The 144,179-nt window shown below is 40.9% G+C and overlaps 5 protein-coding genes and 1 long non-coding RNA gene across 18 annotated transcripts in view; 4 read left to right on the forward strand and 2 right to left on the reverse strand.

Annotated features, from left to right (window-relative positions):
• Window positions 1–1,031: 1,031 nt before the first annotated feature.
• septin6 (septin 6) lies at window positions 1,032–73,973 on the reverse strand. Of its 4 annotated transcripts, XM_069892642.1 has the most exons (11): window positions 73,819–73,972; window positions 50,885–50,999; window positions 29,623–29,818; window positions 28,157–28,343; window positions 16,400–16,561; window positions 15,534–15,630; window positions 12,744–12,912; window positions 6,545–6,677; window positions 6,183–6,373; window positions 5,068–5,110; window positions 1,032–2,659 (listed from the first exon to the last, which is right to left on the reverse strand). In XM_069892642.1, the coding sequence occupies exons 1-10, from the start codon at window positions 73,846–73,848 to the stop codon at window positions 5,107–5,109; spliced, it is 1,284 nt and encodes a 427-aa protein (XP_069748743.1). In that variant the 5' UTR covers window positions 73,849–73,972; the 3' UTR covers window positions 1,032–2,659; window positions 5,068–5,106. The 4 variants fall into 4 exon arrangements, with proteins under 4 accessions (XP_069748743.1, XP_069748741.1, XP_069748742.1 ...); XM_069892640.1 differs by lacking the exon at window positions 5,068–5,110 and having other exon boundaries at window positions 1,032–1,628; window positions 73,819–73,973; XM_069892641.1 differs by lacking the exon at window positions 5,068–5,110 and having other exon boundaries at window positions 73,819–73,971.
• A 3,826-nt stretch (window positions 73,974–77,799) lies between these two features.
• On the forward strand, window positions 77,800–81,590 carry sowahd (sosondowah ankyrin repeat domain family d). Its single transcript, XM_069892645.1, has one exon. It carries the CDS (start codon window positions 78,674–78,676, stop codon window positions 79,604–79,606), a length of 933 nt encoding a protein of 310 aa, XP_069748746.1. The 5' UTR covers window positions 77,800–78,673; the 3' UTR covers window positions 79,607–81,590.
• Window positions 81,591–85,123: 3,533 nt separating this feature from the next.
• On the reverse strand, window positions 85,124–117,314 carry upf3b (UPF3B regulator of nonsense mediated mRNA decay). 3 transcript variants are annotated; one of them, XM_069892637.1, is made up of 11 exons: window positions 116,627–117,312; window positions 114,317–114,491; window positions 113,558–113,664; window positions 110,174–110,280; window positions 109,351–109,476; window positions 102,086–102,199; window positions 99,541–99,584; window positions 99,261–99,452; window positions 99,013–99,173; window positions 95,251–95,554; window positions 85,124–86,815 (listed from the first exon to the last, which is right to left on the reverse strand). In XM_069892637.1, the coding sequence occupies exons 1-11, from the start codon at window positions 116,686–116,688 to the stop codon at window positions 86,654–86,656; spliced, it is 1,554 nt and encodes a 517-aa protein (XP_069748738.1). In that variant the 5' UTR covers window positions 116,689–117,312; the 3' UTR covers window positions 85,124–86,653. The 3 variants fall into 3 exon arrangements, with proteins under 3 accessions (XP_069748738.1, XP_069748739.1, XP_069748740.1); XM_069892639.1 differs by lacking the exon at window positions 85,124–86,815 and adding an exon at window positions 93,140–94,696 and having other exon boundaries at window positions 116,627–117,314; XM_069892638.1 differs by lacking the exon at window positions 114,317–114,491 and having other exon boundaries at window positions 116,463–116,699.
• Window positions 117,130–120,207, forward strand: ndufa1 (NADH:ubiquinone oxidoreductase subunit A1). The gene is made up of 3 exons (XM_069892649.1): window positions 117,130–117,301; window positions 119,649–119,738; window positions 119,926–120,207. The coding sequence occupies exons 1-3, from the start codon at window positions 117,134–117,136 to the stop codon at window positions 119,944–119,946; spliced, it is 279 nt and encodes a 92-aa protein (XP_069748750.1). The 5' UTR covers window positions 117,130–117,133; the 3' UTR covers window positions 119,947–120,207.
• Window positions 120,208–123,354: 3,147 nt separating this feature from the next.
• On the forward strand, window positions 123,355–126,296 carry LOC138741645 (uncharacterized). Its single transcript, XR_011343630.1, has 3 exons — window positions 123,355–123,645; window positions 124,880–125,049; window positions 125,712–126,296. It is a non-coding gene; the product is annotated as an uncharacterized lncRNA (long non-coding RNA).
• Window positions 126,297–130,493: 4,197 nt separating this feature from the next.
• The window catches only part of akap14 (A-kinase anchoring protein 14), a 36,299-nt gene continuing 22,613 nt past the window's right edge, over window positions 130,494–144,179 (forward strand). For 6 of the 8 annotated variants that reach the window (XM_069892655.1, XM_069892659.1, XM_069892654.1 and 3 more), the window contains exons 1-3: window positions 136,699–136,905; window positions 137,041–137,155; window positions 143,837–143,931. In XM_069892655.1, the coding sequence (XP_069748756.1) occupies window positions 137,047–137,155; window positions 143,837–143,931 (204 nt within the window). In that variant the 5' untranslated portion in view covers window positions 136,699–136,905; window positions 137,041–137,046. Of the gene's footprint in view, window positions 130,565–131,920; window positions 131,996–136,698; window positions 136,906–137,040; window positions 137,156–143,836; window positions 143,932–144,179 lie in introns of those variants that run through there. The other 2 variants (XM_069892660.1, XM_069892661.1) reach the window with 2 other exon arrangements.

The following is a 144,179-nucleotide window of genomic DNA, read 5'->3' on the forward strand; positions in this document are numbered from 1 at the left end:
ATATCTCAGCATTAAGTAGTTTGCTTGTCTCAAAAATATAAACAATGCACACAGAGCTGGATGCTCTTCACCTCCCCCACCCCCCCCCCCCCCCCCACCACTTTGCTTGTCCAACCTATTTACCTATGCAACAGATAAAAATTAGGTTGATCACATATTCTCCAGAGAGAGCTAAACCAATGCACTCCAAACCAGGATTTGAATTTGGAGTATTCTGGAATAATATGGCTTAGTTAGCACAAACGTTTCCCCAGCCCACCCCCTGTGATGGTTTAGTACATTTCAGATTGTTCCATTTTACAACAGGTACATTTTTCTGTGTTTTTACAAGCTCCTGGGTATTTCCCACCCCTTTGAGCAAGATGCAACCCATTCCCAATTATTTTAATTTACTCAGACCAGCAGCATATTTTCACCAATCTTGGAGCAAAACGTTTTTTTAAATAAATAATCCCTCATTGGATCACATGTAAAATTCAGCTCCATGTTATATCAAAAGTACATCTCTGGGAGGCAAATGGTACATGTATGTAGCACATTGGGGAATAGGAACCAATTTAACATAGAAGCCTCAAAATGTTGCAAAGTTGCAGTCTTCATTCATAAAGAAGCAAAATTCAAAAACAGAACATTTCACAGCCATTAGCCCCACTGGTAAGACGGGTCTGTGGGAAAAGTCCAACAACATCCCACACAAGCTGACCATTGCCCTTTCAAGAGTACAGGGTTAGTTTCACAGTTAAAGAACAGCACAAAAGTCCCCTAACTCTTCCACAGGTCGCAGTCTCCTCCTCCAAAGAGCAGCTCATGCAGATATTAAAAGAAGCTACAGAGAGAAAAACACAAGATAGATCATCAACAAAGCAAGATATTTCAGACATGTGCACAGAAAAGGATACTGAACAAAAGCCAAGAGAAATAAATAAAAGCAGGGTGAGAGGACCGAGGGACCTGGGAAGATGAAAACCTGATTGGCACCAAGGAACTGCTGCTTGAAGGTCATGCTTTCAAATAAATAAAGACTCCGTGAATGAGGTGCAATAGCTTTTAATAGCTTAACACATTGTAAATATCCAGAACAATCTGTGGAGTCACACACAAGGATAAAAACCCACGTGAAAATTACAAAAATTTGTGCAATCTTTGCACAAATAAATGGTCGAAAGAGGTGTGAAAAACTTTATTAGTAGAGTCTCAAAATATCAGAGTTCTGTCTGATTAGCAAAGCTGGAGAGAGGTAATCCAAATATCTCGCACTTAAAATAATTTAGCAAGTGTTGGTTTGCAATGCTCAAAGGCTTCAACCTCTTCTGCTAGCAGTGCAATGTATTCCTTTTCAAAAACACTCAAATATGATGCACTTAAGGGCCTAAAAATAAACATGCACTGGGCGTACATTGCTACTGATCATTTACAATTTTTGTTTAAAGAAGCCTTTTACTTTGAGCAATACAAGCTTTTGCGCTCAAGGAAAGACAAGCACTTCTGGCTTCTGACTTCGAACGCCTGGGCCATAGGCAATGTGCTGCTGTCCAGTCTAATATGGATCACAGCTTAATAAAGCAAAATGAAAACATGTTCCATAATCACTCAGGATGTCTAATTATTCAGTGCAGAGCCAAGGGTTACTGTAAGGAAAGAGTGCACAAAATATAGACAGAAATGAATCGCCAGCCTGCGAAATTCAAACAATTCAGTTCACATTTATTTGTATTTAAAGCCCATTTTGGCTCAAACTGTTATCTGGCACAATATTAGCATGCCTTCAGTACAGAAGGACAAGTGGTATCAAAGTAATTTTTTATATATAAAAGCACACACACACAGAACTGCCCTCAAACTAATCCCCTCGGTGTCTCTGAACGTTTTAAATAGATTTGAACAAACACTACACAGTGTTATACTCTGTTGTAGACAACCATGAACAGATAACCAAAGTTTGTAATTTTTAAAATAAAATACCAAAATGAAAATTAATAAAATAAAAATCTGGTTTAAAAAAATAGGGAAAATTATGATAAAAAATATTTCTGTTTGGTTTGCAAACAAGTGGAAATTCCTGTAAACATTGCACTATTTCAATCAATCAATTTTCCTCCTAGGATTTCAACCAAATCCTTTATTTTACATTTCTCCACCCCAACATGCCTTTTGTAACATGCTGAAAATGTAACTCAAGTACCATGAATGTTAATGAAACAAAAAAACCCAAAGATTTGTCAAATCTTATCATAACATGGTTGAGTAGCCTGAAACAAGCAACAAATAAGGCAGCACAAGGGGGGCGATGCAGAAATGATGACGATTCATGCAACTGCTTCCCAGGTTCTCTAATGCACCCGACACCCACAAGGTCTTTTAATGCTGGGATTACTGAGCTGCAGCAGGTCTTTGATGCTCACTGGGTGGTTCATGTGCTGCCATGCAAGTACTGAAGTGGTAAACTGGCAGTCCTTTTGTCAGTTCCATACTATTTTTTTGCTGGATTCCTCCATTCAGAATAGCCACAGTATCAAGCCGGAACATGTATGTCTGCATGGAGGGAGGGGATGGGTGGAGGGGAGGTGGGGGTCAGAGGAACAAGCACGGCAATGTAACCGGGAACAAAAGGGAGCTCATTCCCGACTTGCTGAGGAAAGGATTCTACAGGAAGCCTGAACTGAAAATGAAAGAAAAGTAGGATTAATTTTTCATGAGTTACTTTAAACTAGATGAAATGTTTAGCCAAGTACTGTTCACAATGTAAATAATGAATGCAGGTTAAATACAAAAATGGCTTCTATAACTTAAAACACAAAGCAAACATTCTGATACACACAGCAGTGGAATACCCTTCCGTTTCAGTTACTTCATCAGATCAGTTTGTGTGGGATCCAGCAAACCTGACAGTTTCAGATGGTGTGGCTCCTTAACTTGCCGACTCTGCCAAAGTGGAGGGTCAAGTCAACTTTAAACACAATTTTGACCATCATTTCAGTGAGATGCTGAAGGCAAATGGCCCTGTGAGAGGCAACCTCCTCCAAGCACATTTTTATGAAATACCTGCATTCTCAGGCCAATAGAAATAAACATCAATATAGACAGAAAATATCCTGTAACTTTCACAGCTGTTGGTAGGACTTTGTACAATGCTACTGCCAATTTAAGTGCCCCAAAAAGGGATGTGAATGGCACTATTTAATCACACAGTTTCTTTTTAGATCCTTGCCCCAAAGTATGCCATTCTGGGAGTGAGACCTTTGGATCTAGAATGATTTGAGGGGATGTAAATTATACCTGGGCTTTGGGGCCCAACTAGGGGAACAGACAGGGCACATTCTTCCTCACTCAAAAAGGAATAAAAAGGCAGATATGGAGAAAACAGTTCCTCCGAAGAGGTAATCGTTAAATGGGGATGTGATTCCAAACTTAGAGAGAGAAAGACTCTTCAGACAGTGGATCTTCCCCCTTCTCTCCTCTTCCAAAAAGTACCGAATGGCAAATTGGGGAATAGAGCCCTCCGAACAGAGGTAGTATTGTTGTTTGATAAGGGATCATGTCAGATAAATGGAGCCCCGACATCAGAAGCCAAGGATGGGGCATGTACATTTGAACTGGGAAAAACTGGCAGGAAATTCAAAGAAAAAATCTGTTTAGATTTATGTTCCAAATTTAATTGTGAAGCTGCCGCTGCCCAGAAACCAGATGTGTTGGAGAAAGGCAGGTTGTTGCACAGATGAAGGCAGCACAAGGGCTTTGTTAATTCCAACAAAGTCTGTTCCAGCAGACAGGCACAAAGACAAGGACTTGAGGGCATCACCTTTTCTACTGCCGTACCTAATGGAGCAGAAGACTTTCATGATTTGTAATCATTTGCAGTATCTGCCACTAATATTAAAATCAAAGGCATCATGATGATTCAGGAGAAGCTGGTCCATTGTCTGTTTCAGATTGGTAACATGCGAGCCACCTCATTTGATGACCTGGAAGTTGGACCTAAGTAGCTCAGGACTGATTTTCAGCCCTACTATCCAAACTGCTACCCTTCAACTAAAGTGTTAAAGTAATGACCCATCTGCCTTCCACTGGATCCAAAAAGTTGCCCCCAACCCTTCAAAGCTTATGAGGGTTGTAGGGTAACTGGGGTCTTTGGGGAGCACAGAGTTGTGGGCTGGAAGGGCCTGTTACCATGCTGCATGTCTACATTTAAAAAAATTAAAATCTTAAGAACAGGAGTTCTTCCTGGCACGCTGGTCAATATCACCCCCTCAGTTCAAAGGATTATTTGTTACTTTCAGGATTTTGCAGTGCATAAAAATGACTGGTATCTCCACAAGCACTGAGGCATCAGAGACTGTAAAGGATGCTGCACAATCCATGCCTTTCTAAACGGGTGGAAGATTTAGAACTATGCCATATACTTTAATGGCACCATTCAACATTGGAGACAATAAAAAACCTTGCCTAAAACGCTGCAGCTCAGCCATTCTCAACCTTTTTTGGCTCTGGCCCCCTTAGGACTCTGCTTAATTTAAATTTTTAAAATTTAGACATACAGTACGGTAACAGGCCGTTTTGGCCCATGAATCTGTGCAGCCCAATTGACCTACACCCCATGTAAGTTTTGAATGGTGGGAGGAAACCGGAGACCCTGGGGAAAACCCACATAGACACGGGGAGAATGTACAAACTCCTTACAGACAGCATGGATTCAAACCCCGGTGCTGATTGCTGGCGCTGTAAAGGCGTTGTGCTAACTGCTACGCCCACCGTCCCTGTGAATCAGTCAAGTTTTGGTTTCTTCTGTACTTCTTTCCTACCAACTATATAAAAAAACATTTATGTAACGGAAGTGAAAAGAAAACAAGGGTTTTACTGAAAAGTACTGTGGCCCCGGGGGAAGGGGGGCCATGGGGCCCCGCTGAGAATGGGTACTGGAGGTGAATATTCATGTCCCATGGCAAGGTAAACAGGTGCAATGACAGAGAGCACGGACTTAGACAAAGCATCACCACTATGGAAGCACATAGGATTGTTAGATAATTGATTCCACTGCTGTGCTGGAGGTTAGTAATCAATTAAGCTTACCAGAAAATATGGGTCTCATGCAACATGCAGTGAACAGCATTAACTGTAAAATAATATACATGCAAAAAGCTCATGTAGATGAACAGTGGTAAAAATGTAAACACAGAAACACTTGCTTGTTTTCACAAAAACCCTGCCATTTTCTGGCAAGAGTTCACCAACTCTAAAAGATCTCATCACTTTACTTACCAATCAAACAACACTCTTTATAACTGGACAACAATTACTGAGGCTTCAATTCAGTGGCTTAATCTTCTGTATCATTAAAATGCTTTTACTTCTTTCCTGCATATCTCCAGGCATAGCACGACAGGCTCTGGTAAGGAACTTGTGTGGGCATGTGAACAAAGAATTGGGTATTCCCTCACCCATTGGCTTCTAGTGCTTTATAGCATGATGACTGAAATTAAACTGTGCGCACACACACAGAACAGCATTACTTTTGTACCCGAACTGAAATACTAAACTGAAATACCACATTGAATCTACTTTCTGTTCATCGATTTGAAAGACCGAGTCAAAGCAATTAAAAGTGGCGTGACCTCATGACCCAGCCACAGGAGATGTAACCATGGAACACTGGGTAGTCGAAGCATCGTAATTTGACAGGTTCCCAATTCTGATGCATTTCCTGAGAATGTTCTCCCCTCAAATTTGATTTCATAAATCACATGTAGAATCCATTCTCTCTATTGCCTCCTAAACTGTTTCATCTCTACCAAACGAGACAGGCATCCCTCAACCATCTGCAACTGGACTGCAAATTGCATTGTCCCAGTTAAAGATTACATGTATGAAGCACTAACTTTGGGTAGAAAACACCAATGAGACACCTTGCTGTGCACACAGCCAGACGAGCATCTCGCTGGGCATCCCACATGCAGTTACAGGATGTTGCAACCACCACCCAATAAGGACCCTTTATGGAAAGCAGTATGTTCTCATGCCATCCTGACACATGGTGTCATCAGTGTGGGGCACAGAAATACAAGGGAACATTCCTACTCTGAAACATTTTCTGAACACAAATCAAAACAGGTAATAATTGAACCCTGAGGATTAATAATCAAGGGATACAGGAAGGCAAAATAAAAAGAACAAAAATCTGTGCTTACTTCTTCCGTTCTTTCTCTCGCTTGAGAGTTTGCTGACTTCCCGACTGCTGGGCCTGTGAGTGAAGCAATTCAGCTGCAGACTTTCTCTGTTTAAAAGCATTTATCTCATCATCTAGACTCTTCTTCTTGTCCTCTAACTTTTTCTTTTCATCCTGATGAAGTTTCTTTAACCGGTCAAACTTGTCATGTAACTACGAGAGGAGAGAGGCATTAAAACAGCGAATGCCCTTCACAAGCAACTGACTGGTGACAAAGCACAGTAGGTCATCTCCAGAAAGCAGCCAGCGGAACTCCTCATTCTGCATGGCAGTTCTGTGGTTGCTAGGCTTTATTGAACAGGCATATCGGGCAGCAACGTTTACCTCTTTCTCTGCTTCTTTCAGTTCTGACTCCTTCTCTTTCACTCTCGTCACAAACATTTGTCTCATCTCCTCCTCCTTCTTCTGCAGCTCTCCAAGAAACTCATTCCTCTTTGCCTCATAAGTTTCCTGCAAACTACAAAAGGCAGTTGTGATGTGCCTGAGAGTGAAGCTTTGAGTAAACAAGACAAATATTGAGATTGCTGAAAGCAAAAAGCAAAATGGAGAAAAAAAACAATCATTTGAAATGACAGATCAAACATTTGTTCAGCTCCCACATGTAGCTTGTATCTGAACTTTCCATTACATTTTGCCAAACCAGAATAAACTTCCTCCTTCAGTAATGAGCCCAGAGAGATGCATTTATTAGCACATTTCCAACAAGAAATTACATTTGCTTCCTCTGCATTATCCAGAACATGACTCTCCCCACCCTGCCCCTCTGGAGCTGCCTTAACATCTACTCAGTCATTTAATCTCGAATAACAATGGTGTTCAAACCAATTGAAGAAGGGAATGGAATTAGCTCCAACACAATATGGAACAGTGACATGCAGATAAACAACTGCTCTACAGATCATTTCATTATGGCCATCAAGTCAGCCATGTTTATGGACACGATTAGATAAAGAGCAGTGAAATTCCACAGAAATCTGTGGTCATCAAGGTCTATTTCTAGGGGGAGTCACGTGATGGAGTAGTGGCCGGGACGGTGAACTCCAGCCCTCTCGAGAAAAGTCGGAAAAAACAAAGGAAAACACAAAGGCACAGAAATAAAAGTTAAAGAAAAGTGAGTATAAAGGTGGAAAGAAGATGGCGACAAAAAAAGAAAAATCGAAATCAACGGTAAGGAGAGAGGAAGAGAAGACAACGGAGGAAGAAGGAGAAGGCCTTACCTGTTCGAAGAGGCCCGCGGTGGAGAGAGAAACCCGCTCCCTCAGGTCGGTAGAAAGTGGACTACAAAAATGGCTCGTTGAGCCGAGTAAAAGTGCGCAACCACGCATGCGCGACTCCTCGTGCATGCGCGGTGCGCATGAAAAAAAACACACCGACGGGAGGGGTGACCAGCTGGGGAGTCGATCTCCACAGCCGGCAACGACAGCTGCAGAACACCTGCAGCAAGAAGAGACCACAGAAGACAATGGAAACAAGAAAGAAGAGAAGAAAAGGGCAACAAAGAAACAACAGATGGCCAACCCAGAGGAAGAAGAAGAGGAAGAGGAAGAGTACAGTGAAATAGAAGAAGAAAAGAAAGGCAAGGTAAAGGATATACTTGCTCTTATTAAAGGATACATGGAGTCATTTAAAGAACGGCAAACACAGGAATTTAAGGATTTAAGAAAAAGAATAAACAACACAGAAGAGAAAATGAATAAAATAGATATGACCTTAATAGAAATGGGAAAAAAAATGGACAAGATGGAAGAGCGGGCAGTAGCAGCAGAAATGGAGGTAGAGGACTTAAAAAAGAAATTAGAGGAATCTAATAAAAAAGTTATAGAGACTCAAGAACTGTTAGCTCAGAAAATAGATATAATGGAAAATTATAACAGAAGAAAAAACATAAAGATAGTGGGCCATAAGGAAGATGAAGAAGGCAAGAATATGAGAGAGTTTATAAAAGATTGGATCCCTAGGATCCTAGGATGTCCAGAACTACAGCAAGAAATGGAAATAGAAAGGGCACATAGAGCATTGGCCTTTAAACCACAACCACAACAAAAACCAAGATCTATTTTAGTAAAATTCCTAAGATATACTACAAGAGAAAAGGTACTGGAGAAGACAATGGAGAAAGTAAGAGAGGGCAACAAGCCACTGGAGTACAAAGGGCAAAAAATCTTCATTTATCCAGATATAAGTTTTGAACTCCTAAAGAAGAGAAAGGAGTTCAATACAGCAAAGGCGATTTTATGGAAGAAAGGGTATAAGTTTATACTAAAGCATCCAGCGGTATTGAAAATATTTATTCCAGGACAACAAAACAGACTATTCTCGGATCCAGAAGAAGCACGAAAATTTGCAGAACAATTACAAAATAGACTGAGGGATGAAGACGTGTAATGAGAGTAAAAATGACCACGATTTATATGTATGTGGGTAAAGAGGTATAAGTGTGTATATGTATAATGTGCATAAGTGAATGTATCCGTATTTAGAGAAAAATATAGATAGTATAGACAAGAATTAATTAGGGAAGGAAAGGGAATAGAGGGAATAAGGAAGGAACTAAAAGAGTGACCTTTGTTACATATGAAAAGTGAAATCTTTTCTGGGGGGGGCTGGGTGGGGAGGAGTTGCGGTCACTGCAAAATCAGCTGACGCTTGCGAGTGAATTCGCAAACCCAAATGGAGAGGGGAGATGTGGTTGTCCGACAAGGGATAAAGGACAACTCAGGAGGGGAAGGGGAGATTGGGGCTAAAGAAGTTTTAAATAGGAGAATAAGGAAAATGTTTGATGTTTTAGGAATGTTGTCTTATAAAGGGTTTAAAATAAGAAAACAGAAATGGAAAAGGAGGAAAGGTAATGATGGAAAAACGGAAAGGGAAGATAAACAAAGTATAAAATGGCTACGTTGAACTATATGACTTTAAATATTAATGGAATACATAACCAAATTAAAAGGAAGAAACTGCTAAATTTACTGAAAAAAGAAAAAATTGATATAGCATTTGTGCAAGAAACACACTTAACTGAATTGGAGCACAAGAAATTAAAGAGAGATTGGGTAGGACATGTAACAGCAGCATCATATAATTCAAAAGCAAGAGGAGTGGCTATATTAATTAGTAAAATGTGCCATTTAAAATAGAAGAGGAAATAATAGATCCAGCAGGGAGATATGTAATGATAAAATGTCAGATATATTCGGAGTTTTGGAATCTACTCAATGTATATTCACCTAACGAAGAAGATCAAAAGTTTATGCAAGATATCTTTTAGAAGGTAGAAAATACGCAAGGGAACATATTAATAGGAGGAGATTTCAACCTGAATTTGGATTCAAATGTGGATAAAACTGGGAAAAAAATTAACAGAAAGAACAAAGTAACCAAATTTATAATTAAATCAATGGAAGAAATGCAACTTTTGGATATATGGAGGAAACAACACCCAAAAGAAAAGGAATATTCATATTACTCGGCTAGACATAAAACATACTCAAGAATAGACCTATTTTTGTTATCAGCTAGTATGCAAGATAGAGTAAGAAAAACAGAATATAAAGCTAGAATACTATCGGACCATTCACCCTTAATATTGACAGTAAAGCTAGAGGACATCCCTCCAAGAATGTATAGATGGAGATTAAATCCCATGCTACTTAAAAGACAGGATTTTAGAGAATTTATTGAAAAACAAATAAAAATGTATTTTGAAATAAATACGAAATCAGTGGAAGATAAGTTTATACTATGGGATGCAATGAAAGCATTCATTAGAGGGCAAATAATAAGTTATGTAACCAAGATGAAGAAGGACTATAATCAGGAAACAGAGCAGTTGGAAAGGGAAATAGTAAATATAGAAAAAAAATTAGCAATGAAGGAAGATACAACTAAAAGAAGAGAATTGGCGGATAAAAAAATAAAATATGAAACACTACAAACATATAAGGTGGAGAAGAACATAATGAAGACAAAACAAATATTATGAACTAGGGAAAAAAAACGCACAAAATTCTAGCATGGCAGCTTAAGACAGAACAAGCTAAGAAAATGGTATTGGCATCAAGGAAAAAAGACAAACAAATTACATATAATCCAAAAGAAATTAAGGAAAACTTTAGAGAATTCTATGAACAATTATACCGAACTGAAAACGAAGGGAAAGAAGGGAAAATAGATGAATTTCTGACTAAAATTGAACTACCAAAGCTACAAATAGAGGAACAAAATAAATTAACAGAACCATTTGGAATGGTAGAAATACAAGAGATAATAAAAAAAAATTACCAAATAATAAGACACCAGGAGAGGATGGATTCCCAATAGAATTCTACAAAACATTTAAAGACTTATTAATTCCGCCCCTCCTGGATGTAATCAACCAGATTGATGAAACACAAAGCTTACCAGATTCATGCAAAACAGCAATAATTACAGTAATACTAAAGCAAGGGAAAGATCCACTCTCACCAGCGTCATATAGACCAATATCTTTACTAAACACAGATTATAAGATACTAGCTAAACTATTAGCAAACAGATTAGCAGAGCATGTACCGAAAATGGTAAATTTAGACCAAACTGGATTTATCAAAAAAAGACGCACAACAGACAATATTTGTAAATTTATTAACTTAATTCATGCAGTAGAAGGAAATAAAGCACCTACAGTAGCAGTTGCTTTAGACGCAGAGAAGGCCTTTGACAGAGTAGAATGGAATTATTTGTTCAAAGTATTGCAAAAATTCAGTTTACCGGAGAAGTATATTAATTGGATTAAAGCATTATATAAGGGACCGTTAGCGAAAGTGACAGTAAATGGACATGTATCAAAGCAATTTAACTTAAGCAGGTCAACGCGGCAGGGATGCCCACTATCACCATTATTGTTTGCGCTAGCTATAGAACCACTAGCAGAATCGATAAGAATAGATAATAATATAAAAGGAATAAAAATAAAAGACAGGGAATATAAAATCAGTCTATTTGCGGATGATGTGATACTGTACTTAACAGAACCAGAACTATCAATAAAAGAATTATATAAGAAATTGAAGGAATATGGAGAAGTGTCGGGTTACAAGATAAACGTAAATAAAAGTGAAGCAATGCCTATGAATAATGCGGATTTCTCAAAATTTAAGAAGGAATCTCCATTTAGATGGCAAATGCAGGCAATAAGATACCTAGGTGTACAAATAAACAAAAATCTCGGCCAACTATATAAACTCAATTATTATCCACTAATGAAAAAATTACAGGACGATTCAGAGCATTGGAAAGATTTACCACTAATAGGAAGGATAAACTGTATTAAAATGAACATTTTTCCAAGGATATTATACTTATTTCAGGCATTGCCAATACAACTGACAGAAAAATTCTTCAAGGAGTTGAAGAAAATAATAAGGAAATTTTTATGGAGAGGGGGGAAACCGAGGATAGCACTAGATAAATTAACAGAATGGTTTAAACAAGGAGGCTTACAACTGCCAAACTTTAAAAATTATTATAGAGCCTCACAATTAAGATACCTATCAGATTTTTATCAAACAAGGGAAAAGCCAGATTGGACGAGATTAGAATTAGATAAAATAGGGGAAAAGATACCTGAACACATTATATAAATGGGATGAAAAATTGGTACAACATAGAAGTTCTCCAGTATTACATCATCTCCTCAATATTTGGAAGAAGATTCATGTAGAAAGAAATAAAACAAATTATCAATTACCAAAACTAATATTGACGCAAAACAAGTTACTCCCTTTTACAATAGATAACCTTTCCTTTAGAGAATGGGAAAAAAAAGGGATTAAAAGAATAGAAAATTGTTTTTCAGGAAATAGATTCTTATCCTCAGATATTAAATAAAATAACAGAAAACAATATACCAAAGAATCCAGAGATCTTTCTCCTAAGTAACATAAAAAACAAAGAATTTGGAATTGATTTGGAGGATGCACAAAAAAGATTTATTAAGATAGCTCTAGCCGTAGCAAAAAAATGTATTATGTTAACCTGGAAATTGGAAGATAATTTGAAAATACAACAATGGTATATAGAAATGAATAAATGTATTCCATTAGAAAAAATAACATATAGTTTAAGAAATAATATTGAAATATTCGAACAAATATGGGAGCCTTACATTAAATACAATAGCGAAAACCTACCGGGGACAATCATTACCTAAGTTGATGGAAGGAGAAGGAAAGAAAAGAATGGACTCAGTAGAATTTCTGGTGTATTTTTGTTGAGTGACAACATTGTCTGACTGGTTTAATGTATCCTAGATTGTATACCTTAAATGGATGGGGGGGGGGGGGTGGGGGGGGTGGGTTGGGAGGAGAGGGGGGGGGGAGAAAATGTCACTGAATATGTGTGAAAAGGAAAAAGTGTGTATCATGACTAATGTGATTTATGGTGTGAAAAATAAAAAATTTAAAAAAAAAGGTCTATTTCTAGGAGAATACAACCCTGTCCCATTGATGCAGCCTGCCAAAGGGAAACTCCAGTCTCGTGTTGCTACCTGAAGGGCTTGTTATCAGGGTCCGTGTCCTTGAACCCCATCTCCTCCAGCTTGCAGCGCCGATACAGTTCGTAGTGACGGGCGTGCGTCTGCTCCCGGAGGTCTTCCATGTTGACGCGGATTAGCATCTCCCGTAGTTTTACAAAGTCGCAGTGATTTTCATTCTCCACTGCAAGGCAATTGTGTGTTTCAGGTTGTCAACAAGGGAAAGCCAAAACAGTGAACTATTTAAAAAAAAATCCACCCACCGCTCCATGGAACATTGCATTGTTACGCCAGTTATTTCAGGACAGCTCTTTGCAGGAATGTTTTGGCTTCAGTGACGACCCGCTGGATTGCTGTTCAACATCCAATGGCTGACAGGGGAATAAGTGGGCAAACACTGACTGACTCACAGGATAACAAAGTTAGTGGGCCTAGCAAGAACTCCTACTTGCAAGTACTTCATTCCTTTCACCATTCCCACATAGACAAGTTTGTCCTCGGTCTCATCCTTTGCCAGGATGAGGCCAAACAATCTTAAGAAAAAACACATCATTTTCTTTCTGGACATCCTTAAATCCAACTGCATGAACAGTGATATTTCCAATTTTACGTCCCCCTCACTATCTGGTTCCATTGACTCCATCTCTTCTTACCCTACCCCAAATTTGAACTATTTTCCCATCCCCACTCCTCTCCCTCCACCTCTCCTACCTTCTATCCATTACCTGATCCCCTCATAGTCTTCCCCATTCCACCCTCATCTTCTCCCTTCACACACGATCTCTCCCCTTCTTACTCCAGTCTCAATAAGGACTCTGAAGGATCATTTCTACCCACAGATGTTGTCTGATCTGCTGAGTCCCCCCCCCCACTTCTTGTTTGTGCTCAGTTTGTGTTACTCTAAAAGGTTTGGAATTAGTTTGAAGGACACAGATAGATTTCCGGCAGGGTGAGTTGTCAGAGGATATTGCCCATGATCAGGACATTCAAAGTTGTACTGATTCCTGGTGCTGTTCCACAACTCCACGTGGCCACAACTCCACGTGGTCACAACTCCACGTGGCCACAACTCCAATTAGACTATTCAGAACACAATGCAGATTAGTGTTCTGGATCACGAAACCAATGTTGCCCATTACACCCAATTCACCCTCCAGGAGGGTGTGAGGAAACTGGAATACCTGGAGAAAACCCATACCCATTACAGGGAGAACATACAAACCCATCACAGGGAGAACATACATCCTCCTTACAGACAGCGCCAGATTCGATCCCAGGCTGCTGGCACTGTAATGGTGTTGCTCTAACCATTATGCTACACTTGAAGCTCATGCAGATGCAGCCAAGGCCCCTGTCACCTCTCTACAGTTCCTCATTTATGTCATGCAACACCCTTTTGCCAAACCCTCCCAGCATCCTCACACCACTCCCCACTTCCCATCTATGATCTCAGAGCTTGTGCACCCACTCTGCTGAGAGGGAGTGAATGGTGGAACATCACTGCAGAATCTGGCCTTGCATTTGCCAGCCCTATTCCCTCACCCGCTTGGCCAGACGCTGCCCAATGCAGCAGGAGGCAGAAATCTCAGGCCACTTGAGCTGCGACAGATCTGAGGCAGATCAGCCAGTTCAGCAAGAGCACTGAGTAATTACCAAAGTCCTCAAACAAAGTGTAATGGCTAACACAGTGCAATTACAGCACCAGTGACCTGGGTTCTAATCCCACAATCTGTGTAAGGAGTTGGTACATTCTCCCCGTGTCTGCGTGGGTTTCCTCCCACCCTTCAAAATGTATTGGGTTTGTATGTCAATTGGGTGTAGTTGGGCTCATGAGCTGAAAGGGCCTGTTGCTGTGCTGTGTGTCAAAATTTAAATATATATTTTTTAAAAATGTGAAAATAACTTGTAAAAACAACCTGCAGAGCTTCTGCATGAAAACAAAACAGCTGCATAAAAAAAACTCAGAAAAGGCAACTTGGCTGCACTCTTTTCCCAGTTACACTAGAGACAAACCTCTTATTTTTTTAAAAAAGACTCCTAGCTTGGTGACAGGTCCTTCCACCCCATGAGCATGCCTCCCTCCAAATACACCAATTAACCCACCAGCCCCGCACATTTTTGAAGTGGGGTGGAGAACCTAGGAACTCCTTACAGACAGCAATGAATTTGATGCTGAGTCGCTGGTGCTAACTGCTACGGGAACCATGCTGCCCCCCAATGCATCATGGCCATTTTGGTAATAGAAATTTGCTCATTTGATTTGAGAAAAAAAAAGCACAATTTTTTTCTTTAAATTCTCATTTCTTTTTTAATTTACGTTTATTGATACAAAATGTAAGAAAGCTCGACTGGGCCATGAAACACGTGCTGTCCAATTAAACTGTTCATTTTGGAGAAAACCCATAGAGGTCACAGGGAGAACGAACAAACTCCTGACAGAGAGAGCTGGATTCAAACCTGGTCACTAGTAGAGTTGCACTAACCTGGTCACTAGTAGAGTTGCACTAACCTGGTCACTAGTAGAGTTGCACTAACCACGACACTAAACTTGCACATGTGGATGGTGTGACTTCACACAACAGAAAATTCTGATGCTGGTTGTGCTCTAGGACCCCGTTCTAATGCACATCCTCCGATTACAAGGTTCAATGTGGTAACTGTGGAGGAATATGGTTTCTTGCTTGTCAGACTACTTTTCCAGTGACAGTTTTGGCTGCAATGAGTTACACTTAACATGGAAACAAAGTCACCAAGATGTTCTGCTTCCAACAAAGAATTAGCTCCCACCCAGTGAAGCCCTCTTACCCTGCACAGTGCCCCAAGGATACTGCCGTGCCTTCATCATCTTGTTCCCAATCTTAATTTCCTCTGTACTTCCAACAACAGCAAATGGCAAATGTGCCTGAAAGACAACAATAAAAAGTTAAGTACACACCATTGAGAGAATAACTCACACCCACCAATGCTGGTTTCGACCTTGGTGTTCAGGAGGTCACTTGATCCTTGGAGGATGTATTTACCTTTCAAACCATTAGTTCCATCCCCACTGACCTACAGATTTCTGTCTACATTCACAATTTTTTCAGATCACACTTTCCTAAAAAATTCTTGTGACCCATTTTTATGCTAACTCCTTGCATCATTTCCTTTGTAACAAACACCCATAGCAGATCATTTCTCCAAATCCACTATGAAAAAGCGCCATGAGCCACTACAAAGGCAACAACAGAATCCCTGATTCATCCAAGAAACTTTAATCCCAGCCTCCCTGCATTCTCTCACTTGGGGAAAAAAAAACTTGCGTTATATCCTCAGATTATAATAGAAAAAGCACTTCTTGCATTAAAGGTTAGAAAATCATTTTTAAGTTGCTATGTACATTTTTTTAAAGTAAAAAGCAAGGTTAGGCTGGCTTGTTTGTTCCTTGTCAAGTCTACAATGGACATCACTTCTACAACCTGCTCAGGACCTGAAGCAGTCTTGTATTTATTATTCAGCTAGATGGTTATTGATTACCCTTCCCCATCGCCCATGTGAAGGTGAAAAACGAACCACAGCTGTCTGCCGCCATCCTGATAGATATCTGGTATTTCCAGTTGTTATTAACCTAGTCCTGGAGAACATGAATCAGTTTCCAGTTCAGTGCAAAGTTAAAGAACAGACAAACTTACATTCATGATGCCATTGATCTCTGCCACAGTCTCATCATCTGTGGGGAACTGATAGATCTGAACCCCATTGCTGACCAATTCACTCATGATCTTGATCTTGAATTTCTGGAGCTCATTTTTGGAGACTGAATCTGCCTTGGCAATGATGGGAATGATATTGACCTGAAGGATTTAAAAAAAAGAACTTTGGCTACAGGTTTACACCAGACAGCGGCTCAAAGAAGTTTCCTGGCTGCACTGAAGGTGCAAGTATCAGGGATAAATTTTAGAAGGTTACAGGACTGGAGAGTTGAAACCTAATTCAAGCTTTATAAACATCTTATCTTATGTAGATCCCTCTACAGTCCTCAGGACATTTTGAGGCAACCAACCCTTTTAATTGATACAAGATCTAGCCAGTTCTAATTAAATGATCACCAACGTGCAATACCATTCTTATTCCTCTCTGCATATGCTGCCTGAGTTGGTGAATCTTTGCAACATCCTGTATTGCAGATCTCCAACAACTGTAGTGTTTGGATTTCTGTTCAGGAACATTGTCCCCAGGGGTTAAGTGCTAACTTTTTAGGGCTGGAGCTGGCAAAATGCCTGCCATTTCCTAGAGCCTCTCTCTATATATTGTCACACCAAATTTGTGTACCTGCTCATAACATGAATAGGGCAAGGAAGTTGCCAGTACATGAAATGAGCAGGTACACAAATTGACAACACATTTTATATATATATATATATATATATATAGGGCTTATATAATCTCAAGCACTAAACCAAGATGAAAGAAATGTATGAATTCCAGAGCTCCACAGGAATATAGTGATAGTTAAGTCTTTACCTCCTGTGGACGCTGTGAGATCTGCTGAGTCCCTCCAGCATTTCCGTGTTTTTACTTTGCTAAAGAAACGCGGTCCCATTGCCCCTCCCTCTCAGGGTGCTCAGCATGTAGGTGCAAGGGAGCATGATTGACAGTTTTCATTGCTGAATCCAACAGGGAGAATAGGACATGTGGTGGCGAATGGTCTGGAGGAGGGTCTGAGAGAGAGACAGGTTTCTGAAATCGAGCGTTGGTGGAAGATGGGGAGCAGGGATGAGTGGGCGGGAGCTGTGCGTGATGTTCTTATTACAGGACATCACTTGGTTTAATTGCAGATCATGCATTCTTTTTAAGGTGGGCGAGATGGAAGTTTCTGCACCACTTTGCATTGAGGGTAAAAACTCTGACACCTCTTTGCTGAGCCCCATGTAATTTTGTCTCTCCTCCTTCTTGCCTCCCTCTCACTGTCTTTTTGTTATGTGCTCCATGACATTCCATGCCAACTTACAGCTCTGTGTATTCCCCACTTATCAGTGGTATTTTTCCCCTGCCATCCACCACCCCCTCTCCCCATCCCCCACCTCAACACCCACTTCGGTAAATTCCCCTGTATTCAATATGCGGGTGTTGTTAAATTCCCCACTAATTAAAATTCCCCACTTGTTTATTTTGCATTTTTAAAAAATAAAACAGAGATTCCAGAGCACTCCACCCCGGATTGTCCCCTCCTTCTCCAGACAGATTGGCCATGATCAACAAGCCTCACTGTTCCCTTGCAGCAGGTACCATCACCCTGCTTCAGATATTCTCTTAGTTCTCTCCACGTGTCTCGTTTCTATCTTCTTCGAAAGGTAACCAGCCTGAAACAATTACTCTCTCTTTGCACTGTTGTTGCTGCCGGAGCTGCTTGGATATTTTGATAATTGTCTGTTTTTATTAGGGCAAGGGAGTGTTCCGCTCCTTACAATCAGTCTCCAAGAGACCGACGTGCCACTCATTGAGGAATGGTTTCATCAGGATGTGAAGTCTAGAGCCAGGAATGAATTTTCAGGATGGGGGGGGGAGGGTTGGTCATTTAGAAAAACACTTTTCCTTTCCCATTCCAGCAGGCTGACCTCAGTCAAGGTTGAGACAGATTGTTGGACTAGAGAAGAATGTGAAAAATGGTTAGAACTGAGTGCACGATCTGCCACAATGAAAATGACAAGCGGAGCAAGGTCGAGGAGTTAGTTGACTCCTGTTCCTATTCCTTTTGCCTGACTGGGCTCATAGTCACACGTATGCAGGACTGATAAGAGAAAGAAGGGGCAACAAATGTGCATAACTCCACAAAAGTAGGAGGACAAGGCCTGAGAATGAGGTTGTATCCACCCAGGAAAGATTTGGCTTTTGTACTGAGGATGATCTGAGTTTCAGTTTCAAATAGAGGTGGCGATTTTCATGTGAGAAAGTCCAAAGCTAGAAATGCAAGATATTCATGAATAAATTATAAACTCTCCTTCTCCAGCAATGGCAGATGGAGAAGGACATACCATTGAAGCAATATCCTTATTTTTAATTTTTTAATAATTTTTTATTTTTCACATTATAGATCACATTATTCAAGATATACACATTTCTCCTTTCAAATATATACAGTGTCGTTTTCTCCCCCCATCCCTCCACCCCTCCCCCCCACCTCCCCCTCCATCCATTCAAAACTCTGAGTCCAAGATACATCAAACCCATCAAACAATGTTGTCACTCAACATTAACGAACAAAAACTTCCACTGAGTCAATTCTTTCCATTCTCTTTTCCTTTTGTCATTTTAGGTGATAGATGTCCCGGTAGGTTTTCTCTATTATATTCCATGTACGGCTCCCATATTTGTTCAAATAATGTTATATTATTTCTTAAACTATATGTTATTTTTTCTAATGGAATACATTTATTCATTTCTATATACCATTGCTGTATTTTCAAATTATCTTCTAATTTCCAGTTTGACATAATACATTTTTTTGCTACAGCTAGGGGTATCTTAACAAATCTTTTTTGTACACCCTCCAAATCAAGTCCAAATTCTTTATTTTTTATGTTACTTAGGAGGAAGATCTCTGGGTTTTTTGGTATATTGCTTTCTGTAATTTTATTTAATATCTGGTTTAGACCTTCCCAAAATTTTTTCACCTTTTCACAAGTCCAGATTGCATGAATTGTTGTTCCTATTTCTCTTTTACAATGAAAACATCTGTCAGATACTGTTGGGTCCCATTTATTTAACTTTTGAGGAGTGATATATAACCTAAGTATCCAATTATATTGTTTCATACGTAATCTCGTATTTATTGTATTTCTCATAGTTCCTAAACATAACCTCTCCCATGTTTCCTTTTTTATCTTTATGTTTAGATCTTGTTCCCACTTTTGTTTAGTTTTATCATTTATTTCCTCATTCTCCTTTTCTTGTAATTTGATATACGTGTTTGTTATAAATTTTTTAATTATCATTGCGTCTGTAATCAGATATTCAAAATTGCTTTCTTCTGGTAACTTCAGACTACTTCCCAATTTATCCTTTAAATAGGATTTCAATTGGTAATATGCCAGCACTGTATCTTGAGTTATATTATATTTATCCTTCATTTGTTCAAAGGATAATAATTTATTCCCTTAAAAACAATTTTCTATTCTTTTAATCCCTTTTCTCTCCCATTCTCTAAAAGACAGGTTATCTACTGTAAAAGGGATTAGCTGATTTTGCGTCAGTATTAGTTTTGATAATTGGTAGTTTGTTTTATTTCTTTCTACATGAATCTTCTTCCAAATATTAAGCAAATGGTGCAATACTGGAGAATTCCTATGTTTTACCAATTTTTCATCCCATTTATATCAGGTATCTTCTCCCCTATTTTGTCTAGCTCCAATCTAGTCCAATCTGGCTTTTCTTTTGTTTGGTAAAAATCTGATAGATATCTTAATTGTGCAGCTCTATAATAATTTTTAAAATTTGGCAGCTGTAAGCCTCCTTGTCTATACCATTCTGTTAATTTATCTAGTGCTATCCTCGGTTTCCCCACTTTCCATAAAAATTTCCTTATTATTTTCTTTAACTCCTTAAAGATTTTTTCTGTCAAGTGTATTGGCAGTGCCTGAAATAGGTATTGTATCCTTGGAAAAATGTTCATTTTAATACAGTTTATCCTTCCTATTAGTGTTAATGGTAAGTCTTTCCAATGCTCTAAATCTTCCTGTATTTTTTTCATTAGTGGATAATAATTAAGTTTATATAGATGGCTGAGGTTTTTATTTATTTGTATACCTAGGTATCGTATTGTTTGCATTTGCCATCTAAACAGTGATTCTTTCTTGAATTTTGAGAAATCCGCATTATTCATTGGCATTGCTTCACTTTTATTTGCATTAATCTTGTATCCCGACACTTCTCCATACTCCTTCAATTTCTTATGTAATTCTTTTATTGATGTTTCTGGTTCCGTTAGGTATACTATAACATCATCTGCAAATAAACTGATTTTGTATTCCTTGCCTTTTATTTTTATCCCTTTTATTTTATTTTCTGTTCTTATCAGTTCTGCAAGTGGTTCTATGGCTAACGCGAACAATAAAGGCGATAGTGGGTATCCCTGCCTTGTTGATCTGCTTAAGTTAAAATGTTTTGATACATATCCATTTACTGTCACTCTTGCCAATGGCCCCTTATATAATGCTTTAATCCAATTAATATATTTCTCTGGTAAACTAAATTTTTGTAGTACCTTGAATAAATAATTCCATTCTACTCTGTCGAAGGCCTTCTCTGCATCTAAAGCAACCGCTACTGTTGGAGTTTTATTTCCTTCTACTGCATGAATTAAGTTAATAAACTTACAAATATTATCTGTTGTTCGTCTTTTTTTATGAATCCAGTTTGGTCAAGACTTACTATTTTTGGTACATAATCAGCTAATCTGTTTGCTAATAATTTAGCTATTATCTTGTAATCTGTGTTAAGTAGAGATATTGGTCGATATGATGCTGGTGCAAGTGGATCTTTCCCTGCCTTTGGTATTACTGTGCTGTTTTGCATGAATCTGGTAAGCTTTGTGTCTCATCAATCTGGTTGATTACTTCCAGGAGGGGAGGAATTAATAAATCTTTAAATGTTTTATAGAATTCTATTGGGAGATCATCCTCTCCTGGTGCTTTATTATTCGGCAGATTTTTTATTGTCTCTTGTATTTCTACTATTTCAAATGGTTCTATTAATTTATTTTGTTCCTCTGTTTGTAATTTCGGTAGTTCAATTTTAGCTAAGAATTCATCTATTTTGCCTTCTTTCCCTTCGTTTTCAGTTTGGTATAATTGTTCGTAGAATTCTCTGAAATTTTCATTAATTTCCGTTGGATTATATGTGATCTGTTTGTCTTTTTTCCTTGATGCCAATTCCATTCTTTTAGTTTGTTCTGTCTTAAGCTGCCACGCTAGAATTTTGTGCGTTTTTTCTCCTAGTTCGTAATATTTCTGCTTTGTCTTCATTATATTTTTCTCCACCTTATATGTTTGAAATGTTTCATATTTTATTTTTTTATCTACCAATTCCCTTCTTTTAGTAGTGTCTTCCTTCCTTGCTAATTCTTTCTCTATATCTGCTATTTCCTTTTCCAACTGTTCTGTTTCCTGATTGTAACCCTTCTTCATCTTAGTTACGTAACCCTCTGATGAACGCTTTCATTGCGTCCCATAATATAAACTTATCCTTCACTGATTCTGTATTTATTTCAAAATACATTTTAATTTGTCTTTCTATGAATTCTCTAAAATCCTGTCTTTTAAGTAGCATGGGGTTTAATCTCCATCTATACCTTTTTGGAGGGATATCCTCTAACTCTATTGTCAATATCAAGGGTGAATGGTCCGATAATATTCTAGCTTTATATTCTGTTTTCCTAACTCTATCTTGTATACAAGCTGATAACAGGAATAAATCTATTCTTGAATATGTTTTATGTCTATCCGAATAATATAAATATTCCTTTTCCTTTGGGTGTTGTTTCCTCCATATATCCAAAAGTTGCATTTCTTGCATCGATTTAATTATAAATTTGGTTACTTTATTCTTTCTGTTAATTTTTTTCCCGGTTTTATCTATGTTTGAATCCAAATTGAGATTGAAATCCCCTCCTATTAATATATTCCCTTGCGTATCTGCTATCTTCAGAAAAATATCCTGCATAAATTTTTGATCTTCTTCATTAGGCGAATATATAGTAAGTAAATTCCAAAACTCCGAATATATCTGACATTTTATCATTACATATTTTCCTGCTGGATCTATTATTTCCTCTTCTATTTTAATTGGTACATTTTTACTGATTAATATAGCCACTCCTCTAGCTTTTGAGTTATATGACGCTGCCGTTACATGTCCTATCCAATCTCTCTTTAATTTCTTGTGCTCCACTTCAGTTAAGTGTGTTTCTTGCACAAATGCAATATCAATTTTTTCTTTTTTCAGTAAATTTAGCAGTTTCTTCCTTTTGATTTGGTTATGTATTCCATTAATATTTAAAGTCATATAGTTTAATGTAGCCATTTTATACTTTGTTTATCTTTCCCTTCTGTTTCCTCATCATCACCTTTCCTTCTCATCCATTTCTGCTTTCTTTCTTTGAACAGTTTATAAGACAACATTTTTAACACATCAAACATTCCCCTTATTCTCCTACCTAATATTTCTTTAACCCCATTGTCCCCTCCCCTTCCTGAGTTGCCCATTATCCCTTGTCGGGCAACCACATCTCCCCTCTCCATTTGGATTTGCGAATTGTCAACTGATTTTGCAGTGACCGTAATTTCTCCCTACCCAGCCCCCCCCAGAAAAGATTTCAATTTTTATATACAACAAAGGTCACTCTCTAAATTCCCTCTTTACTCCTCTCTTCCCCTTTTTTTCCCTCATTAATTCTTCTCTATACACTATATATTTTCTTTTAAATGCACATACACTTATGTACTATATGTATTATATATGTATATAGTCCTATACACACGTCTTTTTAGTTCGCAGTCTTTTGTACTCTCGTTACACGTCTTCATCTCTCAGTCTATTTTGTAATTGTTCTGCAAATTTTCGTGCTTCCTCTGGATCCAAGAATAGTCTGTTTTGCTGTCCTGGAATAAATATTTTCAATACCGCTGGATGCTTTAGTATAAATTTATACCCTTTCTTCCATAAAATCGCCTTTGCTGTATTGAACTCCTTTCTCTTCTTCAGGAGTTCAAAACTTATATCTGGATAAATAAAAATTTTTTGCCCTTTGTACTCCAGTGGCTTGTTGCCCTCTCTTACTTTCTCCATTGTCTTCTCCAGTACCTTTTCTCTTGTAGTATATCTTAGGAATTTTACTAAAATGGATCTTGGCTTTTGTTGTGGTTGTGGTTTAAAGGCTAATGCTCTATGTGCCCTTTCTATTTCCATTTCTTTCTGTAGTTCTGGACATCCTAAGATCCTGGGGATCCAATCTTTTATAAACTCTCTCATATTCTTGCCTTCTTCATCTTCCTTAAGGCCCACTATCTTTATATTATTTCTTCTGTTATAATTTTCCATTATATCTATTTTCTGAGCTAACAGCTCTTGTGTCTCTAACTTTTTTTATTAGATTCTTCTAATTTCTTTTTTAAGTCCTCTACCTCCATTTCTACTGCTGCTTCTCGTTCTTCCACCTTGTCCATTCTTTTTCCTATTTCTGATATGGTCATATCTATTTTATTCACTTTCTCTTCTGTACTGTTTATTCTTCTTCTTAAATCACTAAATTCTTGTGCTTGCCATTCTTTAAATGAATCCATGTATTCTTTAATAAGAGAAAATATATCCATTGTCTTGCCTTTCCCTTCTTCTTCCATTTCACTGTACTCTTCCTCTTCCTCTGGGTTGGCCATCTGTTGTTTCTTTGTTTTCTTTTTCTTCTCTTCTTTCTTGTTTTCGTTGTCTTCTATGTTCTCCTCTTGCTGCTGCTGTTCTGTAGCTGTCATTGCCGGCTGTGGAGATCGACTCCCCAGCTGGTCGCCCCTCCCTTCGGTGTGTTTTTTTGCATGCGCATCGCGCATGCGCGACTCCTCACGCATGCGCGGTTGCGCACTTTTACTCGGCTCAGCGAGCCATTTTTGTAGTCCACTTTCTACCGACCTGAGGGAGCGGGCTTCTCTCTCCACCGCGGGCCTCTTCGAACAGGTAAGGCCTTCTCCTTCTTCTTCCGTTGTCTTCTCTTCCTCTCTTCTTACCGTTGGTTTCGACTTTTCTTTTTTCGTCGCCATCTTCTTTCCACCTTTATATTCACTTTACTTTAATTTTTATTTTTGTGCCTTTGTGCTTTCCTTTATTTTTTTCAACTTTTCTGGAGAGGGCTGGAGTTCACCGTCCGGCCACTACTCCATCACGTGACTTCCCCGAAGCAATATCCTTGAGGGTGACCCTGTCTGGTTCCAGGCCAGAAACATTCATGAACAGTTGGACCTTGGAGCTAAGAGGCAGTGCGTTAATAGTTCACAGTTAATAATTATTGGGAGGCAGATTAAGGTATGTAATACAATTCATCCTGGGTGAGTTATATATTTGATTTGGGCTTGCTTTCCCCTCAACCAGAAGTCAGCCAGGGTTCGGAAATGCAACTTCACACCTAGGCTAAGTGCAGCAGGTTTGGATCAGGCTGGTTTTGGATAAGCCAAGTTGGGATTTTGCACCAAACTCGACATCTCACCCAATCCACCTGCTACAGGAAGGTAATGGCTTCATTTTCTCTTTTCACAGATGCCGCCAGAAGCCTTTATAGCATTTTTGAGTTTTGTTTGAGACATTGGTCTTCACGCCATCCCTCCTATTTCTCTAAGCCAGGTGTGGTCAACCTTTTAATTTCTAATTTAGACATACTGCACGATAACAGGCCATTTCATCCCATGAGTATGTTCCGGAGGTTAATTTGGCAGCACAGGCCCATGGGCCGAAATGGCCCATTACTGTCCTGAAGGTCTAAATTAAAAATTAAACGGTCGGTTACTCCTGCTCTAAGCTGTGTCCCACACTCCTCTGGCTGAGACAGCAAAGAGGCTTCTGAACAGACCCTCTGTGATTAAAGAAAGGTCACACACCTCACTCCTCCACTTCTAACCTTGAGGCTAAAGACTTCACCTGGTACCAGAGATAGATGGATCAATTATAAAATTCCCAGATCCCTAACTTTGTTATTTTGATAAGAGGTTTGCAAATGCTTAACCCAGCAATCAATAATGCCTGGCAGAGCACAGAAAAGCCATTAATCTTTGAAATCTAGACAAAAAACCTTGGGAAGGCTCACTGCTGTGTGAAATTGCGGGTGTTTGCAACAGAGTTAGTCAGTCCAACTCCAAAATCAACGAGGGTGGATGTTAAAGAAACCGAAAGGTATCAGCTGGGGTGATTTTTAATGTTGTAGGGAGCACTTGTCGGAGGGAGAGCTCCACAAAATGTAGAACCAAGATGCCCAGCTAGATGCCACACTTACTGAGGATATCACTAGGGGAGCGATGGCTCCCCTAGCACAAACATCCACCTTCCAAAGAAAAGCAACAACAAAAATATCTTCCCAACTGCTTTAATGTAGAATAACAAGATTAAAAAGCCTATAACAGGAAGCATATAACTTTAGCTAAATATTGTGGCCTGGAATCTAAACACTTTGATTAAATGACTTGTAATCTTGAATAATTGAACTCTTAGACACAATCTGCTGAAAAATAAAACCTCAAAAGGGAAAAATAAGAAGATAAAGCAGAGTATTATTGTTTGAATTTCCTTGATAGGTAGAGATTAGTGAACCACAACACTCAAAGGAGGCTCCGGATGGGTTTGGAAATATTTGTGAAATGCACAAATATAAATCAGTCACGAGGCCAAAATTCTCTTTCCCACACTAGGAAGGTTTCATTTATTTTCTCTTTCCACATTGTGAGGGATTGTGCCAGTGACCTTTCCCTCACTATGGCCAGGGTCTTAGCTTCCCTGCTATCATTAGTCCCCAGGGAAACAAGCAGAGGAACTGAGGTACAACAGCACAATCACACATGGCAGGCGAACAGCTTCAACTGGCAGTCAAAACCATAAATCAAAAAGATGCATTTACACAACCTCTTTCACAATCCCAGGACACTCTAAAGAACTCCAGTGGCAACAATGCACATTTAAAGTTAGCATGTTCCAAAAATTACTTTCTCAGATGATTTTGGATGAGTACTATCGATCAAGGTTAAGGAGATCTCGTGCTTCCAGAGTTGACAGCATTTTATAGTAAAATCCAAAATGACAGTTCAATAATACCAATTTACCAGCAGGTGCTGAGGTCCCGTTTCTTTGAACACTCAACCTTCCGTCTTAGGGGCCCAAGTGTGATCAATTGGAGGAGCATAGGTTCAGCAGGTCACATCTGCCGTGATCACAGCCTCAAATGTTCCTGAGATTGTGCAGTGTTTAAAATAATGGTTCATTGAACTTCATTGAAATTTAAATTATGAAAGAAAGCATATTATTTTATTTTGATCATTTAACTTTGCTGAAATACGAAGGTTGTCGCAAATTAATCAGTGTTCAAGTTCATTGTCACAAGCACCAAGTGGCAGTGAGAAAGTTCATTTTGCAAGCAGTCTGGCTGGTCAACCAATGCTAAGTAAAGCAGCAAAAAAAAGTACAGAGTAGAGAGTAAAAACACAAAGCTGGAGAAACTCAGCAGGGTCTGCTGACAGGTTTCCATACCTCGACGAAGGGCTTGAGCCCAAAAGGTCCGACGTGTGATATTGAAACTATTATAATCACTTGAGCAACATGAAGATGTCGTTTGTTTTGACTTGTTAATGAAAAGTCCTTTCCAAAGTAGCATTGAGTTTTTCACTGTTTATTTGAACTCTTGAAACAGTAAACTATACTTAAAACAATTAATAAATGGATAATAAACTGTTAATACTTTCAAAGTTACACAGTCAAAGAAATTATCTGAACTGTCTTCATCTTTACTCTGGTCCTACACAGCAAAAACAAAATTCAAAACTAACCTTTCTTCATTTATTAAACACACAGAAATAAACTTTGGCTTAAAGGCTGTTACTGTAGAGACACTCCAGGAATTCATAAACAATATGCTTGCTGCTAGTTTCTTGCAAATATGTGTTTGCAAGTCACTTTTAAGTCATTTTAACTGTTTGCTATGTGAAAGACACTGTTCGACCTGCTGAGTTTCTCCAGTATTGTTTTTACTTCAACCACAGGGTCTGCAGACTTTTGTATTTTACAACAGAGTGGGATCAGACAGAACTAAGGCAACATTATTTTACTCGTGAATCTGATAACGGCAGGAAAGAAGCTACCCTAGAATCTGGTGCACCCTGATCTCACATTCATGAACCTTCTTTCTGATAGGAGGAGGGTGAAGAGAATGCGGCCGGGGTGGGACCAGTCTTTACATATTGGCTGCTTTTACAAAGTAGCAGGAAGTGTATGAGGATGGAGTCAAAAGGGGGGTGGGGGGGTGGTTGTTAAACATCTCACTCCAACTTCAAGAGTAAGATTTGGTTTATTTGAAAATAATCAGCAAGTTCAAGTTTTAAAAAATCAGCAAAGGAGAAATTAGAAATAGGAAGAAAGAGTACCAAACGATGACAAATGAGTGAACATTAAAGGGACATTAGAACAGGTGCCAAAACCTTGACCAGAGGCAAGATTTAAGGAGCACTTGCCGACTGCAGGGACAATGATTACATTTGAAGATGTGAGAGAAGTCCGAACAAGGCAAAAATCCTCGAGGTCTGCAGAACTGGAGGTGAAAGCAGAGAAAGACCAAAAAGGGCAGACTCATGGAAAGGGAGCACAAGGGTTTATGGCTGTCAGTGTCCATACTCTGATGGATGTATGACATTCACAAAGCTGCTCCTTACCTTGCTGTCCAGTTTCTTCATGGTCACCAAATCCAGAGACTTCAGGGAATGGCCAGTGGGAGCGATGAAGTACAGGCAGACATGGATGCGGCTGTCATGGTAGTTGTGTAGAGTGCGCTTTATCTTAAGTTCCTCCTGAAGGTAGGCCTCAAACTGAGCATCAATAAACTCTACGATAGACTTGTAGCTGCAGGTTATAGAGAGCACAACTTTTTAAAAGCCAAAGGAAAATTACAAAGCCATTATGGATTCAATGTAGAAAAGAGATCTGAACAGGCTACTTGAGTTGAGACAAACAAAGGAAATAGTCTATCAAAGAGGCATATGTCACCCATCCCACTGTCAGGCAGACATAAGGGTGCAACACTGGTAGGGCCACAGTCTGGGCTCCAATTCGGATGGGTCCCAGGTCTTGTACATTGGAGTTGCCGATTATGACCAAATATCACAAAGCATTGTTGGAGGAAGAAATTCAAGAACACCTCAGATCTGCTCAACTTGTGACTTCAAAGCTAATCCTTTCACTTGCCAAACATCATCCCGGCAAATCTTACTTGTACATTCTGCATCTTGCCATAAAGTCTGCAATCCCTTTGGATCATCACAGCCAGAGCTTCTACTTGGGAATCTCTTTTGATATCAGAATTATTTCCACGCCTACATTTCAATACTGTGATTCTGGTAACAGGGGCACTGCAGGGGTCTCTCATTCTGGTACCAGGGGCTCTGCAGGGGTCACTCATTCTGGTACCACGGGCTCTGCAGGGGTCACTCATCCTGGTACCATGGGCTCTGCAGGGGTCACTCATCCTGGTACCAGGAGCCCTGTAGGGGTCACTCATCCTGGAACCACGGGCTCTGCAGGGGTCACTCATTAGCTTTTGCATCAAAGGAATGGATATTTGGCTAAATGTTAACACCATAAGATCAAGGAGCAGAATTAGGCCATTCAGCCCATCAAGTCTTCTCCACCATTCAAATCATGGCTTATGTATTTTTCCTCTCAACCCCATTCTCCTGCCTTCTCTCATAACTTTTGAAACTCCTACCTGTCAACCTCTGCTTTAAATCTACCCAATGATTTGACCTCCATAACCATGTGTGCAATTCCACAGATTCACTACCCGCTAGCTAAAGAAATGTCTCATCTCTGTTCTACAGGGACATCTTTTCATTTTGAGGCTGTGCCCTCTGGTCCAGGACTCCCTAACTACTGGAAACATCTAGTCCACATCCACTCCATCAAGCTCCTTCAACATTCGGAATGTTTTAATGATATCCCTCCCACTCCTCTCTTCACCCTTTCTGGTATTAAACTGTACCTTCATCAGTCTCACAGCCCACAAGATTGCAGGTGTAGTACGAGCAAAACATGCACAGCCCTGCTGAAGATGTTTTGAGTTAAACTGTTTAGCATCGGAATTAACATACAGAATAAAATATTACAAAAAAGAGTCATTTCTGACCTTTCATCCTTGTTAATTTGGTCCCCAAATCCCACGCTGTTTACAATGGACAACTTCAGGCGGACATTACTCTCCTGCAGTTCATAGCTGCTGGATTTTATGTGGACTCCCGGCTGATTGTGTGCAACTGGATCACTTTCCAACTTGATGTTGAACAGGGTGTCCATTAAGGTGGACTTTCCAAGACCAGTTTCACCTACATGCAAAGAAGGGTCAAAGCATGAAATAAACAATGCTGTCCAAGCAAGGTGTTCCTAGTGACCAATCCTACCAGCCGCACAGATGGATCAGCAGTGGGAAACAAGCAGGCCAAAGTAGAACTGTTTCACCTGGATGGCATGGAGTTACTGGATAAGGCAACAGCTTTCAGGGAACGCCAATCAGGCCTGCAATTAAAACAATTCTCAAACAAGAGCTAGACTATTTGCTTTTTACCTTCCAAAAGCAATTGGATGGGGAGGAAATATTTTCCTGGCATCTTAAAAAGGGACTTAAGATAATGGAACAAAATGCACACAAAAAGAATCTCAGCCTCACTTTACAAAATCCTGTACATAACTAAAGGATATTTGTTAAACATCAAGGTCCCAATATTTATGTAAAATACTCGAGATACAAAAAACATCTTTGTCACACAGTACAACAGGTTCCACTTGATACGAGTTTTACTGTGACATTGAACTGAAATGAAGCCAACACTTGTACATTGAAGGCTGGACTCACGAATTTAAATTTCATGTCTTTGAAAGGATGGTCCTAACCAGACCTCATGGCACTATTCTCGCGGGACAATTATTGGGAAGGGGAAAAGTAGCCAAGGGTGGAGGAGGAACAAGCATTAACACTGCATTTCCCCCTCCCCATTACCAACACAAGCCTGTATGCAGACGAGAAGCTACAAAACACATCGCTTCCGAGTTACAAACTGTGCCATGTGCTCATCTCAGAGACCTGCCCCAGGCGGCATAATCACCAACCACTGGTGGGTAGGCACCTTTCAGCATTGGTGCAGCTCTTTCTGCAAGTGTGGGACAAATTACGCTGAACTTCACATCAGGTTCTGGAGATCCTAATCAGTCAGTTAGTGAGTTTTGGGGGAAAAACGGAAAATCTTCCTGCCAAGACTCCTGATACACGCCAGTTGCAGGGCACTCTGCTTCCCGAACTGCCTCCACACCAGCCTCTCAAATGAAGAGGTCATGGTCAAGATAGTCCCAATTGCCTGTGGGAAAACTCCTTGCAAACTAACTGCTGTAAACATCTGTGAGAAACTGCACCCAGGCAATTTATAAATAACTACTCAGTTCTAAAACTGGGATTCACTAAATCAACAGCATGCCCTCCAGCAATAGAACATCCCAACTCCTGATAAAAAGTTATGGTTAAAGATCCCCTAAGGAGTACTGACCTCAACATATCCTGAAACGTTCAAGGCAGCGAGAGAGTGTTTTAAACCAAAGCCAGAGACAGAATAAACCGGCGGTTCTCAACCATTTTCGATCTAAGGCCCACCTGGCTTTTAGCCACAGCCCACGTGCTAACGATTCAGCAATATTTTCAAGTCAAAGGCAACTCTGTAAGAAACACATCTTTATCTAATTTAAGTAATTTATTTAATATTTTTAAAGAACAAAAAACACTGCAAGCATACACGGAATTAAAAACTTGAAAACATGCAATAGCCCACTGGTCACGGCCCACTGGCTGGGTACCACTGGTCACGGCCCACTGACTGGGTACCACTGGTCACGGCCCACTGACTGGGTACCACTGGTCACGGCCCACTGACTGGGTACCACTGGTCACGGCCCACTGACTGGGTACCACTGGTCACGGCCCACTGACTGGGTACCACTGGTCACGGCCCACTGACTTTCAGGTTGGAATGACATAATGAGTTGAGTGCCCCAGGATCAATTCTGACCAAAAACTGAGCTGTTAGAGGAACTCAGCAGGTCAGGCAACATCCACAGATAGAAAGTATCAGCCAACGATTCTGATTAGGAACCTATATCGAGGCCAGACCTCGATAATGTGCATAGAGTTCCTTCTACAGCTCGCTGCTTGCTCAAGATTCCAGTATCTGCTGTCTTGGGGCTTCTCTAATTCTTGTCCCTAAGTTAATAGCTATTTCTTTTAATGAACTGAATCAGAGTTAGTTAATGACACCATATAACCATTCACAGCACAAAAAGAGGCTAGTTCGTCCCTTCTAGTCTGTGCCGAACATCTTCTCCCACCTAATCCCACTGGCCCATATTTGGCCCATAACCCTCCATATCTCTCCCATCCATAAACCTATCCAACTTTTCCTTAAATATTAACATCAATCTTGCTTCTACCACCACTGCCGGAAGTTCATCCCACACCCCCACCCCCCTCTGCGTGAAGAAATTCCCCCTCATGTTTCCCCTTTTACTCTTAATCCATCCCTTCTTGTTTGAATCTCCTCCACTCTCAGTGGAAAAAGCCTATCCACAATGGCTCTATCTGTCCCCCTTATAATTTTGAATACCTCTATCAAATCACCTCTCAATTCGTCTATGCTCCAGCAATTCTAGGTGGGAGTGTGGATTGTGATAGGGGTGTTAGGACTTTACAACAGGAGATAGAAAGGTTGAATAAGTGGCTGAAAAGTTAGGAAAAGGGGTTTAATTTGGTGCTTTAGTAAGAAGAATCAAAAGACAATACAGTAAAAATCGCCATTATCCGGAATTCAAGCAACCGGCATCCTCAAGCAAGCAGCTAAAAACTTGTGAACAATAAAAAGGTAAAAAAATACAAAAGTTTAAAATTGGCACCCCCCACCCCAGCAGTTAGTTCATCAATCCATGCAACACACAATCTCAAGCAAACAGAAAATTCACTTATCCAGCATCTACCAATGCCCACAGGTGCTGGAAACTGGGGGTTTACTGCATAATCTTTTTCAATCTGGTTAAGTACAGAGGGATTGAAGCCCATAGACGTAGCAAAACAGGAGTGCAAATCCACGAGGGGTGGAGTTTAGAGATAGGGAACTGTTACCAGTGAGGCTACACCCAGTGTATGATTTATAGGAGATACCAGCATTGGAGGCAGTTAAGAGATCCAGAAGCAGAAAAAGAAACAGGAAGTAGGAACTTGGAAGACCGAAATGTACAAGATTGTGAGCATGTAATGACATCAGGATGATGGTGCTAATGGGAGATGTGAATAAGGGCAAGGTTAAGGAGCGGGTATTTCAAACAAAAGTACTTGAATTACTTGTGCCTGAAGATGACAAACCTCTGGAAATGTCCATCCTGAGAGTTGAGGAGCTGGATTATTGGAGACATTTTGAGGTTCCAAAAGATTCGAGTTGGGGAACTGTCACAGAAGGGGAAGGGAAGGCAGATCAACCACGATCCTATTCAATAGTAGGGTAGGTTTGAGGTTCAAGCAGCCTCTGCTGCTCCATTACATTCTAACCCAATCCGATACCTGATTCCAGGAGTACAAGCAGTTCAGGAAAGGGAACTTCCTCCCAAATTCTGGCATCTTCTCAGTTTTCCAAGTCAAGGAAAACCTTTCATTTAAATGTGCTGTCTGGCTGCCGATGCGATTGGCTGCTTTAGGATAACCTCTTGCAGTTGACCATGAGGATTCCAATGCGAGGTGGGATGTCAATGTCTGTGGCTGATGGTACATGATTTATAAAGCAGCAGCTCTAAGGGTAGAGTTCAAGTGCCAGCCCCATTATCTCTTTGGCAAAGGCATGTCAAAGGTTCGATCCCCCACTACAGATTCAATCCTTTCCCAGCTGCCCCAATGCAGCAGTCCCCCCACAATGCCCGGCTGCCCCAACACAGCAGTCCTGCCATGACGCCCAGCTGCCCTAATGCAGCGGCCCCCCCCCCCCCGCAACATCCGGCTGCCCCAAACGCAGTGGGCCCCTCCATGATTCTCAGCTGCCCCAATGCAGCGGCTCCCCGCGACTCCTGGCTGCCCCAACACAGCGTCCCCCGCAACATCCAGCTGTCCCAATGCAGCAGCCCCCTCGCCCATCTGTATTGGGAAGGGTTGTGGCTGTCACATGACAGCACTTCCCCCAATCTAGTTGGAGGACACACCAACTGCCAATCATGGTTTGGTCTTGCCCCACCCATTAGTGCACACCTTGCTATTTTGTCCATGTAAATTACCTGGGCTGGACTCTCCAGCCTGCCTGTACTTAGCCTTGGACAATTGGCTGTTGTAATTGGATTAAGCCTCCAGGAACCAAGCCATTGGTCTCCTGCTAATGACCTGGGCTTGGTCCTCCAGCACTATAAAAGTGCCATGTGTTCTTTGTTCTCGCTCTTTTGCCATCTTCAAGGGACCACTATGCTTTACTCCAGGCTGAGGAATATGGAAAGGTGCTGAACAAATTGTTGGGGAGCTGTGCACTAAATAGGGTTTGGAGCATTCATTATTGTCCCTAAATAGCAAAGAGCCATGTCTGCAGAGTCAAAGGGTGGTAGGCACCATAGTGACTCTTTCCTTGGTTGATTGTGTGTATGCAGTTTATTCCTATGTTCATTGCTAGTTGCCTGTGTGTTTAATCGCTTACCGGCTTTTTCCTACCATCACGAATAAACTGTATGTATTCAATTCACTGTTTGCTAACTTTTCCCACGGCTGTTGTAAAGTGTGTGTTGCATCAGTTACCATTTCCCACACTTGCCTTCTGTAAATAAAATCCTTCCCTACCAATCCTGTGTCCAGAGTCCTTGCCTTTGAGACCTCACAAACCTGTTTCCTCACTCACAACAACCATCTTAACTGTACAAGTCAATGTCAAATGCAAAAACGAAACCGAAAATGCTGGAAATACTCAGGTTAGGCTGCATCTGCAGAGCAGGTAATGGAGATTATTTCAGGTGATGATCCCCTTCCAAATCAGGACTGTACACTTAAGTCTGACTTGTTTACTGAATAATGACAACAAGAGGTGCATAGCCCCACACCATTACAACACTTCATCGTATACAGGCCATTCAGCCCATCAGGTCTTTGCCAGCATTCAGCACAATCCCACCCCCTCTTATTTCCCTAAAACATATCCCCTTTCACTTGTCCAGCAACATCCACTACCCCCCAATGAGTCTCGTACCACCCACATAGGGAACAACTTGCAGTGACTAGCCCGACCAATCAGCATGTCTTTACCACATGGGAGGAAACCCACTCAGTAACAGACAAAATGCAGATTCCACAAAGACATTAGAGGTCCACTGAGTAGAGAGAATCGATTGGGTGGAATGTCAGGTTCAGATATCACAGCATGAACATTGTAATGTTCATTTATTATCAGAAGAGAGGCTCATTTATTCCTTATGTGCACAGATCTTCAGGGGAAAACACCCACAGTTATGCTCCTCTCTGCCACATTCAATGACTTTTGACCCATTTGTCCCTCACATTCAGCAAACTATGGAAGTTATTGGGTGAATTTAAGCTGGAGAATGATTAGCTAGGACATCATAGTTTATGGGGAGAAGGTCGCATAGTGGGGCTGAATGGGGAAAATGGATCAGCCCATGATAGAATGGCAGGGCAGACTTGATGGGCTGAATAGCCAATCTCTGCTCCTATCTTTTATGGTCTGGAGTGTCCAAGACTGTTCCCAGAAACTCATGACACACAGGAAACTCCAGACATTGGAATCTGAAGCCAAACACAACCTGCTGGAGGAACTCAGTGGATCGAGGAGGATCAGTGGGAGGAAAGGAATGGTTAACATTTTGTCTGTTCTTTTTGACCCAAAAACACAGCCATTTTACAAGGTAACAAAAATGGGTAAACCTCGTAAGTGTGCCTATTTGACCTCAATTATTTTAAATTTGGACCTACAGCATGGTACTAGGCCCTTCTGATGCACAAGCCAGTAGTGCCCAATTAACATACAACACCCATACATCTTGAAGGGTGGGAGGAAACCAGAGGGCCTGGAGGAAGCCCATGGCGACTGGAGAGACCGTATAGACAGTGGCAGATCCAAACTCGGGTTGCTGGCCTTGTAACAATATGGTGCTAACTGCTACCCTAACCGTACTACCTTGTAAATCTTCAAATCTTACCCCCGTCCCATCGTAGACTTTAGTCATTTCTTGACACAAACCCTTCCCAACAGCCGTAGGTGACCCAGTAAAGCAAATGTTCCCTGATGTGCTTGGCTAAAATAAACACCTGAAGTTAAACAAGAACATCTACAGACGTTGGGGTTGTGTGCACTGCACCAACGTGCTGGAGAAACTCAGCAGGTCACACAGCATCCACAGAAAGTAAAGGGGAACCAACGTTTCAGGCCTGGGCCTTTCGTCAGGCATCTTGGGCCCAAACACTGGTTACCTTCACTTCCTGTTCCTGGTGCCTGACCTGCCGAGTTTAAATTGAAACATTCAGCATGGTAACAGGGCCACAAGTCCAAATACACCCCATTAACCTACAACCCCCTTAGTTTTGAAAGACGGGAGAAAATTCCCAGACACGGGGAGAAACTCCTTCCAGACAGCACTGATTTCAAACTCGGGTTGTGGGCACCGTTTTCCAGCATGTTTGTATAATGCAGTAAATACCTGAAAAATGTTCACATACCTCTTCACTCTTTCAACTGTGACAAGAGAGACAATATCCTGCTACTCATGTGTAGCCCACATGCTCTAGAATGGTGTACACTTGGTTACACAGTGTAGAGACAATTGAACCAGATAACTTCACTTTTACACAAGTTGCCATCTCTGGCTACAGAACCTACCACAAATATTTAAGACAGAACAATTTCATGAATTGTACTAGCAGCAACATCTTTGCAGTTAAGCTTTGAAGTGGCTTAATTTTTAGACTTGCTCATCACCAAACCTTCCTCCTCACACTAACTCAGAACTGTTGCTGATGTTCCCCTCGCCTCCAAATCACTTCCACCACAGGGCAGAAAATAACCTCGCTGCTTCCAATCTCTCTGCAGCCGTGAGTGATTCAGTTACTGCTCCTCCAACGTTTATCTGCCCACAAATGTCTGGGTGTCAACCCAGAACTCTCCATCACTCCTCTAATCCCACACCTCCTCCTACCCACAAACTTTCCACTAACATCTATGTGTAACAGCCCACTAACATCCACATTAAAAATTTCCTCCCCCTTTCACACAAATTTGATTTTTACATGCTGGCTCTGCATTATGGAAAATGGCAAAACAGATGGTTTGAGGAACACAACTCCTCCATTTCATCCTGTAACCCTGGGGTCACTTGCATTCGCAATGAACAACTGTTTCCTTCACTGGAACCTCCAGAGTCTTCTTCTTCCTCACAGAGCTGACGAGCAGCACCTTTCAACCAGATCAGTAACATCAGCACAAAGCACCCCACCATGCACTCAAGGAAGAGCAGGGGTATGATCCCTGCAACTTGGTTAACATTTCACCCCCAGATGACCCTCATATTATTGTGGGGCTTTGTTGCTGCAACGTCTACATTTCGTGATTGGTAAAGTAACCCATGAGTTTCCAATGTGCTGTGAAAGGAAACCTGGAAATGCAAATCCTTCTTTTCAATGATCGGTCGTCTCTCTCCCATCCTAATCAATCAGCTGGAGGAGAACTCAGCAGATAAAGCAGTAGCAGGGTTTTGGCTGGAAACATCGACAATTCGTTCTCTCCCACTGATACTGCTCCACTTGTTGAGTTGCTCAGCGGATCGTGTTTAGTTTCAGTCGGGCATCTGCAGTGTCCAGTGTCCCTCCAATTCACACGTCCATCCTCACCGACCACCGCCTCACCCTTTGGCTTCAAGAGATCTGCTATCTTTATCACAATCATCCTATGGGACATAATGTTCCCTCCCCATTTCTCAAATCATACCCAGCATTTTGTGATCAAAGCCCAAGCTATTACAGTGATTACTTATGTCTGGAAAAGGGTAGAAGAAAAAAAATTGTAGGATATACAAGCCAGAGAAGAAAGGGCAGGCACGGGGCCGAAGGGCAAGCACGGGGCCGAAGGGCAGGCACAGGGGCCGAAGGGCAGGCACAGGGGCCGAAGGGCAGGCACAGGGGCCGAAGGGCAGGCACAGGGGCCAAAGGGCAGGCACAGGGGCCAAAGGGCAGGCACAGACCCAAAGGGCAGGCACAGGCCCAAAGGGCAGGCACAGGCCCAAAGGGCAGCCCACAGTAGGGTACCATTAAATAACCCCATAAGAATGATGAAAGTTGACAATGCTTGTACTGAAAACAATCACAAATTCTCAATAGACATCTGATCACATCAGTTTTTTTAAAATTTACAACAGAGAAGAAGCAAATTCTAGTTATTTAAATCTGTGCCACCCATTACACCCAAATTAACCTATAACGTCCCATACGTTTTGAAGGATGGGAGGAAACCCACAGATATGGGGAAGCATGCAAACTCCTTACAGACAGTAGTTGATTCTAACCTGGGTCACTGGTGCCGTAATTCTTCTGGCTATCCATCCCATGGTTGCTTAGAGTCAGTGTGTGGGGATTGATAGGAGGATACCCCACTCCTCAGAAAGGAACTGTGTGTGCATGAATGGAATTAGCAAGTAAGGGGTTGCATGGGTCCAGACCCACCCTCTTGACTTCCCCTCCCAGATCCAATGGCATGGTGAGGTCCAAGACGGCTGGGGGAAGTTCTGTTGCAGTGAATAGCCAGACCAAACTTCGATGCAAGGGACGCCCTTTCTGCGCTTCATGGCATGTGTTCGCTAGATGGCCATTGACCCTTCCAGAGGGTTCATCCGCCCTTTGACAGGGTTTGTTTTTAATCCTGCAGGGTGTTTCTCCACCCTCCTCATCAAGCCAGCCTGGTGGGGGAGCCCGTTCAGTCACCGACCACCCGACAGGTAGTACTGGGTTACATGGTACCAGCAGCACTCAGATGAATGGCCTGCTGTAATAGCGCCATGGTAACCACGATGCCAACCATGTGGCCCAATGCTGCACTTTTATCCCTCCCTAATGCTTTGAATCCCTCAAATTAATTATATCCAAATCATTTTCTCTATTGTTGGTGAATGGAGCTAGTATTCCCTGTTCCTTTTGGGAGCGAGGGATGAGCTTGGTTCCAGCACTTGCCAAACCTCCCAAAAACAATGCATCTGGTTGCAAATTGTAACATGCCAAATTCTGAGTGGAGCAAAGGGCAGGACAGAGATTGGGATGGAGCAACCCCTGAGTCCCAGCCCAGGAAACCCAGTGGGAGTGAAGAACACTCTGATGCAGTACTGCCCCATCATTGGTTCCATCCCAGAAACCGATCAATGACAGATCCTCTGAACCCACACCAATGACCATTCTTCTCATTTACAGCAAGAACCACAATATTAATTGCTTGTTCACTTGCATTCACCCTACAGTCCCCACTTTTTTTTTAATTCCTCTCCCCATGGAAATATTTCTGGGTCAGAAGGCCAGCTCCAACATGAAAAACACTGGAAATCTTCTCACAGAATCAGCATCTTCAAGCAAAAAGGGTTTGGAGCCCAAATTGTGGAAAATTTATAACAGAGGCAAGTTAGCAATGTCTCTTCAGGGAGGCCTACTCCAGTCAGTACAGATGATTCCAGGGCAGATCCCACTCAGTACCCAGTGGGAATGTTCATACAACCCAGTAACATGCACTGAAACCAATGTGAACACCAGGAAAGTTTTGTGGATAAGGTATTGCTAAGATCATGAAGAATATATGGGCAATGTTATCTAAAATGCAGTGTTAGTGGAGAGAGGGTCTGACATTTCAGGTAAGCTTTAATATCAATGTTATACATCAGAGATGATCAACAGTCTGTTCAAAAGTAATCTATTTTCCTGAATTGGATTGTAATAGAAAAGATTTGTTAACATAGCACTTTTCATATTTCCTATGGGATGTTAAAAGCATTTTACAACTAATCAAATATCCACAGCACAATTTTTTTTGGTAATTTAGTAAAGACAGCAATTTGCATACCCCTCACAAAAATCAAAACTGAAGAGAATGTCAAGTCAGGCTGAATACTGACCAAAATGATGAACAGAGCTGCATTTTTCTACTTTAAAACCATTCCTTGGGATTCTTCACATTCAGCTGAGGGAGCAGATTCCAAAAGGCAACATCTCTGGCACCTAATCTGCTCTCTGCATTACACTGGAGTGCCAGCCGACATTGCTGGGTTGTTGACTATCCAATAGGACTTGAACTCTGAACCTTGTGAATGCAAGGGAAGAGTGCTGCCAACCAAGAAACAGCTGGCACACAGCACTCGGTGGACTTGTGGGTGAAGAGTCTCTAAGACGAACAGGTAGCCGCCTGGGATGACTTGGCACTAAGGCAGCTTCCATTTATTTTCACACTTTTATTCAGAGTACATTGACAAATATGATGAAACAAACCCATGGTTCTCTTGCCCTTTTTGTTCTGTTCTTACTGGGAAACACTGGCTTCCTTTTATATATACACAGATACCCGACAAAGGCATTTCAGAGCAAGAGGATGGGCGATTGGTAGAGATGGCCAAGGAATACACAAATTGAATAGCAATGGGAAATGAAGGAAGGAGTTCTTCTTGGGTGTCAGCCACACACACACTGCAAGACTTTGTGTTCAGCAGCATGTTGTCACAGGACACAGAGCTGCAGTTGTTTTCAAAGCCTGACGACTTTCATAGTCTGAACGGCATAGAGGGATGTGAAGGTGTCTGTGTGTGTGTGTGTGCGCATAAAAATAAAAAACAAAGAAAAAAAGGGGTTAACTACTAGAACTGCAGAACATTGCAGCTCAGTAGCAGGCCCATCAGCTCATCTAGTCTGTGGCAAAGTATCATTTTGCCTCATCTCCAAACCTCTCCCATCCATGTTCCTATCCAAATTTTTCATAAATGTTGAAATCGAGCCTGCATTCATCACTTCAGCTAGTAGCTCGTTTTACACTCTCACCACTCTGTGCGTGAAGAAGATCCCCCACAAAATTCTCACCTTTCACACTGTAGTTCTTGTCCCAGAGATAGAAATCAGAATGCAACAAGTATTTCAGGCACAATCAGAGCAGCCGAGATTTCAACTGATGAATATTTCATTTTAAACCAAAAATCCAAGAATGAGTGGCATTCTTTTAAAAAAATAAGAACTCACCATTCCATTGAGAATAGATTCTGTTCAACTGAGACAGTTGCCCAACACTGCCCTAACTAAACCTGCTGCACACACCTCAGCTCTTGGCAACTGTTCAATGGAAAAGAGGATTGGAGAAATAGAGCCTGCTCGCTGCCAATCCTGACCCAGTCGACACACAGAAATGCAGCAGCCATTTCAGGCCCACAAGGTAATTCCCAAGTGGGATTGCCAATGAATAGACTTATAGTCCTTGCCTGCAATGTCTCCACACCACTAATTGGAATTCGGTCAGAGTACTGCATTTTTGGCAGTCAATTAGCTCTCAAAATATAAATAGTAAATATGTTCATGTTGCCTTGAGCTAAATAAATCCATTTGCCTCAAAAGCAATTCTCAGCCCTTGATTGATGGGTAGAAAAGGTCAGAAGTAAATGTTATCATTTTCCGATCAATACAACTCCAGCAAAAACTTGAGCAGATTTCAACGAGATTGGACACAAGGACACACTTTGATCACAGAGTTCAAGGAACGTTAACAAAAACAGATTCTCACGCATACCTCAGCAGATTCAAAATTAAACCTCAACCTCACAGAGGTACAGCTGCTCAAGCCTCCTGCCTCACAGACCCAGAAACCCGGCTCCAATTTTATCCACAGATGATGTCCATGTGGAGTTTGCATGTTCCCTCTGGGTGCTCCAATTTCCTCCCATATTCTGAACAGCTGCGGATTAGCAGATTAATTTGCTGCTCTAAATTGCACGTTGTGTGCTAGGTGAGCAGTAGAATCTGGGGGAAGTTGACAAGAATGTGGGGAGAATAAAAATGGGATTCATTGTCATCATTGTGGCCATCCCTCAAGGTCGAGGATGATGGACTTCATTCCGTGGATCTTTTTATGGCTCTCAAGTGGCTTATGAGTCCAATCTTGGCTTTGAAAAATCTTCCGCGTCCAGGACAGGTCGTTCCAGACGGCAGATCGGGCTTTGGTCGTTGCTGCCTCTCTTCCCATTTACTTCTTTTTTCTTCTAGTTCTGCACATCTGTTGGCTTCGAAAGTAGCTGTTCCTTCTCGGATGATGGTTTGCCAGAGTTTCCTGCCCTTGGCATTGTTTTCCCAATTATTGACATCGATGTTACATTTTTTCATGTTGGATTTTAAGACGTCTTTGAATCTCTTCTGTTGTCCACCTCTTTTAAATTTGGTGACTTTAAGGTGGAGTAGAAGATTTGTTTCAGCAGACGTTCGTCTTCCATCTGAACAACATGACCCCTCCATCTTAGTTGGTTCTTAATAATGTCGACTTCAATGCTTGTATAGCACGCTGATGTTAGTTCTTCTATCTTCCCAGCTGATAGTTAAGATGTTTCGAAGACAGCATTGATGGAACTTTTCAAGACGGGACGGGGCTTCGCTCTGTGTGACGGGACGGGGCTTCGCTCTGTGTGACGGGACGGGGCTTCGCTCTGTGTGACGGGACGGGGCTTCGCTCTGTGTGACGGGACGGGGCTTCGCTCTGTGTGACGGGACGGGGCTTCGCTCTGTGTGACGGGACGGGGCTTCGCTCTGTGTGACGGGACGGGGCTTCGCTCTGTGTGACGGGACGGGGCTTCGCTCTGTGTGACGGGACGGGGCTTCGCTCTGTGTGACGGGACGGGGCTTCGCTCTGTGTGACGGGACGGGGCTTCGCTCTGTGTGACGGGACGGGGCTTCGCTCTGTGTGACGGGACGGGGCTTCGCTCTGTGTGACGGGACGGGGCTTCGCTCTGTGTGACGGGACGGGGCTTCGCTCTGTGTGACGGGACGGGGCTTCGCTCTGTGTCCCCACCCCAGGTGTGTGTGACGGGATGGGGCTTTGCTCTGTGTGATGAGACGGGGCTTTGCTCAGTGTGACGGGACGGGTCTTCGCTCTGTGTGACGGGACGGGTCTTCGCTCTGTGTGACGGGACGGGGCTTTCCTCTGTGTGATGGGATGGGGCTTTGCTCTGTGTGATGGGATTGGGCTTTGCTCTGTGTGACGGGATGGGGCTTTCCTCTGTGTGACGGGACAGGGCTTCGCTCATTGTGACGGGACGGGGCTTCTCTCTGTGTGACGGTGCTGCGTTCCTCCTGCAGATTGCATCTTGGTTTTGCCAGTGGGGTCACTAGGGTTGGAGCCACCCAGTGCGGTGACTCATGGTATCACCCTCATAACCCACCCCAATGGGCCTCCTCCTGTACCAGGACCAGGCAGAATCCTTAATCTTTTTGGTACTAATATTATTCTTTATCTGGCTGTAAGGGGGGCATTTTAATCACATTTTCTTTTTTATTACATGACAATAAAATAATCTTGATCAGGTTTAATAGGATCAAATCTAAATGATATAAAGAATGGAATCAAGTTCCACCATCAGATCTATTTAGTTTATGAAAGTTAATATTGAACTTGTTTATGTTGCCAACATAGCTGTCATTACGATGAAGGGGTAATAAAAATTGGCGATCGTGCGCAAGGGAATTCCAGAAGTATTGGTTTGAGTCGAGCAGAACTTTTGACATGGAAAGATTTAAATTATGATCAATAAACTGAGTCAATACAGCAGAGTCTCACAGCATCACATCTGGGAGAAGGGAATAAAACACTGGGCTTTACAGAATAAAGGATATGGTCTGCCCTGCCGTTTCCAACGAGCCACACCTTCTCGATGCTAAATCCAAAGGATTCGTTTTCCCTGAAGATTATAAATTTACTACATCTAATAAGAAAGTACAACATGAGGACTTCAGTGGAAAGAATCAAGTGGTGCAAACACATCACACCCAGAAATGTCAATAAATTGATTCCCTTGAAAAGTTAATAACAACATTCAACAACAGAATGCGCGAGGGATAGAGGGATAAGGATTGTATGTAAGCAGAAAAGTTTGAGTTTAATTTGGGTATCATGTCTAGCACACACATGTTGGCTGAAGGGCCTGCTCCATGACCCAAAAGCCAGTTATTAAGTCATTCCATGTATGGGGGCTCCAAATGTGTTGGCAGTAGAATTACAATTCACCATTGAAATCAAAGTCCCACTTCGTGGTGTTCTGAATGCTTCCATTGATTTTGTGTCATGTTGATTGAAGCATCTCATGAGGTTTGGAGGAGGTGAAAGTTCAACCAGTTAACAAAAAAAAATTGGAAATTCCCACACACAAGGAAGAAGTGCCGACTTTCTGCCTCTGCGTCGTGACTCATTTCCCCCCCCCACTTTAAAATTAAATATACAGAAGTGAAACTGAAAACTCACTCAAACTTCAGAACTCATTGCAACTTCCACAGAATCTACAGGCCTTAAACAGCGACGGAATTAGAATTTTCACATGACAGGACCCCTGAGAACAAGCATCCCCACCAGGAACTTCCCTCACTGAATATAATCCAGAAGCCCAACCTTACACTGCTCAGTTCCAAATCTGGACTTTGCCCAAAATACTTTGATAGTAAAGACTTATTTATAGGAAGCCTCTTACACTCTTGGGACTTGCCACAAAGTACCTCCTGTGTCTGAAAACAGGCTTCTCAGCATTCAGCTCCCACCCTCTGGCACAATCCCAATGAGTGCACAATCGCCACCACAAGCAAACTGCACAACACTCAGCCTTCAGTTCTTCGCACATCCAGAGCCTTTACATCAACATGCTTGCTTTGGTTCTTGAATCCCTGGCAAACTTCCAGAAAATTAAACAATTTGTATCCCTGCACGCATCTTATTTGCGTAGCATATTCCTTTCTAAAGCACTCAGCCTCGACCCTCATTAAATTAGATCGGTCTTCTCTTTAGGAATTCTGCAAAGACAGACAAGTCAACTGATTATCCAAAATGGTCAGGACCGGGCCTACGTCAGATAAACAATATTTTCAGTGAAAACAGCCCAGTAGCAAAAGCAAATCACTTGTAACAACAACAAACAACAAGAGAAGGCTTTTTTAAGCATTAAAATATTTAATTCTCACCAAAAAAAGTGCTGGCCACCACCAATCCCTGACACCACCCAATTGCTGTCGCCGATCCCTGACATGTCCCCACCACTGCTGCTGATCCCCGGGGAGGCTTCCCAGGCCACTGGAACACTCACTGGTGAGTCTGCGGGCTCCTGTCTCCATGGTCACTGGAGCTCCCGACTCCAAATCCTCCCCAAGGCCTACTGCACTGCGCGGAGGTAGGCCGAGGGGAGGATTCGGAGTCAGTGTCGGGAGCTCAGGTATGTCAAGGGAGGGAGGGAAGGGAGTGAGGGAGGGAGGGAAGGGGAGGGGAGGCCACTGAGCCCAAAGTCCCGCTTCTGCATGGGAGGCCACTCTCCTTGATGATGCCGGGACAAGGGATTCTTCTGACCGCTTGCAGCTGGGTGACAGTGGCTCATAGTTAGAGAGGGAGAGAAAACTCATTAGGGGAAGGTAAAGAAGAAATGGAAAGAGGGAGGGGAGGGAGTTACCTGAGACGAGGACAATTATCGTTCTCATTTCATGTCGAGTGATTTTTTTTCAAATCTGTGAGGTCAGTTCAGCTCCAAAAAATTTTCGGATAAATGAGGATTTCAGAGAATCTGATTTCAGATCATTTGAGTTGTATTGTACTTGCAATCTGAAAATATTGCTCGTCAGACATTTACATACCAGTCTACTTCCAATATTAGAATGCTAATGTGTATTCCCAAGGTCCATCTAATTAGTTCCAACATTTCCAGATTATGTATCAACTCCAAGCCTCCGCTCCCTCTGTGGGCACAATGATTCATTCATTCACTAGTTTCATTCCACTAAATCTCCAAGCATGACATCTCAACCATAGAAAAAGGAAAGTTTCACATCATTTGGGTAAATCCAACAAATAACACAATACCATAAGGCACAAGAGTAGAAATAGGCCATTTAGCCCATCAAGACTGTCCCATCATTTAATCATGAGCTGATCCATTTTCCACATAACCTTTGATGCCCTGGCTAATCAAGAACCTTCATCAATTTCTGCCTTAAATGCACACAATGACCCAGCCTCCACAACTGTCTGTGGCAACAAATTTCACAAATTTACCAACCTCTGGATGAAGAAATCCCTCCGCATCACTGTTCCAATCAGACGCTGTGCCCTCTTGTCCTAGACTCTCCCACCATGGGAAACAGTCTTCCTGCATCTACTGTGTCCGTACCTTTCAACGAAAGGTTTCAATGAGATCTCTCCTCATTCTCCTGAATTCCAATGAGTACAGGCCAAGAGCCATCAAACGGTCCTCATATGATAACCCCTTCATTCCCAGAATCATCTTAGTGAACCCTCTCAACGTCAGCATCATCCTTTCTTAAACAAGGAGCCTAAAACTGCTCACAATATCCCAAGAGAGGTCTCACCAATGTCTGATAAAGCATCAACATCCCTCTCTATTCCCCTTGAAATGAATGCCAGCATTTAATTTGCCTTCTTCTCCTATTCACTCAAGATGCACGTTTACATTCAGACTTGCTTTTAACAAATTTCACAGCAACTACCCAATTATTTGCTAGTTTCTCTTCTTTTTCACATAGCTTTAAATGCTCATTAATGCTTCATTATTTAGGCTTGATTAATTAGTCCAGTTACCCTATTTACACCTTTCCCATTATGCACACAGCTGTGACATTCACCACACTTCAGGTTCCAAGCCAACGTTTGTGGTTTGGACCCTATTTTCCCCATCCAACAACATGGGGGTTCAGTGTTTTGGGAAAAGCAAGACGGAAGAAAATGCTGAGTCAGGCTAAATACTGGCCAAAATCCCAATTGGAGCTGCATTTTGCTAATAATAAACCATTCCTTGGGATTCTTTTCCTTCAGCTGAGGGAGCAGACTTGGGGCTCTGATTAACGTTTCATCCTAAAGACAATGTTTCCGCACTACACTGGAGTGCCAGCCTACATTGCTGGGCTGTCGACTCCTGAATGGGACTTGAACTTTGAACCTTGCGAAGGTGAGGCAAGAGCGTTGCCAACCAAGCAACAGCTGACACACAGCAGTCGGCGGACTTGTGGGCGAAGAGTCTCTGGGACTTGGCATCAAGGCAGGTTCCATTGATTTTCCCCAGATTTCTATTCAGAGTACATTGACAAACATGAAATCATTCAGAAAACAGGGAATGTTGAATGGAGAAAACAAGGCCCAAACCACAAATGTTAGAATTGGGTGGAAGTGGTGTTGGTATGAGCGTACTGAATGTCACAACTGCGTGCTCTAAGTGTAAATAGAGTAACTGGACAAATTCAGACTGAATTGTCAAGTCCATGGCTCAGCTGTTTTCTCCTCTGTACCACTGGCACTTTCATTTCCACATCAGTAAAATCTATCCACAACCAACATCCTCTATTCACTGGCCTGCATTCTCATTTGGTTTATTTTTTAAATTAAACTATGACAACTATAAAACTAGCAAACAAAGAGAAGTTGGAGAGGCTCAGTGGGTCAGGCAGCATCCACGGAGAGAAATGGCACCTACTTTATATCAGACATTAAATGTAGCAGATGATCAGCAAAGAGAATGATGTCCAACTATCGGATCCAAAGATTGATACAACCCCCACTTCTAATACCAGCATCCTAAAGGTGTGAAAGGCATGACTGCAGGGAATAGATACATTGGCTTCAGGTGAAAGGAGATTATTTTAAGAAAAGACACATGAGGGGCATCTTTTTTGCACAAGAGGATAGTGACGAAATGAGTTTCAAGAGCGAGTGAGGGAAAAGGCCCAAATGCAGACAAGTAAGTACAGGTTACGTGGACAATTTGATCACATGAACAAGTTAAGTCGAAGGATCTGTAAAACTATATAAACCCTTTTGCAGTGTTTTAACATTTCCTTTTAACCCATCTTTCATTTCCTCCCTAAAGCATCCACAACTTCTTTAATATTGTTGGGTCTCCTTTAGCATTCACTTCAAAGTTTCTTTTATCGTTCAAAGTTCAGATATATCAGACATGACATCACATTCTTTTTCCTGTGGATGAGGCAGAATTTCTACTCATCAGTAGTGCAAAAAAAACCGTACTCAAGAATAGCTATGTATACCCAAGAAATGTTATCAAACTGCCTTGTAATATATGATCCTTCATTTTTGTCACCAAGACCCCTCTTTAATGCAGACATTTTTCTGTCCGTGAGATTTTGCCATTTGACTACAGTATTTCCACTTTGCTTGCTTATTTTTTTGGGCATTTTCCCAGCTCAAAGCCTGTCTCCAGGTCTATTACTAATGCTGTTCTGAACCACACCACCCGCCCCCCCAACCCGCCTCGCTGCACCATCCCAAAAAACCACACATAACAACTGTACAAGCTGAAAGGATGTGGCCTTCTCTGCATTGGAGAGACTGGACGCAGACTGGGAGATCACTTTTCTGAGCATCTTTGCTCTGTCTGCGTCACTGATAGGGATCTCCCAATGGCCAACCATTTCAATTCGGTGACCCATGACTGTGCTGACGTGTCTGTCCAAGGCCTCACACACAGCCAAACCAAGGCCACCTGGAAATTGGAGGAGCAACATCTAATATTCTGTCTGGATGGTATTAACATTAACTTCTCCAGTTTCAGCTAGACCACTCCCCATTCTCCCTCTCTTCCTGCCTCCTTTCCATCTCTACCTCTTTCTTTCTCCACTCACAGAGCCATCCCCTCTCCCCAACATTTGCCCTTATCCACCTATTTCTTCCTACCTATGCTCCTCCCCCTGCCCCTCCCCTCCCATAATTTTACTCAGGAACCTGACTACATTTTGTCCAAACCTTGATGAAGGGCTCAGGCCAAAGCATTGGTTCTGTATTTTTATCTTTGCTGCACAAGTCCACTGTTCGACCTGCTGAGATTCTCCAGCATTGTGTTTTTATGATTAACAAGCTGCCTGATATTCAAAAAGTTACATCAGCATATTAAAACTTCAGCAATAATAACTTTCTTGGATTTTTTGACAGTCCAGGTTTAGTATTCGAGTATTGAAGTGTTTCTTAAGTGGGGAGAGAATGCGAACAAAAGGGTTCAAGTGGCCAGCTGCCTGGATGGCTAAGCCCATGCACAGAATCCCCTCCCAATGTCCCATCCAAAAAAAAAGTGGATGGAATATCAACTTTGATCTTAGTGCTGGAAAACACAAGAACAAAATGTGGCGCTTTCGTACGGGCTTTTGTTAGCCTGCACTGAATGGGCATTGGAACTCCAGTTAGAGTGGACTTGAACCAGTAGATTCAGGTAAGACCAGAGCTTTGAAGGATTTGAGGACAAGCTGAGTAAACTTGAGTTGGGCAAACTGATAAATAATACAATTTACAATCACAGCGTCCACAGACTTTGTGCTTCACTTATGATGCAAATGAAATATATTTTTTAAATTTAAAAATAAAAGGGGAAGCTTTCAATAGAGTGGATACATGTCACCACAGTTAACCTTACTGCAAGACCATTAAGAACTGAAAATAAAAGCATGCAACTTTGCAGAAGAGAAATTATTTCCAACATCACCATTTTCCTTTATCACTTCCTAGTACATTCCTCCCATATTTACATCAAAATTCACTTTCAGCCAAATCCTCATTCTTGGTCATCTCAGATCTCAACAGCCAAGATTTTGAAAGGCACTTTAGAAATTGAGGTTTGCTACACCTTCCTCAATCATGTAAATCAAATGAAATTCTAGGGAAAATACCCTTCCTCATTCTTTTTAATCATTCACGTCCGTCTCCCTCACCACCCCCACCCCATAGAGAGCAGCCAAGAACACACCAAGATACTGTCCTGATCAGATCTGGACAATTAGCATCGTAACGCTGTTTTAGTGCAAGCAATTCAAGTTCGAATCCGGCGCTATCTCTAGGGAATCTGTACCTTTTCCCAGCCTCTGCAGGGTCTCATCAGTGCTCCTGTTTCCTCCCACTCTTCAAAACATACCAGATTGTAGGTCAATTGGCCGGCATGGACTCGTAGACAAGAAAGGACCTGTTACCACAGCTGCATGTCTAACCTATGCAGCAAACCCAGAAATTGGGTTTAAAGACAAAGCCTCCTGGCAAAGACCATGATTTGTTTATTCCATGATTTGTTTATTCCTGAACCATGCCCAGACACATACAAGGTGCAGTCTCTCAAAGCCTGCAGTGGGCTTTCTCGCAACCACGGAGATACTGACAGACTGATCAGTGGGATGGGGAAATAAGCAGCAGGCGATAGGAAGCTTGAGGTTGCCTGTATGTGCTGAATTCGTTTTTCCAATGTACATGAGACTACATGGTGAACACCAAATGTACTACACTAGATTAGACCACGTTGCAGGTTCCATGCATTATGTCCACAGTTACATGCATTTGATGGAATAGGTTTTGCTGAAGTAAGCCAAAGGCTTGTTTTAATCGTTATTAAACAATGCAGAACAAAATATACGTTATCCTCTCCATTTCATATTCCTACAGTGAACTAAACCACACACCATGTAGCACAAACTCTTCACTTAAAATGGGATGATGGCACACATCTATTGAAATGAACAGTCCATTGTAAAAGGGAGAGAAAACAGACATCAGCTTAATTTAATCTACTTGTGCACAGCGTCACTGAAGAATAAATACAGAACTCCAAAGTATAATTATTTGTAGAATATCTAGAATTTTTTTAAAATCCATGTAAACCCACTGGGAAAGTGTATGACAATTTAAGCTGCCTACGAAAGTAAGGAATTAATTAAGACAGCAAAGAAATTAAAATAGTCAGACTGGAGCTTGAGTTTCAATCAATGAAACCACAGATTCCATTATGAGGGGCCCAAAGGCAAATTTAATTTAGTCCTTTGCACTGGAAGCCCATGAGGCACAACTTAATGTTCTTAGAAGTATAGATTTACCCTTAAGGCCTCTAGAAAGAGAACAGGGGAAGCCCATTCAACCTGCACTGTCAATCAGTTAGATTCCAGCTGATTCTGCAACCACTCAATGCTTTCTGCTGCAGCAATAGTGGAAGGCCTGGCCTACAAGTGGAGGTGTCAGGGAAATTGCTCCATGCATTGCCACATTGTATGCACCTTGGCAAGCATGCAGATCATTAAGACAGGGGACTAGGAGTTGGTCAGCTGGTAGGAAATAGTGGTGCTGGAATCCCGCCTGCTAATTACTCACCCACACACAAGATGTTGAAGCAGAAGCCCTGACATACCGACTTGTTCACCAACTGGTCTGGCATACTGTCAAAGCCAACGTGACCGGAGAGGGAAAGGTTCCGGGCACTGTCAGTCTGCAAAGCAGGAAAAACATGTTGTTAGCAGGTTGGCAGGCCCCATCAGCTACTCCAACCCAAAACACCACTCTCCTTTTCCATACTCAGAAGTTTATTCTTAATCATTTACCAATATAGTACTTCAAAAACTAAAAGTGAAGGCCCATCATAAGGACAGGTAGCCACAATAAAGGGTACAACAACTGGCCAGGTGCAACTACAAATTAAAATGAGCCTGGCTCTAACTGCATGCCTCAGAAGTGAAGCAGCCAATCAGAACATCCGGTTAACATCACATCATAGTACTGCCGATGCTCGACATACTATGACATCTCTGTCAATAAGCAGCAAACATCAGTTTAAAATGAAGCGCACAATTTGGCAAGCTTGAAAGGCAATCATTACATAACAGGATAGCTCCGTCAGATGTCAATTTTGCCTTTGCCTAGCAACCAGCAGACACATAAAGAAGGAATTTCTTAAAAGGCAACTCTGAATATAAATTGAGAAAAGACCAATTCCCAGAATTATATGTAATAGTTGCAATATCTGATATTACTGTACCCTAATATTTTTTAAGTTAACAGGATACCTTTAATAAAGTGGCCCTACCGAATTTCAGATGATGATTTTCTTCCCTTCCCCCAGTCTGATAGCAGGAACTTCATGGAATATATTAAACCTTACAGTTTGAAATTGTTGGGGTTCAAACATACACTGTTGGTGTGGTTATCAAAATGATCCAGCTTCTAGGTCCGTTAGGATTCAGAACTACTGCAACAAGGACTAAGAACTGGATGAATTCATTCCATCATAACTGCTTTTGAATGGACTTCATGGATGATACCTTTGAAGATTAATTCAGACAATAACCTATCCAACTTTCAGCAAAAAAAAGCGCTCATAACAGGCACTTCTGATTATGATGTACAGTGGTGTTTCAACCTCCATCAGCATTCTCCAACTGAATGAATTCATTCGTCAGACGAGACAAAGCACCTCAGGACATTTCCGGCGAACAACACTGGTTTTCGATCTTTAATTAACAGAATTCAAACTACACACCGAATTCTATTAATTCACATTTTCAGCCCACGTACACAAAATATGCAATGCTTTTACCCTTGCTTAAACAGTTGCTCTTTGATGGAAAAGAGTATTCTTTGAAACAAAATGCAACCAATGTCAACCCCCTCTTCCCCTTTCTAAAGTTAGAAGCCATCCTTTGCTCTCCTTCCAGTTATCCATTGATGCTAGAAATCATCTGGGCTCCTTTCCCACAACTGAAATTACTCAAGACAAAGTGAATGTACCCACCTGAAGAGCAACATAAGCAAAATATCCAACAAAGAGCATAATTGTTGCGTGTCTACTCAATCCCACACACGGTGGGATCACATGATTCATTAGACAATGCCACTGGATTGTGACCCCAATTGCAATTTGATAATCATTAATCCTAACTGTTAGCACTACATTACCAGCTGACAGGCCAAACCATTCCAACTAAAATGAATGGAACTGATTAGAAAATCAAAACCCCTTCAGTCATTTTTAATGTGATTTTTTTTAAATTTAGACACACAGCACAGTAAGAGACCCTTCGGCCCAAATACCCTGATTAACCTACAACCCCCGTTTGTTTGGATGGGAGGAAACCGAAGCACCTGGTGGAAAGCCATGCAGAGAGAGGGAGAACGTGCACATTCCTTACTGACAAAACTGCATTCAAACCTGTGTTGCACTGTAACAGCATTGGACTAACTATGCTGTACAAAGATAAAGTTATGAATTATTATTGGGGTCACTAACATGAAACCAAGGCCTGCACTATTGTTTGATATTACTATCTCACATTGTGCACACTATTTTAAAAATAAATCGAGTCCAGAAAACTAAAGATCACCAGTCCTGGTAACAAAATGATCAAATTAATGAGAACACCCAAGACAGAAAAATCCCCCTGGTTCATCTAACCTGGCCTGCATAACTGCCATCATAATACATGCACTTCCATTTGGTTAATATTTTTTTTTAATTTAATTTTTAAAAATTTAGACAAACAGCACAGTAACAGGACCTTTTGGCCCATGAGTCCTTGCCATCCAATTTACACCCAAATGACCCCTGGTACATTTTCGAATAGTGGGAGAAACCCCCAGAGAAAACCCAGCAGATACGGGGAGGATGTACAAACTCCTTACAGACAGCACGGGACTTGAACCCTGGTCCCGATTGCTGGCGCTGTAAAGGCGTTGTGCTTACCACTAACCCAACCGTGCTGCCCCAAACTAGGAATTTTTTTTAAAGAAGTGCCATTAACAGAGGGGGAAAGAAAACCAGGAAAGCTCACAGAAATCCAACTAAATCTTCAATATAGTAAAACACAAAAGTCTTCACACACTGATTGTAGTAAAAACACAAAAATGTTGGAGGAACTCAGCAGGTCACGCAATGCCTGGAGGAGATATACCCTGAAGAAGGTCTCAGGCCCAAAATATCCATCTTTACCTGGACGCTGCAAAACCTTAAATATAACCTTAAGTCATGAGGTCAGAAGAGGGCAAAATACAGGTGGTGCAGTGGGAATCAGTTTTTGGGACCTTGATTGTTCAGACTGCTCAATTTCAGGAACTCAATTCAATGAAATGTATAGGAATGCTTTGGAAGCCAGGGAAGGAAGCCTACACATGGGCAATTGAATGGCAGTGAAATTCAAAAGTAGGAGTGTAATCAGTGGTAATAGCTCCACTTGCCACCCAACTCACATTTTATCCGTGCCCCACATACAAGGGTTATGGATCGGAGTCTTCAGCACACTGTCCAAAATATTTAGAGGCAATTTGCAACCCTTCCTGTTGATTGCAATATTTAGAATCTCTGACAACTCCCTAAATTCCCTGCAGAAAGACGTAATAGTACTTACATCCCAATTAGTCAAGCGTCTAATTTTGTTACACTGGATTCTCTTACACAATCGATTGAAGATAACAGTTTATTAACTTGAGAAAATCAAATACATATTAAGGGGGCCCCACCGGAACATTTTTCCACAATGGCAACCCTTCATGTGTTTTTTTTCCCCTCCGAATTATGAATGCTTACGGAGTGAAAGACTAATTGTGAGCTGGCTGTACCCTGTACCAGTACAATCAGTAATCCTGTCAGCAAAGTACCAAGGGGTCCGGGTGAGTATTCAAGGGTGTATGTGATTGTTTGTGTGTATGTGTGTTGGTTTTATTGTTTAAAAAAACAGGAGCACAATGTACATCTGTGGAATGTGTACAAAGTTGTTTTCGATGCTCAATAAATAAATTTCCCAAAAAAAAGTAACAGAGAGATGCTTAAAGCAAAGGAACAGTGGGGACGTGGACATGCGGAGGACCTAGCCGGATGTGGGTTAGAAGAGCTCTCCATGAAGACTGATAAAAAAGACAATTCAAAACTATCAAACTATCAAAGATTTTATCTGCCAAAAGCAAAAAAAATGATGAGCAAGAAAAAGACCCAAAAAACTAATGCTGAAGAAGCTCAAAAGTCACCAAAGGTCGTCGTTTGGAAGTTCACAAGGGAGTGATGAAGAAGGTGCCGCCATGATGTCAGAGCAGACGAGGTGGGGGGGGGTCCGAGCAGACGGGGTGGGGGGGGAGTCGAGCAGACTGGGGGCGGGGTCAAGTAGACGGGGTGGGGGGGTGGTCAGCACCCGATCTGCAAAAGATGCTGAAACAATGGACACTGAGTGGACCATTTTCTAGAGCGGAAAACATGCTGAGAGGTGGCAGACAAAATAACGATGATGGTGACGGTGATTAAAATCCTGACAACTCGGGTGGACCAGGTCGAAAACAACCCGATAATGACTCATGAAAAATTGAAAGCCCTGGAAGAAAATGCAAAGACATGGAAACAGGACAAACAACTGCTGCTGGACAAAATTGATCTTATGGAAAATTTCAGCAGAAGGAACAAAGTCCGAATCGTCGGGCAAAAAGAAGGGACTGAAGAGAATGACCTGGTGAGTTACTTTGAGGAATGGATCCCACAAATGTTGGGATCCAGAAGGAAAATGTGCTTGTGGAGAGAGCCCACCGGGCCCTCGGCCAGATGATCTAAGGACATGACCGGTACTGGTAAGATTTCTGAGCTACTGGGATCGGGAGGCAACATTAAGAGCAGCAATCGAATATGCCAGGGAACAAGGGACTGGTCAAGTTGAGGGTGGAAAATTGCTGTTTATTCAAGACTTTATTGCAAACTTGGTTAAAGAAAGAAAGGAATTTGATGGTGTCAAGCGACAATTGCGAACACGGAACATAAAGTACTTGATGTTATACCCGGCAACATTGAGGATCGATGGTTCTGTAAACGTCCAAAGGAGATAGAGAGATATTTACAAGGACTCGAAGGGGATGGATTTCAGGAAGAACAAGGAAATCTGGATAAAAGTAAAAAGTGAGTTATATTTTGAAATGTCTTTCATCGGTTAATTAAAGTAATATTGAGAGAGGGTGAATACTTAGTAAAATAGTAGCAGGGAGTCAATGGCACTGGAGAAGGGGATTTTTTTCAAAATTGCACTGAAGTTAAGGGCAAAGGATTCTCAGATAATATCACAGGCTTTCGGGGTTTCTTGTTTACGTCACCGTCAATGTATTACATGTGCTTTTTTAAAAGAGAGAAAAATCACTATCATATGAGTCAGCAGAAAGGTCATAGAATAGTGCTGGGTAGATGTAAACATGAATATGAGTAAAACATCAACATTTATTAGTTATAATATTAACAGTATAAACGGGCATATAGAGAGAAAATAGTCTCGGCAAACTTTAAAAAAATTAAAGGCAGGCAGTTTTCCTGCAAGAAACACACCATACAAAAATAGAACATAATAAATTAAAAATGGACTGGGAGAGACAAGCTATTTCCTCTTCTTTCAATTCCAAAGCGAGGAGGGGTAGCAATTTTAATTAACAAAAATATACCAGTGTTGGTGGAAGACACATCCATTGATCCAGCAGGAAGGTTTTTAATGGCACATTGTTGAATACATGCAGAATTCTAGACTCTTTTGATTATTTATGCTCTGAATTTTGATGATGAATCCTTTATGCAGAATGTCTTCTTAAAAACAGTGGAAGGAAGATAAAATGTATTGTTTGGGGGAGATTTGAAGTTTTGGTTGGACCCCATCCTTGATAAATCAGTGAAAACAGGGACAAAAGCAAGAGCTGTGAAAGGTACTTTTATCTTTTATGAAGGATTTAAATCTGATAGATGTATGGAGACAGTCACACCCCAGGATGAGAGATTATTCATTCTACTCAAAGGTTCATGACTCTTATACGAGAATTTATCTTTTTTTAAATGCCTGCACAATTAAAAAAAGAGTGGTCAAAACAGAGTACCTAAGCAGATTGCTATCTGATCATGCACTCCTGACTTTAATGATAAAAATGCCAGAGAAACAAGGAAGTGCTATAGATGGTGTCTTTGATGGCTACAGATGGCTGTTGAGAAAGAACGATTTCTGTAATTTTATTAGGGGATGAATAGAATTATTTTGTGAAACAAACTGCCCCTCTCCTAATGATAGTTATTTTTAAATATGGGACACACTCAAGGTTTATCTAAGGGGACAGATAATTTCATATACTGAAAAAATAAAGAAGGAACATATAGCAGAGGTCAATGATCTGGAGAATGAAATAACACAGCTCAAAAAAAGAAAAGAGTGCCAGGGATCAGGTGAGAAAGATAAATACAAGATTTTGGAAAACAAAAAAGTGAAATACAATACATTGCAAACATATAAAATAGAAAAAACTGTTTTAAAATCAAGACAAATATTATGAATGGGGAGATAGAACGCGTAAAGTTCTATCATAACAATTAAAGGCAGAGGAGACATCAAGGATGATTAATGCAATCGAAACAGAGTCTGATAAATTAACATATTTATAATTTACATATTAACATATTATAATTTACATATTAGCATAATTAACATATTTATATAAAAGGCAGAGGAGACATCAAGGATGATTAATGCAATTGAAACAGAGCCTGATAAATTAACATATAATCAGAAAGAAATTAATACTTTTAAACAATATTATACAAAACTGTATAAATCAGAATTGCTAGGAGACTCTAGTGAGATGGATAAATTTCTCTAAGAGACTGAATTGACCATTGCATCAGGGTCTCTTTGTTTTCTGATTGAACCATTAGCAAAGGCTATAAGGAGGGATCTGGACATAAAGTGACTCACAGTTTTAAATCTGTGGAGGAGGAGCATAAAATTAATCTGTTTGCAGACAATGTGCTGTTGTATTTATCAGATCCCTATGAGTCTTTGGCCAAACTACAACACACATTCGAGAAATATGGAAGAGCTTCTGGTTACAAAATTAATTTAGAAAAAAACAAAATTGTGCCACTCACAAATTTTGCTTTTGAAAGATATCAAAAAGGAAATTGCTTTAAATGGAAACTGAAAAGAATTAAATATTTGGGAATAGGCTAGATAATAACTTTAAAAATTTGTCTAGACTTAATTACCTCCCTTTGGTTGGAAAAATGGAAGACAATCTACAAAGATGGAAAAACTTGCCTTTCACTTTAGTCAGGAGGGTTAATTGTGTGAAAATGAAAGTGACGCCGACACTGCCGTCCTTCTTCTAGGCGTGGTCTATTCCTTTGCTTCAGAATTTTTAAAAGATACTCAATGGACATACAAGACAATTTCTTTGCCCAGAAATCTCTATGGAGAAACTGACATGGGAATATAAATTGGGGGGGGGGGGGGAATTAAGACTGCTGGATTTTTAATACAATATTATCCAGCAGTGAGGTTTCTTTCATCCTTCTTTGAAGAAGAAAGCTCTTCCTCATGGATCCAAATGGGATTATATACAGTGAGGGAGGGGGCAGCGGCAAACGATTTTATTTACAAATGGTTTGTCAAATTAATAACAAAAAAAATGGATAAATTGATTTTAATACATATGATTAAAATTTGGCATGAAATTAATGAGTGTATTGGCTCTTCAGCATCTCCGCCCGGACTGGCTCTTCAGCATCTCCGCCCGGACTGGCTCTTCAGCATCTCCGCCCGGACTGGCTCTTCAGCATCTCCGCCCGGACTGGCTCTTCAGCATCTCCGCCCGGACTGGCTCTTCAGCATCTCCGCCCGGACTGGCTCTTCAGCATCTCCGCCCGGACTGGCTCTTCAGCAAGACATCTCACAGTCACACTGAAAAAGGTCCATCTCTGTTGGCAGGGTGAGGATACTGTACTTTAACGGGCAGGTTGCAGCAGAAACTTGGACTTTGCACATTTGAAACCTGAAGAGGGGCTTTAGGCTGCTAATATTCAGCAAGGTTTCACTAGAAAAGGAAAGTCCATATAAGATGCCAGAAAATCTTCCTGTGACTTAAAATAAAAGGGTAGAGGTGGCACAATTCTGATTAGACTGAATACATAAGGCAGGATAACCTTCACTCAGTACAACTGGACAGACAAATGATGGAAAGGACACCATGATATTCAATTCAGAACCAATGTGAGCTAACAATCTCTCTCCCCTCTACATTGGAACAATCTCTCTCCCCTCCACATCAGAAGCCTCCTCAGGTACAATAAAATGAAACACCAACTAAAGCCATACTGCATGTGGTTTAGAGATGAACAAGTAACATTTTCAATGTGTAACGAAGTATATACAAGAATCTTCTACTTTAATTTTTTACCAGTCTCTCTAAACTAGAAAGAAAATAGATTTAAAAATGAAGCAATCCATCAAGGATGCAATTCATTGAGGAAGCAGTAAAGTATCAGCCAGAATTAGACATCAAGTTAATTGCTGTATCTGTACTTCATTGTCAACCAAGCTATGATGACAGCAAGGAAAAAAATTGCCGAGAGAGCTACATTTTATTGTAAAAATCCAGGTGCGAAAGATAAAGTGGAAACAGTTTAATTTGGCAAGGAGCTTCAGAAGTACTTATAACTTCCCTTTGGGTCAGTCAACTCCTGGGGTTACTTAATCTCACTGGGTTCAGACAGACACATATGAACTGAGGCCTGAATGTATACTTAATAAACTGAATATCAATTATAAAGGTTTGTTAGTTTTAACTTAAGCTTGTAGTGCAAAGAGCAATCATTGATTTCTATGATATTCTGCCCTTCGGAAAGTTTTATGTACAAAATACCTTTGTAAATATTGCACGGCAAAGCCTTGCCCATGGGGTTAACAGAGCAGGAACAGACAAGAGGAAAGAGTTTATGGTTTCCTGTTTCCTCCCTTCACTCCTCTTCAGCACATTTCAGCAATTTTCTTGCACCTTACAACCTAGTTGAAGAAAACCTGAACTGTCACACAGTGTGTACCCAGAGGCAGTACCCAAACCACTTGGTAGAAAAATTCTGCTTGTTACATTTTGATTCCATCATGGTTACAGGGGAGCACTAATCAACTGGGTGAGTGGACAAAGGAAGAGCAGAGGGAATTTAACTTGGACTAGTTGGGGTGGCACGGTTTGCACAACAGTTACAGCGCCCGCAACCACGGTTTGAGTCTGGCACTGTCTGCAAGGCGTTTGTATGTTCTCCCCATGTCTGCGTGGGTTTTTTTAAAGCGTTTCAATTTCCCCCAATCCTTCAAAACATATGGGGTTGTAGGTTAATTCTGTGGTACGGGCTTTTGGACTGGAAGGGACAGTTACCGTGCTGCTTGTCTAAATTTAAAAATTAAGTACCAAGTGCTGTATTTTGGGAAATTGAATCAAGGAAGGACATACAAACTGATTGGCAGGTCCCGAGGAGCAGGTTTGCACAGAGACACCTTGGGGTCAGGGTTGCTAGATTTGGCACAAGATTAAAAAAAATTAACTTAAAAAAAATTGTGAAAAGCACTAACAGAACCAAAAAGAGCCTAAAAATCTAAAATCTCCCCCCAAAAAAGCCAATCAGCACTTTCTGCCACAACCAACTCAAGAAAGTGCTAGATTTCTGCCGTTTGGCGCCAAATCTGAACCCCTGCAGGTGTACCCGGGCTCGTGCAATCTCTGCACGTGGCCAACACTGAGCCATGTGTTCCAAGCCCAAAGGACTCCAAAACCCAGCAGCAATAGAAATTCACCAAGACAATGGTTACTTAAACAAAAGTTGCTTTCAATTTTCTATAAACATAATGACAAAATCAAGTTAATAATAATAAGTTTAAGATTAACCTAACTATACACTCTTCTAATTCTAAGCGCACGTGTATGTAAGGTGTGTATGTTCAGGAAAATTCTTTGATTCACAGTCCAATCTCACCTCTCACTCCTCAAAGTTCACCAATATCAGGCAATTCTTACACTGTGCACAGAATTTAACATTTATGAATTTTCACCCGGTTCTAGTGTTTAAAGTTAAATGGTTACCGATCAGGAAGGTTCTTGTTGGTTTCAAAGAGATATGTGTTGCCCATTGGACACACACAAACTGATTTCCTCCTATCAATCACTTCAGTGTCTTGCTGAAGAAACTTTTCCCATCATGGGTTTTCCATATGATAACCTCTTTTTCCAGGTCACCATAGAGTTCCTCTGGTTTCCCTTATTTCAGGAGAAACACTCCAGCCAGCCATCTCCGCTTGTAAGAACCACAAGGGTTTTGAACAGGCTGAACTCAGAACTGACAACCCATCTTCAAAATGGAATTTTTCAACAAGCCTGCCAGCTTGTCATTTTGCCTCCTCAACTGCTACTGTAGAACCGACTTCTCTCTCCCTCTCAAAAAGAGATACCACATGCTTGTTTATTCTCTCCAAGTTTGTAAAAACCACATTACCTCTTCCAGGGCTCCAAACCCAATAGTCGAAAGACCTGATCAGCCTCTCTGAGCCTGGACTTTATTGCCCACACACAATAGATCAGCATCTTCTTTGCTTCTGCAAAGCCAACCGGAGCCTCAACGTCAAGCTTCAACAAATCTCTTGCATTTTAAATGAGGTGTCTTTTGTGAAGTGTTACTCTATGAAGTGACCTACTCTAAACCCCCACAATCTATCTTTTTTTAAAAGACTTATTTACCCATAACTATTCTAACATATCTCATAACACATGTCTATTCCTTAATGACAGGTCCTACCAGACGTGGGCAAACATCTTACAGAATCTCAGGACATTGGGATGTCATTGGGTGAAAAGTTGAGGCCTGAGAAATGCTATGATGAGTTACTTGGAACCAAGCATCTGAACCGGGATTCAAGAGGGTGCTGAGGGCAAGAAGGAGTCCTAAAGGGGCCTGCCACTGAAGAAGGTTTGGACCTGGAGCTCAGGTTGCCAATGGATCAAACAGGAGCCTGTGTGGCTACAGAAGCTGCGCAAGTGCTGGAGGCGAATCCATGGACACCCGACAACTCTGAAGGAACTCTCTTTCTCTCTTGCTGTAAGGGGAACCAGGTGACACTAATGGACACCGTTTACCTTGTGGCAGGATCCTTGTAAGGAAGGCAAATTTATTTACTTGAACAATATTACCAAAGCAGATGGATATCTAAAGAACATTCAAGTTGTTTTGGAGTTATCATTAGAAATATTAGATTTCTCAAACTTGGTTGAAAATTTCCCTGCTGCTATGATGGGATTTGAAATCCACATCTTCCATGATTTTATTGTTCCACAACAGTGGCCATAGTTTTTTCTTAGCTGCTGCAGTGTTTCATCTAGTCTGTTCGGATTTCTCTGTTGGAAACTGGCGCTAAATAAGCACATTGAAACAAATCTTATTAGAGGCTAATTGGCATGGGGGAATTCTGTAAATTAGTACCGACTGGTCAACTCAGTCTTCTTACTCAGCTTTAAAGATTAGCAGAGCAATTAAATGAGCTGCTTTTTAAAACAAAAAAGCTTTGCCAGGTTGCAGTTTGTTATTTTATTAATAACATTCAAGGCAATTACGAACAAGCAGAGCACACACTCCCAAGAGTGATGCTTTGAAGTAGTATCACAAGCATCACTGCTGCTTAGTCCATGCCCTTTCCTTCAAGCCACTGCTCCATCATGTCCTGTGTGACTCAGAGGAGTCACATGATGGAGTAGTGGTCGGTCGGGAAAACCAGCCCTCTCCAGGAAAATAGGAAAAAAGTTAGGAAAAAGCAAAGCATAACAAAAATAGAATACGAGAAATAGAAGATAAAGATACAGAGAAGAGAAAGAAGATGGCTTCCAAGAAGGAGAAAGTAAGAACAACTGGAAAAAAAAGAAGTAAAAAAGTTGCCGGAGAAGAAAGAAGAAGGCCTTACCTGCAGGAAGGAACAGGACGCTGGGGTGATGAGGAGCGCCCAACCCTCAAGGTCAGTGTCTGCTCTGTGGAGTCGCGACCCACCAGCTGGTACACAACAAAAATGGCTCTCGGAGCCAAACAAAAGTGCGCAATCAAAGGAGAAAGAGGAGACCAGTGGGAGGGGGGCTTAGCAGAGGAGCGGGCTGTCACAGAGCGAGCAGCTGAGGGACGCCTGACACCAGGGCTCTCAGCTGGAGGGCAAGGAACAACAGACGAACAGCACAGGAGGAGAGGCCCAGCAAGAAGAGGCCCGACAAAGAGATACAAGCAACTCATCAGGAAAAACAGAAAAGACACGGACACAAAGAAGAGAAGAAGACACAAACGCAGATACAGACACAGAAGAAGAGGAAGAAGACCAAGATCTTCACAGAGAAATAGAAGGTAAAACTGATGGACAAAGAGAAATAAAAGGTAAAACTGATGAACAGAATATAGATAAAGTCTTTTTTGAAAGAACAAATGAGATCAGTAAAAGAATGGTCGTCATTAGAGTTTAATGCAATTAAAAGGAAAATGAAAAGAACAGAAGATAAAATGCAAAGGTTAGAACTGGTCATGACAGAAATTGGGAAAAGAGTAGAGAATGTGGAAGAGCGGGAAACGGCTGTAGAAATGGAAGTGAATGACTTGAGATAAATTGGAAGAAAGTGACAAAAAAATTAAAGAGACTCAAGAGTTATTATCTCAGAAAATTGATACGTTGGAAAATTATAGCAGGTGAAACAACATAAAAATAGTGGGCCTGAAGGAGGGTGAAGAAAGCACAGAGATGAAGGAATTTATAAAAGGATGGATCCTGAAGGTCCTGGGAACTACAGAAATGCAGGAAGAAATGGAAATAGAAAGGGCATACAGAGCATTAGCTCCAAAACCACAGACACATCCAAGATCCATCTTAGTAAAATTTTTGAGATACACAAGAGAAAATATACAGCAACGGGCAATTAATAAAATTAGAGAAGATAACAAACCATTGGAATACAAAGGTCAAAAAATATTTTTTTACCCAGACCCAAGTTTTGAACTCTTAAAAAGGAGGAAGGAATTTAATACAGCGAAATCAACTTTATGCAAAAAAGATTACAAATTCATATCAAGACACAGCCATGCTTAAAATATTTATACCCAGGGAGCAAAACAGACTGTTCTCGAATCCAGAGAATGCGCAAGAATTCGCAGAATGTTTGCAGGACAGGAGAAGAGATGAAGAGATGTAACAAGAATGAAGAGCGGCGACAAAGTATATATAAAGATGTAAAAACAATGTATATGTAAAGAATTAAAGAGGGAAAAGAGAAGGGAGTAAGAGGGGGGGGGGAGAGAGAGAGCTTTGTTATATGTGTTTAAAAAAAAGTGTTTTCTGGAGAGGGCTGGGTAGAGGGGGAATAACCGTCACTGCAAGATCAGTTGACGCTAAGAACAAGATCGCAATCCAAATAAAAAAGGGAAGTTGTGGTTGCCTGGCGAGGGATATGGGGCAACTCAGAGAGGGGGAAACTTTTTGGGGTTAAGGTATTAGTGGAAGTGGGAACTGCAGGGTACTTTATGTCTTAAATGTGTTGTCGTACATTAAGTGTAATAAGAGAAAACTAAGAAATGAAAAGGGGGATGTAGGTGGCAAAGAGGTGGAAAAGAGGTGTATGCAAGATAGAAGATGGCCTTGTTGAACTATATGACTATAAACATTAATGGAATACATAACCAAATTAAAAGGAAGAGGCTACTAAATTTATTAAAGAAGGAAAAAATAGATATAGCATTTGTGTAGGAAACGCATCTAACTGAAGCGGAACATAACAAACTAAAGAGAAACTGGGTAGGACACGTAACTGCAGCATCTTATAACTCAAAAGCTAGAGGTGTAGCCATACTAGTTAACAAAAATGTACCAATCAAAATAGAGGAGAAAATAATAGATCTGGCAGGGAGGTATGCAATGATAAAGTGTCAGATATACTCAGGATTTTGGAATGTGCTCAATATATATACGCCTAACGAGGAGGATCAAAAGTTTATGCAGGATATTTTTTTTAAGATTGTAGACACACAAGGAAATATATTGATAGGAGGGGATTTTAACCTTAATTTGGACCCAATGTTGGATAAAACTGGACAAAAGTCAAGTAAAAAGAATAAAGTAGCCAAATTTATGATTAAATCAATGCAGGAAATGAAAATAAATAAATGTATTCCATTGGAAAAAATAACATATAATTTAAAAAATAAAGTCACAATGTTTGAGCAAATTTGGGAACCATACATGGAACATATCAGAGAGAGCTTGCCTATGACCTCCATCCCCTAAAATGAGAATGAAAATGATAAATAGATGACACATTTTTCTTGTTTTTCTCCTTTGTGTGAAAATATTGTTTTATGGTTTTATTGTATTGTGTATGTTGAATATTTATGGGTTTTGGAGGGGGGTGGGTAGAGGGGAGGGAGGGAAAGGGGGAAAAAAAGGGGTGAAAAGACCACTGTGTAAATTTAATGAGAACCATTTGTAAATATTTTGGATGATATGGTTCACAGTGTGAAAAATAAAAAATTATAAAAAATTAAAAAAAACAAACCAAGGTCAACCACAAACTGCTGTCCAATTATAGAACACTGAAAGTCTGTAAAAATTTCAAGCTTTGGAGCCCTTAAGTCAGGGAAGGTGCTGAATGCATTTCAAAACAAATATGCTAATCTATGTTCAGATAAACTAGTACATCTGACTTAATTAAAATGTTCCATATGGGGAAGGAGTTTGATTGAAGATGGATCATCTTCACTGCAGTCTCAGTGACAAACACAGCTACGTTAGGGTGTGAAAACTGAGACCTACTCAATTAATTCTTGGTAACTAGCTCCTAATATCCCAGTCAACCTCGTGGTTAAATGAAAAGCAAAGCTAACACAGGGACACAAGGGAACAAAGTGTAGCCAGAAAAATAAATCTACATTCATGCACTTTATGTGCAAAACAGTAACAAACAAATGGTACTTTAAAACCCTCCTCTCACTTTTCACAGTAATTGCAAGCACTTCCTCCATCTGTCAGCACAAAATGGGCATATTTGGAGGAAACAGTGGAAAGGGTCTGCTGATTCTGCACTGGGAAGGGAGGCAGCATTCAGTACTGTGAACAGCAAACCACTGATTGAAACAATACACATGCACTTATTTGTAAACTAAATGTGGGAAAAGATCCAAAAACTTTAATGAGCAAAAAAGAAAGGCTTAAGAGTGTTCCTGATTGAAACAAAAGAGTGGCTTCACTCTCCACTCCATCGAGGACATCTACACGAGGCGGTGTTTTAAAAAAGCAGCCTCTGTCCTCAAGGACCCCCACCAGCCAGGTCACGCCCTCTTCATATCACTACCATTGGGAAGGTGGTACTGGAGCCTGAAGATGAGCACCCAGTGGCACAAGGACAGCTTCTTCCCCACTGCCGTCAGATTCCTGCAGGATCAAGGACCCACACACATTACCTCACTTTCTCTTATTTTTTATCTAATTGATTTATTTTTAAATGTGATCTTATAGTAATATTCTCTTCTTTGGCTTGGCTTCGCGGACGAAGATTTATGGAGGGGGTAAAAAGTCCACGTCAGCTGCAGGCTCGTTTGTGGCTGACCAGTCCGATGCGGGACAGGCAGACACGATTGCAGCGGTTGCAAGGGAAAATTGGTTGGTTGGGGTTGGGTGTTGGGTTTTTCCTCCTTTGCCTTTTGTCAGTGAGGTGGGCTCTGCGGTCTTCTTCAAAGGAGGCTGCTGCCCGCCAAACTGTGAGGCGCCAAGATGCACGGTTTGAGGCGTTATCAGCCCACTGGCGGTGGTCAATGTGGCAGGCACCAAGAGATTTCTTTAGGCAGTCCTTGTACCTTTTCTTTGGTGCACCTCTGTCACGGTGGCCAGTGGAGAGCTCGCCATATAATACGATCTTGGGAAGGCGATGGTCCTCCATTCTGGAGACGTGACCCATCCAGCGCAGCTGGATCTTCAGCAGCGTGGACTCGATGCTGTCGACCTCTGCCATCTCGAGTACCTCGACGTTAGGGGTGTGAGCGCTCCAATGGATGTTGAGGATGGAGCGGAGACAACGCTGGTGGAAGCGTTCTAGGAGCCGTAGGTGGTGCCGGTAGAGGACCCATGATTCGGAGCCGAACAGGAGTGTGGGTATGACAACGGCTCTGTATACGCTTATCTTTGTGAGGTTTTTCAGTTGGTTGTTTTTCCAGACTCTTTTGTGTAGTCTTCCAAAGGCGCTATTTGCCTTGGCGAGTCTGTTGTCTATCTCATTGTCGATCCTTGCATCTGATGAAATGGTGCAGCCGAGATAGGTAAACTGGTTGACCGTTTTGAGTTTTGTGTGCCCGATGGAGATGTGGGGGGGCTGGTAGTCATGGTGGGGAGCTGGCTGATGGAGGACCTCAGTTTTCTTCAGGCTGACTTCCAGGCCAAACATTTTGGCAGTTTCCGCAAAGCAGGACGTCAAGCGCTGAAGAGCTGGCTCTGAATGGGCAACTAAAGCGGCATCATCTGCAAAGAGTAGTTCACGGACAAGTTTCTCTTGTGTCTTGGTGTGAGCTTGCAGGCGCCTCAGATTGAAGAGACTGCCATCCGTGCGGTACCGGATGTAAACAGCGTCTTCATTGTTGGGGTCTTTCATGGCTTGGTTCAGCATCATGCTGAAGAAGATTGAAAAGAGGGTTGGTGCGAGAACACAGCCTTGCTTCACGCCATTGTTAATGGAGAAGGGTTCAGAGAGCTCATTGCTGTATCTGACCCGACCTTGTTGGTTTTCGTGCAGTTGGATAATCATGTTGAGGAACTTTGGGGGACATCCGATGCGCTCTAGTATTTGCCAAAGCCCTTTCCTGCTCACGGTGTCGAAGGCTTTGGTGAGGTCAACAAAGGTGATGTAGAGTCCTTTGTTTTGTTCTCTGCACTTTTCTTGGAGCTGTCTGAGGGCAAAGACCATGTCAGTGGTTCCTCTGTTTGCGCGAAAGCCGCACTGTGATTCTGGGAGAATATTCTCAGCGACACTAGGTATTATTCTATTTAGTAGAATCCTAGCGAAGATTTTGCCTGCAATGGAGAGCAACGTGATTCCCCTGTAGTTTGAGCAGTCTGATTTCTCGCCTTTGTTTTTGTACAGGGTGATGATGGTGGCATCACGAAGATCCTGAGGCAGTTTACCTTGGTCCCAACAAAGCTTGAAAAACTCATGCAGTTTGGCATGCAGAGTTTTGCCGCCAGCCTTCCAGACTTCTGGGGGGATTCCATCCATACCTGCTGCTTTGCCACTTTTCAGTTGTTCGATTGCCTTATATGTCTCATCCAGGGTGGGAACCTCATCCAGCTCTAGCCTTAGGGGCTGTTGAGGGAGCTGGAGCAGGGCGGAATCTTGGACTGAGCGGTTGGTACTGAAAAGAGATTGGAAGTGTTCTGACCATCGGTTGAGGATGGAGATCTTGTCGCTGAGGAGGACTTTGCCGTCTGAGCTGCGCAGCGGGCTTTGGACTTGGGGCGAAGGGATAGTAATATACACTGCTGCAAAATAACAAATTTTATGACATGCTCAGATTGTTACGAGCCCAGAGGACCCCAAAACCCAGCAGCAGTAGATATTCACCAAGACAAATGGTTACTTCAACAAAAGTTGCTTTCAATTATCTTTAAACATGAAAACAGAATCACACTTCAACTTATCACTATTGACTTAACTAACCTAATTTAACCCCCTTCTAATTCTAAGCGTACGTTTACGTAATGTGTGTGTAAGTTCAGAAAAGTTCTTTGGTTCACACTCCAATCTCACTTCTCATTCCTCCAAGTTCACTGGTTGCAGGCAATTCTTAGACTGTACACAGAAGTTAACATTTATGAAGTTCACCAGGCTTTGGTGCTTGAAAGGTAAATGGTTACTGCTCAAGAAGGTTCTTGTCAGTTTTCAGAGAGATTTGTTGTACGACGGACACCCACAACCGATTCCTTTTTTAAATCAGCTGCTTCAGTGTCTTGCTGACGAAAGTTGCCCCCTCAGGGTTCTCCAGATGATAACCTCTTTCTTTCAGGTCACCACAGAGTGCCTTCTTGTTTCTCTTATTCCAAGTGAAACATTAGACAGCCAGTCCTCTCTTCTTGCATGAACCACAAGGGCTTTGACCAGGTTGAACTAAGTACTCACAACCTGTCTTCCAAATGGAGTTTTCCACAAGCTTCTCCTGTTCCAGTCCCAGCTGCTTTTGCTCACTCCACAACTGTAGAACTGATCTCTGTCTCTCTCTCTCTGACAGAAAAACCTGCTTGACTCTCTCTGCTTGCAAAACCACATGACCCTCCTAGAACAGCAAGTTCCACTCCAGACAGAAGGCAACTCCGACAAGCTCTTTCATCTGTTGCCTTTTGTAATCAACAATCCATTAGTGAAGTCTCTTGGGCACACTCCAAAGCGTTTGCAAAGGCTCTGAGGCCCCAACATGTCTAGCATTAGCAGAGCTTCAGTATTTTAAATAAGATCTGTTTTCAAGTGTTTGTATGTGACCTACACTAATAAACTTTTCCCAATTTATCTCCCAAAAACATATCTATATACTCTGTCACATTGTCAATAAATTCTGATCCTGAATTTGACATTACCAAAACATTGTTCTTTAAATTGCTCACATTAATGATATTTATTAACCAGATAAAAAATATGCAATATCAGAAAGGTGACCAGTCAGCCATTAAAAAAAAAATTTGCTTTAAAATACTCCTTGCCTTGCCCTTCTCCAAAGTTGCTCATTTATGGCACAGCCTGCAAGAATGGGGAAAGTTAATACAGCAGCTGTCAACATGGAGTTCCTTGCCCCTTCAGTATTAGCTTCCCCTAAACATTTCCCAACCTCCCAATAAATTATTTAGGAGGCAAGAGGCAGCAATGAGGACAACATTGTTTTATTCCATTATCCCAAGAGTGTGGAAACAAACAGTTGGGCCACTGCCGACAGCTGCATTTCCAATATCATCTTCATCCAAACCACCTTTGGCATTTAGACATTCACCTGATTAGAAACCAAACTGTGGGGCAATGACCGTCGAATTGTCATGCTGGGAATAAATCACAAAACTGTAAACGATAAACCAAAATCGCCATTTAAGTTTTACATTGAGAGAGTGCCTTCCATATGAACTGCAGCATGAGCTGATGACACTACCACCCTGTTTCCCCTGCCATACAATGCAAAGTAAAACAACAAAAGTTAAAGGATTAATGGTCACATTGGAAAATTGACAGCCCAAAATAAAAGATCAATACCACATTCATTCATGCTCGCAATCCAAGTGTAAATATCAAGAAACTTGTTAGATTACAACATATCTTGATTGAACGAGTGCACAGAAGATTTACTCGGGTGTTGCCAGGACTTCAGGAACTGAGTGACAGGGAAAGGTTAAACAGATTATGACTTTATTACCTGGAGTGTAGAAGAATGAGGGGAGATTTGATCGAGGTATTTAAAATTATGGGCATAGAGAGGGTAAATGCAAACAGGTTTTTTTCCACTGAGGGTAGGTGAGATACAAACCAGGGGACGTAGGTTAAGGGTGAAAGGGGAAATGTTTAGGGGGAACTTCTTCACACAGAGAGTAGTGGGAGCATGGAACAAGCTGAAGTGGTGAATCCAGGCTCAATTTTAATACAAGAAAAATTTGGACAGGTACGTGGATGGGAGGGGCGTGGAGGGCTATGGACTGGGTGCAGGTCAGTGAGACGAGGCAGAATGATAGTTTGGCAAGGACTAGAAGGGCCAGTTTTCTGAGCTGTTACGTCTACAGTTCTATGGTATATCTTTGAAAGTTCAAACAAATTCAAGGGCTTGGCATTTGCGGATCATCACTTCCTGTGGCAACTATATGAAAAGAACGTGGCAATTTTCTCTGAGTGCTGAGTACAGACTTCTGCTGCAAAGTGATCCATATCTCACCCACATTGCCATTGGGTTAACAAATTCTCCAGGATGAAGAGACATTAATAAGTGATCAGATACAAGAATAAAATCACGATTGATGTAATGAGAAGTGCTCTTTTGAACCTTAGCCACTGGGTCAGGTGATATTTTTGCTGGCATTTCATACCATTGCTTCCTATAGCTTGACGCTAATGAAGTCTGATAAGCATTTCCACCATCACTAATGCTTACAGCCTGTAAGGCACCAAGCTCAGCACCAATCCCCCCAGTCAACGTTCTGATCTCAATACTCACTTCCCTCCATCTCCTCTCGTTCTTCACTGAGAGGAAGCAATGTAATAACTTGCTGCCTAATTCATCACTACCTCACTGCCAGTCATTCAGGGGATCAACAATGCTGCAAGATCATCACCATTAAATGCACCATTCTGTCTTGGGCAAAATAATCAGCCAATCATTATTGGATGAGTTAATTACTCAGGACAACAAATTTTTTCCAAAGGTTTGATTCCTGAAAAAAATTGGGGATTGTGATACGCAATGTCATTCTGAACATAAAGATCATTTCAGATTTGCTGTATCACATTGGAAGTTGGAGAAACCTTTTTTTATTAATTTAGACATACAGCTCAGTAACAGGCCATTTTGGCCCACAAGTCTGTGCCGTCAATTTACCCCCAATTAACCTGGACCTCTGCTACGCTTTGAACAGTGGGAGGAAACTGGCGAACCTGGAGAAAACTCACGCAGATACAACTCCTTGGAGACAGCATGGGATTCGAACCCCGGTCCTAATTGCTGGTGCTGTAAAGGCGTTACACTAACAGCTACACCCACCACGCCACCCAATTTAACTTTTACGGAATTCAGCATGTTTAATAGCATCATGATCCTGACACGTTGCATTAGTTCAACTGACCAAAAAATGCATTGCCACTGACTTTTGTTTGTACTCAGCATCTGATGCCTTTCATGTCAGTGTCCAACAACAGTTGGCCAGCATTGATGGATTCCAGTTGGCCTGATACCGGTTTTCCATGGTCACAATGTCCCGGTGAAATATTTCACCATGTTCTTCATTGACCACACCAAGATCAGCAGGGAAGACGTCCAAGTGCGAATGCAGAAAATGAATTTTCAATGACACATTGCATTTCACGCTTTTGTCTGCTGGAAGTAGACTTAAAATATGACAGAAAATCACAACAATAAGTTATATCTCAAAAGTGGTGCATGGTGGGAAAATGTTACGGTGATTTTCATGACCAGCAGCCCAAAATCCATAAAATACACCCAAATGTGTTCAGAAAGCAAAATCTTGGTTGTCCGGTTTAATCAGTCTTTCATTATCTGATGAGTTAATTATTCAAGGGGACACAAGAGAGTGGAGCTGATGAAGCAAAAATAAAATCAATCTGCTGGAGGAACTCAGTGGGTCAAGTGGATCAGTGGGAAGAAAACGAATGGTCGACCTTTCTGGGCAGACCCTTCATCAAGATGGATTCTGGCCAAAAATGTCGACCATCCTTTCTCTCCCACTGATCCGCTCGACTCGCTGAGTTCCTCCAGCAGACTGATTTCTTTTTAATTCATTCATGGGATTTGGGACACAAGCTTCGAGCATTAATTAAACCTTAAGAGCAGTTGGCAAGGGTATTTCAGTTTGGCTAAAAGTAAGACTGCTGTGGGTCTGAAGTCACAGAGACCAATCCGGGTAATAAAGGCAGAACACTTCACAGGGTAATTAGCAAACGACGAATGTCCTATATTCACAAGGAGTTTTTAAAATGACAACTTTGCAGGTTCAATGTCACAGTTACTGCTTTATTCCAGCTATTAAATTCCCAGCTATGAGACTAGGTTTCAAATCCATGTCTGTAAATCACAATCCAGCATTCTGTGTTGAAGGGTGAGTATCCTGAATTACCATTACAAAGCTTGAAAAACACACTCAGGACTAGGAAAATAGAGGAGACAGCAGGCAGTATTAAACAAAGAGGGTCAGTGGGTGATAGGTGAGCCAATGAGGGGCATAGAACGTCAAGCACCATGGACTGAGGGGGGTCCAATCGATTGGCAGTAATGCTGTCCACAGTGTCATACACATTGGCAATCTATCCTTCCCATAGGGTAGGAATCCAAACTCGAGGGTGTAAATTGAAGGTGAGAGGAGAACGATTTCAAAGGGACCTGGGAGACGTTCACACATCAAGGGGATGTGGAACAGAAAGGGGTTAAGGCAGATACCATGACATTTACAAGTGACATGGATAAGAAAGTTTGAGTTGGTCAGTATGGGTGAGGGACTGAAGGACCCTCTTCCCTGCTAGACAACCTGACTCAAAAATTGAATTTCTGATCAACATGTTCATCTTGAGCACATCAACAGCTCAAAACCACGTTTGTGGCCCTTCCTCAGACGACCTCCGGCCCCCCATCTGTGGACTCTTAATATGTTCATAGATCAGAAAATACATTTTCCACAGCAGAGAAACACAAGCGGAGTTCACAAGGCCTTCCTGTCGCAAAGCACTGAGACAAGTTGACCGCAACATTGAAATATGCCAGACAGCGCAGAGGTAAAACCGTCGACAGCAAAGCCCCGAAACCAAGAGATGCGAATGCCTGTGTTTGAATTGGAAAGCGAATCCATTCAAAACCTGTCCATTTTATCGTGATCAGAACTTTTTTTAAATGCTACCAAGTGAGGGGGAAATGCCACATCCCCTTTTAATAGAGAAACAAAGTGCAGGTGCTGAAATCTGGAGCGAACAAGGAGATCCCGGAACACTGCCTGTTTCTACCCCTGGACGCTGCCCGACCTGCTGAGTTTCCCTTCAACCTTCACTGGAGAACCTTTAGGAAACCGCTGAAAAAACCAGCTCCATCACACTCATCTCCATTACAACTTCACGGGCTTCCAGAACATTTCCCACAAGATCTTGAGGACGCGTCGCTGCCCCTGTGAATGCGGTCACCCGTGATCTGGCGTGGAACGCACTCTGCCACTCAAGTGCCCACCTCAGTTGGATCAACTCAAACCCCTCGCTGCGCTCACGAAGGCAACGGGGAAACGATCACTTCCCCCTTGAACACGGAGGGGAACACAAAAGGAAACCGGCTCCCTCCAGCTCTCGCAATTCCAAAGCATTGCTGAGGGGAAGGGCGAGGCGCAGGTGGGCGCCTGGAGCGGAGCCGGTGATCGCGGACCCCACTCCACCGACCAAGTGCAAGGAACGCGACCTCTTTCCGAGAGAGCCAACCGAGCGGAATTTCCGAGGCGGCCACGCTGTGGGACGCTCCTCGCCAGGGCGCATCAGTTGCTCCCACTCCTCATTTCCCCCGCGTTCATGCCACCGGCCCCCGAGGCCAGCAGCCGACGCCCAGCGCCCACATCTTGGCTCCGTGAACAATAGCTTGGGGCTGGGCTGAGCTGAGCTGAGCACCAGCGACCCGGGGGCAGACTACCCCTCCCCCCCGCCAAAGCGGCCGTTCGCCCCGGGGCCGGCAGCGCTCCGGTGCGGGTGAAACCCAGTGCACGCTCGCTCACCGACTGCCGAGCCACCTCCGTCGCCGCCATGGTCGATCCGTCACTGACTCCCCTCCGAACACAGCTGCTGGATGGATACAGGGTGGGCGCTACCACCGCACAGCTGGAGGGGTGGCCGAAGCGCCTCCTCGCAACCTCTCTCACAGATGACCTTCTCGCCGCCTATTCTTTCCTCGTCTGCCCACCATGAACCCACCTCCTGACTGGAACAACCCAGTTTGCGAACTGACGGCTGAGGCCCTTGCAGTCAAACCATCAGGAGCGAGAGCGGCCAACCCGCTTGCTATTTTACTCGGTTCCACGGTCGAGCGGAAACCTAAAGTATCCTTTTCTGGAACTCGAATATTATTCCTGTTTAACGGCACCGGTCCAGAAACAACAATCCCGCAACTTTATTTTGCTGCATTAGTAAATTGTTCAGTTCTCCACCCCTTCCCTCAACTTGTCACAAATCTCAGCAGGTGCGGAAACCGGGGGATTTCTTGCCCTATTGTGGGTGCGTCGTTCCAGCTCCTCCCCACCCCGCTGAAATAACGGCGTCAAGAAAGCAGCGACCTCCCGCAGTCCATCCATAGGGGGGACCTTTAATTGTCTGCATCGAGGTAAAATTGGAAAAGGTGGTGCCTCCTACTGTGAGTCACACTTCCACGGCTACACTAACCGGACTCGCGGGGTCTTTTCTCTAAGTGGAAGATTTTAATTTCTACAGGGTTCCATCAAAATAACTGTAAAGTTTCCCCGACCCGTGTCCTCAACGTGAGTGCATGACAAGAATAATTAACTCATCAGATAATGAAAGACTGATTAAACCGGACAACCATGACCACACTATTCCCTGCACCCACATCCTTGCTGCAGCTGAGTGAGTGCTGAGCAAAACAGAAACGGTTAGAAATTAGAAAACATCAAAGACACAAAGAAAACAGATCATAAATATTCACAACAAAAAGGAGTGACGGGAAGAGTGCAGAGAGGCGTCCCCGATTACTGCCACAAGCCTACTCGCTGTGGGAAGGAAACGGTTCTTGTCCTGCCCGATGGTCACAGTGAGAAGAGGTTGTGGCCATGTTGATGGGGGTCCTCTATGTCGTTGGCTGCCTTCCTGATGCATTTAACCGATAGGAGGTTGGAACCTGTGATGGACCTGGCTATTTTGTTACCTTCTGGAAACCTCTGCATTCCTGGCCAGTTGAGTTCACAAACCAGGCTGTGATGCAACCAGTCAGTTTACCTTCCACACTGCACCTGTCGAAGTTTGATGAAAAAAACCCTCCCCCAACAGAAAGTTGGTGTTGGTGTGCCTTCTTTACAGTTGCCTCAATGGACTGGCTTCCGGAGAGGTCTTCTGAAATATGGACACCCAGCAACTTGAAGGTTCTCAACTTGAAGGTCCTCACTCTCTCCATTTCCGTCCCATCCAATCTGAACGGGGGTGTGGTGGCCTCAGCTTCTCCTTCCTAAAATGCACAGTCGGGCCCTTGGTCTTGGTGACGTTGAGAGCAAGAGTGGTGTTTTGGCACAACTCAGCAAGTTTCTCAACCCCATCTATATTCTGACTCATCCCCAACAACGATGGAGACCAACATGGCTACTTCGTCATAAGTGGACAGGAAGTAAAGTTGAGGACCTGTCCATCTTGCTGGTCAGCAGGGTGGAAGTCATATACTAACACGAGCTAGACCTAAGTGCATGTCATTCAGATTGTTGTAAATAAAGTTTCCTCCTCCTGGTAATACCATTTAAAAAGCAATTGGTAGTAACTGGGCATTTTATTTTGTTTGTAATCAGAGGACGTGGATACTGAAGGCACTGCCTGCAGTTAATTTTTCTGTATAGATCACCATTTAATGAGTTTAAACCATAGCTTTCTGTCCTTACATACATCTCCTTCAGGCCAAGTTGGATCGGTGACAATTACACCCTGGAAGGGAATGTGTTGAATTGCTGAACGGAGAGTGCAATGTCCTAACTGTGTATAGTATAGACAGAGCATAGTTTGGGGAAAAAAGAACACCAGCTATAATCAAATCATCATAGCAATGGAGGAGGAATAGGCCATTCATCTCCTCACAGTCAGTATGAATATGACTGACCTTTTGCCTCAGGGACATTTTCTGCACTAATCCCACCATCTGAGTTCAAAGTCTATTAAATATACTCTACACACAAGAACACATGAAAATAAGAGCATGCATTGGTCACCTGCCCTCTCAAGCCTGCTTTGCCAATCACACAGTCATCGACCTCTCATCCACTGAAGAAAGATTTGTGAGGCACTGCTTAAGAAGACAGCCAACATCATGAAAGATCTTCATCACCCTGATCATGCTCTCTTCTTGCTCCTACTTTCAGGCAGAAGGTACAGTAGTTAGAAACCTGTCACTTTGTATTCGAAAACTTTTTATCAGGCTCTTGAACCTCCCTGTACTACCCTTAACATAACACTTATCCAGGACCACCAAAAATATCTGTCTGCATCATTCTCACAATAGTTTTGCGCCAACTCCAACCATATATATTGATCTATTTTTAATATATTATTTTCCCATCATGCTAATTTAATTTATACTTATTGTTTAAGTATTAATAAATCATTTAAATATTAAATACTTATTTACCTGTTAGATGGGCAGTCAAAGGATTCACACCAGGCTGTGGGCTGCTGGAGACTGGCTTGAGGGAACCAGGTATTGGGTCTGTGATTTGTGAGGGTTTACGAATGAGGTTTAAGGAAAGATATACTTGCTTTGGAAATATGAGGAGTAAAGTTGATTCCCTTGATTAAGAAGTTGTGAAATTATTAAATAGATTGGGCCAATCTGAAGTAACTTTGATATTTTTGGAGAAACTATAGTATCTCTATCAAGGGAATTCAATGTTTGTCAGTATGGAAGAGATGGCATTGTTTGGTCAGCTGGAAGCAGATGGAACAAGATTCTCATTAATGGAGCAGTGTCTCTTAGTTCCAGTGACCTGGGTCCAATCGATTGGCATGGAGTTTGGACATTTGCCCTGTGATTGTTTGGGTTCTCTGATTTCCTCCCATATCCCGAAGACATGTTGGTTGGGAGGTTAATTGAGCTCAATAAATTGTCCTTGGTGCATAAATGCCTGGCAGAATCTTTGGAGAAGGAAAAGAGTGTGTGTGAAGGGAATGCAGTGAGAATAAAATGGGGATGGCTAAGATAACCTAAATATAGCATTGATTCAGTGTGTTAAAGGGCATGTTTCCATTCTGTATTCCTCTGACTCAATGAGTTGGTCTTGTGATGGATTATCTTATATTTTATATTGTATATAGATATGTTTTTGAAGGAGATAAATTGAAGGAGATAGAAAGGCACCAAGAGCCATTGTAAAGTTAATAAAACAAGGAGTCTGCTTTGCTAAGGAATTTCAAAGGCAGATGTAAATGGTTTATTGTTTTTAAAGCAACGGATGAATGGACTCAGAGATTGGCTCCAGTGCCACTATCTATCTGGTTGCAGTTTACTGTTCTAAGAAGGCCATGTGGTTTTGCAAGCAGAGAGAGAGGGGGGGGGGGGGGGGGTGGGGGAGGACCAAACAGGCTTTCTCAGTGAGAGAGAGGACTGGTTTCCACAGTCATGGCAAGCTTGCAGCTTGTTGAAACCCCATTTTGAGGATGGATTCTGAGTTCAGCCTGTTGAAAACCCTTGTGGTCCACACAAGATGAAATAGCTGGCTAGAGTGTTTCACCTGAAATTAGGGAAACAAAAAGAAGAAGAGGTTATCATTTTGAAAACCACAATGGGGCAAGTTTCTTCGGCAGTTGGGATCCTTATTAAGACTAAAGCAAAATCAAATGATGGTAAACTTGAAAAGGGGGTTGATATTTCATATATGAAAGGGGGAGGAGGAGCTGGGGAAGGGCCAAAAGCTGATAAGGTATTGCAAAATAGGTGAGAGAGAGAGCGAGAGCGCATTGGGAGGTGGTGAGGGTAAATTAGAACAGGGGCAAGTAAAGAGATGTGAACAGTGGAACCAGAGGTGGAGGTCGCTGATGTTCATGCCGTTCAGGAGGATTATGATGATTCGTCCTCAAGTTTACGTTTGGCCTCATCCTGACAATGAATGAATCGGATGAAAAGCATATTCGAGCAGGAATGGTTGGGAATATCGGTAACATCCAGTGCTGACTCCTTTAGCAGAGAGAGGAGAGGACGGTAAAAATATTCCAAGGTTTTCCATCGACTAAAGAGAACAGAAGAAACGTTCATTTCTCTAATCTCACTTTTTAATTCAAAGTTGCTGGAGAATTTGTTTTGCATCGAACTTTTGAATATTTCTTGCTGAAATCACTGTTAAATGGGCTGTGTTCGCTTTAAACATTCCTTCTGCGTACTCTGCAGTTGGACGACTCACACGACAGAAATAATCGCTTCTTTATTGAAATCACGGCCTTTCGACCCCTCCGCTTCCGAATGGTTGGTGTTTTATTGCTTTTAGTTCAAGAGGCAAGTTTACTGGCGGTGACACGGAGGGTTGATTTGAGAAGTGCTTCCTGGTCTGGGCACTGGGTGGGTGAAGTATCATTTCTGCGGGGATCCTGGTGACAGACGAGCTCCCAGCAAGAGCTTCCAGCTGCAATCCCAGCGTCTGCAGACTTCCTCGTTTCACTCTGTCTCGGCACAGAATTGCCCCGTGAAGGCCGATTTCAATCCGCGCTGCTGACATAAAGGGGACGGCGGTGGACAAGGATCGCGACCTGAACAAGGTCTCCCTTGGTAACGGCTCGGGGCGGCAGGAGGTTTGGCCGAGGGCGCGGCGGCGAGGAGGTGGGTGAAGCCCAGCTCAACCATCGCCCACTTCGGACTCTGGACTTGGCGAACTCGGGATGCGGGATAGGATCGGTGACATGACCCACGGCCGGTTCCTGGTGCCGACCGCTCCCGGCCTGAAAGTGCAGGCGGCCGGGGAGGCGGACGCGCCGGCGGCCCCGGGTTGCGACGGGGTGGTCTCGCCCACCTACGACCAGGTGCTGGAAGATGTGAACCGCCTGTCCCACCTCCTGGGTCGCTTCTTACAGTCGGGGGATGGTTTGGTCGGACCAAATGCGGTGGCCGGGGGTCCGGGAAAGTTCTCCGTCCGAGATGCGTCTCCCCAGCGGCGGGACTCGGGCGCAAGGATTGGGGCGCAGCAGAGCAGGAAATTGGCGGCGGAGCGGCCAGCCCCCGAGTTGGTGAGCGAGGGGCTCGCGGAACACGAGTGGACGTTGGCGGCGGCCGGGGGCGACCTGGGGCGGATGGCGGCTCTGCTGGACTCCGAGCCTGGGCTGCTGAACAGGAAAGACCCGGTGAGTGGACTGACGGCGGCGCACTGGTTCGCCAAGCAGGGCCACGACACGGCGCTGATGCAGCTGGGGCGCCTGGCGAGAGGTCGCGGCTTGCAGCTGGAGCTGAACTGCCGGGCGAGCGGAGGGGGCTACACGCCCCTGCACCTGGCAGCCATGCAGGGCCATCAGATGGTCATCAAGCTGCTGGTCGGAGCCTACAACGCCGACGTGGACGCCCGCGATTACAGCGGCAGGAAAGCCTGGCAGTATCTGGGCAGCGCGATGCCCGGCAAACTCCGCCAACTCCTCGGGGCAGAAGAGGAGCTGCCCGCCGTCCCACCCGTGTCCCGGGACGCGGGAGGTCAAGGGGACGGTCCGCCGAAGAAGTCCATCTTCCCTAGAATCTCGTCCATCCCGAGATTCCTCCAACCAGCCCTTGGGCGTTGGAAGAAAACACGGCTCAACATTGACGGAGAACGCATGGAGCTTCCATAGCACCGGGCACGTCCCCTCGGACTTGGCACTCGTGGAATTGCGGTCATTGTTGGGGGAATCGCGGCACCAACAGTTGCCCAAATTTGACTTGCGATCAGCGTTTCCAAATTGTGTCGAAAGGAACGACGATTTGCCCTCGAGATGTGGATGTTTCATTCTTCTCTTTTTTAAAACGGTCAACACATTCGGAGACGCGTTGAACTTTGAGCAACTTTGCACAGTGGGACGTCCCACTCGCACCTCCCGGGAAGGAACTGGTTTGAGAGGAGAGAACCTCGAAACTCTGGTTCCACTGTACATCCAGCACCCGGTGTAACCTGCTGCACTGGGGTGAACTGCAAGACCTTTACTCTTTCTAGCGTGAAACTGGCAAAGGAGGGGAAATGACTGGTTTCTTGTGTAATGGTGGCACAAGTTGGCGTTGCCGAATAGATCAGAGCGATTATTTAATGTCGACTATTTGCAGTATGTTTTTAAAAATCACTGTTAAAACACTTGCATCCCGAATCTTTATTTGTTTTTCAAAATGTATAGTGTAAAAACCACCTGGACTATCTGTATTGATTTGAAATATTAATCGGACTAGAAAATGAATTGAAATGTTTAGGGCAAATTGTAATCTTGTTGGTGCATTTGAAATAAGACAACATTGTTCTATTTCGCAGTTTTCCAGCTTTTCTAAATGTGAACTACATTGAGAAACATTTGTGTATCACAGCCAGAAGCAATCCTCCACCTTTTCTGGCTTCATGTCCCACTGCAGCCTGCTCTGAATTTTGACCAGGGCCCTCCAGATCACCCTAGGATAGGTACCATCCAGTAATGTGTTTCATTCTTACAATTTAGTACTAGGCCTCTGGTCTGTGAGGATGCAGGAAGCTGGTGATGTAGAAACACCTGGTTTAACTTTAATCAAACAAGGGATTTGTTCACGTGCTTGAGGTTTTGTTTGCTGTAAGATGGGTTTGTGAATTGCATGTTGTCCTTGTTTCTAGAAATGAAGAGGTCACTCTACTGCATTCTTCACCATGAACTTAAATAGGAAAAAATGTTCTGCACTTCAAACTTTCAACAAAAATTCCAAGCCTTCAAACTTTCAACAAAAATTCCAAGTAGGGTGTAAAAATACCTTGCAGCTCTCTGTCTCTCACACTTTAAAAACAAAGCTATTTAAATTGCAGGTATTGTGTATCGCAGTATGCGATGGTTTAAACTATTTGGACTCCAGACATATACTCCTGACTGGGTGCATGGGTAAACTAAAATATGAACACCAGAACAAACCAACTGATGGTTGGGTACAAAACCAGTCATGGAAAACAGGGAAATGCACTTGTAGGTACTCCCTGAAAACTGGGACATAGTCCAAAGGGTTAAACTGAATATAGCAGTTCCAAAAGTTCTGCTTTGTAAATACTTTATTCAGGATGTGGGTTTCCTTAACAAACCAGCATTCCCTGTAAATCCTAGCTGTACTTAGGAATGTGCTGGTGAGCCACATTCTTGAAGATTTGGTGTGATTTGGGAAATGTGTATGTGGAGTTGTTACTGTGTCATTATCCTTCTACATGAGATTGTGGGATACAATGAATTAACATCCAACGTTCTTGAATTACATGTACTGGTCAAAGGGTCCCGTAACAAAAAATCTTAATCCTTTTAGCCTTTTCGACATTGGTGTGTAAAACCTTTCGTTCAATGATCTAAACTGGGATCAGATGAGCACAAGGTTTGCTACTTCACTGGATTTAGACATTGTCAATCACCACTTTACTAGTGCTTACATTTTATTCATAAACTTAAACAGTGGACCATAAAAGTGTCATTGATTTGCCCCAACCATTCACCATCTATTTTAACAATTTGCTTCAGGGACCAGAACTAACCAGTTTTCCGATTGTGGGAATATGAGTGGACTTGTCCCCAGGTTGGTCAGTCAGACATGAAGAGATACCTCAGCCACTCTTCTACAGAAGAATGAAATAAGTGAGGTCTTGGTGGAGTGGATGGAAGGTGGGAGGATGCTTTCTCCAAGATGAGGCAACCAGAGTTTGGGATCACAGTCTCAAAGTAACAGGGTAAGCACCTTGGAAATTAAAATACACCTATTTCTTTGGAATTCTCAAAATGAGAGCAGTGGAAGCTTAACCATTGGTACCATACAACAAAAAAGTTTCCAGTAGAGAAAACTAGATGGCTGTACAGGAAAATCAGACATGATCTTATTAACAGTGAAGGAGGTTTGGGCACTGAACAGCTTACTTCTGTTCATATTACTTTTTTTCTTCCCCCACAGAAACAGAATCCAAATAGATTATGGAGACCTAACTGAGCACAATTTTAGTAAGTGAGAAAAGGGGAAGAGTAAAATTTATTTCTGAATGGCCTTTCTCATGCAAATACTTTCAATGGCCTATAATCATACTACAGGAAGTTATTGGGCTCTTTGGATCTTTGCTAACTCCTTTGAAAAGCTTTCCAGTTAACCCTTTTCCTGGGCTTTTCCCTGTACCTACAACCACCCCAGTTTCCAGTGGCCATTTTCAGATTGGCACAATGCAACGGTGCCATAGGGATTGGTGCTAGGGCCTCACCCCAAATATTTCTGACAATATACCAACACAGGGCTGTAAATTCAGTTGCAAGGAAAACAAATAGAAAACTAATGTGAGCATGAACCCAGCAGATGGAATATAATACAAAGTTATTCACTTTGGTTCAAAGAAAACTGAATATTATTTTAAATAAAAGTGATGGCAGAATTGAAACAGTTAGCAAGCAGATTCAACAAATATGTTGTAAAGGAATGAGTATAAAAGCAAGGACTCTTGTATGATACACAGCTTTGAGATCATGCCTGAGGATGTACTGATAATCAAACATTTCAAGAAACAGATAAGAACAGGCTTGGTCAGTACTTGGAGGGGAAGCCATCCAGGAACACCACATGCTGTAGGTTTCTGTGAGGGGTGCTGGACAAAGTGGCGACTCTCTGCATTCTATATGTAGTATTGCTGGACGAAAATGGAACCTACAGAAAGTGGAGTTGATCCTTCAGTGATTTAGCAAACTCTGACTCGTTTGGTCAAACTCTGCATCTGCTCCTATTTTCAATTTTCACCTGGGAGGAAAGATCTCCCTACAAGAATTCTCTCTCAAGGTGTCTCCTCATTTCATCTTTGTTTTTTTATTTCAAATGTTTTAAATTGATGACATCTACTGACCAATTAATGACAAAGTAGTTTCTCCTGTTTGCTTTGATCAAAAACTCCCCATTTTGAATATTATTTGATCATCTCCTGCCCAAGAAAAAATCCAATCTCTCCACAAAACTAAACTCCCTCACCTTGGATATTATCCCAGTGAGTGTGAGTCAGGGAACAATGAAACAATTCTTGATCAAAGGTTGAAAAATACAATATCCATTAGAAAATACCTGACAAATACAGGTGTGAAAAAGATAACAAGAGGACCATTGATCACCAGTAAAGATAGAGGTAATCGACACTATTTCATTTCTGGATTATGAAACAATCCTCTAGGTCACGTACCATTTTAAGAATCATGGCTGCTCTGCTCCACAATCTGCATGGAATAGTATTCCTCCAAGTACAACTGGTTTCAAGTGGACAACCTTAAATCCTTCAGAGGAATGCATAAATCTACAGCTGATGTTAAGGTTTTCATGTCAAATCATTTACTGCCTTCATCTCCATTCAGGAGGGAAGTAAAAATTGTTTGCATTTTGAGAAGTACAGTTTAGATTTCAAGATCCACAACTGCAATGCACAAAACATTGTTATGGCACATATATTATGGCAACCGCTGCAATCGTGTCTGCCTGTCCCGCATCGGACTTGTCAGCCACAAACGAGCCTGCAGCTGACGTGGACTTTTTACCCCCTCCATAAATCTTCGTCCGCGAAGCCAAGCCAAAGACATGCTGGGGTTTTAAACAATATTTGTTTTACAGTCATTGTAACCTTTACTAGTTTTGTTTTTAAATTCCCTATTTATTTCTTAAAAGCCACTATTTCAATGTTTGTTTCATTATTACAACTCCCCACTCTGAGCTCTTGAATCCATAAAGATGTGGAAATATTTTTCTTATCATGGGATGCTGAGGAACAAAAAGGAAAGATGGCATAAATATTCAGTAGATCAGACAGCATCCAGAGAGCAAAACAGGTTTATGTTTTCGAAACACACAAGTCTTCAGACTCTGATTGTATTAAAAATGCACAGAAATGCGAGAGGAACTCAACCAGTCTTGCAGTGTCCATAGGAGGTAAAGATACATTACTGACGCTTCTGGCCTGATAAGGTATAAGCAAAAAGCAGGAAAGCATCAGAATAAAGACTCGAGTGAGAATGGCAGGAGAGGAGTCCAGACCAACTAATAAAAGGTGTTAATCAGATAGGATAAAAGGAAAGGTGAGAATTGATTTTGGCTTTAGTAAAGGAGACAGAGGGCAAAGGGAAGAGAGAGACACACCTGGGTGAAAGAAGGGGGAGGGGTTTAAATGGAAACCAGAGAAGTTGGATGGTGCCCAAATGGAATATGAGGTGTCCTCCAATTAGCAGGTGGCAGTGCACGAGATCACAAATAGACATATCAGCAAGAGAATGGGATAGGAAATTGAAATGGCTGGTCACTGAGAGATCCACGCAATGCGGCAGACAGAGCAGAGGTGCTCAACAAAGCCATCTCCCAGACTCTATGATGTAGAGGAGACCACAACGGGAGCACCAGGTGCAGAAGATGACCTCTACAGATTCACAAATGTTTTTGGTTATCGTCTTTTCATCAGAGGTAGTGCAACATTCCAAGGAAAGGTCATTAGTGGCTTCTCGCCAAAGATGCCGTCTAATTTGATCATTTCTCATCTCATTTTTTTTTTTTAAACATCGAAAGCCTTGCACCTGGTAGGTCTGAGCTGCCTCTCGAAGGACTTCTATTTTGCCATTTATTTCTGGTAAACTATTCTCGTGGACATTTTAGGTCCTGTTGTCCAGGGTTATTGCACTGTAAACTTTTGTTGTTGATGACTTAACTGCACATTTGGTATCTATTAGTGCTTTGAAGGAGATACAATTTCCCCGGCAAATGCCAACTCATTGGGATTATGGCGAGAAGTGCAGCTGAGTGGGAAAATGGATCAGCTCATAATTAAATGATGGAGCAGATTCGATGAGCTGAATAGCCTATTTCTGCTCCTGTGTCGGGAACCAAGACAACCATTTGGCCAAAATTCTTGGTGGAGATCATTTCTTTGCCTACAAGAGGAAAGCATAGCAGAAACAGATTGCAAAAGATTTCTAAGGCTGCATGTACTTGAAAGAGGACTAACTTAGAAGGACATAGGAACAAAGGGTGTAAATGAAAACTCTTTAGAAGATATGTTGCAGGAATAAAAATACAAATGCTGCATATTTACTGCTAAATTCTACGTTTGTCTAGAATTTTAAACAGGTTAAAAAGGTGCCATTCAACTGCTTAAAATAAGACTGTACACACCTTGTCATGAGTATTTATTGATCTTAAGTGTTCAACACTTTGAAAAATATAAACAATGCCCAGAAACAAAGGAAATAATGCATCACCTTGAGAATTAATATTGCAAGTTTCAGTTTTCTGTTGATGGAATTATAACAGCTCTGTTCTTGGAATGTACAGCTTTTCAACATTTGAGCAAAAAAAAAGTATCCCCCCCCCCCAAAAAAAAATTTGATGCAGGTTTAGTGCTTATTTCTGATTTCACTAATTCCTCCAATCGCAAGGGTTAGAACAATGTCCATAAGATGGTAAACTTGAAATAATGGCAATGTTGCAAATCAGAAATCAAGAAACAGGCTCATACATTCTTGCTTAATTTACACTCTTAATATATCAGCAATCTTAAAATATTAATTACTGAACAGGTTTATTCTTTGTTCTCTGTCAACCCTATATCTCCTCCATTCCCCCTACTACCCCCCAAAAAAAGAGTAACTCTATATCAGCCGTTTTTACAACTCATGGACCAGATTTAAAATGAGCACACACACACACACACACACACACACACACACACACACCCCCCCCAATAAGATTTCCCAATACCACAGTCTCCTGGTTACCAGGATACTGGTGCCATCTATTGGCTGCAACAGTGTAGGTAGGGCACGACCCAAGGCACAGGAAATAAAAAGGAATTGCGCAAAGAGCAATTATGTATGACTAATTCATATTCATTGCTTAATTAATCAAAAATTTCAACTAGTTTTAGATATGCTCTCATGTTCTTGAGAAAGTATAATAATTCGGGTCAAAAGCACTGGACTGGCGCTGAAATGAACAGATTTTTGAAGCAAAAATCACTGGAAACAGTAGCTTAAATAGACCTAGAACTGAAGTATTTCATGATGCCCACAGTCCGTTCAACTACAAACCGCAACAGGTATTTTTCCTGATCTAGGCTTGGACAGGTATAAACCTAAAAACACAGCGCCTATGACAAGTATAAAAGGCAACTTTTTGCTTTCACTCCTTTGAGCCTTTTCATTGATCTTTCCACCATGGACCTTTAAGGCCACTAAGAATTTGGTCGCTTATGCAACACAGAACTAAATTTATATCAACTTCCAGCCCCAGGTAAGTTATTAAGATTTTCCGATGTAATTTTGAAATAGCCAACAGAATACATCTTTCTTTACTTTGCCTCTTGCCTTTCCTGAAATAATGGGCTACCATTGGTAACATTAGCTCAAAGCTGTTGGCCAGTACATTTTCAGCGTTACTAGCAGGGCGAGTAAGCGCAACATCTAATTTACATCCCAGTTACTCTCCAGCTCTAACTATCTTGCACATCGGTGGCCCGTCACAATTGTGATGGCAAAAGAAACCACCATTCTCAATAATGGGAAATTACCAGTTTCAAACATTTTATCCAACAGCAAAATGTACCGTTCTCATTCTCCAAGCTCATCTCCAATAAGGGCACTTTTGGATTTCCCCATACGGTTGGCATACTGTGATTGCTCAATCTCTGAATGAGCAGTCGCTCCTCATTCCTCGCTCGCCTTTTCAATGTTTCCAGAAGCCTCGGATTCGTTTTTTTCCTCGCTTTCTTCTGCTGACCTCATGCTACATTCGCTAGATTTTGAAAACGCCACTAACCGGCTGCGGCTTCGCGCTCCTGGCTGGTACAGCTGCATAGTTGGTCGATCCTGGAAACAGGAAAAGAGAATTGACTGATCTGCTAACAATTTCTTTGTTTTGACCTGTGGATTATTTTTCTATGAATAATTTGTATTAATTTTATAAGCTCTTTGCCATGTAGTTCACCATGCAAAACAACAGAATGAAAGGCGGCAGCAGGAGAATGGGGTTGAAAGGAAAACTACATCAGCCATGATTCAAATGGCAGAGCAGACTCAATGGGCTGAATGAGACCCAATTCTCCTCCCGACTTATGGCCTTGGGATCTAATAGCAAAGTATGTCCAAACACTTGAATTTTTTTTGTTCACTGAATTGGATGCAATGGATTTAGAGGAGTTCCCTGAAAAAATATATGCAGTGTATTAGCAACTATGAAAAGCAGCAATTGGACAAAGCAGTCAAAATATAATTGATATTTCAAGTCTGCAGAAAGCTGACTGATTTAGTGAGATAGGGCAGTTAAATAATAGCAATTTAATAATAATTAAATGCTTCAGAGTTAATTACATAGACTAAAAATAATAGTTAAATATATTAGAAAATGGTAAATTTGGTGAGTTGAGAAAGTTGGTAAGTGCTACTCTGCACTCTGCACTCTGCACTCTGCACTCTGCACTCTGCACTCTGCACTCTGCACTCTGCAAAATAGAGCTAAAGCTTGTTGAATGCAAATTGGGTGTTGTTGGTACTCCAGAGCTGCTTTCAAAGACAACCACTAGAACAGGAATTGTTGTCAGCTAGAGGAGCTCAAACTGCAACTGCATTTGTGAGAGTAACATGAAGAGTACACAGAGAGGCTGCTGTCCTGGAAATGAAGAGCCACAAGGTGGACCAGGAGATCAGTGCTGGCAGTGCACAAGTTCAGAGGGCATCTTGCATTCAAATCGCTACTCAGTGCTAGTGAGGGTGATTATTGTTCTGGCACGTACAGCCAAAGCCTAGACAATGTCAACTTTACAAACTACAATGCCGTCAAGGGTCAGACAGGCATTTCTGTACTGACTGATCTGCTTTCTGGTGCTGGGATGGATCAACGTGTCACAAAACAGTTGCTGAACATAAAGTAGAGATGGCAATCAGTTAGCAGTACCAATGACCTAATCAAAAAGAGGACCTGTAACCTAATTACATGTTCGAAAAAGAGATTAAAATGTTTAGAAAGGTAATAAAATACAGATCACCATCAGTACCACATTTTCATTAGTGATAGGATACTGCAGATGAGTTTGAGGGAAGAAAGTGTTATATTTCTGGAGCATTGTAGAGAAGGGGAGAGAAAAGAGGCATTGGGCCTGTACAAGGTGGTCACGTGTATGGGAGGGGCATTAGAGAGATTATTTTGGTATTAGAGAGATTATTTGGGTGGCAGTGGGCCAGGGATAAACATTCTTATTTGGTCAATGCTACATTTTACACAGATTGGAGATAAGATTGCATGAAGGAGGGATGGAAAGAAATGCAGAGGCAAAATAGTGACACAAAATATTCAAGGGGAAGAGCAAGGAATGAGATATACACTAAGAAAAAGGTTAGAACTCTCAAATCCTAAGGATGTTGAGGGGTCCATAAAGTAGTTTAATGGAAGTAAAGTCCAAGTACGTCAGAAAACCAGAGTATAAAGAGCAAAGGAACTACAGTAATGAAAAATGAAACCAAAAAACCAAAAGGAATACAACAAAAGATTATGGGTTAGCAAAGTCAAATAAATCTCAAAAGTTATCTTAAATATACAAAGAGCACTAAAATCAGAAAACAAAAGCTGATATAATCAGAAACCAAAGAGGAAAAGTTTGATTAAAGTGCGAACACCACAAGGGTCAGATAAATGCATTCCAGATGATCAGAACATTTCACCTGCAAGGCTGCTAATACTGAGCCATTATAAAAGAGGGGATGGGGGAAAGGGATGGATCAAGTCATTAACAAAACATCAGTGAAGAGCAAAAATGACCAAACAACATTTAAAATTAAAAAAAAAAATTTCACACTATGAACCATATTAACTAAAATACACACAAATATTTTCCTCTTGAATATACACAGTGTCATTTTCTCCCCTTTTTCCCCCTCCCTCCTTTCCCACCCCCTCCAAACCCATTAAACGTTCAACATATATGATACATTAAACCCATTAAACAATGTCATCACACAATGAAAATAAACAAGAAAATTGTGTCTTCTACTTTTACACACTGGGTCAGTTCATTTCATCTTCTCATTCTATCATTTTAGGGGGTGGAGGTCCTCAGTAGGCCCTCTCTGTTGTGTTCCATGTACGGTTCCCAAATTTGTTCGAATACTGTGACTTTATTTTTTAAATTATATGTTATTTTTTCCAATGGAATACATTTATTAATTTCTATGTACCATTGCTGTACTCTCAGGCTCTCTTCTGATTTCCAGGTTGACATTATATATTTTTTTTGCAACAGCCAAGACTATTATAATAAATCTTTTTTGCACTTCATCCAGTTTGAGGCCCAATTCTTTACTTCTTATATTACTTAGAAGAAAGATCTCTCGATTTTTTGGTATGTTGCTCTTTGTGATTTCATTTAATACCTGATTTAGATCTTCCCAAAACTTTTCCACTTTCTCACATGTCCAAATTGCATGTACTGCTGTTCCCGTTTCCTTCTTACAGCAAAAACATCTATCTGATAATGTTGGGTCCCATTTATTTAACTTTTGGGGCGTGATATATAGCCTGTGTAACCAATTATATTGTATCATGTGTAACCTTGTGTTTATTGTTTCATTTTTAATTTTTATGTTTAGATCTTGTTCCCACTTTTGTTTGGGTTTACAGCCTATTTCATCATTTTCCTTCTCTTGCAGCTTGATGTACATGTTTGTTATAAATCTTTTAATTATCATTGTGTCTGTAATCACATATTCAAAGCTGCTTCCTTCTGGTAACATCAGTCTGCTTCCCAATTTGTCCTTTAAGTAGGTTTTCAGTTGGTGGTATGCAAACATTGTACCGTGAGTTATTCCATATTTGTACTTCATTTGTTCAAATGATATTAAATTATTTCCCAAAAAACAATTTTCTATTCTTTTAATCCCTTTTTTCTCCCATTCTCAAAAGGAAAGGTTATCTATTGTGAAAGGGATTAGTTGATTTTGCGTCAATAATAATTTTGATAGTTGGTAACCCATTTTTTTTCCTTCCTACGTGAATCTTCTTTCAAATGTTGAACAGATGGTGCAGTACTGGTGAACTTCTATATTGCACCAGTTTTTCATCCCACTTATAAAGTATATGCTCTGGTACCTTCTCCCCTATTTTATCTAGCTCTATCCTGGTCCAATCTGGTTTTTCCCTTGTTTGATAAAAATCTGATAGGTTTCTTAATTGTGCTGCTCTATAATAATTTTAAAGTTTGGTAGGTGCAAACCACTTTGTTTGTACCATTGTTAATTTATCTAGCGCTATCCTCAGTTTCCCCCCTTTCCATAAGAATTTCCTTATTATTTTCTTTAGCTCATTGAAGAATTTCTCTGTTAAGGGAATTGGTAACGATTGAAATAGGTTTTGTATCCTTGGGAAGATATTCATTTTAATGCAATTTACCCTTCCTATCAGTGTTAGTGGTAAATCTTTCCAATGTTGTAATTTCTTCATTAATGGCTGATAATTTAATTTGTATAGATGGCCCAGATTATTATCTAGTCTAATACCTCGGTATCGGATTGCTTGTGTTTGCCATTTAAATGGTGATTCTTTTTTAAATTCTGTATAATTCGCATTACTCACTGGCATCACTTCACTTTTTCTTTGCGTTGATCTTGTACCCCAATATTTCTCCAAACCCCTTCAATTTCTTATGTAATTTTTTATTGATAATTCTGGTTCTGTTAAGTATACTATGATATCATCTCCAAAAAGGCTGATTTTATATTCATTCTCTTTTATTTTTATCCCTTTTATTTTATTTTCTGTTCTTATCAGTTCTGCCAAGGGTTCTATTGCTAAAGCAAACAGTGAGGGAGATAGTGGACACCCCTGCCTAGTTGACCTGCTTAATTTAAATTGGTTCAATATATATCCATTTACTGTCACCTTTGCCATTGGACCCTTATATAATGCTTTAATCCAATTAATATATTTCTCTAGTGGGTTGAACCTCTGTAATACTTTGAATAAATAATTCCATTCTACCCTGTCAAAGGCTTTCTCTGTGTCTAAAGCAACAGCCACTGTTGGCATCTTATTTCCTCGTACTGCATGGATTAAGTTAATGAACTTACAATCATTGTCCGTTGTTTGCCTTTTCTTAATAAATCCAGTTTGATCTAGTTTTACTATTTTTGGTACAAAGTCGGCCAATCTGTTTGCTAATAGTTTTGCCATTATCTTATAAACTGAGCTAAGTAGAGATATTGGTCTATACGATGCTGGTGTTAGTGGATCTTTCCTTGTCTTTGGTATTACTGTAATTATTGCTGTTTTACACGAATCTGGCAAGTTTTGTGTATCTTCTATCTGGTTCATTACTTCCAGGAGAGGAGGAATTAGTAACTCTAAATGTTTTATAGAATTCTATTGGAAGTCCGTCCGCCTCAGGTGTTTTATTGTTCGGTAGCTTTTTTAATATATTTTGTATTTCCTCTATTTCAAATTGTTTTATCAATTTGTTTTGCTCCTTTTCTTGCAATTTCGGTAGTTCAATTTTAGCTAGAAACTCATCTATTTTGTCTTCTTTCCCTTCGTTCTCAGTTTGGTATAATTGCTCGTAGAATTCCTTAAAGTTTTCATTGATCTCTGTGGGTTATATGTAATTTGTTTGTCCTTTTTCCTTGATGTGAATACCGTTCTTTTAGCTTGTTCTGTTTTAAGTTGCCAGGCTATTATTTTGTGCCTTTTTTCCTCCTAGCTCGTAATACTTCTGGTTTATTTCCATTATGTTCTTCTCCACCTTATACATTTGTAGTGTTTCGTATTTTATTTATTTTGTCCGCCAATTCTCTTCTTTTTGTTGCATCTTCCTTTGTTGCTAGTTCTTTTTCTGTACTTACCATTTCCCTTTCCAGCTGTTCTATTTCCCGATTGTAGTCCTTTTTCATCTTAGTTACATAACTTATTATCTGCCCTCTGATGAAGGCTTTCATTGCATCCCATAATATAAATTTATCTTTTACTGATTCTGTATTTATTTCAAAGTATATTTTAATTTGGCGCTCAATAAATTCTCTAAAATCCTGTCTTTTTAGTAGCATGGAAATAACAGGTGTGAGTGATCAGATAACAATCTAGCTTTATATTCCGTTTTCCTAACCTCCCTTGGATATGGGCTGACAACAGGAACAGGTCAATCCTTGAGTATGTTTTATGTCTACTCGAATAATATGAGTATTCCTTCTCCTTTGGGTGTTGTCTCCTCCATATATCCAAAAGTTGCATTTCCTGCATAGATTTAACCATAAATTTGGCTACTTTGTTCTTTCTGCTAGTCTTTTGTCCAGTTTTATCCATCTTTGAATCCAAATTAAGGTTAAAGTCCCCTCCTATCAATATATTCCCCTGCGTATCTACAATCTTCAAAAAAATATCTTGCATAAACTTTTGATCCTCTTCATTAGGTGCATATATATTGACCAAATTCCAGAGTTCTGAATATATCTGACATTTTAACATTACGTACCTCCCTGCTGGATCTATTATTTCCTCCTGTATTTTGATTGGTACATTTTTCTTGATTAATATAGCTACTCCTCCGGCTTTTGAATTATATGATACTGCCGTTACATGCCCTACCCAGTCTCTCCTCAATTTATTGTGTTCCACTTCAGTTAGATGCGTTTCCTGCACGAATGCTCTATCTATTTTTCCTTTCTTTCAGTAAATTTAATAGGCTCTTCCTTTTGATTTGGTTATGTATTCCATTAATATTTATAGTCATATAGTTCAACATGGCCATCTCATACTCTTTTACATCTCATTTCCACTTCCTCACCACCACCTTTCCCCCATTTTCATTTTTGAATGCAGTGTATGACAACACTTCTAAAACACAAAATATTTCAACCATTCCCACATCTAAAATTCCCTTAACCCCAAGTGTTCCGCCCCCCCTCTGAGTCGCCCCTCGTCCCTTGACGGGCAATCACAACTCCCCTCTCCATTCGGACTGCGAACCCGTTCGCAAGTGTCAACTGGTTTCGCAGTGACTGTTATTCTCTCCCACCCAACCCCCTCCAGAAAAGACTTTCATCTTCACATTACAACAAAGCTCCCCCTCTTTTCTTCTAATTTTAATTTTTTTAAACCCCTCCTCTTTTTCCCCCTTCTCCCTTACTTCCCTTTTCTTCCCTCTTTTAGTTCTTATACATTTTTTTTTACTTCTTTATATGTAATTTGTCGTCGTTCTTTGTTCTTGTTACATCTCTTCATCTCTATTTCTGTCTTGCAGGCGTTCTGCAAATTCTCATGCTTTCTCTGGATCCGAGAACAGTCTAATCCTTTCCCTACATCTGTTATGACCAGCTCTATTCTACTCACTTTTTCTTCTGCACTTTTCATTTTTCTTTTCATTTCACTAAATTCTAGTGTCAACCATTCTTTTAATGCTTTCATTTGTTCTTGAAATTTTTTAAAATCTATGTACTGTCCATTCATTTTACCTCCTATTCTTCTGTGCAGAGTTTGGTGTTCTTCTGTGTCAGCTCTTGGGTTTGTGTCTTCTATTTCTCTTCCTTGTATCTTGTTGAGCTGCTTGTCTCAGTTTGTTGGGCTTTTTTTATTTCCATGGTTTCTTGATGTTGGTCCTCTTCTGGGCTGGTTACCTGTTGCGTTTCTTGCTTCCTTTTTTCTTTCTCACCCTTCCATTTCCCACTGCTTTCTTTATCTTCCAGCTGGCAGCCCTGCTGTCGGGCATCTCTCAGCTGTTCGTGCTGTGGAGTTTCACTCCACAGCTGGGTCCCCCTCCCGTCGGTGTTCTCCTTGTCGTGCGCAGTTGCACACCTCTGTTTGGCTCAGTGAGCCATTTTTGCAGTTCTGTGGTCGGTGGGTCGCAACCCTGCGGGGTCTCCACTAACCTCAGGGAGCGGGCTCCTCTTTCCACGTCGGGTCCCTGTTTTTTCGTGCAGGTAAGGCCTTCACCTTTTTCTTCCAGCGTCTTTCCTTCCTGTTGTTTTTGGTTTTTCTATCTTAGGTGCCATTTTCTCCACACCTTTATTTTTTATTTGTTGTGATTTGTGTGTCTGGGGCATTGCTTTTTCTTCTTTTGTGGAGAGGGCTGGTATTCTCCTACCGCCCACTACTCCATCACGTGACTCCTCACCAAACAACATTTAAGGACACTTTAAATCACCATTCAGAAGGGCACAGATTACAGGCTGTTAGTGCAGATTTGTAAACTGTTGAAATTTTTATTTTGAGGTCATCTAAAAAGGCTAACTGATCAAAGTACCTGGCCAAATGAAAACTGATTAGAAAAGTAACATTCATGTAACTAGGTGGCAAGTTCAATCCAAAACCATCTCTGAGCCAAAAAAATCAACATGGCTCATGGTGTTTTACTGATTGGCATTCCACAAGAAACTAGGTTCATTCCTGTGCGAGAGAATGTGCATTACAAGAATAAAATAAATAAAGTAGCATGGCTAAAAAAGTGTACATAAAAGCCAAAATTGATCATAAAGTTGTTAATGAGGAAGAAAGCAGCAGACTACAGGCAGCTAACAATGAACTGACCAGGAAGACAAATGTAGCTCACTTCAGAGAAGTGCAAATGAATATTTTTGGGTATGGGGAAACAAGTCAAGGGCATACACATTAAAGATACCAAAAAAGAAGATCACAGGATGTAAAACAGGTAGATAATGTGATACTTGCCTTTACTGGCTGAAATGTCAGAGAAGGGCAAGGACGTCTCTCTGGAACTGTATAAAATCGAAGTCATATAAGCAAGCACTTACAGAAGATGCCACATCACTGGAGAAGGTTCAGAAAAATAAGTGAGGATGTTACAAGGGATGCTGAAATTCAGCTTTGCCCACGTTGGGGCTGATTTTTTTTTTTAGAACTGAAAGCCAAATGAGAAATTTAATCAAGGATCACAAAACAATGACATTTACACGGGATAAGTGGCAAGAACATACTTCCCTTAATAGCGAGTTCAATAGTTAGCAAATGCTGATCCAAGGTCACAGGGAAAAAGGCCAGAAGAGAAACTAAATTCATAGAACTGGGTTTGCAATGTATTGCCTGATGAGGTAAAACCACTTATTTCATTTGAAATATCATAACCTAAAAACTAGAGCTGGAAGATGGGATTAATCTCAATAATTCTTTTTCAGCCAGAATTGACACAAGGCAAATAGCTTCATTCAACATCAAAAATCAGCACAAGTTCAGAGATGTAGAACTTTTTGTTTTTACGAGCACCAGAAAGCAGTTTCATGTTTAACTGTTGGGAACTGAAATAATCCTGTACCTTATTTCTGATCCGTTCTTTTTTTATTGTACTTTCCTCCTTCTTATCCTCTTTTCCTTTCTCTGATTTGTCGTAACTTGGTGCAAACTCCAAGCTTTCCTTTTTCCTAGTTTTTTCAGATGATTGATCCTTTTCTTTCTTAATCGCTTCATCTTTTTTTCGGAAAGGCTTGTCAGTCTCATATCGCTCCCTCAGCTTCCGTCCCTCTTCATCCTGCCGTTTCTGCCGCTCTTTGTCCTTCAGCCTTCTCTCGCGATCCCGTTCTTCTTTTTCCCGGTACTCTCTTCCACCATCATCTTCAAACCTGTTATATCCAAAGTACAGTACATTTAATCTCCAAAACTGATAGTGTGGAGGCAGCTAATTAACCCATGTCCTCTGGTTTGTATCTCCACTACCTTCAGTTGAAAAAGCCTGTCTACATTTACTCTGTTTACCCCCCTCATAATTTTAAATATCTCAATCAAATTTCCCCTCATTCTCTCCCTTTTAATTTTTTTATAATTAACAAGCACACATTGGAAAGAGAAGACAGGGTTGCTAAATATAAAGGCTATATTTTATGATTAATACGAAAAATATCCCTCCAATAAGGTTCAGAACAAGGTGGCTTCCCTGTCGTTACATCAATCACATTAGGGATTTAGATCAAGAAATATACTGGTTAATTTGACTTTAGACATGCAAGTCCGATGCACAACCTTGAATTGAATAAAAGAATGTCGAGTATATAGTGAAGAAGTGTTAACTAAATTAAGAATCAAATCCCAATTTTTGTCTGAAATAGAAAACTGTAGTTCATGCTCTCATGCTCTTTTAACCTTAGCGAGGGAAACGACACAATTTTGAAAGCGTATCATCTATAAACATTATTAAAACTCTCTGGGAGGGTTGTAATTTGAGAATTACATCCAGCAAGTTAGATACACAAGTCATGGGAAAATTTAGTAATTGAAACTTAAAAAAAAAAAAGAACTCTGGTCTGCAAGTATCTAAAAAGTGAATTTGGCAAATTAAACTCAGCTAATAATTGTTCAAAAGACATGAGACAACTGTCAACAAACAATTCTCTAAAAAAAAACTCTGAATACCATTATCACACCAATTGTCAAATGTCAAATCATATGAAGGAGGAGGAAATACATATTTAGATGATATAAAACTTGATAAGGAAAAAACCTTTTAAATCAAAACATTTCCTGAATTGAAACCAGATACGCAAGGAATATCATCCTGTTAACTTTAGCTAAAGAGAAAGGAAGTGCTGCTTCCTAAAGGGGATAAAACGGAAACCTTCTCAGCCAATCTCAACTCCAAAGAGACCCAAACTGGCCGTCCAACCTATTAAAATCTTGAATCCTAAACCAAGATATTGATTCTCCAGTAATAGTAGCTAAAATTCGACAATGCCAAGCTTCCATTCCTTTTAGATCTCTGCAAATAAAGGTTATTCAGCCAAGGTCGTTTGTTTTGCCAAATATAGGAAGAGTCAAGGAAATCAAAAAAACTACTTGGGGATGAAGACTGGAATTGCATTAAAAAGGTATAACATTTGGGTAAAATAATCATTTTAATAGAGTTAATACAACCAACTAATGAAATAGAGAAAGGGGACCATCTGGACAATGTATGCTTAAATTGTTTTAATAAATTAAGAAAATTTTCCTTAAATAAATGTTTGTGGTTTTTGGTGACTATAATTCCTAGGTGAGTAAAATGATTCTTAACAACCTCAAAAGGGAGATTGGCATAGATAGGCACCACAGTATTCAAGGGGAAACGGTCATTGTTGGGTAAGTTTAGTTGATACCCTGAAAAGTGACTGAATTGTGATGGTAATGAGAAGATAAAAGGAATAGATACTTCTGGATTTGAGACAAATAACAGAAGGTCATCTGCATAAAGGGAGACCTTGTGAACTATACCTCCTCTAGAAATCCCGGAGATGTGCTTGGAATCACGAAAAGCAATAGCTAATGGTTCTGGTGCTAAATCAAACAAGTGGACTGAGAGGGCATCCCTGCCTTGTTCCATGATACAAGTTAAATAGATTGTTGATAATTCATAACAACCGATGCTGAGGGTGAATGGTATAATAATTTGATCCATGACATGAAACCAGGGGCAAAATTGAATCTTCTTAGGACTTCAAAAAGGTTTTGCAATTTAACCCTGTCGAAGGCCTTCTCCACATCCAGAGAGATAACACACTCTGGAATTTTAGGAGAGGGTGAATACATTACATTAAATGTTAAAATGTCAGTGACGATTTTTGATGAAACTGGTCTGATCTTGTGAAACAATCAAAGGCAAAATATTCTCTCGTCTGTTAGCTAACACCTTAACAAGAATCTTAAGATCCGCATTCAATCATGAAATAGGTCCGTAGGTGTCCCGGGATAGGAAGCCCTTTGTGCCGTTTCCACTGGGCCATCTTCAACTAGGACACCCTGGGCATTGGAGTGTCTACCTTCAACTGGAAACCAGTGATTTTCTGCTGTCTCTTTTCCACTGGTTTTACCAGCACACCAGCGTCAGCAAATACCAGGGATAGGAGTAGGGGTCGAGGTGGTTGATCCCCGGTGTGAAATGATGTCATTTGACGCTGGTGTTTGGACAATGTTCCTTTTCCACTGGACCCTGTCCCAGTAAATTCCCAGGACAGGGTACCAGTAGAAAAGGGGCTATAGAAAGTTTTGGGCAGAGTTCCCTTGCAAAGGATTCAGAAAAGACAGTACCTAATCAGGAGGGTAATAAGTGAGGAAAGAATTTTAAAAACTCTCCAGGAAAGCCTTCCGGACTGGGTGCCTTCCCAGATTGGATAGATCAATAATTTTAGAGATTTCCTCCTTTGAGAAGAGCTCCTCCAATCATTTACATGCTCTAAGGATAATGTAGGAAAATTAAGTTAGCCAGTCTGCCTTTCCCACAATACTCCTTGCATTGAAATAGATGTACTTTAGAAAATTTCCATCATGTACAACCTGTTGACTTCTAACAGTGCATGTAATTTTCACATAATTTTTTCCCTCCTCCACCACTCCTCTGCTCTGGCACTCAGGTTCCCCTCCCCTTGAAAATCTCAATACCTTATTCACCCAGTCTGAAAGACTACTAGATATCTGGTCTTTTTCCACTGTGTGCTGTTTCTGCAATAGTCAAGGTAAGTAGTTACATACTCTGCTCTTTAGTGTAATATATTAACATTTGAGAGAGGAAAGATACAAAACTATGGGCCCAAATGCCAGCACTTTCAGTGCAGAATTGAGAAGGGAGAGAAGTCCCCTCATGCAATTCTCAATGGTTGGTTTGGTCTATTAGTCACTACAGCTCAGGTCACAAACACAATTACCCTCACTTTGGTCTCGTCAGTGACTCAATGGCAGTAAATGCATCTTCCAGCAGAGAAGGCTGAATAGAAGTTTAAATCACAGCCTTCTCTGCCATTGAGACCAAAGTGAGGGTAATTGTGTTTGTCCATAAGACATAGAATAAGGCTTCCTTCTGTTTGCTTTGTTCACCAAAACTATTAACAGAGACAGATTAAAAAAATAAGTGGTATTGAAAGACTTATCCAGGCAAGATCACAGCTTTTGAGATTCAAGCTAAAAAGCTCAAAGAAGAATTCAGTCCAATTTTTTTTGGTTTGCAGTCTAAATGTAAAGCACTCCAGCACTTATTTATAATCACAGGCAAGAGAATTCATAATATTGAACTAACAAACCAACATGAATACAATTAATTCAGTTTATTCACACGTACTTCTTTCCTTTATCATCCTTGATGGAACACTCCAAGCGTTTTCCCTGACTAGCGAATGGCCTGTCCTCTTTCACTCTCTCTCGTTCTCTTTCCAGTTTCTTTAATTTGTCCTTTGGTTTTTCCAAGCTAGAATCATCTCCCTTTTCCGGCTTCTTTAGAAGCTACAAATCCATTGAGAGATATTTCTGTTAGATAGTTTACAGATGTCAATATAGCATCTTTGTGGGGCCACTGACACTATAGTGTACCTTTATCTTTGGTTCATCCTTTGATCGATCTTTATCTTTATCATATCCTTTTTCTACCATCTTCTTCTGCTTCTCTGCTTCCCTTCTTTTCCGCCTTTCATCCTCTCTCCATTTTCTTCTTTCTTCTTCTCGGAGTCTCCTCTTTTCTAGCTCCCGTCTCCTCCTTTCTTCTCTTTTTTCCTCTCTTATTCTCTGGCAGGGAACAAGAGTGAATTAATAACATTTTGAGGAAACAACATTAATATTCAGAAAGTCAAATCAAAGAGGGGCAAGTCTTTACCTGCTTAGTTTTTACATAGTCCAGAAGGGGTGTTGTTTTTATGGCTGTTAATTATAAAAAAAAATAATGTTTACATTAATGCAAAAACTTCAGATTTATGTAAAATTGTAATGCAATGTTGGGTAAACCTTGTACATGGGGCAAGTTATTCCTCACAACGTGAGTGCAAAAGAACACGTTGAGAGCATCATTGTAAAAGATTCAAATTGCATTAAAAAATTAGGCAGCTCCATTGAAGAAATACAGTATTTAACCAGGACAATGTAACCAGAACAAGCATGGAGGGTGGGTTCTAACAACCAGAGGCATGGAACCCCCAAATAATTATTCAGTGTTGTTAATGGCAATGTAGTTTACACAGTTAATACATTTGCATAAAATACGAAAATTTGTGGTGTTGTGGACAGCGATAAAGGATATCAAAGTGTACAACATGATTTACATCAGTTGGGAAGGTGGATTATGGAGTGGCAAATGGAATTTAATTTGGGCAAGTGTGTGGTGTTTCACTTTGATAAGTCATACCAGGATAGGACTTGCACAGTAAATGGCAGGTCAGAGAGACCTGGGGTTACAAGTGCATAGTTCTATGAAAGCCACTACTTGGGTGAACAGGCCTGCTGAAGATGGTGTTGGCATGTTCACCTTCATTGGGCAGAGTACTGAGTATATGATCTAGATGTACAAGACATTGGAGTATTGAACACAGTTCTGGTTACCCTATCACAGGAAGGATAGTGGAAGGGGTGCAGAGAACATTCATCAGGATGTTGCCAGGACTGGAGAGCTCAAGGTATACGGAGAGCTTGAGCTATTGGGAGAGGCTGATTAGGTTGGGACTTTAATGCAGACTGAAAGGTGACCCGAGAGGTATATAAAATCATGATGAATAAAGCAAAGCATCCCAGTCTGTTTCCTAAGGCAGACATTTCTAGAACTAGATGGCAAGGTGAGAGTGGAGAGATTTAAGAGGGACCCAAAGAACAACTTTTTCCACTCAGAGGGTAGTCCACATCTTGAACAAATTGCAGCGGAAACTATAGAAGTGAGTATGGACAGGTGAGGCTTAGAAGGATATGGCCCAAATGCAGCAAATGGAGCCAGCCTGGTTGAAGGGCCTATTCAATGACTCTACATTACTTCAAATCTGCCACAGCAATTGTGAAATTTAAATTTGGAACTATTTAAAGCAAAATTATTCAGTACTGATACTTAATTTTTGTGCATGCACCAACCAAACTCCAATACATGAACCCACTGAGCATGCGCTAATCGAAGACTTGCACATGCGCATAGAAATCAAGATGGCCATGCCCAACCTACAGACCTTGGAATGCCAACAAGTACGCATATTTTTCTCTTGCGTGCTCTATATTCCAGTTATAGTTTGTCAAATACAACATAAACCGAGTAAATTTTATATTTTTTCTTTATAGTTTTTTTAAAAACAAATGTATACAATTTCAACATGCGTCTATTCTGAGATATGACAGTCTGAATTACTGTTGTAAGTTGGGGAGTACACATGCACTGCGTATATGTATGGTTTGCCTATGTGTTAGTTAGGACTCTACGCATGTTTTGCATTGTTCTGGACTGTGGATCAGAGTGCGCTGTTTCAATTATAAATAAACTTGAATTTGAAAATGGACAATAGACACCAGCCTTGCCTGTGATCCTCAGGTACCGAGAAATGAATATATTAAAATAGAACCCTTGATGATTCAACAAACAATTTCTCAGGAAACTTAGAAAGGTTCACAATTCAATAATTTAATATGCCTGACTGGATATGCATGCAAGATTTCCTTCCTCGAAGATCAGTGAATCAATTGGATTACATAGCAATCATCAAGTTGGATTCAGCCGTCACATTTTCAGTTCCTAGCAGGCCAATGCAAAGCAAATAAGTACATTTCCATGGTGATTGTTTTGGTAAAAATTTTGAGTTAATTTCACCCTTTGTCCAGTGTACAATTTTCAAAATTTATTGGATTTATACTAAGACTTGAACTGAGAACCTTAGTTACCAGTCTGATAGCAACAATTTTTAATTTCAATGGGACATACCAATTATTTTTTTTGAAAAAAGAATGTAACATAAATAAAAGGATCTTTTTTTTTTAAAAAAAAAGCAACTTAAATGACATGCATACAAACATTCAACATTATGATTAAAATGCAATCAAGCCAAATGACCAAGGTGTATTTTATTTGTTTTTAAATTATCAAAGTTTTACAATACAAATTAGAATAATGAAACTGCCATTTCGCCTTCATTGCATGAGGAATCAGGTAGATAGTTAATTCTGATCAAAAATAAATCAACTCGTTTTTATTGTCATCATTTCTTAGAGACCCTCATTAAATCCTTAGATGAAAACAATTGCTAAACAAAAAGGTTTTATGTCTGAAGTATGAGATGCAAACATTTAAAGGCACAAGATTAATAGATGTAAGCCAATAATTTACACAACGATCAGTTCTGGAACTTTTTTTAATAATGAGCAAAGCAAACAGATCAATTGGATCTTTTCTCTTTTACCTGCTAGTTCTTTTGTTTTAGCTTCAATTTCCTCTAGAAGAGTTTCAGGATTGTTAGAATTTTTCTCATCATCCACATTGTTATAACTCTCCAAAAACTTCTTATATTCAGGATCTGGTAAACAGAGCACAACAAATGGGTAGAAACTCAATCAACTCCAAAACAAACACTCTCTAGATGGTTAAAGAAATGTAGAAAAAGCATTAATTTGGAAAAATCAAGAAAAAATGGATAAAGTGGATGAGGGATTGAAGCACATGTTGGAGATGAATAAACAATTATCTGAGAAAGTGGACTCATTGGAAAATTTCAGTTGAAGAAATATTAAGATCATCAATCTGAAGGAAGGAGTGGAAGGAAATGATATTCAATTTTTGCAACGTTGAATTCCACAGAGTTTTGGTAAAGAGCATTTTAAAGGGGACATTGAGATTGAATGAGCTTAGAGACCTAAACCCCAGCCAGATCAAAAACCGAGATCTATTTTGGTTAAATTTCTTCATTATCAAGTGAGGGAAAAATTTTTAGAATTAGCAGCAAAACAAGTTAAAGAAAGAAAAGTGCCACTGGAATTTGTAGGAAATAAATTTTTTTAAAATCCAGACATAAGCTTATAGTTATTGAAGAGAAGGAAAAGTTTTAATTCGGTCAAAAATATATTGTGGAAGAAGGGATACACTTTTATTCTGCCCTATCCTGCGACTTTGAAAGTCTATGTTCAAGGAGGGCCAAGTAGACTTTTTATGAATCCAGAGCATGGTCAAAAGTATGCGAAAGGACTACTGGACATACATCAAGAGCTGACTCAAAGAGGTGGAAAGTGATATTTTTGTGGTGACAAAAATCTGGAGGTGATTTGAAATACTGTGGAGACAAATTTAATATACTCGGAGGAGCCGGAGACATACAGATTGGTTCCTGCCGAACTGTGGACATTGTTTTGCAATCACAACCGGAAAAATGGAGGGTGGTAGCATTATCAGGGGACTTTATTTCACTGCTCAAGGGGGACTCTCTTTTCTTTCTTTCAAATATATAATTGTTTTTTTTAAATAAACTGGATTTAATGTTTATGTTGTATTTAAGAGTTTGGTGAAGAGCCAATGACTAACAAAAGAGAATTGTGAAAAAGGGAAATATGTAAGAATTTAAATTTTTTTTTTCCCCAATGAGTAAAGGATTAAAATTTATGTTTTAATGTAAACAGGCTTCAAAACCCTATAAAGAGAGAGTATTGACATATATTAAAAAATTGTGAGTAAATACGGCTTTTTTTTTTGCAAGAAACACATTTAATTGAAAAGGGACTGGGTTGGAACAATAGTGGCATTGCATTTTAATACAAAAGCTAGAGTAGCAATTTTAATAAATGAAATGCTTCCAATCAAAATACATAATATAGTTTTGGACCCATTTGGCCAGTTTGTTTTAATAAATTGTCAGTTTTTTTTCTGAACAATAGACATTATTGAATATTTATGCTCCAAATGTGAATGATGGTAAATTTAAACAAGTTTTCCAAATATGGGAGAAGCTAATGAAAAATTTTTAATAGGGGGGTATTTTAATTTTTGGATAGATCTACAAAGAGTGTGTTAAAATCCATTAACTGTCATTAATGCAAAATTTGAACTTGGTTGATATTTGGAGAAGGATATATCTTCGAGAAAGGGATTATTTGTTTTATTCTAATAGGCATGATTCATATTCCAGAATAGATACGTTTTTATTATCAGCAAGACTGCAGGGTAGGGTACAGCAGGTTCAATATAAAGCAAGGCTTATATCAAACCATTCTCTGTTTTTAAGCTTTAGATTTAGAAGATAAACAGGATATGAGTTTTAGGTGGAGGTTTAATAGTATGTTGTTGAAAAAGTAAGATTTTTGTCAATTTATTAGAGATCAGATAAAATAATTTTTGGACCTTAATGCTGACTGTGGATAATAAGTTTGTTCTTTGGGATGCAATGAAGGCATATATTCAAGCTCAGATAATGTTTTTCTTCTAAAGTTAAAAAGGAGTATATGTCTCAAATTAATGATTTAGAGACAGAAATATTGACCTTAGAAAAGGAATTACATAAGTAGGCGTCAGAATAAAAAAAGATTTTTTGTTTAATAATACATAACAATCTTACAGAACAGAAAAAATGATAATGAGAAATAAACAGATATTATGAACTGGGGAAATGAGCACACAAAAGGTATTAGCCTGGCAACTGAAAACTGAACAAGAATCAAATACTATTATTGCAACTAGAGATGAGTCACATATCTTATAAATCCCAGGATATTTTCATCAATTTTATATGAAATTATATAAATCAGAATCTGGGCAGGATGATAATGAAATTGATCAATTTTTAACTCAAGTAAATTTACCTAAATTAACTATGGAAAAGTTTACATAGTTCTTTACATTTGCAGAGATTGCAAGAGTTATAGTTTCTTTACAGAATAATAAATCCCCTGGTGATGATGGATTTACATCAGAATTTTATAAAGAATTTTAAGATGTGCTGATTCGTGTGTTTATGAAAGTTTTAATGCAATTGGAAGAAATTGGAAGATTACCTGAATCTTTCAAGACAGCAATTACAACAGTAATTACAAAAAAAAGTAAAGATCCATTAATGCCATCATCTTATAGACCGATATTGTAATTGAATATGGATTATAAGATAGTTGCTAAATTTAAAAAAATGCTAGAAAATTTCTTACCGAAATTAATCAACAAGGACCAAACGGAATTTATATTTAAAAAAAAGATAGATAATGTAACTAGGTTGATTAGTTTAATTCATCTAGCCCAAAAGCAAGAAAATACAAGTGTTGCAGTTGCTCTCAATGCAGAAAAGGCATTTGATAGAGTAGAGTGGGATTTTCTTTTAAGACTCTTGTTAAATTTGGTTTAGGGCATACATTTATAAACTGGGTAAAAGCATTGCAATATTGATCCAAGAACAGAGTTGTAACAAATCGGTTTATGTCTGACTGTATTAAATTAACAAGATCAATAAGATAGGGATACCCATTATCGCCAGCTCTTTTTGTATTAGTGATTGAACCACTAGCTGAACTTATTAGAACAGATTTAGATATTAAGGGTATTAATGAACATAAAATTAGTTTATTTGCAGATAATGTGATTATCTATTTGACAGATCCAATAAATTCATTAAATAAATTATATATGCATCTAGAACAATATGGGGTAGTTTCAGGATATAAAATTAATTGGGACAAAAGTGAAATTATGCCTTTGACTTCGGGTGATTATGCTCAATGTAGACAAAATATGAAATTTAAATGGACGGACAGTGGGATAAAATATTCGGAAATTTGAATTGATAATCATGTAAAAAATCTTTTTAAACTTAACTTTGGGAGATTGTTTAATAAAAATTATTATTTAAAAAAAGGGTGATTTACCAATAACACTAATTGGCTGAGTAAACTGTATTAAAATGAATATTTTTCCATGAGTGCAATATTTATTCCAATAATTACCTATTGATATTCCTAAAAAGTTCTTCAAGCATCTAAATAAAATTATGTAAAATTTTTATGTGAAGTTAAAGTGTCGAGGATTTCTATGGAAAAATTAATGTGGAGATTAGAATTGGGAGGTTTACAACTTCCAAATTTTGAATATTGTTATAAAGCAGCCCAGTTAAAATTTCTTTCTTCCTTTTTTGAGGGGAGAGAAAAAGTGGCTCGGGTAACTATAGAAATGAATAAGATAGGTGAAAAAGAATCATTGGAATTTTTATATAAATGGAATGAGACATTATTAATGGGAGAAATAGAAACAGTAATATTAAATCCAAATATAAAAAAGTTTATATCTGTGATGCATTTATTACTTTTAAGTGGGGTAAAGAAGAAAGATTTATATAAATCGAAACAAAGGTAGGAAAAAGATTTGGATATAGATATAACTGATAGAAATTGGATACAAATATGAAAGAATGAAAAATACAATAAATGTCAAATATAGAATAGTACAGTATAATTTTAATACATCAGTTATATTTCACACCACAAAAGCTCAATAGATTGAATTCAGACATTTAGGATAAGTATTTTTGATTTAAACAAGATATAGGTACTTTTTTTTTTTTACATTCTACATGGACAGGTCCCAAATTGAACTCTTTTTTTTGGACCAATTTAATAGATTTTTTTCAACGTGTAATGGGTGTAACAGTCCCGAGAAATCCTATGCTATTTCTTTTGGGGGATATTTCACTGATTAATCCAGATTTAAAGTTGGATTGGTTTCAAAAGAAATTTTTTAAAATTGCACTAGCTGTTTCATGGAAATTGGACACGGACTTAGTATTAGATATGGTGAAATATGAAGTTGTATAGACTTGGAAAAAAATTATGTATAATCTAAAGAATAAATATGATAATTTTTTGAGAAATTGGTTTCCATATATGCAAAAGATTGGTGTTATAACTTTATGAATATTTATATTAAGCTAATTGATGGACTATGGTTTGAGTTTTGTCAATCCCCGGCCTCACCTCATTTTAACTTCTTATTTTATTATTGTTAGATGCTTCATATGTATCTTTTTTTATATATTAGATTTTGATCAAGTATTATATACTATACAGTAGTGTTTCAGTTCATCATATATTTTATATTCAGTGGATATATTCACAGTTGAAGAGGTTAACATAATTAGGTCATAATTTAGTGATAAGATCTTATCCAGTTATTGTTTTACAATTAATCCATTTTGTTTTCTCTTCCTTTTTTGTTCTCTTTTTTTTCTTTCTTTGGGGGTTTTTCTGTGTGGGAGGGAGGGAGAAAAATGATCAAATTTTGATTTATAGTTATTTGGCTATTATGTACTTTTTATGTGCTAATAAAATAATTTAAAAAAAATTAAAACATAAGACTCTCAGATATTACAATAAATTAATCAGCTTTTTTCCTTCTGTAATAAAAAAATATAAGCTCAATTTTCCTATCAAAAACTTTGATATAAGCTTTTACTCTTTGGATAATGAATAATTCAGAACACTTCATGTATCATTTGTTGAATTTTGATCTCAGGAGCAGTACAGTGCATCTTCTCTGTAATTACAAGATGATCAAGGAACCCTGCAAGGTACATTGATGCTTCAAAACAATGGATCATTGGACCTACTATACACAAACTCAGCACTGCAGCAAAGAGTTCATCTAGACTTTGTACCCAAATCACTTGATTAGTATTCAAACAATCTTCTAAATTTCAAAGGGGAGATGTTAACCTCTGAGCCAGGGAAGAAAAACAGATTGAAGAAACTTTCATGAATTTGGCACAGTAAATCGCTTCCCCATAATTGATTGAAATACTATTTTAAAAGTGTATACTTTAATAAATTTAGCACAATCATACCAAAGTCCTAAGAATTGGTATTTCTATTCTCCAGAGAAAAAGTTCATATTTTAATACCTTGCAGTTAGCCATGATGACTGTTTAGAGTTAGACAATAATTACTAGCAACTACAGAATACTTTGTTGTACCCACCTCTTAAGATTAATATATAATGAAAGTTGCCTGGTTAAAAAAAATCTAATAAACCATGGTAACTAATATCTGCAATGATAAAATCTCATTGAGTTCCAAGGTTAAAACCAGAAACATCAAATTTAACTAGTAGGATCATGGAAGCGTGGCCATGTGAAGGACTTAGACGTGTTTTGATTGAGGTCTCTGTTAAGAGTATCAAAAAGATGGTTAAAATTTTAAAATTAAGAAATTTTCACTTGAAAAAATGGACAAAATAAGTACTAAGAAACCAAAGCCAAGAACAAAAAAAATGAATGTTTCATATTCAGCCAGGAATATGGAGTGAAAGCCCAAAATGACACAGCGCAAGAGGCTTTGGACCAGCAGAGCTGGGGAGTCGAGACAAGAAATAAATATTATCCTGGAGAAAATGGAAAACTTGAGCAACCAATTTGTTGGCATTGAAAATATAATGAGAAACCTCACTAAAAGGATGACTGAAATTAAAGAAATAATTAAAGACCATGGAGAGAATGATCCAAGCAGAAGTAGATTCCCTATGTGATTCCCTCATGCACTCATTCCTCCCCACCCATCATATCTCTGGCACCTTCCTCTGTGCCAGCAGGAGGTGCAACACTTGCAGGCACACCTTCTCCCTCACCATGGTCTGTGGCCCCAAACAGGCCTTTCACGTAAAGCAACACTTCACCTGAACATTCAGAGTATTTATTTAATGCATCTGGTGCACCCTATGTAGCATTCTCTACATCGGAGAGCCTGGCAGTAGACTGGGAGATCGCTTCGCTCAGCACCTCCCCTCTGTTTGTAACCACAGTGACCTCCCAGTGGCCAACCATTTCAATTCTGGGTCACACTCCCACGTTCACATGTCCGTCCATGGCCTTATGTACTGTCCCACCCTGACCACTCACAGATTGGAGGAACAACACCTTATTTTCCGTCTAGCCAAATGGCATGAACATTCACTGCTTTCCATTAAACCTGCTCACCTTTTCTTCCTCCTCTCTCATTTCCTGTCTTTCCAGTTCTTTCACCTACACAGCCCTGCCTTCCCCCCCACTCAGTGCTGCTGTCCCCTCCCTGCCTTCTTAACCTATCATCTCATGCCCCTCTCACTTTTATTAGGACACTCACCAGCATTTTCTCATTCTTTGATGAAGGGCTCAAGCTCAAAATGTCAGTTATGTATCTCTGCCTTTACCACATAAAGGACACTGTCTGACCTGTTGAGTCTCTCCAGCATTGTGTATTTTTACTTCAACCACGGTGTCCATAGAATTCTGTTTTATCACAGTTTACACCCTGACCGAAAAGAGGGTTGGTGCGAGAACACAGCCTTGCCACATTGACCACCACCAGTGGCTAATCTCGCCTCAAACCGTGCATCTTGGTGCCTCACAGTTCAGCAGGCAGCAACCTCCTTTGAAGAAGACCGCAGAGCCCACCTCACTGACAAAAGACAAAGGAGGAAAAACCCAACACCCAACCCACCAATTTTCCCTTGCGACCGCTACAACCGTGTCTGCCTGTCCTGCATCGGACTTGTCAGCCACAAACGAGCCTGCAGCTGACGTGGACATTTACCCCTCCATAAATCTTCGTCTGCGAAGCCAAGCCAGACACCCTGACCATCTAGTGGAGTCGTGAAAGCACAAACAAATCAGTAAAAAAAAACTGGTTTACAACAAATATTTAAGTTTATAGAAATAAAGTAGGGAGTCCATACCATCACTGAAATGTACATTGTCCATGCCATCTTCAATAGTTCCTGCTTTTGCATCCTTTTTCTTGCCTTTCTTTTTTGGAATTTTCTGAAATGGGGCAAATTCTACAATAGCAGGGTATTCCTGACCTATTGGCAGGAAGAGAGAAAGGAAGAAAACATGTAGGAAATGAGGAAAAGGTTTAACTATTAAAAGCAGATCAGATTAAAGTTTTAGCAAAATACAAACTTAAGATGCCTGAAGCTTAACAATCACAATGGAAGTTGTTAGGGAAAATATTTCAATTTAGAATAAACAGTCTTAAAAGCCACTTACTTCTTCCATGAATAAAATAATATTCATCAACTTAGAAGCGCAGGAAAAGTGGATTTCACACATGAACTAATTTCAAAAGCTAAAAGTGATTAAAATTAAGCATCAAAGAGGTAAATCATTTCAAAAAGGTAAATCAGTAACACGACAGTTTGGATGGATGTCTATTTATTTGGAGTGAACTATGATTTGTTACATGTTCCAAATTCACAGCCAGAGATATAGTAAAATAAAATTCAAGAGAAACATAATATGGTTTTAACTTTTCTCCTTGTTTACCAATATAGCCCCCAAAGCACCTCTCCTTTCAATGAAATATATCTTTCTGTCTTCAGGTAGTACTGCAAAGAGAAGCTTTCAAAAGTATATTCCCATGAATGGGAAGGAAGAAGGATGAATCAGGTTCACGTGAAAATGATTAATAATGAAATGACCATTCAATAACAAATGACAATGGATGCAAATTGTAGAAAACAAGCAAGGTGCTACCAATAATTGTTAAAGACACAATACCTTTGGGGTCAATGAAAACATAGCCATCAAATTGATCTCTGAAGAGAACAATATCTTCCTGGTTTTTGAAGTTGATGTAGGCTCTAGAAAATATATGGGGAAACAAACTGTAGAGAAAAAAAAATTGTGTGTAAGAAATCATTTGAAAAGGTGCATTTGACCCAAATTCTTTCGTGGAAACAAACAGTGTTGGGGCCCTATCATTTTACATTTAAATATAAATGATTTGGATGAGATCAACTGCAATACCTATATCCAAGCTTGCTGCTAATACATGACATCCTTGGCTGTGAGTGAGATGCAGAGGCTTTATGGGATTATAGACAAGTGAATGATCAGATGGAATACAACATGGGATCATGCAACATCATATATTTTACTGGAAGAAGTAAAAAGGAGCATCATTTTACATTGCAAAAGATTGAAGAAAGTTGATGTTTAGAGGGCTTTGGGCATATGTATATAAATGGATCAAAGCAAGAAATCAGGAAGGCAAATGATACCTTGGCTTTTATCCCAAGAGGATGCATGTGCAAGGGTACAGAGGTCGTGCTTTAAGTAATATTGTGTGCAAGTCTTGTCACTGTCCTAAAGTTTATATTTACAATTGAAGGAGTGCAATGAAAGTTAACCAGTGATTTCTGATGTGGTAGATTTGAAGGATAGTGCTAGATTACTGTATTTTTACATATATAACATGTGCATTATATGCGTATTTTACAAACCAGGTACAACTCCCCCCCCCCAAGCTTTATAGGCATGTGCACACTATACGAGACTATTTTTACAAATTGAAAGAATGCGCACAATTTATAGCTGGCATGGAAAAGTCGAACCGACAATTTATAGCAGCCTTGGGAATACAATAGTGGCATTGAAAGAACACACGCAATTTATAGCGGCCGTGGGAAAAACGTGCCAGCAATTTATAGTGAGTGTGGGAAGTTATACCGAGCATGGGAATATAATAGTGGCATTGTAAGAATGCACACAATTTATAGCAGGCATGGGAAATTTTGATCTTGGGTATATCTCTTTGTATTTAATACCACGGTATTCCTATAAACAGGACATTCTGGCAGGGCATTGTACCTAATCAATGTTAATTGCCCAGACCCGTCCCTGAGGGAGGAGATTAACATATCAAGTGCCTCTGATTTGAGGCAACATTAGAATTAAAATCTGCTCAACTCTGAAGCCTGACTTTTATCTATTTAATAGATTCCTCTCCAAAGCCTGTTAATATGTTGTAGCAGTATATCATCTATAAAATGAGCAATTGACACCTCTGGGGGAAGCTGATTGGTTGTTAATTGTGAGAGATCAACTGTGGCAGGTACTGGTATGTGCTTTGTCTCAGGACTTATTTAAATACAAATTGCTTTTGTTTGCTGGAATTTAGAATAGACCCGCGTAGTATATGCATTTGCACGTTATACAAAAATAATTTCACACAATTTATGATTTTCTGTGCATTATACGAGTGAAAATACGGTAAGCAGACTAGACATGCATCTTTAGTATTTATAAAAATGAGAAGCGATTTCAGAAATATTCAAAGCTCTTGTGACATAGCTCCTACAAAGTAAATAGTGCTTCCCATATCTGGGATGTCTCAAACCAGGGTTCAGAGTGTCAAAACAAAGAGATGGCCATTGCAGAGAGTCAGCTGCCATGTATAGCCAGGGTAAATTCATGGAACTTGCAGGTCAGTGCAAGAAAAAATGCAGCAGACACAAAGGCCCAAGCAGCAATTCTTATTTCTGCCTCTCATGTTATATTTAAAAGTCTGTCAGCAAAATACATAATTTTAACAACCTGTACAGCAGAAAAATCTCTTCATTATAGCCACTCAAATTTGCAATTTAGAAATTCAATCTGACTCAATTAGAAACAAGGACTCTAAAAGCCAATACAAAAGGCCGAGATTTATTGAGATTACCATCAAGATAATAAATATTGGTTGGAATTCCCCCAACATGTTCTCCAAAGCAATTCATATTACACTCCATGAAATGAGTATTTAAGAAAATCCTAGACATGGAGGTCATCAAAAACACCCCAAATAATCCAGCAATGGCTCTCCATAAATAATTACAACCGCAGAGCGAGAGATCCGCCGCAGAGCGAGAGATCCGCCGCAGAGCGAGAGATCCGCCGCAGAGCGAGAGATCCGCCGCAGAGCGAGAGATCCGCCGCAGAGCGAGAGATCCGCCGCAGAGCGAGAGATCCGCCGCAGAGCGAGAGATCCGCCGCAGAGCGAGAGATCCGCCGCAGAGCGAGAGATCCGCCGCAGAGCGAGAGATCCGCCGCAGAGCGAGAGATCCGCCGCAGAGCGAGAGATCCGCCGCAGAGCGAGAGATCCGCCGCAGAGCGAGAGATCCGCCGCAGAGCGAGAGATCCGCCGCAGAGCGAGAGATCCGCCGCAGAGCGAGAGATCCGCCGCAGAGCGAGAGATCCGCCGCAGAGCGAGAGATCCGCCGCAGAGCGAGAGATCCGCCGCAGAGCGAGAGATCCGCCGCAGAGCGAGAGATCCGCCGCAGAGCGAGAGATCCGCCGCAGAGCGAGAGATCCGCCGCAGAGCGAGAGATCCGCCGCAGAGCGAGAGATCCGCCGCAGAGCGAGAGATCCGCCGCAGAGCGAGAGATCCGCCGCAGAGCGAGAGATCCGCCGCAGAGCGAGAGATCCGCCGCAGAGCGAGAGATCCGCCGCAGAGCGAGAGATCCGCCGCAGAGCGAGAGATCCGCCGCAGAGCGAGAGATCCGCCGCAGAGCGAGAGATCCGCCGCAGAGCGAGAGATCCGCCGCAGAGCGAGAGATCCGCCGCAGAGCGAGAGATCCGCCGCAGAGCGAGAGATCCGCCGCAGAGCGAGAGATCCGCCGCAGAGCGAGAGATCCAACCATCAGCGTGATGCACTATTCAAAGATCGTTGCTGAAGAGTGACCCAGTAATCTGAAAGATTTCATTCCAGTTAAAAACAAATTTGACCTCAGATTTTTGATGTTATTTCTGCCAGTCAGAACCCCAAATTGCTCTGCAGCCTGTCAATATTGTGTAATTAAATTCTGTATCTCAAAATTGTTGCAACTAACAACACTGAGTATATAACATTTGCACTTGACAAATGACATAGAAAATCAAGGAGAAAAAAAACAGCTGGAAAACTAAAATAAAACTGGGAAATACTGAAGATACTCAGCAAGTCAGTGAACATGTGTGGAAAGAGAAACAGTACACCATTTTAGGGGAATCAGGTTAAGCCCATCAACACAAAGACTTTAAGAAAAATCACAAAAAGAACAAGCTCCTAATTTTTAACGTAAGTGGTAAGACGGCCTGTGTATTTTTTTTAACTAATGCAATTCTGTTGTAGTAATCACTCACCTTGAATTTGTCGAAAAAAACTCAAAGTAATCATGTTCAGGTAATGGGGCAAGTTGCTCCTCCAATTGTTCTTTTGTCAAACTAGGGGGTAAACGACGGATCACCACCTGATTGGAAAGGAGAATTAGAATCAGTAACTTACCTATAACTGTTTGTTACAGCAATTTATAAAATAGGTTTATATTCTGGAATGGGCCAATCCATTTTCAAGCAACTAAACAGTTCACTCACAAAATCAAGTATCCATTGTGGAGAGAATGGAGAGCACCAGATTCCTTGGAGTTCATTTAACTAGTGACCTATCATGGACACACAACATCTCCTCACTTGTCAGGAAGTTACAACAACGACTGCACTTCCTAAGAACTGGGCAAGGCTATCGGCCATCACCATGTCAACCTTCTACAGATGCTCTATCAAGAGCACCCTGGCTGGCTGCAGAGAAATGGATCAGAGGTCAATACACAGGACCATAAGAGTGGCAGAGAGGATCACTGGAGTCTCCCTCCCCCCATCAAAGGGATCTACTGGGATTGTTGTCCGAAGGTGTGCAAAATCATTGAGGACCCTTTCCATCCTGCACACAGCATCTTTCAGCTGCTCCTGTCAGGGAAGAGATACAGCCAGCACCATCAGGCTGCTGAACGTTTCTTCCCTCGAGGAGTGAGAGTGCTAAACAACCAAAGGAACTGCTCATACCAACCATCTGAGACTCTCGTATTTACAAAACTATATTTATTTATATACATGAATACTTGCCCAGCATATATATAGTTTGTCCGAATGTGTGTTATGTCTAGTTGTGTGGCTGCAAGTTTTGAACCGAGGACTGCATAACACTGTTTTCTCGGGTTGTACTTCTGCAATCAGATGACAATAAACTTGCCACGACACTTTTGGAACAGATGATCTGAAGGCATAGAGACTACAGAGGCTGGAATCCAGAGCAAAAAAAACAAGTTGGTGGAGGAACTCATTGAGATGATCCGAAGATCCTATTCAAGTGGAGAATAATCAATGGATCACTTAGAGAAAAGTTTTTTTTAGTTACTGAAGAGTTAATGTCACCATCAAGTGCAATTAAACTTTGCAAAATGTCTCCTGTAACATTACTTTTAGTTTAAATGCAAACATAATATTATGAGATTCATTCAAGTGCAGTTGAAATCCATTTACAATTTACAGGTTTCAACATAAAATCAGTGAATAAAGAGGAGATAAATATAGAGTAATGACACAGGAGGTTTCCACTTCAATGTGTGGAAAAAAAATACCAAGCCACATCCAGGTAAAGTTCAGTGCAGCTGTGGGTGCTCAGGAACCAGTGTGCTTGCCCTGTCTCCTTCACAATATATCAATTATTTGAATGAGGGAACATCCCTAAATTTTCTGAGCACACAGGGCTGGGAGTGTGGGGAGGGAAAGAATACAAGCTGAGTGGAGGATGTGTAAAAATTTGCCCGCAATGCAAACTCATGTGTGAATAAAGAACACAGCAGAGAACCACAGAACCAGTGTTAAAACACAGCTTATTATTTATACTGCAGTAATGTTGGCAGGAGACATTGACTCTTCTCTAATGCTGGGTCCTTCTCAAAGTTTACTCAGGACAAGGTCGACATCTAGTGAATAAGATCAATGGCCACGTGTGGTTTCACGTGTTCTCAGATTGAGAATTAATTGGGAACAGCTTTCACCTTTGTTCATGGGATTGGAATGTCTTGTCGTTACCTTGATCGCTCGACGGTAAGTGCTCACTCCCAAAACTTTTTCTCACAGATGTGGAGTGTGACAATCCCTACTCCCTCATGGATAAGATAAACTTTACAACTGATTTATGAGACAGCCTTTCTGGGGAAATGAAGACCATAATTACTTCTTTCGAAGAAAAAAAACAAATTCAACTACATTTGCTATCCCATAATCCTTTGCATTGCATGTTGGCTAACTTTTACAGCAAGAGTCGCAAAATTCTTTACAATGCCACAAGATAATGTTAAATCGTCCACAAATTTTAACAGATGTAAATACCAATGTGATTTAGACAAGTTAGGTGAGTGGGCAAGTGCAAGGAAGAACTTAACATGCAAAATTAGGAGGATTCACTTTAGTTCAAGAAAACAAAGATTACCTGAATAGTGATAGAGACCTGGATGGCCTCATAAACTAGTCGCTAAGAGCAAGCATTCAGATGCAGTAAATAGTCAGGAAAGAAAAAAAATGCTAAACTTCATTACAAGAGGATTTGAGTAGAGGTGGAGGAAGGAGGTTTTGCTCCAACTGTGCAAGTCCTTTGTGAGACCCATCTGGAGTGTTGTGTACATTTTAGACCTTCTTACCTGAGGAAGAACCATACTGATTCTTGGGATGACAGAACTGACAAACAAGGAAAGATTGGGTAGGCGAGGTGCATGTTCATTAGAGTAAAGAATAAAAGAGGCAGAATCTCATAAACCTACAAAATTCTACCAGAACCAGATACAGAGAAAATTGTTTTCCACGAGAGTCCAGAACAAGGAATCACACTTTCAAGATTCAGAAGACACCTGAGAGAAGTTAAAATCTGGAGCAAAGAAACATCTGTTGGAGGAACTCAATAGGTTGAGCAGGAGTGGAATAAAGGAAGACTGGGGCAAGCACGTCAAAGCAACTGGAATGAAGACAGACCAACATCTCTACTTTTTAAGGAGTCTTTTGAATTCAACATGTCTCCAATTCTGTAGCTTCTGCAGGTGCACTCATCTGGTTACATCACAGTCTGGCTTAGAACCCCAAGTGCCCAGGACCATACAGTGCACCTGCACAGGAACAAATAGCCACTACAATAACACTGTGATCACCCGGCCACCACATAGATACACGGATAACATGGCGTGACCGTGACCCGGCCTGTTGCTGCACAAACCTTAGTCAACGCCTCTTTCTTCTCCTTCTTCTCGCTCCTCTCTGTCCGCTCCTCGTACTTCACCTCCGCCCTCTTGTCGCGGGGCTTGGTGTTCTCCTTGTCTTCCTTCATCACAGCCACTCACACAGGGCCCAACTCCAACCCGCACCCTTCACCTCACTCACCGTCGTCGTCTCCTCCTTTCCTGATTGGTGCAGGCTCCTTGCACCCTCATGTCACTCACCATCGCCTCCTTTTCTGATTGGTGCAGCTCCGAAACCCTCTCATGGTCACTCACCACCGCCTCCTTTCCCGATTGGTGCAGGCTCCTTGAACCCTCATGTCACTCACCATCGCCTCCTTTCCTGATTGGTGCAGCTCCTACACCCCCTCATGTCACTCACCAGCTCCTCCTTCACTGATTGGTTCAGATGCGGGCAGAAAGGGGGATCTACTTGGCAAATTGCCACGATATTTGAACGGGAATACCACACGGTTAACGTTCTGGTTTCATGTATGTACTCCTAAATATAGGGTGAAACCAATCATTTACGCTGCAACAGCAACCGGTTTAATCCTGTTTAATCCTGATGAGGACGTTCTGGCGAAGCTCCGGCAACAATTCCTGTTGCACATGCGCCTCCACCGTTCGGCTCTTTCTATTCTACGCATGTGCAGGCCGCTTGGTGCGCATGCTCAGTGGGTTGCCCGCGGCCCACCGGTGGGACGAGGAGTCAGTTGGTGGTTGTGGTGTCGGGATGTGGTATGAAATCCTGCCCGGGTTTGGCCTCATGGCTATCTGCCTGACTATCCCTGGACTTTCTACCATCTATATCCACAGGTGGACGACCGGTGGTAAGGTAATTGTGGCTGTGGCGTCAGGGTACAGGTGGCGATGAAATTGTGGTTAAATCACTTCTTCGGGGAGCTCGGAGCGTCTTGTCACCCTCTCTCCGCCACCCCCCCCCCCCCCCCCCCCCCCCAGCCATCCAACAGGGAGGCGCCTCCTGTGGCTTCGTCAACATTTGTCGCTCATCCCTCATTGTCCTTGAGAAAGTGGAGGTGGGCCGCCCAGTCCTGTCGGTGGGGCGTTCCTACAGGGAGAGGAGGAGGGGGAAGAGGAGGGGAAAGGGGAGGAGAGGAGGGGGAAGAGGAGGGGAAAGGGGAGGAGAGGGGGGGGAAGAGGAGGGGAAAGGGGAGGAGAGGGGGGGGAAGAGGAGGGGAAAGGGGAGGAGAGGGGGGGGGTGGGGAGGAGGGGGGGTGGGGAGGAGGGGGGGGTGGGGAGGAGGGGGGGTGGGGAGGAGGGGGGGGTGGGGAGGAGGGGGGGTGGGGAGGAGGGGAGGGGAAGTGGAAGGAGAAGAGAGAGGAGGAGAAAGGGGAGGAGGGAGGGGGAAGGGTGGGGGGGGAGGGGAAGTGGAAGGAGAAGAGATTGGAGGAGAAAGGGAGAGGGAAGGGAAGGGGGGAGGGGAGGGAGAATTCCAAGATTTAGAAAATGTGAAAGATTGAGGATTGCGTTCCAAGTCACAATGTTGTGTGACTGTGGCTGGAATCTGAAGATGACACTTTGCCCGTGTAACTGTTTCCTTTATGGTTCTTGCTTGGAAAGATCATGCATTTTGCTTTTAGTTGGTAGAGAGTGTTTAAGGTTATCAGACAGGCTGTTTTATCCTCTATGGTGTTTAGCTCTTTAAGACTTGTTGGTGCTGCACTCAATTCTTTAAAAGTTCATTCATGTCATTTTGTACTCCGATCACATTCAAAGTTGTGTACCCTTTTGAATTTATTGCCTCCTACCTATATTAGGAGCAAGTTAGTAGCCAGTTAACTACCAGCATGTCTTTGGGATGTTGGAGTGGAGCATCTGAAGGGTTAGGGAATCATGTATTAGAGAATGTACATATTTCACACAGAGGCCATCCTTGATGTCTTGCATCAAGACAAAACTGTCACTATGCTGCCTTCAGGTTACTGGAGAGTCTTGCCTCTTTTGCTAATTCATGATCCTGATGTATCATATTGGTGAGAGAATGGTAGTGGGAGTTGAGAGGTGACCATGATTGACCGTAGATTGGGTGGTAACATCCTTATTCACCCTCTACATTTAATTATTCTAACCATATATTTTTTAATGATTTTTAAATTTATCCTCTCTCGCTCTTGGCTTTCTAGTAAAATGTTTTATTTTCTGATGAACTGTCAAGATTTGCTATTTATTTCACCTCCAATCAGGAGAGAATAAGTCTGAAGCTTCATGTTTTGTGAAGTGGGGTTTTTTTTAAAGCAGAATCCGACGAGAGTTAGATACTTTTTGAAAGAAAAACATAAGGGGGTTGTAGGTCAATTTGGTGTAATTGGATAGCACGGGCTTGTGGGCCAGAAGGGCCTGCATGTCTAAATTTTAAAATCGAATTGTATTCTTCTGACATCCACATTGTCCACATCAGTTACACTGAAGCAGTTAACTCGTGTTGCTTATCATGATCCATAAAAACTCGATGCATTCTTATTTCCTTCCTCTCTATGGAATGACTTTAGCATAATGTTTTATGTTCATAAATCAGTTGCGATTTGGGAATATCACACTTGGCTCGTCTTGAATTGAATCCTTACAGTGATGTGTAACCTCTGTCTCCAGGCATGTAGCCCCTTGAGCCTGCTCTATGGTTGATATTTCCTGGACCTGCTCTTCCCTCCATAACCCCATGTACTTTCTTGTCTGGTTACCAAAATCCTTGTCCAAAAACTCATGATCTTCATTTTTAATGTACACAATGACTGAAAGAGAAATTTCTTACTTGTCCTTGTCTTCCTTCATCACAGCCACTCATACAGGGCCCAACTCCAACCCGCACCCTTCACCTCACTCACCGTCGTCGTCGTCGTCTCTTCCTTTCCTGATTGGTGCAGGCTCCTTGCACCCTCATGTCACTCACCACCGCCTCCTTGGCTGCCCCTTATTGAGTCTTTTTCCTCTGTCAAACATATTAAATATCTTTATTTGGATTGCCTAACATAATCAATTGGGGAGTGTGTGAATTATACTCAAAATCAGTGGAAGAATGTTTTTAGAATGCTTCTTGTCTTGTCGACAGAATAAAATGTATATATTACTGGCTGTTATAATTTAAGAAAAAAACTTTTAAAATCAGATTTACCACAGGGTAAAGAGCACATAATGATTAATATTTTTTAATTGATTTTGCTCAGGAGAAGAGGACTGCTCGTTTACCTTATCACTGGAGTCTGTTAGAAAGGGACAGAAGAGTGTCTGATTGCAAAACCTATTACAAATCAAAGGTAAATTCTTTAGAAAGTGAATATTTATGTATCTTACAGATCTCCAGTTGGATTCACTTGAATCCATTGCAGTTTACTTGCAATGGATATAAATAGTAAAGAGTGTCAAATTAGTTTAAATTGCACTATATTTATTGATTAGAATTGTTTAAATTGAATATCCTCCTTTATTCCTCTTTTTTAACAGGGATTAGAAAATATCGACTAATCATCGGCTTTTCATCTGGAATGTCAAATGGTGAACGTGCAGGAGGAGCATTGCTAAAATCTTAACTGAAATCCTTGTTCCATAATATAAACTACATATTTTAATATAAAATGGAAGGTAAAACGTGAACCAGATGTGCAGCTTGTAAATTCTTTTGCAGATAAATTTGGGACGGCAGTGGAAAATAGCAGGAATGAGGAAGAAATGAATGAACCCTGCTGATGATGTTGATATATTCATTAAAAAGATTTAAAAGATTCAGATTTGGCTTTATTGTCAATACATACATAACATCACATCTAACCATATAACCATTTCGGCCTTTCAAGTCCGCACCGGTTCACGAGAACAACTCCACTAGCTCAAACCTCCCGCTCACCGCCACGTGATGTACAGGTTGAAATTTTTTGATGGATTGATAAACATATCCAGATCTCGGTTTTGCTGATTGTGAATGATGATCAGTCAAAACAGGCACTGTCAATTATTGGATTTAACAGAGCAATATAGCAGGAAGTACACTCTCTCATTAGGTGAGGAGCAGGGGACCCTGAGATTCCTTTTCCTGCGGGCCAGTTGTTGGCCATGCAAATAAAACTGACTCAACATGTACATGTAAACCAATATAAACAAACAAAAAGGGTTTCTACATTTTACCTCTGAGTTCCTATTTTGTCAATTTGAATTTTTTTTGAAGCATTTAAAGACTTTGCAAATTCTATTGGCACAAAGAAAAATGTAAACAAGCCCAATAAAAGTGAACACAAGTTGTGAAATAGTGAACTATGTGCTTCAGGAGAAGAGAAATTTCAAAAAGGAACTCCAACCAAATGGTATTTTATATTGCAGTATCTGTGGTGTAATTGCTGTAATTTCATATGATTATGGTTTAGTAAAACTGAACATAGTTTATCTAGCATTTTGCAAAATATTAGTATCCATATTGTGTCTTTAGAATATAAATTGTGTTGAAGAATTTAGAGAAAGTTCTGCTTGGATGCTTGTTTTGCACTTGTTTAATTATTAAAAACCAGAGTGAGAGGAGTCAATGTGACCATGTTTTGGGGACAGGAAGGCTCGAATTATGAGGAGAGATTGAATATTCTGTGACTTTGCTCTCTGGTGTCTAGGAGGCTGCGGGATGACCTTGTGAGATCATGAGGGGCATGGATAACACAAGTAGTCATAGCCTTTTTCACAGGCTGGGTAATCTACATTGAGAATTTTGGATTTAAAGTGAGAGGGAAAAGTTTTAAAAGTTGTTCCTCAGGTTCTTTTTTCATTCAGGGTGGTGAGTATGTGAAAGTGGTAGAGATATTCTCAATGTGTAAAAGTAATTTCGATTGGTTCATGGATTATAATTGCAGCATGTTATTAGAACCATAAAACTATACAGGACAGAAACTGGCCCTTTGGCCCATCTAGTCTAGGCCAAACTATTGTTCTGCCTAGTCCCATTGACTTCTTTTTGGACCATAGCTCTCCATACCTCTCCCATCTTCGTACCTGTCCAAATTTTTCTTAAATGACAAAATTGAGCTCTCATTCAACACTTCAGCTGGCAGCTCATTCCACGCCTTCACCACTCTGCATGAAGAGGTTTCCACCCTAATGTTCCCTATAAACATTTCACCTTTCACCCAAACCCATGTCCTCTCGGACGCATTATCCTGGATTATACGGTGTATTTACTTGCTACAGCTACATGGGAACAAAAATATAAAAGAATGCAGGGCAATTGAATGTGTTTTTGATGAGAATGTTAAATTGTAAGAAAGTCTGGTGTCTCAGGTGGAATCTAGCAGAATGTTGAAGACAGGATTTATCCTGCTATCCAGGTCTATCTTTATCCCTTGATCAACATCACCAAAATGTAAAACATTACAGGTTGAATGCACCTATTTACTACATTATGATACTTTACACATCAAAATGATTACATTTTAAAAGAGTGCATGTGAAAAGTGCTACATAAGTGCAAGTTTTAAAAAACCCTAGGTTATACTGAAGAATTACCATCCCCTTCCCCACAACCTTTCACCACTCCCACAAGCTTGTTGGGCTGATTAAATTTTCTTATTTGTATCAACTGATTCTGAATGGCTTTGCATGATGACATTTGGTCGTTTTATATTTAAAAATCACCAAAATGAATTATTGCTGATTGTCACCACTGACACAATAGACTGATAAATTTCATGCTGTCTGGGCATCCTGTTTTCAGTGTTTTGGAGCATTGTTAGCAATGAGCATTTGGTGACTAGGATATGCTGTAGTCACAGAAATTTTTTTTGTCTTCATGAAGTGGGCTGCTTTTTTTCTAGATTGTGTTGAGTTTCTTGAATACTCTTAGACCATGTTAGTTTGGGGATCTCCAACGTGATCGATATTGACCGGGGGGGGGTGGGGGTGTTAATGGGACTATTCAAGGGATTAATGAATGCCAGGGGGTCGATTGATCTTTGCAGTGGAAAGCAGCAGCAGATCAATGTAAAATAACACCTATGGCAATGGTGGCCAATGTCTTGTAAGAGCGGGCCTTGGTGTCTGTTGTGTTGTATTTGGCTTTATCCTTTGAATATGTTGAGAATGAATAGGATGTAGAAGAAAAATATGTGTTCTTTGTATCTTTGGTAGCACCTCCTTCCCCCGGTCCAGCACTGCCACCCCCTCACCCCCCCCCATATCAAGCACTGGGATTCCATGCCTGGGGTCGATGAGGGATCAAGAATTCCATGAAGGGGTTTATGGTCCAATTAGTTTGGGGACCTCTAGTTTAGGCAACTGAAATGTGGCTCTAATTTTAGAACCACTTCCTGTTGTCATTTGGAAAACAAATGTCTGCAGAAACTGTGGTTGAAGTAAAAATATCATACTGGAGAACTCCAAGTCAAACAGTGTCCTTCATAGAAGATACATAACCAATGTTTCAGGTTTGAATATTTTGTCAAGGTATGGAAAAATGTCAGCAGGTGTCTGAACAAAAAGGTAAGGGGGAGGGGCACAGACCCAAAGGCAGGTGGAGAAGGGAGGGAGGGCACAGCAGCAAGTGGGGGAGGAGGATGGGGAGGTGAATAGAGAGGGAAGAGGGTGGAGAGATGAGGGATGGAAGGTAGAGAGAAAGGGGAGCAGATTAGCAGAGTCTGAAGAAGTAAATGTTCATGCCTTCCAGCTGGAAAGTACCCAACGGAAAATCAGATGATGGCGATCTTGGCCACGGACAAATGTGAGTATGGGAGTAGGACGCAGAACTGAGATGGTTGGCCACTGAGAGGTCCATGTCACTGATGTGAACAGAGCAAAGGTGCTCAGTGAAGTGATCTCCCAGTCTATGCTCGATCTCTCTGATGTTTAGAAGGCCATAAAGGGAGCACCGGATGCAGTAGATCTCTCCTGCAGATACTCAAGTCCAGCTTTGCTTCACTTGAAAGGTTTGGGCACCTGCCTACATTTTGCTCAAGTTCAAAATATCGGTTATGTATCTATCTTTGCTCTATAAAGTTCACTGTTTGGCCTGCTGTGTATCTCCATCATTATGTTTTTAACTCCTGTCATCATTCAGGTAGCTCACCAGGAGGATTGATTCAGATGGTGGTTCATCAGCATCTTCTCCAGACAACTGGGGAATGATAGATGATGTCCTCAAAGGTGGATAAATAAATAAAAGGCTGCTTCTCCCACCCAGGAAAATCCACAAAAGTAAGTTTGATCGTGTACTTCTCTCAACTGGGATCAATTTTAATTCCACATCAAGCAAAGCAGTTTGCTAATACATGATGTAAATCATGGTTTACTCACTCTGGGAAAACTTCCAACATATTGAATGCAATGATGACCTTGTTCATGTTTTATAGCTCCTCAAACTAACAAAAGGAATTAGTTGTGGCACGAGATACCGCAGAAACGTGTTGGGGAGGGAATAATTCCTGTATTACACTGGTACATATCTTGTCCTGGTTTTCCAGGTTGGAAGACCTTTGCTTCAGGTTGGATAGATGGGCCAAGCAGCATTGGACTGTGGCCCAACTCCAGCATGACTGGACATCACATGTCCACACACTGCTAAGGGGACACCATTTGAAGCCTTTGCTCAGGATGGCAACTTTCAGAATGAAGTGTAGTGCCTGATGAGAACATTTCTGCAGATCCTCTCTGTTCATGGGCAAGACGACAAACCATCTGTGAAATGTGCTGGTTCGGTTTGTTATCATTCCTGAAGCAGTATTTCGCTATTTCAACCCTGATTCCAATCACTCATGATTATCCTGAGGTCTTGCTTGTCACTCTCTCCTGTCTTCCAATTTTGTCCCCACCCACTTTCATCCCCTTCTTCCTCATGGCTGCCTTTTGTCCTTCATTTCTTCCCCCCACCACCCCTTCCCCCCGTAACCGCTGCCCAGCGAAAACCAGCTAGAATCTTTCCCCACCCTCACATTTAAACTCGCAAGGTCTTTAGAATATTATGCTAACAAATGCGCTATAAAAAAAAAGGTATTCATTGCGTGGTCACATGGCACATGATTTGGTTTTACAGCACTGAAACGGCCCTTCTGCTCTCTGTGTCCGTAATGACCTTGCACTTCCCCACATTAGGTCTGTATCAACGTTGTGAGTCCATCAACTCCTCTGGCTGCAAGTTCTCGTTATTGACCTGTTCTTGTACAGATAGAATGAAGGTGCCCCTGAAGTAAACTTCCCTCTGCCCTCAACCACCTCCTTCTGTGTTTGTCTCTTTAAATTCTTGCTCTTGAGGGGAGAGTTGAAAGGTGAGTTGACTCTTGTGTGGGGAGGTGGGGCGAGCTCGTAGTTCGCGGTGGTTTAGCGCCGAGCTGAAGACAGGAGGAAGCCTGCGTCCGCACACTTCTTCCAGCTGGATTTTCCTGCATGGACGAGCTGGGAACATGGCTGATATTTATTCGTATTCTGATGGCAGGGCTGGGTCCTTGAATTCAGGACCACCTCGTCTATCTGCAGCACAGCTTGGGTCTGTATCCTTCCAATGCCCACACTCAGGACCGAGCTTGCAAGGACTTCGACACCTGCTCCACCTTCATCTCCAGTCTGAAAACTTCCACGGCAGAGAAACCCGCTCAGAGGGAGCAGGTAAACCGGAGGCAAAGGCGGCGATTTAAAAATAAATAAATAAACTGGGCTCTTGGATGTTCCAATAGCTGGGGAGTGAGAGCGGGGCTAATTGCAAGAGCACAAAGAGTTAGTAAGGGCTTTGTGGACCGAATGGCCTCTTGGGCTATTCTGCTTGGGTTAGTGAATGTGGTCAGAGTTCAAGTCTGCTTAAAGGTAAACTGCTGGAGGAACTCGGCAGGCCCAGCAGCATCTGTGGAGGGAAATAGATGACCGTTCCAGTTCAGAGGACTCTGAAGCATTTCAATGAGATTTACCCCCCCCTCCCCCATTTGCCTAAATTCCATTGAATACAGGCTAAGAGCTGTCAAATGCTCTTCTTACAATGACCTTTACCTCGAGTGGACACTCTGAGACCTGCTGAGTTCTTCCAGCATTGTGTTTTTACTCCAGTTAACAGTGCAGATTTTGTTTTTCTCCATTGTGTAGATGTTAAATATTACATGAAAAATCTGATATTACTAATAGTCTGGTTTCATTGTCACTTGTGAAACAGAATTATGGAGTCCAAACATAGCATCTCAGATTCCTTCTCGTTTTCTGCAAAGGTTTATTGTTAGCTTCATAACCTGGTAATATGAGTAGATTTCCAGTGACTAGTACTTGTTTTCATATTCTTTCAGTGGCCAGGAATGACTTCCACAAATGGAATGTGTGTACCTACCAAGCCCATTCACCTACCACTTCCAGGAGAGATCCCATTCCTGCAGCTATGAAATCCCAAAGGACAATGGTTCAACAAATGAAGGAGAGCGGCAAGCTCTGAACAGGAAGAAGAAAGAAATCAAGCTTGCGTCTAATAATTGTCAGTTTCCAAACTTAGTTTGTGTAGGGGCATTAGAAGCTGAAAATTGTTTGATGCTATTTACATAAACAGGTGAGCACTTCTACAAACTGTTGGCAGGGAAGTGATGCCAACTTGGTTGTCAGTCAGCAGAGAGAAGAGCAATTGTTTGAGTTTTAAACTATGATTAGTGGCATGTAGTGTGGCACTTGGTGTGACGTTGATACAGCACTAGCAACCAGGGTTCAGATCCAGCGCTGTCTGAAAGGAGTTTGTACATTCTCCCTGTCTCTGTGTGGGTTTCCCCCAACTCTTCAAAAATGTATGGGAGTTGTAGGTTAATTGGGGTATTTGTGCAGCATGGGTCCTTGAGCCAGAGGGCCTGTTATCTTGCTCTATGTCTAAATTTAAAGAAAATAAATTAAAAGAGTGATCTGTGATGACTTATTCCTAATAGACTACGATTAAAAATCAAAATGGATCACATGTCTAGTCTGTGGCATTAACATTTTGATCTAAAAAGTTATTCTGAAAGGGAACATTTTGTGGCATTAAGGACAATTTTGCCCTTGTTTGTTGGACTTCCACCGACTCAAACTCACTTGGGGTTTTACATGGCAAGTCATTGCCCAACAACCACTGTAAACACCATGCTTTGCACACAACATCTGGGACCTGTGAAAGCTTGGTAAGTAATTACATTTATCGTGACCAGCACAGACTGAAGGAAGAGTGGCAGGTAAAATTGTGAACTCAGATGTCATATCAGGTACAGAACACAATGAAGAGTGGGGAAGAAAGAGAAATGAGAGAATAAGAAGGAAAAGAGAGAAGTAAGTTAATTTAGTCTCCAATAAAATTTAAACTCTGAAGAAAGTATATTTATGGAAGTACGTTTTCAGATACAGGGACACGTAACAGGAGGAGATGGGACTTGTCCAGGAATAGCAAATTCCACCTTGACTGGTGAAGTTAATTCTTATCTATGATATTGATACAAAAATGTTACCCTGTTCCATGTATTTCAATGCCAAAATAATATTATAACTCTGCTTTCAGAGAAGCAGGGCATCTTGGACAAGAAGATCCTGATTTCCATTTGCAACTGATTAATAAGAGAAGTTATTTTCTTCGTTTAAAGATTGAGAAACCTCTGAATGGATCAAACTGTCTGCATTCATTCAAGAACAAATAAAATAATTCAATGTAAAATTACAAGGATTTTTCTGGATGGATAAACTCGGACAAGATAAATACCTTTCTCATCCTTAATTATCTTAGACCATTCCTGGCCATCTCCTCAAAGTCAACAAATTCAGCATTTGATTGCTCTAGAGATCATTTTGTCCTCATGGCAGAACATTGAGCGAATTTACCCAGGGTTTCACTCCAGCCATTAGAAACATCATTGTTGTACAATTATTCTTCATGTCTCTCCCTTTGGAAATTGAAAGGGTAAGGGGGAGTAAGGGAAAAAATCGTTTTAATTCTACAGACCTGTTCACAACCAGAGGGGAGTTCAAAGTACTTTGAAGCAAATGAATATACATTTAGCGTGTAGTTGTGTGAGGAATGCCAATAATGCAGTAATCAGTTACCTCCCATGGTCGCTGCGAGACTGGCCGAGTTCCTCCAGAATTGGTGTATCACCGAGTCTGGAGACTATTGTGTTTCACAGCAATCAATTTGTACCCAGCAAGCTACCCCAAAAACCATTGTGATAATTGCTTCATTGCCTGTTTCTTAGTGATAATGCTTGAGGAATGAATTTGCCCAGGGAAAGCTCCACATTTTTTTGACATACAGCATGGTACAGGCCATTTAGACCCACGACTCTGTGCTGCCCAATTTATACCCATAATCTATACCCCGGTATGTTTTGAATGGTGGGAGGAAACCGGAGCCCCTGGGGAAAAGCCACACAGTTACGGGAGAATGTACAAACTCCTTACAGACAGTGTGGGATTCAAACCCCAGTACCAATCGCTGGTGCTATAAAGGTGTTGCGTTAACCGCTACACCAACCATGTCACCCTTCTTTGAAATAATGCCTGTGGGTTTGTTTCACTCCACTTGACAGAGCAGTTTCAAGTTCAAATTTATTATTATCTGATTGCACAAGTAAAACCCAATGAAACAGCAGGTGCAAAACCATGAAAACACGCATCCTTAAGATCGCAATCAAAAGGTAGCATCTTCAAATGTGTTTTATTCCCTCAGAACTATATCAAAGTGTCAGGTCAGATTTTGTGCTTGGACTCTAAATTCAAACATTCTTACTCAGAGGCAAGAAAGCTGTCATCAACTACCAAACGACTCCAAAACAAGATCCATGTTTCAGCATGTGGGTGGGTTTCATTTAAGAGATTGAAAAGTGTAACAACTTTTGGCGTATGTTCATCTGCAGAGAAAAGGAACTTGCTCAATAGTGATGGGGTCCAGAAGCTCTGCACTTCCAATACTATAATTTTATTGATGATGATACATTACCAGAGAATTTCACAACCCCACGAGCAGTAGAACCTCATGAACATCAGTAAGAGAATCGTTGGACCGGAAACTTGCTGCTGAAAGGAATCTTGAGACATCCAAACTTCTCTCTATTTCTTTGAATCTGGATTTTCTATAGGACTCTTGCAATTTACTTTAAAGTCTTTTATTTACTCTTGCATATTATATATGTTCAGGAGGTCAAAAAAAGGTTCCCTGTGTGACTGCTTTCATGTATTTCAAAGAACAGTGTAGAGGTAATGATAAACTCTGTGTGATTGGAACAGACTGCAGTTTGACTATGACATTTGTATTCTCATTCAAGTTTATTATTATCTGACGACATATTACAACCCAACGAAACAGCATTTTTCTGGACCATCCTGCGTGCATGCATGCTTGCGCACACACACAAAACAGGGTACAAAATAACAACATATATATATATAGATAAAGATATAATTTAAAATAAATTAATATAAATTTTATTTTTGGAAGGAATATATGGATCGGCACAACATCAAGGGCCGAAGGGCCTGTACTGTGCTGTATTGCTCTATGTTCTATATACCTTTGGGATGATCTACTTGATGACAGAACATTGTTCATCAATTTCACAGCTTGCGGGAAGAGCTATTTTCTAGCCTGGTAGTCCTGATTTTGATGCTCCAGTTCCTCTTTCTTGATACTCACAAAAATACTGTATGCTGGATGAAAAGGGACTTCTATTATTCTTTGAGCCATGCTAAGCAATGCTCTGGTAAATAATCATCAGTAGAGGTGAAGGAGATCCCAGTGATCTCCTCGGTTGTTTTGATGGACCTCTGTATTGACTTCCAGTCTGATGCTTTGCAGCTACTGTTACCACATCATGTACAGTTGTGCTATATAATGTTGTCAAGATGGGACTGGTAGCCTTGCCTTTCTGAACCTCCTTAGGAAGTGTAGGAGGTGTTATGAATCCAGAATACAGTAGGTCCCTCTTTCTTTGCACACCAAGGAATTTTGTGCAGTCCATTCTCTCCATGATAGAACCATTGAGGAGAATCATTAACCTTTCTACTCCCAAAGTAAGAAATCATCTCCTTTGTCTTGTCCTCACTGAGACTCAGGTTATTGTTTCTGCACCATTTTACAAGCCTTCTGACCTTCTCTCTGTGAGGCGATTCATCATGGTTGCCGATGAGGCGAACGACAATTGTACGACCCACACACTTGACGATTTTGTTACAACTGAATCTGGTAGTCCAGTCAGGAGTCAGTAGCATGAACAGCCAAAGGCGAAGAACACAGATCTGAGGTGCACCAGTGCTCAGCAAGATGAGGCGAGCCAATCCAGACAGACTGGTCTTTTGGTCAAGAAGCCCAGAATCCGGTTGCAGAGAGGAATGTTGAGTCCTACTCTACTGTTTTTCTGTAATGGTCCAGTACTGTGGATTACAGACAATTCAACATTCGAGGATTGCTATATTGCTTCAACTTCCTTTGTAATTTTATTAGTCTCTCTGGAGAATGTGTGGAGCTTATTCTTCTTCCAATATGCATTGCATCATGGTTTGTTGGATTTGATCTTATCTGAAAAGTTGCATCTTTTGTTCCTGAGAGACCTGTAAAGTATCAATGGGTCGTGTATAGTCCTGCTTCCCAAATGGTAACAGGTACAACTTTATCCAATTTTCATTGAGATTTTGAATCTGGGAAACAGTTAACATTACAAGAAGTATTTATGGACATTGGTATTGGTAAAATTCTTGATATCTGTGCCTAATTGTGTAAAACTGTAAGACAAGTTTTTTTTTCTATTTCAACTTCCAACTGCTGGGTAGAATTTTGAACACAAGAGACCATTTTGTTTGATTCTGCTGACGATGTACTAATCCATCTCTTATCCTTTGGAATAAAAAATGTTCATAATTGATCTTCATTAGATGTCTTCCTGCATTTCTAGCTTCACTGCTATGTCATGTCATGTTTCTATTCAAGAAGACAATACGCATGCCTACTTTATTTAAAATTCCAGATTAACAGAAAATGTTTCTGACAGTTGAGTAATTGCAACATCCATTAGCTCAATTTGTGCAATGGAACTGTGGAATAATTCTTTTAGCAAATAGCCCACAATTAATTAGGTAACTTCAAAGAGTGAAGGGACAATACGAGCATTAAGTGAATACATTTGCTTTTGGTCTTTTGAATTATTCTGTAAGTAACTATATTATGGTGAAAATAAACATGGGAATAGATTTTTTTGTACAACGATATAAATGAAAGGTGTTTAGATAACTTGTTAAAGTCTCCATGGCAACAGTAGAGAATGATTCCATGGTGTTTTATTTTTACCTCTTCATCAGTGAGAGGTTCTGGTGTTCAGGATTTATGAATATATTAAAGTGAATAGTTTCTCTTATCTTGAAATTTTGTTTCTAAAGTTTGATTGTGACCTTTTCTGTTGGGATTAAACTTTGAATTAGAAAAAGGGGGTGAATGGGGTGGGTAGACTCATTTAATGGGGCAGCACCTTTAGGTCACAGCACAAAACTATTACAGCGACCAGGGTTTGAATTAGACACCATCTGTAAGGAGTTTGTATGTTCTCCCCATGCTCTGTATGAGATTTCTCCAGGGGCTCTAGTTTTCTCCTATCCTCCAAGGTATGGAGTTGGTAGGTGAATTGGCACATTACTCGCTGCAGGAGAACATGCTGAGGGATGCACTAAGGCTTGGCACAGTCAGTGCAAGAACATTGTGGAGAAGGAGCACAGTCTAGAGTTCTCCCATTACTGGGCATTGAGGGGCTGAGACCAAGGGGGGGGGGGGGGGGGCGGGGATGCCACAGTGGTGGCAATGGTGTAAATAGAAATTAATGTAATGTACAGTGATAGAAATGTATGGTCATAAAACTTAGGGTAGGAGGAGAGTCAATGGTTTTCCTTATTAATTTATTGTGAATGGTCCTTTTTTGGTAAAATAAAAGTTTCATGGGCAAGAAGGGTCTTCTACCATGCTGAATTGTTTTAAAAAAATTAACAAACCACTATATTTTTTTGGTAATTTTTTATTTATCGCACTATGAATCATATCAACCAAAATATTTACAGATGTTTCTAATTAAATATGCAGCGACATTTTCTCTTTTTTCTCCCCCATCCCTCCCTCCCTCCCACCCCTCTTCCCACCCCCCTCCAAAACCTATAAATATTGAACATATAAAATACAATGAAACTAACATCTTCACACAAAATAAAAACAAACAAGAAGGAATTGTCATCTACTTTTAAATATTAATTCTGATTGTGTTTATCTTTTTATCATTTTAGGTGGTGGAGATCTGAGGCCGGCTCTTTCTGTTATGTTTCATGTATGCTTCCCAGATTTGTTTAAATAATGTAACTTTGTCTTTTAAATTGTATATATGTAATTTTTTCCAATGGAATACACTTATTCATTTCCATGTACCATTGCTGTATTCTCAGGCTCTCTTCCGATTTCCAAGTTGACATAATACATTTTTTTGCTTCTGCTAAGGCTATCATAATGAATCTTTTTTTGTTCTTTTAGTTAATAAAAGCCTTGGTCAAGCTTCTTGACCAAAGATCAACAAATCTTTGGTTCTTCCGACACGCTCTACATCTGGTAAGTTTTGTGTTTTTTCCACCTGATTCATTACTTCCAGGAGAGGTGGAATTAATAACTCTTTAAACGTTTTACAAAATTCTATTGGAAATCCATCCTCTCCTGGTGTTTTATTGTTCGGCAGCTTTCTTAATATGTCCTGTACTTCCTGTTTCAAACAGTTTTATCAGTTTGCTTTGATCCTCTACTTGCAATTTCAGCAATTCGATTTTAGCTAAAAACTCTTCTATTTTATAATTTTTCCCCTCATTATCGGTTCAGTATAGTTGTTTATAAAATTCCTTAAAGTTTTCATTAATCTCTATTGGGTTGTATGTGATTTGTTTGTCCTTTTTCCTTAACGCCAATATAGTTCTTTTAGCTTGCTCTGTTTTAAGTTGCCAGGCCAATATTTTATGTGTTTTTTCTCCCAATTCGTAATACTTTTGTTTTGTTTTCATTATGTTCTTCTCCACCTTATATGTCTGTAATATTTCATTTTTTTGTCTGCCAACTCTCTTTTTCTTCATATACTCCCTTTTCACAAATTCCTTTTCTGTACTTACTATCTTCCTTTCTAGCTGTTCTCTTTCCTGATTGTAGTCCTTTTTCATCTTAGTAAACATAACTTATTATCTGTCCTCTGATGAAGGCTTTCATTGCATCCCACAGTATAAATTTATCTTTTACAGATTCTGTGTTTATTTCAAAGTATGTTTAAATCTGGCATTCAATAGATTCTCTAAATTCCTGCCTTTTAAGTAGCATGGGGTTTTACCTCTATCGATATGTTCTTGGTGGGATGTCCTCCAGTTCTATTGATAATAATGGGTGAATGATCAGATAGCAATCTAGCTTTATATTCAGTTTTTCTAACCCTCCCTTTAATATGGGCTGACAACAAAAACTTATCAATCCTTGAGTATGTTTTATGCCTACTCAAGTAATATGAATATTCCTTCACTTTTGGGTGCTGTCTCCTCCATATATCCATTAGTTTAATTTCCTGCATTGATTTAATCATAAATTTGGCTACTTTATTCTTTTTGTTTGTTATCTTTCCAGTTTTATCCAACACTGGATCCAAATTAAGGTTAAAATCCTCTCCTATCAGAATGTTTCCTTGTGTTTCTGCAATCTTCAAAAAAATATCCTGCATAAACTTTTGATCCTCCTCATTAGGCATGTATATATTGAGCAAATTCCAAAATTCTGAATATATCTGACACTTTATCATTGCATACCTTCTGGATGGATCTGCTATTTCCTCCTCTATCTTGATTGGTACATTTTTGTTAACTAATATAGCTACACCTCTAGCTTTTGAATTATATGATGCTGCCGCTATGTGTCCTATCCAGTCTCTCTTTAATTTGTTATGATCCACCTCGGTTAGATGCGTTTCCTGCACAAATGTTATATCTATTTTTTTCCTTTTTCAGTAAATTTAGTAGCCTCTTCCTTTTAATTTGGTTATGTATTCCATTAATGTTTATAGTCATATAATTCAACGTGGCCATCTTATATCTTTGTTTTCACTTCTTTTCCGCCTCCTCGTCATCTTCATCCCCTTTTTTCCATATGACAACACACTTAAAATATGAAATACCCCAACAATCCCCACAAGCAATAACCTTTTAACCCTAAATGAACCCCCCCCTCCTTGGATTGCCCCTTGCCCTTGTCGGGCAACCACAACTCTCCTTTCCATTTGGTTTGTGATCATACTCGCAAGCGTCAACCGATTTCACAGTGACGGTTATCCTCCCCCCCCCCAGAGAACACTGTTTTTCTATACATATAACAAAGCTCTCTCTTTCCCCCCCTTCTTTCCCTTCTCTTTTTCATCTTTAAGTCTTTATATATACACATTATCTTTACTTTATATTATCACATATTTTTGTATATTTTATTGCCAGTCTTCCTTCTTGTCACTCCTCCTCCTCCTCTCTTCTCCTGTTCTGCAAACATTCTGCAAATTCTTGGGCTTTCTTTGGGTACGAGAACAGCCTATTCTGTTCCCCAGGGATAAATACTTTGAGTACTGCTGGATGTCTTAATATAAAGTTATAGCCTTTCTTCCATAAGATTGTTTTCATCATGTTGAATTCCTTCCTCTTCTTTAAAAGTTCAAAACTTATGTCTGGATAAAAAAATATTTTTAGTCCTTTATATTCCAACGGCTTATTGTTTTCTCTAACTTTATTCCTTGCGTGCTCCAGTATGTTCTCTCTTGTCATATATCTTATATGAAGAAGTTTTACCAAGATGGATCTCGGTTTTTGGTGTGGTGGCGGCTTCAGTACTAGCGCTCTATTTCTTCATGTAAATCTGTTGTTCCCAACACCTTCGGGATCCATCCTTTTATAAATTCCTTCATGTCTGACCCTTCTTCGCCCTAAGAAGATAAGCCCACTATTTTTATGTTGTTTCACCTACTATAGTTTTGCAATATGTCAATTTTCTGGGACAATAAATCTTGTGTCTCCTTAATTTTTTAGTTGCTTTCTTCCAATTTCCCTCTTAAAATCATTTATTTCCATTTCTACAGCAGTTTCTCGTTCCTCCACATTTTCTACTCTTTTTCCTATTTCTAAACTTTGCATTTTGATTTTAGCTCTTTTCATTTTTCTTTTAATTGCACTAAATTTGAATGATAGCCATTCTTTTAATGACCTCATTTGTTCTTCAAAAAAGGCTTTATCTATATTTTGTCCATCTGTTTTACCTTCTTTCCTGTGAAGATCTTGGTCTTCTTCCTCCTCTTCTTCTGTGTCTGTATCTTCTTCTCTGTATCTGTGTATCGTCAGCTCTTTCTGATGAGCCACTTCTGTGTCTTTAACAGGGCTCCAGTTGCTGGGCCTCTTGCTCTTGGGCCTCCTGTCATAGGCCAACCTGCTGCTGGGCCTCCTGCTGCAGGTCGTCCCGTTGTTGGTCGCCCTGTCTCTGTTTGCCCTCTTCCAGCCCCTTGTTCCTTTTCTCAGCGCTCTTATGCTCTTCTTTACTGTGGGCTTCCCCCAGCTGAGCACCCCAGTGCTGGGCGTCCCTCAGCTGTTCAGCCCACAGCTGACCGCTCCTCAGCTGGGCCCTCCCTTCTGCCGGCGTTCACTTTTTCTTTTGCTCGCACACTGCGCATGCGCGACTCCTCACGCATGCACAGTTGCACACCTTGGCTTGACTTTGAGAGCCATTTTTGAAGTCCGCCGGTCAGGAGGTCACCGCTCCTCCTGGCACTCACCAACTTCAGAGATCGGTCGCTCCTCTCCACGGTGGCTTCCTTCTCCAATGTGCAGGTAAGGTCGTCTTCTTTTTTTCTCTGGTGATTTTCCTTCTCTTTTCTCTGTTATTCTTATTTTCTCTTGTTTGGGTGCCATCTCCTGGCTCTTCTTTGTAACTTTATCTTCCTTTTCCTGTGTTTTATGTTGATTGAGCTCTGTTTTTTTTCACACTTTTTTTTCTTTTCTCTGGAGAGGGCTGGTTCTACTCGACCAGCCACGACTCTATCACGTGACTCCTCCCCAAACCGCTATATTAATGGAAACTGGGTGTATATATCTCAGCCCATCAATAAGAGTGACAGCTTGCCTTCTTGATATGCGTTGCACCAGCAAACCAACCTTTGGCGATACATGTACAAGCACTCCCAGTCACTGCACAATTACATGATCACCTTAAATAATAATCTGATCTATTTTTCCTTCCAAAATGGATGACCAAAATTATAGTCCATCTGCCAGACCCCGTCATCTCCATCCCTTATCTATATCAGTCTTCAGACTCTTTACCTCTACACAATTTGCATTTCCATTTAATTTCATCTCATCAGCAAACTTAGATACAGTGCACTTGATCCCCTTTTTAAAATCATTAATGTATACCGTGAACAGCTATGGGCCCAACTCTGACCCCTGTGGCACTCTATCACCACTGATTGTCAACCAAAGAAAGATCCATCTCTCTGTCTTCTCTTGGTTACCCAATCCTCGACCACTGCTAATGCATTCCCACCCAACTCCATGAAACTGGAGGTCAATGTTAATGCCATCTGGGTGGTGGGCACCCAGGTTGAAGAGGAGGTGTTGTTCCTGTCCTATCCATGCCCTTTTGTCTGTTGGTATAGGCCCCCTCCCCATTCTTTCCTTCTCCTCACCCTTTTAATTCAGGCGCCTGCCTGCTTTTTACTCACACTTGAGGAAGGGCTCAGGCCCGAAACCTGGGTGATATTTCTTGACCTCCAGTGGCCGTTGCCGGGCCTGCTGAGTTTCTCCAGCGTTTCTGTATTGTTGCAGCGTCTGTAGACGCTCGTGTTTCACTCCGAGAAGATGGTTTGTTGAGTTTGGGGATCCTGGGACTATCTCTTCCAAATCCCCACCAGGGCCCGGGATCCAGTGCTCGCTTTTGATTTGCCAGGGTCTTGGTTCCTCTGCTCCCTTCCACTGCTGCTCCCACCCGTTTCCAAGCACAACCGAGCCCCGAGCCCATTTTCCTTTCCAACTTGCCGGCGCCTCGGTCCCGCGGACGGGGCTCCCTGGCCGTGACCATTATTACATGGAGAGCGAAGGCATCTCGTCCAATGGCTTATTCTGAAGGTACTTAAAAGACTCTGGAGAAGAAAGCGGTCACCTTTCCTCGTCTTGTCGCCAATGTCATTCACAACATTGAAGGCGTCCTATTGGTGGAAATGGACGTCGTCCTGGATACATTTGTTACTCTTGGCACCGGGAGACTTCGCTCTCACGGAAACGCGGCGAAATACAGTTCATGTTGCACATGAATTCAATGCGTTATCTTGAATGAATCTCACGTTGCGCGGGTCAAGATTTGCATTTATATGTGGAGCGGATTGAAAGTTTCAGGGCGAAGATCTTTCCTCAGAATCTCACCGACCCTGAATTCCGTTTCTCTCTTCACAGCGGCTGCCCGACAGCAGGGTTTGTATCCAGTTCCGAACTTTGCAGCTCGTTTCTGCTATGGGGAGGGGTCTCCGGGGAATGAAACGATATTAGCTGCAACCACGAACTGTTGTTTGACTAAGTCTAACTAGGCCAAAATCTTGATTTTGGCAGAGCCCCATGGATGAGGAATACGTCGACCAATTGTTGCAAAGCCAGGCGAAAGCGATAGTAGCCCTGGTTCTGGAGAACGCCAAAAGGTACTGGGGAGAACAGATGAGGAAAGAGGGTAAGGAAAAGACCCTTCCTCACACCTTCAACTAATGCACCATATCGCAGCTTTAGAAACTCCTGAAAGTGGAAGAGAACCAAGGTTTTAGGAGTAACTTGGAATTTGATAGTGTTTTTCAAAGCCTTTGGGGAGCTTCCATTGAACGAGACGCCAGTCTCGTCCCATTTCACCCACGCCCCTATCTCCACGTCCCTACCTATTGAACTTGAAAGGTGAAGCCCATGCCATTAAGCTTGTGCAAATGTACCCTCCGGGTGGGGATCCACTCACACAATTAAGACTCGGAGACTTGATCCTTCTCCCTCCTCCCACAGTAAAGGCTGACTGGGCCCCTTCGAACTAATAAGATTCCATCGGGCCTAGGACGACAAGTGAGAATTAGAATACATCTCAGGAGTAATTATAATTATAAAAGGGAAAGTATTTAATAATAATCAGGGCACATAGTCCTTAAAGCATTCAGATGGTCTTCTTTCTCTTTTGGACCGGCTCGGCATGGATAGCTGTGCCACTCTTTGCTGGGAACTCGTAGATAGTTGGGTCGGTGGTCAGTTCGGCAGCAACTGCCTACCTTCGCTGACCTTCAGCGGTGACTGCCCACCTTTGCTGCCCTCCTGGCTGTGTCTCAGTTACTGGACTCCTCGGTTCGCCACCATCTCTGCCTCCCACCCCCCTCCCCCCACTTGGCCTGAGGGGGTGGGATGTTTGGGGCAGGGCAGGTCTGGTTCCACCTCCTCCAGTTCATGGACCTTAGTGTCAGTCGTTGCTTGTCATTGGTCAATGTGTCACTTCCACAATCTGTCCCCCACTTGAACAGAGTATGAACAGGGGCTCAATGTTTGTAAGATTACTCCTACCACCCATGGGTCTCTATAATGTCTATAATCTTGTACCAGAACCCTCTCATCCACTTCCAATGTTCTAGGTGAGCTTTGTGGCGATGCTGTTTTTTTTACAATCAGAGACCCAGATTTGGATGAACTGTGGACAGCCTGGGCTGCAGGTTGTGGCCAAACATTAGTACTCCTGTGGCGTGTTTCTGAACCTCAATAGGAAATCTGCGATTTTAGCGTGTCCAGGAGGCATTTAGAAGTTTCATGGTTTTCTTTGCTTCTTTTGAATGTTTGTACAAAATGTTCTGCCTCCCCATTAGTATTTGGGTGAAAGGGTGCAGACAAAGTATGTCTGATATTGTTGTCATGCATACATTTTTTTAAATGTTCAGATGAGTGATAAGGCATCTGCTCTGCTGATGAGTGCTCCTGGTTTATATTTTATATCATAGTTAATACGCCTCTAGTAGCATGGCCCATCATCGAATTCTGGCCATAGCTAATTCTGGCATACCTTTGTGTGGCCCCAGGATTTAACTAAACAGCTTCTTGTCTGTGATCAGAGTGAATTTTCTTCTGTAAAGATATTGGTGGAATTTTCTTACACCAAAAATTATTGCCAGTCCTTAATTTTCGAATTGGGTGTAATTGCGTTCGCTTGTGGTTAATGTTTGTGAAGCAAACGCTACTGGTTGCTCACCTTTTTCTGTGATTTGGGATAGTACCGCTCCTAGTCCCACTGGTGAAGCATCCTTGGCCAGTGAAAATTCTTTACTAGGGGTCGTAGTGAATCAACACCCTATTTGTTGATTTTAGAATTTCCTTCAATTGATTGACGGTGTTTTCAGTTTCTGTATTCCAATACCATGTTTGACCTTTCTTGAGTAATTGGTTCAGCGGGCTGCATAGTGTAGGCATATTAGGGATATCTTTTCAGTAGTGATTCACAAGTCCTACGGAGGACTGTAATTCTGATTTGATTGTTGGGTATGGAGCCTTGTGAATGGCTTCTGTTCCTGCTGGATTCATTCACACCCCCTCGTTGTCGATTGTAAACCCAAGATATGTTGCTGAGGGGCACATGAAGACACATTTGTCTTTTCGTTTAGCCTATTGTAGTCTGGTTAAAACCTTTTCAAGGTTTTGTAAGTGTTCACTGTCGTTTCAGCCGTGATGATGATGTCATCTAGGTAACACCCAACTATGAGTCCATGTAGTAATTTATCCATTGTTGCTTGGAAAATCGCAGGTATTGCTGATATTCCGTAAGGCCCGAGTATCGGTGAATAGTTCCAGATGGGTATTGATTGTCACATATTCCCTTGATATTTTTTTTTCCAATTCTATCTGTTGAAATGCTTGTGACAAATCTAGTTTTGTGAATTTTTGCCTTCTGTTTAGTGCTTGGAACAATTCTTCTGCCTTGGGCATGGGGTGTTCGGGTATTTTGAAGGTGATTTTGTAATCGCCACAAATGCGAATCTCACCGCTTGCTTTTTGAATGGGTATGATGGGCCCTGCCCAATCGCTGAATTGTATTGGTTCTAATATGTTTTAGTCTGTTTAATTCAGCCTCAATTTTCCCTTTTATAGCAAATGGGACTGTTCTGGCTTTGAAGAATTTTGGTTCTGCATTATCTTTTAATAAAAGAATGGCTTGAATGCCTTTGATTTTCCCCAATACTTGTTGGAAAACCATTGCATGGTTGTTGAAGATTTGGTCGGGAGGTATTGAATGGATTTCCCGCCAGTCTAGGGGAATGTGTTGTAGCCAGTTTCTTCCGAAAAGGGCTGGTCCCTGGGTGTCTACGATGTAGAGAGATTTTTTTTGGTTGCTGTTTGTATTGTACCTGGACCGTACATTTTCCAAACACTTTGATTCTATCTCCTGTAACAGATCTGAAGAGTTATTTCAGTAACTTTTAACCAGGAGGCATGGTAGAAAGCATTCCTTTACAGGTAACGGCATTAGGGACCATCTCTGCCTGTGTCTAACTCCATCTTCAGGAGGTGTCTGTTTATTTTTAGCTGTATAAAGATTGCTGTGTTTCCTCCATTTATTCCTCGAACATATAATATCTCAGGAGTTGAAATTTCAGGAGCTTGAAGGTCAGTCGCTGGGCTGTCATCATCGTTGCTAGGTTGCCTTTCTCTCTCTGCAATTGTTTTGTCTTTAGCTGCCTGTTTATTTGCAGACCACCAGTGATTTAGAAGTGGACATTTAGCTTCGTTATGTCCTTCTGTTTTGCAATAGTTGCATTTAGAATTTGTGAAGAAACTGTTTTCTGGTTGGTGGTTGTATTTCCCACAACGAAAACATTGTTGGCGGGAAGACCTCCCGACTAGTAGGTCTGGTTGACCCACATCCAAGTTTTTATCTGCCATTTCAGACGTGCAGGCAGTTCTATATGCAATCTGTAACGTAACGCTTTCATCTATTGCGAATAATTTTTGCCTTGCTTGGCCATTTTCCAGCCCCCTCACTAATCTGTCTCTCAGTGCCTGATTTAGAAACTGATCAAAATAACAGTGGTCTGCCAGTTTGCACAAATTATGCCAGGTATTCACTTACTGTTTCTCCTGGTCCTTGTCTCCTTTCATAGAATCATTGCCTTGCTGCCATAACTGGTGGTTTGGGGCTTAAATGGTTCCTTAGAGCTGTGTATAATTCATTGAATGTCTTTATCCCTGGATCCTCCGGGGCCAGCAAGATGTTAAGGAGGTCAAATGTTTTGCTGCCCATTATACTGAGGAAGAGGGCACGTTTGCGGTTTACTGGACCTTCCACTGGGCTACACAGTAGTGGTTAAACCATTCTACATAGTTATCCCAACTTTCTTCTACTTCGTTGAATTCCCTGAACTTTCCCTCCGCCATCTTTTTTTAAATATATTTTTATTTTTCACAATGTGAACCATATCAACCAAAATATATACAAACATTTCTCATTAAATATACACAGTGGCATTTTCTCCCTTTTTTTTCCCCCTACCCTCCCTCCCCCTTTCCCACCACCCTCCAAAACCAATAAATATTCAACATATACAATACAATAAAACCATGAAACAATGTCTTCACACAATGAAAAATAAACAAGAAAAATGTGTCATCTACTTTTACACACTGAATCAAGTAGTTTTGTCTTATCATTTTAGGGGGTGGAGGTCCGAGGCAAACCCTCTCTGTTATGTTCCATGTACAATTCCCAAATTTGTTCAAATAATATGACTTTATTTTTTAAATTATGTTATTTTTTTCCAATGGAATACATTTATACATTTATTCATTTCTACTCTCAGGCTCTCTTCTGATTTCCAAGTTGACATTATACATTTTTTTGCTACTGGTAAGGCTATCATAATAAATCTTTTTTGCGCTTTATCCAATTTGAGGCTTAATTCCTTACTTCTTATATTACTTAAAAGATGTCTGGAATTTTTGGTATGTTATTGTGATTTTATTTAATATCTGATTTAGATCTTCCCAAAACATTTTCACTTTCTCACATGCCCAAATTGCATGTACTGTTGTTCCATTTCCTTTTTACAGTGAAAACATCTCTCTGATAATGTTGGATCCCATTCTTTTAACATTTGGGGTGTGATATATAACCTGTGTAACCAATTATTCTGTATCATGCGTAACCTTGTGTTTATTATATTCTTCATAGTTCCAGAACATAACTTTTCCCATGCTTCATTTTTTATCTTTATAGTTTAAATCTTTTCCCACTTTTGCTTAGGTTTATAGTTTATTTCATTTTCCTTATCTTGCAGCTTAATGTACATGTTCGTTATAAATCTTTTAATTATCATTGTGTTTGTAATCACATATTCGAAGCTGCTTCCTTCAGGTAATCTCAGTCTGTTTCCCAATTTATCCTTTAAAAAAGCTTTCAGTTGATGATATGCAAACATTGTACCATGAGTTATTCCATATTTGTACTTCAACTGTTCAAATGTTAATAAACTATTTCCCAAAAAACAATTTTCTATTCTTTTGATTCCTTTTCTCTCCCATTCGCTAAAGGAAAGGTTATCTATTGTAAAAGGGATTAGTGGATTTTGTGTCAATAACAATTTTGGGGAAATCAGAAAAGAGCCTGAGATACAGCAATTGTACATGGAAATGAATAACATTGGAAAAAATAACATATAATTTAAAAAATAAAGTCACATTATTTGAACAAATTTGGGAACCACACATGGAACACAACAGAGAGAGCCTACTGTGGACCTCCACCCTCTAAAATGATAGAATGAGAAGACGAAATGAACTGACCCAGTGTGTTAAAGTAGATGATACAATTTTCTTGTTTATTTTCATTGCGTGATGACATTGTTTAATGGGTTTATTGTATTGTATATGTTGAACGTTTAATGAGTTTGGAGGGGGGCGGGAAGGAGGGAGGGAAGGGAGGGGGGAAAAATAACACTGTGTATATTCAAGAGGGAAATGTTTGTGTGTATATTTTGTGAAAAATTTTTTAAAAAAATTTTGGTATTTGTTTTTATCCTAAGTAGATCTTCTTCCATATATTAAGTAAATGATGCAATACTGGTGAGCCTTTGTATTGCACCAGCTTTTCATCCCAGTTATCCTATTTTATCTAATTCTATCTTAGTCCTCCCTCCGCCATCTTGATGCACTTTCACCTTGATCTTTTGGCGGGAATTTGTTGGGGTTGTTAGATAGTTGTTTTCTACCATTCTGTGTTGTTTTCTTTCTCACGATTGCTGCATGGAATATGTGTAGAGTTTGTATCCCATCCTCATTGCCACTGTTGGGTATGCACTCACACAATTAAGACTCGAAGACGTGATGCTTTCTCATCCTTTACTTCTAGTAGACTAACATGGCTACTGACACACAGGGTTTTATATGTATGGACAGGTGACATCAATGATGTGGGCATCATGATGTCCAGCAGAGGGCGGGCTTATGCCCAACCATGTGGGACCCAGAGGAAAATGGCAACTTGGATCCAGTAGTGGCTCAGTGACAGGAATCAAAGAGTAATAGGTAATCAGTATTTTGGGTCTGGTGAGATGTTTGTATTGGTGGAGGGAAGATAAGTCTGAGAAATTTCATGTTGTGCTTGGGAAGGACAAATAAGGCAAGAGAATGGTCATTAATTGACAGGAGGTTGAGGAATGATGGTGACAGCTCGGACTGCATGTCCACAGTTCCGTTCAAGAGAAATGGGTGGATCAGGAAATTAAAGAAGGGTCGCAGGATTCTTCACTTATTGACTCTGCAGTAGATTATAAGAACAGGGTGTGTGTGTATGTTTGGGGGTTGTCGGGGGGGGGGGGGGGGGGAGGGGGAGAGGCAATACCAGAGTTGTATGAAATGTTTGTTAGGCACAGGTAGAATATTGTGTAGAAATCACCACAGTTCAGGAAGTGTATAATAGCCCTAGAGAGATTGCAAGGAGATTTAGAAAGGTTTTCTTAGGTAAAATCATTTTAGTGTTAAATGGGAAAACATTTTGATACCAGATGTTAATGATATTCTCAGTAATACATTTCAGATGGGCAGAGCTTAACTGGATGCAGTTTTTTATATTGCTTTATATATTTAAAATCCAATATGCATGCTTGTATTTTAAACACCAAAGTAATAATTTAACACCGATGCATCTTGGCACTGTGTCTAGAAACATGTGGGCACAGAATAGGTCTCATCTCTGCCCTAAACATACTCCACATATTTGTGTAAAATTGTGGATGTGATAAATGGTGTCTTTAAATGCAAGCATTCTTATTTTAATAAATCACCATTCTGTGTCACATGTCTTCAGACAATATATTTAATCATATGCTATTTTCATCTCTTTTGAAAGGAAAAGGCCCTTTTCAGATGCCTAATATCCAATGGGTGACGTGCAAGGACTTCACTGTTAGCCTTGGGGCAAAACAAATAGAAGAATATATCTCTGTAAGTTTATTGTATGCAGATACAGACTCTTGTACTGTGGCTTTCATCTCCTCCTTTCTTATTATCAGTTGCCTTTTGTCTCAGAAATCCCGTGGAAGCATGTAGCTAACATTGAATTCAAGTGTGGTCAGTCTCTCAGGGGATTCCAAAAACAAATCAAGGTCATTTGTTCTGCTCAGGATGGTAATATATGGTGAGTTAGCCATGTGGGGAATCATGGATTTGGTGGTAAGTTCTAACCAACCTAA

This window comes from Narcine bancroftii, chromosome 8 (assembly GCF_036971445.1).
Source record: "Narcine bancroftii isolate sNarBan1 chromosome 8, sNarBan1.hap1, whole genome shotgun sequence".
Taxonomy (NCBI): domain Eukaryota; kingdom Metazoa; phylum Chordata; class Chondrichthyes; order Torpediniformes; family Narcinidae; genus Narcine; species Narcine bancroftii.

What these genes read in the sequence shown, in the direction of transcription:
- septin6 (XM_069892640.1), bottom strand. Translation starts at nt 73,848, where the DNA reads ATGGCGGCGACGGAGGTGGCTCGGCAGTCG. An exon ending in CAAATTAACAAGGATGAAAG is followed by an intron (nt 28,344 to 29,622) that starts GTCAGAAATGAC and finishes TATAACCTGCAG; the next exon opens with CTACAAGTCTATCGTAGAGT. An exon ending in TGAAGAAACTGGACAGCAAG is followed by an intron (nt 16,562 to 28,156) that starts GTAAGGAGCAGC and finishes TAAATCCTTCAG; the next exon opens with GTCAATATCATTCCCATCAT.
- sowahd (XM_069892645.1), top strand. Translation starts at nt 78,674, where the DNA reads ATGCGGGATAGGATCGGTGACATGACCCACGGCCGGTTCCTGGTGCCG.
- upf3b (XM_069892637.1), bottom strand. Translation starts at nt 116,688, where the DNA reads ATGGTGAGTGACATGAGGGTGCAAGGAGCCTGCACCAATCAGGAAAGG. An exon ending in TGTTTTCATTGACCCCAAAG is followed by an intron (nt 109,477 to 110,173) that starts GTATTGTGTCTT and finishes TCCTGCCAATAG; the next exon opens with GTCAGGAATACCCTGCTATT. An exon ending in CAATGTACATTTCAGTGATG is followed by an intron (nt 102,200 to 109,350) that starts GTATGGACTCCC and finishes TCTGTTTACCAG; the next exon opens with ATCCTGAATATAAGAAGTTT.
- ndufa1 (XM_069892649.1), top strand. Translation starts at nt 117,134, where the DNA reads ATGCTCAGTGGGTTGCCCGCGGCCCACCGGTGGGACGAGGAGTCAGTT. An exon ending in GGTGGACGACCGGTGGTAAG is followed by an intron (nt 117,302 to 119,648) that starts GTAATTGTGGCT and finishes GATTTTGCTCAG; the next exon opens with GAGAAGAGGACTGCTCGTTT. An exon ending in AAACCTATTACAAATCAAAG is followed by an intron (nt 119,739 to 119,925) that starts GTAAATTCTTTA and finishes CTTTTTTAACAG; the next exon opens with GGATTAGAAAATATCGACTA.